At 34.3% G+C, this 118,889-nt stretch overlaps 12 protein-coding genes across 16 annotated transcripts in view; 8 read left to right on the top strand and 4 right to left on the bottom strand.

Moving 5' to 3' along the window:
* LOC120342190 (WD repeat and SOCS box-containing protein 1-like) overlaps positions 1–2,717 on the top strand; it is a 9,977-nt gene extending 7,260 nt beyond the window's left edge. Inside the window, exon 9 of the mRNA XM_039410909.2 lies at positions 852–2,717. Within this exon, the coding sequence (XP_039266843.2) occupies positions 852–1,020 (169 nt within the window). The 3' untranslated portion in view covers positions 1,021–2,717. The remainder of the gene's footprint in view (positions 1–851) is intronic.
* Positions 2,501–6,408, bottom strand: LOC144420866 (uncharacterized). Its single transcript, XM_078110598.1, has 2 exons — positions 6,213–6,408; positions 2,501–5,758 (listed from the first exon to the last, which is right to left on the bottom strand). Exons 1-2 carry the CDS (start codon positions 6,355–6,357, stop codon positions 3,639–3,641), a joined length of 2,265 nt encoding a protein of 754 aa, XP_077966724.1. The 5' UTR covers positions 6,358–6,408; the 3' UTR covers positions 2,501–3,638.
* Positions 6,409–11,157: 4,749 nt separating this feature from the next.
* Positions 11,158–27,802, top strand: LOC120343100 (RNA-binding protein Musashi homolog 1-like). 3 transcript variants are annotated; one of them, XM_078110640.1, is made up of 14 exons: positions 11,158–11,276; positions 11,356–11,396; positions 11,475–11,556; positions 12,837–12,948; positions 13,181–13,222; positions 18,383–18,475; positions 19,151–19,199; positions 23,017–23,099; positions 23,304–23,421; positions 23,796–23,882; positions 23,997–24,209; positions 24,338–24,561; positions 25,060–25,141; positions 25,374–27,802. In XM_078110640.1, the coding sequence occupies exons 1-13, from the start codon at positions 11,215–11,217 to the stop codon at positions 25,093–25,095; spliced, it is 1,242 nt and encodes a 413-aa protein (XP_077966766.1). In that variant the 5' UTR covers positions 11,158–11,214; the 3' UTR covers positions 25,096–25,141; positions 25,374–27,802. The 3 variants fall into 3 exon arrangements, with proteins under 3 accessions (XP_077966766.1, XP_077966765.1, XP_077966767.1); XM_078110639.1 differs by lacking the exon at positions 25,060–25,141; XM_078110641.1 differs by lacking the exon at positions 25,060–25,141 and having other exon boundaries at positions 12,864–12,948.
* Positions 27,803–28,211: 409 nt separating this feature from the next.
* On the bottom strand, positions 28,212–33,052 carry LOC120343057 (uncharacterized). The gene is made up of 12 exons (XM_039412133.2): positions 32,918–33,052; positions 32,342–32,549; positions 31,925–32,031; positions 31,659–31,731; positions 31,080–31,212; positions 30,813–30,975; positions 30,576–30,744; positions 30,152–30,249; positions 29,868–29,939; positions 29,500–29,655; positions 29,125–29,287; positions 28,212–28,738 (listed from the first exon to the last, which is right to left on the bottom strand). The coding sequence occupies exons 1-12, from the start codon at positions 33,020–33,022 to the stop codon at positions 28,614–28,616; spliced, it is 1,572 nt and encodes a 523-aa protein (XP_039268067.2). The 5' UTR covers positions 33,023–33,052; the 3' UTR covers positions 28,212–28,613.
* Positions 33,053–34,473: 1,421 nt separating this feature from the next.
* On the bottom strand, positions 34,474–41,660 carry LOC120342497 (uncharacterized). Of its 3 annotated transcripts, none has more exons than XM_078110967.1 (13): positions 41,509–41,660; positions 41,039–41,168; positions 40,288–40,495; positions 39,943–40,049; positions 39,290–39,362; positions 38,457–38,589; positions 37,942–38,104; positions 37,206–37,374; positions 36,871–36,968; positions 36,140–36,211; positions 35,879–36,034; positions 35,606–35,768; positions 34,474–35,253 (listed from the first exon to the last, which is right to left on the bottom strand). In XM_078110967.1, the coding sequence occupies exons 2-13, from the start codon at positions 41,138–41,140 to the stop codon at positions 35,129–35,131; spliced, it is 1,569 nt and encodes a 522-aa protein (XP_077967093.1). In that variant the 5' UTR covers positions 41,141–41,168; positions 41,509–41,660; the 3' UTR covers positions 34,474–35,128. The 3 variants fall into 3 exon arrangements, with proteins under 3 accessions (XP_077967093.1, XP_077967092.1, XP_077967094.1); XM_078110966.1 differs by having other exon boundaries at positions 41,411–41,655; XM_078110968.1 differs by having other exon boundaries at positions 41,514–41,651.
* Positions 41,661–43,036: 1,376 nt separating this feature from the next.
* Positions 43,037–45,656, top strand: LOC120341793 (uncharacterized). Its single transcript, XM_078110512.1, has 7 exons — positions 43,037–43,207; positions 43,558–43,765; positions 44,035–44,141; positions 44,452–44,524; positions 44,996–45,128; positions 45,395–45,557; positions 45,600–45,656. Exons 1-7 carry the CDS (start codon positions 43,073–43,075, stop codon positions 45,654–45,656), a joined length of 876 nt encoding a protein of 291 aa, XP_077966638.1. The 5' UTR covers positions 43,037–43,072.
* A 479-nt stretch (positions 45,657–46,135) lies between these two features.
* On the top strand, positions 46,136–50,155 carry LOC144421089 (uncharacterized). The gene is made up of 6 exons (XM_078111310.1): positions 46,136–46,322; positions 47,182–47,279; positions 47,765–47,836; positions 48,663–48,818; positions 48,985–49,147; positions 49,448–50,155. Exons 1-6 carry the CDS (start codon positions 46,145–46,147, stop codon positions 49,564–49,566), a joined length of 786 nt encoding a protein of 261 aa, XP_077967436.1. The 5' UTR covers positions 46,136–46,144; the 3' UTR covers positions 49,567–50,155.
* Positions 50,156–54,525: 4,370 nt separating this feature from the next.
* LOC120342461 (complement factor D-like) lies at positions 54,526–66,825 on the top strand. The gene is made up of 7 exons (XM_039411291.2): positions 54,526–54,701; positions 54,899–55,064; positions 56,109–56,221; positions 61,943–62,113; positions 62,470–62,615; positions 65,404–65,563; positions 65,805–66,825. Exons 1-7 carry the CDS (start codon positions 54,593–54,595, stop codon positions 65,969–65,971), a joined length of 1,032 nt encoding a protein of 343 aa, XP_039267225.2. The 5' UTR covers positions 54,526–54,592; the 3' UTR covers positions 65,972–66,825.
* Positions 66,826–69,734: 2,909 nt separating this feature from the next.
* LOC120342885 (cGMP-dependent protein kinase 2-like) lies at positions 69,735–77,356 on the top strand. The gene is made up of 10 exons (XM_039411923.2): positions 69,735–69,919; positions 70,069–70,234; positions 70,730–70,876; positions 71,207–71,336; positions 71,632–71,746; positions 72,072–72,216; positions 75,566–75,701; positions 76,227–76,352; positions 76,432–76,571; positions 76,992–77,356. The coding sequence occupies exons 1-10, from the start codon at positions 69,777–69,779 to the stop codon at positions 77,169–77,171; spliced, it is 1,428 nt and encodes a 475-aa protein (XP_039267857.1). The 5' UTR covers positions 69,735–69,776; the 3' UTR covers positions 77,172–77,356.
* Positions 77,357–78,224: 868 nt separating this feature from the next.
* On the top strand, positions 78,225–83,423 carry LOC120343074 (uncharacterized). Its single transcript, XM_039412154.2, has 5 exons — positions 78,225–79,373; positions 79,516–79,671; positions 80,187–80,354; positions 81,293–81,494; positions 82,179–83,423. Exons 1-5 carry the CDS (start codon positions 78,510–78,512, stop codon positions 82,670–82,672), a joined length of 1,884 nt encoding a protein of 627 aa, XP_039268088.2. The 5' UTR covers positions 78,225–78,509; the 3' UTR covers positions 82,673–83,423.
* A 5,810-nt stretch (positions 83,424–89,233) lies between these two features.
* Positions 89,234–92,242, top strand: LOC120342289 (uncharacterized). The gene is made up of 2 exons (XM_039411059.2): positions 89,234–89,820; positions 92,025–92,242. The coding sequence occupies exons 1-2, from the start codon at positions 89,284–89,286 to the stop codon at positions 92,040–92,042; spliced, it is 555 nt and encodes a 184-aa protein (XP_039266993.2). The 5' UTR covers positions 89,234–89,283; the 3' UTR covers positions 92,043–92,242.
* A 6,144-nt stretch (positions 92,243–98,386) lies between these two features.
* On the bottom strand, positions 98,387–112,246 carry LOC120342399 (protocadherin beta-16-like). Its single transcript, XM_039411212.2, has 18 exons — positions 112,092–112,246; positions 105,413–105,793; positions 104,983–105,172; positions 104,795–104,908; positions 104,139–104,275; positions 103,705–103,916; positions 103,468–103,622; positions 102,976–103,288; positions 102,688–102,865; positions 102,356–102,496; positions 102,008–102,178; positions 101,669–101,839; positions 101,260–101,481; positions 100,873–101,054; positions 100,615–100,726; positions 100,334–100,436; positions 100,086–100,229; positions 98,387–99,824 (listed from the first exon to the last, which is right to left on the bottom strand). Exons 2-18 carry the CDS (start codon positions 105,782–105,784, stop codon positions 98,926–98,928), a joined length of 3,816 nt encoding a protein of 1,271 aa, XP_039267146.2. The 5' UTR covers positions 105,785–105,793; positions 112,092–112,246; the 3' UTR covers positions 98,387–98,925.
* Positions 112,247–118,889: the final 6,643 nt, after the last annotated feature.

The raw sequence follows: 118,889 nt of genomic DNA on the forward strand, positions 1-118,889 counted from the left end.
AGAAATCATTTCAATATACAGAAAATTCAGAAAACTGGAAAAACACAAAACTTCTTTTTTGGTGTGTTTCACTAAGTTAGCAAAATATGTTGATAAATACTTGTACACGTATATGGCAGTCGAGCAATGTCATTTTCATATAAGCCTGAGGCATTGTATGATGATAATATATTTATGTTGTCTCGTTATTGTCAAAATTGCCTTATTATGTAGTATCATTATTTGTTTATGTATGATTAGTCTTGTTATGTAATTATCTTCGTGTATTAGAAGTTTTGTATGATAACAATTTCGAAATATTACTGTTTCATTGAATCCACCTAGAATAACTTGTTTTATTAACATAAAATACAGTCTCTCCTATATTGAGATACACCTTAAATTAATAGTTTTAAAATTCTTGGCATGTGACATTTTTAATTTTATTTGTTATAAAAATATCACTTATATTTTCGTGTGTTGCGTGTCCAATATTCCTTCTGATATCCTTTATAATTATTTTGAATTAGACAACACGTACGAGCATTGCCAGTCAAAGTTTGAATCAGGCATTTCCTTCTATTATTTCACTGGTTTATAATTCTTAATTCGCTCATGCTTAGGTGGGTTGTCATCACCCTCATACTACTGTTACGTCATAAATAACAGAAAACCAAAACCCCATTTTTGAGAAATAAACCAGGACTTTGACTTCTTATAGAATATAGATAATATTTGAATGTTATGATTGGTCATCACTCATCACTGACTTGTAGTTTACATATAAACAGCTCTGATGGATTATTTTTATTTTACATAAAAATATGTTTTTAATCATGTTTTAAAGCCTATTTTAATCATTTATTTTACAGTAATTCTGCTGGATCAGTTGTAATACTGGATATTGGGTTGTCAGTGATGCCTTTACGTCATTTAAGCAGACTTGCATTACGTACAGTGTACAATACCTCGGAATTACAAATACTCTCATTGCCTTCAATGATCAAACGTTATCTTCAATACACTGCAAGACGATTTTGAGAAAATTAGCAGTGATTAGAATATCTGGAAATTTGCTGGAAATAAGTATACAAAGTGAAATAGTCTGAAGCCTATATAATTTGATAAAATATGCCGCCATCATGGCCTTTGTCAGATTTTTTTTTAAATAAAAACGTTTGGATCTGTGAATTATTTGAATGATACTGAATAGTCAAACAGTGTTTTACAATATCTTTGCACAGTTATTAAATGAAATACGTTAACATGCCCCACCTTACTGCTTCGTCCATATGGCCTTTATATGCTCTTAGAATTGATTGGATGATTTTGTCAAACGTTTTTTTATGCCTCCTGCTGGTTATGAATGAGAGGATTATGAAGTCTTCTATCTCACTCCACAAAAATGTGAAATCAGTCGGTACAGGTGCACATTGCATATTGTGTTGCATTTTTATTTTTACTCCATTTTTAAAACAATTATTACCGAAATATCTCAATTATTCTGCTTTTTGTGATTTAAAGAATTTGTGGTGTACATTCTCATCTTCTTCCTATATCAAACCACTCTTTTTGAGAGAAATACGTTATGTTACGTTAACCGCCAAATTACTGCATTTATGATTCATGGGTTGTTGCATTACGCTATACTTGCATCAATTTCGATTTTCAAATTCATATTGAGTGTGTAATGTTTTTAGAAATTATCTATGTTGACTTATTCCATATAAATTGATCTGATAGGAATATCATATTCACAGTGAGAGAATGTTGTATGTATCAAAGAATTATTAGTTGAATTCCAACAAATTATACTCCATATGCTTCTTTGCTACAAATCATCTTTATTAACAGTAGTCTGTTTTTACTGCCTGCAACAGAGCTTGGTGATAGGTATTCAGAGTGTATTTGCATGTCATTGAATATGATTTTATGAAAAAATTTGTAATTTTTGTGAGTATATATTGTGATACGAGTGTGTGCTTCACCTATATGGAAGTCAGATCAAGCAATTAAAAATGATTGTGAAAACTTGGTTGTTCAAATCACCTAATCAATTCATGATAAATTTTTGTGATTTCAATTTTAATTGCTTGGTCAAGAACCCCAGTAGGCTATTTGTCATATATTTCCGAATATACCATTTCATCAATATCGTTACAAATTGTATATTTCTGTTTTGCTGATATTATTTTTGCATTATAAGGTTTGTCACACTACTTGTTCTAGTTGCTTATTCAGTTAAGTGGCTGCTATGTTGCTTTTAATGATTTTCTTTATTGCTGTCATCCTTATTCTTAAATCAGTTTTGAGATAGAGCCCTGTGATTCATTGGTATGACTTACATCTTATTAGGTCACATGTTGACATACTGAGTCCTATTTGCTTATTGTGCATTTCAGCCCAAAACTTCTTCAGTGGACACTAACTACACATAGGCTAATATGTTTGTCTGGGAATATTTCACCAAACTTGAACTTTAGGATTATTTCTATATACCCATATCTCGGCGACATCTTAGTAGAAGAATGTAGTCTACCTGCTGTCACGCTCTTCTGATTTTTGTTTCATATAAAGATTCTGCCTAGGTTCTATGTTTTTGATGTCTGTATGACAACTTTTGTATCATTTATTACTTGCTGCGAATTTCTTGTCTGTTCCCCCTTGCTACAATACACAATCAATTGATGGAATACATTCTACTGCATTATGATATTAATAAAATAGTATTAAATATAGTTCTCTTTTCATTGTACTCACTCAATACTTAAACAAAATGCACAAGAGGTTAGGGTGGTTATTGCTAGTTCTGGGAGCTTATGCCACAGTGAATAGGAGAGGTGCTGATACTTCGAAACGGGGCTGGGGAGTCACAATCAAGATTCACAATCGACTCCCAACTGCAGGTCGAGAAATATCGATTCTTAGTACATCTCTGAACTCCACGAAAATCAAATTTTGCTAGCATATACTCCATATGCCGCCCTAAATGGACTGATAAGAACGCTTATTAAAATCAACGCTTTTTGTGGACTTCTTTTCTGAAGCATTAAAATTCCGACCTGAGTGATGTGCGAAAATGTGCACAGCCCCGGTTCGAACACAAGCTTTTTATCGGGCACGAGGTAGGATAAGCTTTTCGTGTTTATTCAGCGGAGAGGAGCGCCGACGAGGCGGCTTAATGTTAGGCAAGTCACGGCCCCATGTCAGGCTACCAGTCCATGTTGTGTTTGGTTTCAAGTCAACGTTTGCAAGTTTTCTTTAGTTTAAATTTGAAATTTTGACTCGACTTTGCGGTGCTTAAGACATGTATCGGAATTCAATAACAATTAAGATTAACTGAGCTACGATTTCCTGGCCATGTTTGTTGCGTTCGCATAGATAGTCAGTAGAGCAATAGCAAACATCTTCCAGGTGATTCGCTGTCTAAGCAAACGTAGAATTACGAGTTGAGGGCCCATTCGTCGGCACCGTAAAAAGCTTTCCAGATAGTGGTTGCGAAATGTGGAATTTTGATGACCTTTGGTTTGCTGTTAAAAAGAATTGACTTCTTTCTTTTTGGTGAGTGTTATTGATTCACCGCGAGCACACGCTGGATGCGAATCAGTATCAAAATTCTCATGTAATCACCAGAAAAAGAGATTTTGTATACGCATTTATTATTTTCCAATAGCACTCATATTTTCGGTGCTTTTTCTTTGCCTTATTTCTCGTGCAAAGTTTCGAAAGTCTTTTTCAAGGTCATCGAATGAAACTTTTTCGCATTTTATAAAACTCCGTTTGGCCTTATGAGTGACGGTTGATTGGAACTCAGGATTTCGCTCTCCAGTATGTGCAGTTTTGTTCATTTGTTTCGCCCCAGTCTGTTTGTTTGTCGATGGAGGGATGTCAATCTCTGTATCAGTTTTCTTGCGTCCACCGGAATCAATAAGTTTATCCAGTCTGTTTGAAACCGCACCAACCCATGATTCTTGTCGACGTACTTTCTTTCTTTTGACAAGGTTTGTAGTTTGATTTTGATTCTTCGTCGGAGCTGGGCATTCCTTGTTGCTGTTCTTTGTGGAAGCGCCATCTGTTTCATCATTTTGTGCAACTTTTTGAGATGCTTCACTTTCCACGTTCTTAACGTGAACGCGTCCAAGGTTGTCAACAATTTCTTGTAGGCTACCCATGATTTCCTCAAAAGATGCTGCTTGTTGAATATTTTTCTCTATCTCCATATTTTCTTTTTGATTTCCGGGTAAGAAAGACGAATTTCGCCTCCGTACTCTTCTCTTACGCACGTTTTTGGATGGAATCACGTCAAACTTACCAGCTGATGCGGTCCTAATCAACACATCCTGCATTCCTGTTGAATTCGGATACGCTTTCATGGGACCCAACTTTTTATGTTCCTTTTGTAATTTTTTTCTGTCAACTTTTTCTGGTATTTCCGAGACATTAGTTTCGGATTTCCTTGAAGTGGGCTTTGGAAAAAAGTCTGATATTTTGATTCTCTTAGACGTAGAATTGTCTTTACTTTCTAGTTTTGCTTGCGATCCCTTTGGCGTACCCTCTTCTTGGGAGTTTGAATCTTTTATAGCAATTGTATCCCCGACGGTCTCAGACTCGGAACTTACAGTAAAATTGATGTCAGCCAATTGCAAATTGTTACTTCTAAACATACAGCTTTCCGAGTCAGTTTCGCTTCTTGTTTCCCACTCATCATCGGCTTTGCCGTTTCCAACAATCGCAAAACCTTTAAGCTTTGTCCTGCTTATGGGTTTTTGATTTCTCCTGCGACGTCCCGCTGATACATTGCTGGGTGGAATTGGATTTCGACGATTGCCTTGATTTTCATCGAGCTGTACTACAGGAGAACGGTATATACGTTTTCCCCTACTAAAAGCTATTCTTTTCGAATCTGTCCTTTCAATTACCGTAGACGTGAACGTGCGTACATCCATTCCTCGTGTATTATTTATTGCTGAAGCGTTTTCACAGAATGGTTGAGGTGAGACAGTTTTTTGCTTTGATGACGTTTGTTGAAACATGTTGTAATCGTTCTCCGGCCGTATACAGTCATCCACACTTATGTAAGGTGAATAGTTTGCAAATAATGGGTTGTTATACGATTTTAAATTGTCAGAATTATTGTAGTCATGAAACGAATGGCGATGCTTTGTTTTGCGTCCAATCCTTAACAAACTCTCCAACGACCCAGCTAGTCGCCGGAAAAATGATTTCACGCCTCTACGTTTGGTGCTTCTCGGTATATTTTCTTCGTATTCCAAATATCCCGAATAGCTGTTTATGATTTGACTCCCGGCATCCTCGACTGAATTAGGTTTGACGGGAAAACCCGGTGCAGCGTATTGAACACTGGCTGATCTCTGTCGAAAAACGTCATCATAGGACATTGCTCTACCCCGTGGATGACGATTTTTGTGTGTCGTAGGAAGGATGCCGTTAGCCTTCGAAATGTTACCGTCTTCATTCCCTATCTTTTTTGGTATAGACGCTTCATCATTCGGCCCAGTTATAGGTCCAGTTCTAGGAACAGATTTCATTGCTACGTGCTTCCGAGATTCTCTTTTTGATCCACTACTGACTGATGATCCAGATCGTTTCAGTCGAGGTTTATTAGAGTCGTCGATTGGTACAGAATTGGCATTGTTCACTTTGTTCAGTTCTATTTCAAACGGAACCATTCCTTCGTCAAATAGGATTTTTGTTGGCCGCGACTCTTGCATGCTTCCCCTGCCAAGTTGATCCCGTTTCCATTTACTCAAACGCTGACCTAAAAATTGCATAAAACATGATTTTGACGATATTTCGAAATACAAATATATATTTGATCAGATTGAGGTCTAAATTTGGTGATAACTGAATAGCAAATTAGAGAAAAGCTACACAAATCAGCTAGTTATGTTGCAAATGTCGATAAGGTTTCGTTTTCATGTAAAATGGTTTCATTCTCAAATATTCACGTTATTCGAACAATAAAGCAGTGTTTGTATCGGGATTTCGGGTCAATAGGAATAGATCGTCTTCATCATAATATGTTGTTTTAACTGTCGGTAGTAAATTATGTTTAACACACACAAATTTCGCCCCTGGAAAGAAATAAGCACCTATCCAATGCAAACCAAGTAATATTATTACGTGATCATTGTACAAATTCTGCTTAAGATCGAACTTGTATTTTTATAAAAGCTTTCATTTACATTTATATTAATGAGTATCAAAAGTACCTGCATATGCTTCTTTTAAAGAGGTATGCTTCCGCACTTGATGTTCGTTAACTCTTGGCCGCCTTGATACAGGTCTTCGCATTATTGCTGGTCTTTGACGCCATGCTTCTGTGGAACCATCCAACTGAATACCTATCTCCGACATTTTGGGTATTATCTACCTTATTAATTAAATGAAATAGGAAAGATCATCATTTCCAACTGAATAAATATATATATATATATATATATAAGGAATTATACATTCTGTAAATTACAACTACTGTGAGATATGTGTATCGGATACAATATACATTGGTGATTCCCATTAATAAACTTAGTGTGTAAAGTGTTCTCATAACAGAAACAAAGTACCGTATAGTAATCAGTAGTTTATTTTCTCGCCATACTGAAAGCACACTTGATATACAAATTGCAATAAATAATTAAAAAGCATTTCAGGGAGAGGGGAGCCCCTGAAACCAAATTTGGTTATCAAGCAGCGGCACCCATGAGTAAGTCTAACAAGACAATAATAACAAAAAGTCGAACTGTACATGTTATTTGGAAAAAACAATAAATACGTCAAGGCATGCCAACCTGGTATGCCCAGTAGTCTTGCGTTTCAACAACAACAAAAAACGACTTCGTGCACCAACAATCTAAGTAACCATGACGACAGCTGTATTGAGGCAAAGTCACAATGATAGTATTTAACCCAAATTATTTTAGTTTTACACTGTTTTGCAAAATGCAGATCCCAGAGTACTAAACGACTTGCAAGTAATTGATCCTCTGACTTTTTCAACAAAAACAAACTCTGCTGTTCTAAAAGTTGTATGCTCTCCTAAAGTACTCTCGTTCTTAAATAAATGAATTGCGGTATAAAATTATTGTCGTTCTAAATATTCAATTCGTCCCTTATTCAATTCGTTATAGTTATATAAATAAACCTTAGCCACAATGAAAAAAGAGAGTGAATCCCTAAGGTTGTATCTTGAAATTTCAGTCAGTATGGTGGTATGTTGTACACATCATAAAATATTCAACGTGACGTGCTTCAGGCTATACAATCAATAGCTTCAATTGTCTCTGCATTGAGCAGATGAATAAGGCTGTAGAAATGAAACACGACCTGGACACATAGCGCGGGACAAAAGTTTTGATGGAAAACAAAACAAAGAAAATGTATTATGTTTGTTGAAATATGTACGCATTGTTTTGTTTTCATTTTACAAAAGTGATGGTATAGTCAAAAGTATAAATGCAATTTGGTCGTGGGAGAAATATTTCAAATTTTGTAGTCTTGACTCATTATGACATTGAATAGAAAGAATTCCAAATGATGTTAAAGAGAATTGAAGTCACAGACATGTTAACAATCTCACGTATTTGTGTACTGCAAACAGTGTATTAAATACCACAAATAGTTTTAATATCTATCATAGTTGCCGAGGTTTTCATCTTTTTTTTGACGACTAAAATTAATGTGTGGCGTCGTGCCGTATAGTCTGATTTTATCAATAGAACATTCATGTCGGCAAAACATCAATAGAATCAATCCCATTCCTTTATTTTATCTTATGACGTCATGATGGCAAGCATGTGTGATAGGATAATGGCGGATCTTAACACAATTTATAACTTCAGGCGACTTTTTGGGCGTGTTTTACTAGAGAGAGTGAGTTCATTTGTTTAGTCCACCAGAAAACATATACACAACAAAAACATAATTAATAAAAAGCGAAACAGTTCTCGGTATAGACTGGGTGGCAACGATACGACCATGCGGTCATCGGAGATTGTTACCATCCAATATTAATATCAATAAACATGAACCAAAAATGCTTCAGATATATTTTAACATATTTTAGATGTGTCCAAAAACAACATTAAGTTTCCGTGGAAAGAAAGAAAAATTAATAAAATATTTGCATATACACAATAGGCAATAACATAAAGGCGTTTAAAGTTAAATAGAATTTCGGACATGTTACACACTTGATCAAGTGTGGTATTGGTCAAATTTTACATGAATATGTATTTTTGAGTAAATGGATGCATCAATTGTGTACTACTTGCATTTGTATACTAATTCAAATTGCAAATTTGTTGGCTTAACTCTTTATTAAGGCTCGAACTCACATTGCTAAACAAGCTTCATTTACATATACAGTCGGAGGCAAACATAGCCTCAGCCCCAGCTCAATTTTCCTATACCTGATTACACACAAAAACATACAAATAAGTACCATATGATCGTCAATCGTTGATGCAATATAACAAACCAGTATCTAATGGCGACAATGAAGTCACAACTCATTTCGTACATGTGACTCTGAATGTAACTTGTCAAATTTCTGAAAACTGTGTTCGATATTACGCTCTAAAATATTGAATATGCCTTGTACAGACCACCAGTGCGTATAGCTCTTTGAACAGCCCATAATGACAGTTAAACGGTCATCTTTGGATATGAATTTATACTATATTCCATATGAGAGCAAATTATTATTGGCTGTAATTTCCGTTTGTCTAATATGACTCATTTTCATATCAAGTTTATTAGCATTGCACTATCAAAATCAGCGTTGATAATATACTATGTAATGCTGACTTAGGGGTATGTGATTGTGGCGTTATTGGACATGACGCAATTATAACAGATTTAACAGGCTAGAACAGAAAAATTAGCGGAAATGGGTGCAGGACAGATAAATTAGTATAAAATTCTGGTGTATTAGTATAAAATATTGTGCGAGTCTAATGTACGTTACGGTATCGAAAAACTTCCCCGTAGCACGAGTTCGAAAAAGAAAATTGATGCACATCCTTGAGGTGGACCTTCACGCTTGGCAAAATAACATCGGTGTTCCCATGAATACAATATTGGATGAAATATAAGATCTCATAGGATTCATAGGAAATTCGGAAAACTAATAGCCTTCTAGTGACGAGAAAAATCTTCAACCATTGAATTTCAACGCAATTGACCCAGTAGTTGAGAAAGGTGATTTTTTTACAACAACAACAGCAAGAATACTAACAACAACAACAAGATAATAATAATAATACAAGATCTATAGGTCCACTTCGTGCCCGAAAAGCAGACCTTCAATTGTAATTGCAGAGTGATAGCGCCCCTTCCTATAGCGATCCTTCACAATTTAGTCATGCCAGTTATATAATTTGAAGTAAATCGTAAGCTACTTTCAATGCGATTGGTTGTAGCTTATTGTCTAGCAGATTTTAATACAGATTGCTTTGTAATTTTATAATACCAATAGAAACTATGTTGCTTTTTGCACCATCGCACTCTATATGATATAATAAACCATTAGTATAGAATTGTTTTCTGATATTTTTTAGGGGTTTGACATAAATATACATTTGTTTATTTACATAACGCTTCATCTCTTCATTCGCAATTTTACGCATACCGGGGTGGTGATAGAAATATGAAAGCTTATATAACGAGGGAACAAATAAAATTTAAACATTCCCGTTTTCTGTAACTTTTTAGATATATATATTTGGACAGCCCCGTGGTATGAGTGTTTCTAAACATCGTTTACATATTGCACTTAATATTGCAAGAGTTGTCAGTTATACCAGCTTCATCGTGTGCGATGTCGAGATGAACATCTGTGATGAAGTGGTCGCCCTATAACACTAACCAGCACTCATCATTAACCCTTTAAGACTAGTGATTAACTTGTTGATATTAGCTGACATATGTATGAAAATATCGAGATTGAGAACTTTATTCACACTAGATTTCACGTAATATACACAAGTAGGAAATTTTATTATTGAGTATATATAATAGTAAGCAAATGTGCGAATCGCGTGTTCCCTTTAAAAGTCTTGTAATAAACAGTATGGAAGGCCACGTCTCAAACAATCTGTATCTATGTTTAACCCTCAACACCGAAAGGGTATTTCTATCGTTTTCATGAGCATTAGAGTGACTGTGAATTGCCGGCGTGATTTATGCTGTAGTTTTACAGTATAGCCCTTCACCGCGACTATGATATTCGGTTGATCGACCGATTCTGAATTATAGGCAACGATTTATTCAAGTGACTTGTTCAAACAACTAGATCCTGTTTCTTAAAAATACAAATGCTACGTGGCAACGGCTTGTTATAGTTTTTGTTGCGATTTCATTTTAACAATATTCGAAAACTTCGGGGGTCACAGGTGGTAGGACTAAGATGTATGCTACTTGTACACGTAGCCCGTGCTGACCACGCTACGTTGTGTACCTGTGCTGGTTTGTGTAGTTATTATTTAACGTGTGGAGGAATTTAATGCGAATATTATGTCGACAAATAGAAGGCGAGAGTATGTAAATAACTGGATTCGGAAGGAATTGCTTACTCGTTACTACCACACGCTCCATTGTCGTTCGTTGACGCGAAACACGGTTTTGTGTACATTGTATTCCCCATGTCGAATATTACCCGTAGCCATCAAAGTTTGCTGAAAATAATTTAGATTCGACTAGATGCCTATATTCACGTTGTATACGAGAAAAGTATTTCTATTTTTCTCGTATGGTCCTCCAAATATGCCGGAGTCGTTTTTTTTATGATAAGCTTTCACATCTCCACTCAGGTGGTATTTACTGTGTATTTTGCAATTGTTACGTAAGAATATAATATTTTCAAAAAGGCAGGAAGCTCACGGTCGTTGATTACCAAATTTAATACACTACGGATAAGGTAGTGGGTGTGAGGAGTTTGAACGCGAGATTATTTCCAACTTGAACGATTGAGCGTTCTAACCACCAGGCAATCGTACTAACGTACCTTCGACATATGTTTAAAAAAAACTAATATTTCACTAACAATTGGCCTAAATGCTTCTTTAAATACTAAGTGACATTGGGTAATATACAATATAAGCGCCTGTTCGTGTGTGGTTGGTGATCATTATTTCCTTTATTAGAACTCGATGTTCTATTCCTGTTTTATCACAACAGATTTAGTATCTTTATTAGATTAGCTGATTAGCTTAGATGGATCAAGAATCAAATGTAGGAGTGCAAGAACATGGCATTGATGAGACTCCTGATCCTGGGTATGACTATCTTTAAAGTACAACATTCTTACATTATGTTTTACGAAAATTTATTTGTAATTGTGGTTTCTTTTTTCAGGAAAATGTTCGTTGGTGGATTGAATATTCAAACGACAGCAGGTATGAAATAATCTCTACATTTTTATGCCAAAATGTGAATACTTACGAAATACGATACTCTTTTTATGTTACCACTAGAGGGACTTAAAGAGTACTTTAGCAAGTTTGGAGAAGTTGCCGACACAATCGTAATGAAAGATCCTATAACAACTAGTTCAAGGTTAGTAGAGTTACCTAATTTTTTAGGATATCTTTTAGAAATGATCAGATAAAGACAGAATTATCATAGAATTGGTAGTTGTAGATGGTGTTCTTCTCCACCTCGAGATGGCCCCAGAGAGTCGAATTTCTAGAAAACAGCCGTGTACCTTTTAACTCCAAATCTTTCAGCATCATAAAATAACTAATTATATTAATAAAAGAAAAAAAATCTGCTATTTGCTATCTTGTGATAGTGCACTTGCGCCTTGAAGTTGATAAACACATAGTCACACAAGTAATTATGCACAGATAAATTGCAGACAAGTATTGAATTTTACAGTACCACACATGTTCAGTGATTACTTTCAGAAATACGCTTTAATGCATTTTGAAGATAAGCGCGTATAGTCCGGATGTTTTATGAGATTACGCGACCCTTCAAAATTTCTGCTTCTCGAAACATGAATCTCCAATCCAATCACCCAGCTGTAGGCATTTAGGCCATAGACATATTAGCACTGTATTAAACATGCATTTTTCCTAGGTTGTTACTAATTTTGGCAAGTAGCGAATTATTTTGTGTACTCTGGCGTTACTAATAGTTTCACGCAGGTACGAAATGTTTTTTCGAATGATATCACAAATTTTGACCCACCTGGTGGCCAGAATGACTTTATTGGAAATCCTCGAGCTTGCAATTATTAATTTTTCCATCAGCCCCTTTAATACCGTCGCTGATAGAATTGGCAAACTTCACAAATATTAACATTTTATAAAATCTTTAAGCAAACCTGAAACTTGAACGCCGTTACAAAATCATAGTTTTTAGGTTATTGAAAGTGATCCTTGAAACTTTCAATCAATACATTTTTTAGTACAGTTACGTGAGCAATATAAAGCGTATGTTCATCATCTCAGATTTGTATGTCGATATGATCTTTTTGGCTCAGATTCGAATAGAACAACAGTTTGGTCCGAACGAGCAATAGCGCTACGTGATTGATACAATGACATTAATTTTGTTACAGTTATACAACTTGAATTTGTTTTGCATAGTAACATTTCAGCACCACGTCACGGAACAAACATTATGAACAATTAAATAAAAATCGCAGCAAAACCTGGTGAGATTTTGCATAAAAATTCATTTCTTGGAAGGGAAACTGTAGTTGTAGTTTAGAAAACTAGAACCGAGCAGATAGCAACTGCTTTGGAATTGCATGTTCTAATTTGTGTTTGTAAGTAATTTTACTTTGTTTATCCATCATCATAACTATCTGCTGACAATTATCAATGAAGACGTGTTGTTTTTTCGCCGTATCACAGAGGATTCGGTTTCGTCACATTTCAAGACCCAAAAAGTGTTGAAAAAGTCTTGGAGAGCAGTCCACACGGCCTTGATCAGAAAACGGTAAGTTTATGGATTCTGCATGTTATGGATAAAATGTAATCGGAGATAATTATAATCGAACTATATCAAAGGGGCTCTTTACATTAAATATATAAAAAAATATTTTATTGCTTCCATAAAAAAGACAATACAAAAATAAATTTACAATGCAATTTAAGAAAGCATTGTTTTATATATATACAGGTTTGGTTGTGACGAGATTATATTTTATGCCATTTATATCTGTATTTAGATTGATCCAAAGGTCGCAGTTCCAAAAAGAAAGCAATCAAAGGTAAGCCCGGTCGCGTTTTTCAAGTTTCGAATCGGTCGTCTTCACTTCGTTATCTCATTATCAAAAGTAATTTGGTAACTTAACAAAATACAAAAAAAATATATACTTCGGATAAAAATTGCGAGTTTACATACCATGTTAGGAAAATAATGAGTATCCGTTAGGGCTGGGCATTTTCGAATGGCTTGTGATTTCAGAATCGAATCGAATATTTTTTTCGAATCGAATCTCGAATACTTGGGATATATAATTGTAAGCGACATTTTATTGTAATTGATCCTCTCAAAAAATGAATTACTAAAGACATAGAATACTTCTCTCAGATATATTACTGAGCGTTCACACACAATATCACTTTTTATTAATAACTCACTACAGAAAATACTCATATGTCAGAATTGCCTTGAAAAAATATGGGTTCCATGAAAAAAAATTTAGAGAATTCACCGCGATCATTGGCGGAAAGAAAAAAACAAGATGGCGGCGATTCGAAATTTGGCTCTGAACCGATTCGAATAACTTACTATTACTATTACTAAAATGCCCAGCCCTGGTATCCGTCCGTTTTGGGACCGATTTGATTATGAGCTCAAGATATAAAGCACCGGATTTACAGAAATGGAGCAGGTGGCAACATACAAACGACCATATCTCATGCTCCTTGAATTTCGAGTTTTAATTTCTGCAAATTTTCGCTTAGTGTTTTCTCTCTCATTTTTTGCAATTACGTGTCTGTGGGTTTAGGTTAGGCGGAGTCCACGTGTATACTCCGTCGAGCAGATACGACTTTTTTATTATTTGAGGTTATTTCATTGTTTGCTGTTCACTAAAAACTACCAAAAAGTCATTTACCATGAAGTCGCCCCGCCCCGCTCTACCAATACAAAACCGTGCCCGGATTTGCGCGCACAAACTGAAAAATGGTATTGGCAAAAGCAACTGTCTGTTTTTCAAAAGTTCTATGTGAATGCTATGAGAAATAGGTCACCAAACAGAAGTACAGTTACAGTTAAATAAGTAAATATCTGGTGCATATAAAGTATTGAAACTAGGCGTCCCGTTACAGCCAATTTGTGACTATCGATCAATAGACGGATCGTTTGCGATAATATTATAAGCAGATGAATATTACATAATTGGAAGTGCAAAATCGCTTATTACGTTTTTATAAGTATTATTGGTAGTTTTTTAGATTAGGTTTTTTGTTCAAGCATAAAAATCGATTCGGGGTTCGATTCGCAGAAACGTGGAACAAAAGATTAAATTAAGTTTCGACGCAAGTTTTTACTGTCATACTGCCCTATCATCTTTGAATAAATTTGTTCAGGCGGGCGGTGCCTCCAAGTTTAACTATTAAGCCGTTATCTTCACAATAAAATTCAAAATACGGTATTTGCATAGCATGGTTACATTCATACGGCGTGACTTATTCCTTGAGTTTAAAACTATTCTACAGCTTTCACTAGCATAATTATTTTTAAAACCTAAATCCTGCCAATGTACGCGTGTCTATCTAATACGTTGATTTAAGCATTAATTACTTGTGTTTGTGAGTTAATTTCGTGCCGCGTTTGATATAACTGCTTGAACCTTCAATTATCGAGTTAATTTTGGACACGCCAGGTAAATTAGGCGCGTTAGGAAAGTATACGGTTTCCCCAACTTGAACATATTATCACATTTTATTATTAGCGAGGTTAGCTTTTATAACTGCCGAGCATGATTGCATTATAATTCAAGATATTGGTGAAGTCACTTATTCAATGACGTTTTACTAAAATCGCGATAGACTCGACCGCAGTTTGCCTTTCATTTCATATCCAGCGAGACCAAACAAAGCAACGATATTACTTTCTTCGTCCATTGAATTTAACTGCTCACGCGTCAGTTGAAAGCTTCGACACACAATAGAGATTCCTAGTTCTATTCATGCTAGCACGCCAGCGCTATTGTACACAGTCCACTCCAACGGTACTTCTACCCTATGAAAAGGAGTGTAGTGTGTAGTTTTAGAGGAATCGAGTGAAAGTTAGGAATATGTGCGCCGGACGGTTAGAATGGCATTCTTGAAGTAAGATATAAGCTAATCGGTACGAATGGAAAGAATATAGGTTGAGAAAATCGCGAGTTTTTTCTTAGTCATGAACAGATATAGGTAGAAATTACTCGTTATAGGTTAATTGTAATTTATTGCTTACCTATATTTCTTTTACATCAATAGATAAAATTTTTAAGACTCATGCTTTCAATTTTAGAAACGTGGATGTCGCGCGTAAAATATTTTATATCTGAATTTCGGTTGATATTTCAGCATTGCGAAAGTATATTCCTCTATGCACGTATTATTTGAGATTATGAATGGTAAACTTATAGATAACTATCTACATAGCATGTATTCTATTTTTCATTCACCACCCCACCTTAATGGTAAATGTTTATAACAATGACGCATGACAGCGAATTTATTACATTCTCCTTATTTTAGGATACATGTTTTTAAACCGTGTAAATGCTCATTTCGGTAGTTAACATATAAAAAGTAGTGTCAAGAACGTCTATTTGTTATATGGAAATGAAACCACATGGCATGGGCGTGCGAGGGCATTTACTTTAGCGAAATAGAATCTGTTGGAGTTATGATAAAACGTTGCTTGCTTAACAAACAAGACGTGTCTATGTGTACAGAATTCCACTCGTAATTCATCTCAGATTTAGTTTATGCTGCATTATTACTGTGTTTTACTTGTTCAAGGCTAAACAATGTGTAAGAAACACCCATCACCCATCAATGGCCTAAGATTACAGTGAAATGTCGTAACTTAAAACGGGACCTACCTATTTTACAGGTCATTGTAATATCGTGTCGTACGTAATATAGCATTTAATGGTAGCGTAGAATTGTATTGTAGTCTTTTATATTGATTCCTATTATTTCGCTTCATTGCTCTCGTTGAAAAGCTCTGCGATTTCGACGGTTTGTCCACAGACCCGTATAACAACATCGAAAACACGAAACCTAAAGTCTTCGACACGAAATTTGAAGAATGGTATGCACGATTACAATAGATTTATTTTTTGTATTATCAAATGACGTTTCATAGATCTACATCACATCAATTGCATGTTGATTGAACCTAATATCATACCTGGTCAAGTGTCTGAATTTAAACTATTCAATAAGAAATAAGGTTTGTGAGTATCAACTTCGTGATAATGGACGGATTAGGCTATACTGGTTTATGGTAATGATCGTGATCCCCATGTACGCGTGGGCTTTGTGGATCACCAGAATTCACATTACTTATTTCGCTTTATCCAAGCATGAAAAAGTTGATAAAACACCACAATTTTCGTACGTTGGTGTGAATGAAACAATAGCTCAAAACGTTATAAATGTAGCGGTATAATCGACAACAATTTTAAAATAAAACTCTCGACGCTCGAGATAACAATCCATAATTTAGTGAGCGGATCTAATTATTTAAAATACCTGTAATTATAAATGGATAATTTGTACAGACTCACACTAACAAGCCATTTCGACGGCAGTTATAGTTTAAATTATGTTTTATGGTTTTATGTTACCAAATGCATAGCAAAAATATATACCGCGACCTCCCTATATTCAAACTTTTTTGACCCAATGTCATCCCTTGTGAGGCACTATTCAAATTTTCAGGTTATCGTTTGGAGAAAATTCATGGAAGTATATTTTGATATATTCGTATATTTTAGTAGCAAACCCAGGTTGCCCAATTTTGTGTTCCGTTCCATTTGAATAAAACTAAATGTCCGGTTGGGTGAAAACTTCCGACGTTTAATAAAATATTTCCGTGGGCGGAAACTCAAGGATTTCATGTTATTTTTTCTCCTTTCTTTGTCGTTAAGGTTGATGTACTTTCGGCACACTCCGATATGGATCGGTACTTTCAATAACCCGTAAACGATCGGTAATCTCAAATATAAGAAGTATAACCACGTGTTTGAAACGTTTTAAGGGACATGAAATTCACGAAATTATATTAGATTTTCCATCGTCTATTGTTAATGAGAAATATCAGAAATTACTCACTTCATCCTTTGTCATACGACTGCTGGTAACATTTAGCTTCCGTATTGGACTCATCTGATCGATGTTGGTACGCATCCACCTAACACCTAACAGAATTTTGTAATTTACATTTTGATTTTGTAGTTGTCAATCTGATCGATCGCATGTGTTTTTTCGGTGAATGGTACCTGTCTCGGTAAATTGAAAGAGTTCATCAGTTTTTAGACAACTTTATATAATATTATTATGTTCGCTAAACTTTATTTATATATTGCTATGGCTGGGATTGATATCAGTCGACCTGCATTTTGCTTTATTTGTTTTGGATTGAGTCTTTGCGATGAAGCAATAAATTTAAGTTGACTCCTTTGACTAATTTGAAGATAATTTGTTGAAAGTACGTCACGGTAGCTTGTTTGATTAGATTTCTCATCGAGTTTATGGCCAGCGCTGAATTTCCCGTAACGTAGTACACTAGATGAATTAATATTTATAACATACTCGACGATTATCTGGGTGACCCAACATAAATCCGACGTTGCGACGATACCGTCTTACTTTGATCGCTCTTAGGAAATGACTTGAACAAAACGATTTGGACTATTTACACTTCAACATTTCGAATGTTAAATGCAATTTAAAATTCGGGACTCACACATTACACATACCAGAATTACTGTTACAGGGGTATCATCATGAGGTAACGCATTGTGGCTTTACCGACTTAGGTAGTTTCGTTTTAAAGAGTTTGTTGTTTTGCGTTTATATTGCGTTTCTCGTGTTCGCGAAATTTTTACGATTGTCAAATCTCAATTACTATAATATCAAATACGCGATGTTTTCAAGACGCGGTTTTAATGCGCGATATTCAGTTAAATTTTCGGCGGGAGTGACCATTGCAAACGATCATTGCTTTTTTATCACGGGCAAATGACATGCGGACGTTTGGTACCAAACTGTAGTCGGAATTCCCAGGTTTTGTCGCTATAACATGAAACAAATTTGGAATCAAATCAAAATCGGATACGTTACATTTCTATCTAATTCAATTTCCTCTTTAGTATTCATTAATTTAAACGTCGTATCACATTTCTTTTCTAATTATTCAGATGGTGACCAGGACAAAGAAAATATTCGTCGGTGGTTTGTCCGCAGACACCGTGGTGGATGATCTGAAGAAGTATTTTTCACAATATGGACAGGTCGGCCTTTTTTGTAAATATATCACCTAATCCAGTTTTGACATCATTTCTGTGGTTTTTGTGAAATAGTTTAATTAAGTGATAAAAGTAGTATGACAGAAATCAGTACAACCGAAAAATGCCGACCAAGATGTCGGTTTCATTCGATATAGAATCTCACCGGTTGCTAATGATTGTCAACTTTATTTTTGTTATATATACATATTATTTTAACTACTGTTAAATAAATACGAACATTTTGGCGCCTATCGAGAAGGCGTGTCGTCATAGAGATGATAGAGAAAGGTGACGAAGATACACTTGAATGATTTACTATTAATATACTCCGGGCCGGTTCATTAATATGTATGGATCAATTCTACGGTTTGGTTATGCACAGAACAGCGTAATTGACTTAAAAATAAGTATTTGGGTGTAACGTGCTAGTTAATTCAACGGTTATTGGTATGTGATATTGGGGTTGCCAATTTGTAATGGTCATGAATTTCGTTTCTGCCAGACTGTTATGAAGAACAGAAAGAACATCCTGTTGTCAAATTGGTGACCAAATCTGGCCTTCCCAGTGCAAACTCCCATTAAATCTCCATAGCAAGAAGCCAAAAATGTTTCAGATTCGTATGTGAAAATTGCTTCGCTGATCGAGTCTCACTAACACTGATTTCTCTTGTTTTTCAGGTTGAAGACGCAATGCTAATGTTCGATAAAGTCACTCATCGGCATAGAGGTAAATATATATGACAAAAACTTATGCTGTTTAAAAAAAAATTGTCATCGATTATCAAAATTTCAATTTTGATTTGGGGCTTTCAATTGTGTTTTGTAATACCCGCAATTTTGTTATCCAACCGCATCACGGGAACGAGTATTATTATTTGCTCGCCAGTTTAGGTTTTAACCAAATTTTGATGTTTTCTAACAATAACTCCGAGATGAATTCAATGTACCAAACTACTGAATTGCCTGTCCATAGACCATATTCAACAAATCGATTTTCAATTATTGAATTTAAATAACGTCCAAACCTGTTACTGCTCAAATAAAAGAGCCTTGTTTAGGAGTCATGTGTAATCCACAAACGACACATTTTAGTTCCTTCTTGTGCCTAGCTAGGGCCTGAAACCAAAAATTAAACTATTAATTACGATGACATCAAGGCTGATAAATGTTTGCTGAGGCAAAGATACATAATGCCATTCAAAATTTGGATCTTGTGGCGCAAAGTCCGAATGCTTTTAAATCTCTTCTCAGATATAATATTCAAGGATCTCCGGATAATATTCAATCGTATCCTTGATATTGTTTAACACCAAATTGCATGCATATGTTGAGAACAAGGGTCTGTATAGAATAAACACTATGAGATGCGCCGACCGATCCCATTCAGTTGACATTGATAGTTTTCAGCTTTGATAATTGAAAATGCAAGAATTGCAATACGTGCGAGTAAGCAGTTTTTCATTTATAGGCACCGTTTTCTCAACCCTCCCGAAGAATGAATAGGTAAATAATGTGAATTAGTTAGACACAGCATGGAGTATTGCTATACACTCATTAGTATCCTGTATTAGTTAAAGAGTGATTTATTATAATTTTAGATAATTTAATTTTGTTGACACCGTCAAGAAAATGGTATACTTTATTCTTAATTTTGCAGTTAAACAGTTGGTCATACTCAATTAGTTTATGGTCATCACTCATCAATGACCTGTATGATTTGACTCAACTTTAGCATCGGCCAACCGTATTCCAAATGAATACTGTACAACAAAAGGTCATTGTGAGAGTAATTTACATAAAAATTCACCACAAAGTGAATAACTAACTAATTTTTGACTCTGGAAAGTGGATTTTTACAAATTTTTGATAGTGTAGAAATTAGTCTTGACGTGGAGGTATATAAAGTAACTAATTATTGCAGTAGAATATTGTTTGCCATAATAATACACCATAGAGAGTGTAAATGTAATTAGGTCCTGCAAGTTTGCTTTTCATTAGGTAGCCTACACATAGACTTACAAAATTTGCTTAGTTCATAGTTTTGATGTAATTTTCCACATAGCGGTAGGTGTTGTACCTAAATATAATCATGAAAATATTATAATGCTTGATAACGAAATAAGCTCTGCTTATAAATATAGAGAAGCACTGGAACAAAAAATTCATTCATTTAACTTGATTGGAGAATTTTCGTAAGAACGTTTACAAAAAAACATGATTACAATAAATCTGTTTGATATTCCCGAAAAAGAAAATGTGTAATGATTTCCAGATTCGAATTTGATAAATATTCGTGGTTTATTACGTGATCCTATAGATTCAGCAAAATTTGGCATCAGAACTAAATTTATTTTGCGTCACGCAATTTAACGAACCTAACCGACCGACTACCGACTTGTTCAAAATTCCAGGCAGACTGGATGTCGGGTCTTAAATCAAAGAAAATCAACGCCTTATGGTGTAACTTTCAAATCAAGTAATTTTGAACAACATTTTCAATGTAACAAACGTGTTAAATCAAGTACCATCTACAAAGAAATACCAGTCTGGCGTGTAAAAATGTATTGGCGCTCATTTCTGTTAATAATTTGATCTAACAGTATATGTTAAGAGGTAGGTGTGGGACATCTTTTGTGATTTCATATAAGCATAGCACGGTATTTTTATTAATTCCACGGTAGAGTTTGCGTCACTCGAATTAAATAAATAGTTACCGAGATAATTGAATCTTGAAGTTTCTACTTTTTTAAAAGTCATTTATATTATTCATTCAATAAATACGTGGCAAGTTGTAATACCTTCAATTCACCGTGCACTTACTTAATTTTCAACGGTCGTAAGAATACAAATATAACTCTCATTCAAGTCAATAGCTTATTGAGACGTGTTACGACACGCCAGAATATATCGGCACCCTCGTTGAATGCTTTATAAACAAAAGCTGTGACGGAAGGGCTTTACAACGTGCCCAACGACGGATCTTGTGATTAACATTCATTTCTGATATCGCATAATGAAAAGTTTTGGTGTGTAATTCGTCAAGCGTGTTCCACCGATAATCTACCTTTCGGGAAGATGTTGAGACATGGTACATGTGAGATCGAGCCTATTGAACGTATATTCTGAATTTTCTTCCCATTCAAACAAGTTTTTTCCTACTTATTGTTTGTTGTTCCTGTCTTTGTTTCGATAAGTATTCATTATATTCCGGGACGATATTTTTATTGTGTACGACAATGGATAGTTATATCCGCCTGGATATCAAACGTATTTTATTCTTTGTTGTTTTATTCAATTCGTTCGTGAACGGGATCATCAACGTATAATGTTAAAACATTGTTAAAGCACCATAGTTCTACTTTACTTACATTGAAAATAAAAACGCATAGACTCGCCGTTCCAATCCACCTAGTTTGTCTATAGTTGATGAATCTTAGTAAACAATTTTTTACTTACCCGAGTCTAAAGATTTTCAGTCTTCATTCCTATGCCATAATGAAAACAAACAGACGACAAAATCAGTTTTTTCCTATTCATTATATTTTTAATCCACGTTAAAAGTTTGGCGTTCCATTTGAAGTGTGCTTCACATAGTTTAGAAGAGGGTTTTGCGTCCGGGTCTGATGAATAACATTCGATCACATCTTTCATTAAATGTTTATATTTTATGCTCTTCTAGTTGTGCCATACATGGGCCTTGTATCATAGATCGTTTCGAATGTAATCATTTTTTCCCATCATTGGCCGAGTATTATTTGTAGATAAATGAACAGACACAATACAACAAAAGCAGACTTGATTTTCGTGTCATCTTAAACGGTTAACGAGCTATTTTCGCACACATGTTGACTCAGGAGTCTCCAACAATACTTGACTAAAGGCTGCTCTGTTAAACTCTCCAAACAGAGTTTTCGACGTTTCGGTTGTTTGTCAAACCTTTTCGAATTACTTTACTTTTTGTTTCCCACTTTACCTTCCTCACATTTCAGGAAAGTGTTTCAACATCATCGCTCTTGAATCAATTTAAAAGTGATCGAGTGAATTTTCTATTGAACAAGTTTCACACAAACTTCATTTATTTTATCCCCCAAAACAGTGACTGCGATTCCGAGCCTTAGACGATTACAACCTCGATTTGAAATTTTTTTGGGATGTAACAGGATGTTACAATTTAGAATTATTAACACATATATATAATTAAATAAATTAAAATATGCATTATTTGATTTATTATGTTTATACGAATGAATTAAACTAATGAGTATAAAGTTTCACATGTATCTGTGAAATCTAACATTTTATATATTAGTGTTGAAATATGAAAGCGAATATAAGCAATTGGGGATAAATGAGATGGCATAGCATATTATTGTGGCACTAGGTCAAAACAAATTTCGAGATCAAACGTTTCATTCTAGACTGCAATAAACATAATGGTGTAATGTGTATTCTGTGCTGACAATCCAACCTCCAAAGAATTTTTTTTTGTTACGTTTAAGCAAATAAATTAAAGACATCTTTCTCATAAAAAACTTTTTTTCCAGGATTTGGTTTCGTCACATTCGACAATGAAGAATCAGTGGAAAAAGTTTGTGAAATACATTTTCACGAAATCAAAACAAAGATGGTAAGTAAAACTATTCCGACTTTCATCTTGCTAAATTTACTTGTTTTCAGCGATCGAAAATTAATCAACACGCAATTTCTAATCCCTTTCTTATCTTATTGGACTAAATTAGAGTGAACAATTTCATATTGAGTGATTTTCATAAAGAATATCCAAAACATAAAAACTCATCGGGTTCCAAATTAAAGAAAAAATTATTTTTAGGTGGAATGCAAAAAGGCTCAGCCGAAAGAAGTTATGATGCCAACAATGACCAGACCATTAAGTAGACCCAGAGCTGCAACCGTGCAATATATTGACCCTACTACAGCTATGTGCCTGGGTGATTATATTAAATTAAATGAATTTTTCTAGCCATGAAACACTGACATGTATTCCTTTACTAGGTCTACTTGCTGGGGAAAATCCATCAAAACGATGCTATTTTCTGCTCTGAAAGAAAACACCACTTCTTTATCGGTTAATAGTAGTTGAGCTCTGGTGTAATATTTTCAGTTTTCGCATGATATCTGGTGTATATTCAAATTTCTATGATTCTTGTAACAGTTACATTATGTCATTGGAACTTAAGTTATTTTCACTACTACTACTTAGTACCTTCATTTTTGATCATGTCACCCATCACATCGTCTCGATATTTTAAACATCCAAAGCATAAAATATTGGGCTTCTATTCAATCCTATTGCTTATTTCAGGTTATCAACAATTTTATCCACGAACTGCTCCGACAGCTACAATAGCTTATCCTGCTGCATACGCAGCCTATCCTGGAGCTGGTGTTGGTAGGTATTTTTTGAAATCATCAAATATTTTAATAATATATCGACAAGACTTTACCAGGTAAAATCATTTAGTAAAAACAACATATTAACTAATTAATATCCTGATAAATTCAGGAGGTCCGACGCTGGCGTACACAGCTGATCCAAATACCCTGGCCAGGCTAGGAATGGCTCCGATGACGGCCGGAACTTTCGCAGTTGCAGCTGCTGCTCAAGCACAACAGGCACGGATTGAAACACTGGGATCGCCACTTGCAACTTCTGGACAAGCTCTACAACAGTTAGTTCACCCAGGAGCTGAACTAAAGAGAGAATTGACAGCTCCAGGTAGATAGCCTGTCTTGCAATATGAATTCTCAAACTGAGGCTCAGTGAATGCATACTCAAAGCTTGGAATTAATCTACACCCAACGCTCGTTATAGATTTTATTCTTACAAAATATTTTTTTTTTCAGTTTTTACAACGTACGCGCAATCAACATTGCCTACACCAACACATAACGGCACAGTAAGAGCGGCGGCATTCAATGGTAGCCCCAGTCCACTGGATGTTTACTCGCATGTTGCTGCAACGCATGTAGCGGCGCCACACGAGGCCGCTCTTGGTGCGTACATTGGACAAGCTGCATCTCCGCAACCGGGAAGTGCTGCGTTTCCAGGAGGCATTCCATTGCCATCAGTAAGTTATATTGTGTGTTAAATGTGTCCATTAGAAATCATTTTTAGTACAAGTAGAAGGTATTTTATTCGTATATAAACTATAACTTGTATACCTAAACTCTAACTAGCTTAACAATGGAAACTCAAAGAAGCAACATTGCAACGGCATAATATCATAAACATAAATAATTGTGGAACAAAAAAAACGCCCATGTTTATATAGCGAATTTGTTAATTTTTTGAAATATTTTGGGTAGGAAATGTAGACCAAATAAAATAGACGATTCAGATGACAAACAAAGATGACATGACTTTTGTTGTAATGTGGTCTTCTGAAAACCGTTTATAGTAATCTGCCAAGCGATTCTCCATTTCGTTGCTATACAGACCTTTGTCTTTTGTAACATGTTGCTTGTAGCAAAAGTGTTAATCATAACAACCAAGGAGGAAAGCATATTCATGGTCGTTTGTGGTGGATGATTTGTTTGTGATTTGCAGTGTTTTTGTTTTCTAACAGCAATGTCATATGCTCACTCAACTCAGCTATCAGTAGACTGGAAGTAGAATTATTTCAAGAGTTACTTTGGTTTTGTTTCCATGTGAGTTTGAATACTTTTTAGATAAAATATTCTCTAACAGATAGTTAACTATTTGATGTTCATTGTATTTATTTCATGATGATAAGTATCGAACGTATTCAATTAGAGATTCTTTTTTAGAGTTATCATACCCGTATTGCTTCACTCATAATATACCTTAGTATGTATATATAGTATGAATTTTTAGGATGAATGGCGATACTAAATTTCAATTCATTTCTTCCATTTTCAGGTCGGAATCTTGAATTCGCGTTTACAATCTCGACCTCTTTGAATAGAATAGATTCAAGTTATGATGTCGCACCAACTTAACAAACTTTACTTTTTTATATTCTATTTACTTCAACTTATTTGTTTGTTTTTTATTATTGTTTCGCCTGGTTATTTAACATTTACAATTACATTTATTTTTGAGCACCAAAGTCCAAAGGACACCTGCCCACGTAACCTTCTTTTGGCCAGAACTTAAATGAGTTGGTAATATGTATACTACGTTCAGAACAAGTTTCCAAATGGTACAACATACCAATTCGATAATATTTTTAAAGAGAACTCTCTCACAAATACTCTTCATCTTCAACTAATGTTGTATTACGATTGCGTTATTTCACACTACGTATTATGTATGTAAATATTCTGTAGTGGTGGGTGGGTGTAGGTCGGTGAATGCAAAATCTTGAATACCTGATTAAGCATTGTTTATTTTTTTCGTTGAGTAATATTTCAATTATCCCTATTACTAAAATCAGCAAGTGACTTTTAGCGTCATCATTTCAACGTAATTTAAACAAAGAATCTGTTCACGACAAACAGTCAAACTTTTTTCTCTCTCACCTTTTCTTGTGCTTTGTCAAATATTTAATTGCAGAGGCACACGGAAAAGTTTATTTCTACAAAATATCATAAATGTACACAATCGCGTTGCACAAAATTTTCTTTTAAATATTGTTTTCCTAGTGTATTATCTGCGACAAATTAGATTATATTGTAGATGATGTTATGAAACTATGATACCACGTCTCTCGTTACCATCATACACACTGTATATAATTTTCATATACGGCAGGATATACCTAATCTTTTCACCTAATAATCATTGGTAGGTTGGGTATAAAATTATATAATTCATCACTGGCATTTTGGGAAGTAGTTATCACGGTTTTTAATGCAATTTATGTAGGTTTTCCTGAATTTATTCACATCTAGAAACTCAAATCTATATTAAATACAGATATTAGTAAATTAGAATTATAATAAATAGTTTGCGCGACCCACTGTGCCACTTCAATGTCCCTATTCATACACTCATATTAGTGCCTTGAGACTATATGCTTATATTGATATTGATGTTTCGTAATTTGTTTGCTGTTTATGACGCATGTACACATTGTTTCATTCCCTTGTTTTTCAATTCATACTGATTGAGTGATGTTTTGTCAAAAGCTATTGCAAGATGAAGCAATAATATGTGGTAATTGCCCATCAAAATGATATTTCGGACTTGATTGTTTCTTGAATTTTTATCTATATGTGTTTTTATTTCACACAAATTATTACGTTCGAGAGTCGACCTATTCCTTTGCCGAATCTTACAGTTAGTTATAATCTGATCGTTCTCGTTTAATAAATGTGCGGTGAATAATTTTCTATTGCTATTGCTTTTTTATTTTATTAATATCTGCACAGTTTGTGAATGGACGATGATTACACTCAATAACATATTTTTCGATGGCAAGTAACATTTGAAAATAATAATTAATACCCTTTAAAGTTTGAACTGCTTTTGATATTGTGGAGTTTTTTAAGAATGTTATGTCATTTTTGGTGTTTTAGTTTAGTTTATTATCTTTTTTAACAATATAAGTCAATGATGTAATAATAGAACATCCAGAAAGTTTTTGAATACTCCCACGTAGAAAGCTGATTTGTTCCAACCTTATGTTTCTTTAAAAATGTTTGCTACTTTAGATCGTAGATGGAATTAACGTTTGGTAGTTAGAAGAGGTGCTAACAATACATTTCTTAATTAATTTCTTCCTACATTAAACTCAGCAGATTTGAAATATCGTGCAATGGTAGAGTTTTTATACTGTGCTTAGCATTTGGGGACACATATACTACTTCTACTAATTTTCATTAGACCCCTTTGTTGTGAATATGAACAAACATTTTTCTTAGTTTTGGAGCTTTTTACTTCAAATTTTGATTTTTTTGATGAAAAAATAGTACTCTAGATTTTCTGCAACATACTTATTTCACTGTACCTGTGGTTGCGCTTTTTTTCCTTTTTCCAGTTTTGATATGTCAAACAGTGACTATATTCTAAAAGATGATAGTAAATTTCATCATTGAATGTGTAAAGCTTAAGATAATATTAATTTTAAGAATGGGAAAAGATTGTGGAACCGTATTGGACTGACTGCATTATTCTTTGTATCACTTTTTGTCTTGTCTTTGTCCGCGCTAAACATTTTGTCAGTTGTTTTAATTTTCGCAAATAAACAAATCTCGACAAAATTTTCGTTTTTATATGGGACGGAATTTTTTGTTTTGCTTTCAATATTTTTTTTTCGTTGTTTGCTCTTGTGAATGAACCATTTTGTCGACTGGAACTATTATTTATGAATAAAATTCATATATTAAAACTGTTGAAACCTGCGTGAGACTTTGTTTTCATTGCTTCAATTGAATCGAAAAAAATACGCTTTTATCAATAAGTTGAGTAGACGAGGCACACATGAACACACTAAGAATAGATTTCTATACATGTAAAGCTCTCAAGGTTTTATTTACAATGACACAGAAAATTGCATCAGTCTGTCGATTTATATAAAAGTACATTTCTTAGTATGGAGCAACATGATAAGAAGAATTCATGGTAATAAAAATGATTTTCCAAATCAGGTTTGTCTGTGACATTTTCAAAAACTGAAAATTTGCTGAATGACATCACGTCATCCAACGGAATTCATTAAATGCTTGAACATTGGTCAATGAACAACCGTCTTTGAGAGCGACCAGCAAGCAATACACTGAACGAACGTATTGATTCAACAATACCATACATGATTAATTAAAATTGTAAAGCGAATCTCACAAAAGAACGAAGCGATAGTGAACCTATTAAAATACATTAATCAAAACTTGTGAACTTTTCACCTGGTAACATTCGCGAAATATTTGCTCAGACATCCGATAAATTCAGTAGACAGGTATATATATATTAAATATGGAATTTTGTTACAACAATATGTATTACGGTTATCCATTTTATTGTTACAACTGTATTTGTAAGGCTTTCAATTCTTGAGTTACTTCAACTTTCGCTTTATTTATCACTAACTGCATCTCTGATAATTCTTTTATTTTATATCATGTCGATTTCATTTGACAAATTTAATACAAAATGTATATTGGTGTTGAGCAATGCCATATTATTTATATATATATAAATGAAAAGTAAAAACCAGATTCACAATTTCGATTTATTTGCTTCGTCTCGCATCAAACGTCGAAGTATTTTTCCGCTTGCACTTTTCATAATTTTATCACAAAATTCTATTCCTCCATGTAGATGCTTGTATTTTGAAAGTTGACCTTCAAACACAATGCAAATTTTGGAAAACTGGAATAGCGTACTTTAACTATGGTTGACCTCTTTAAACTAAAAAAAATCATCAATGAAAATGCATTACCAAAATCCCAAAATATTACAGATCGCAGCGATCTATACAGATCGCTGGATTTATAATGGGAGCTGATCAACACAAAATCGAACTAGATGTATTTGCTGTTGTGCGTGTTACATTTATATTAACTCCTGCTTCCTAGCGAAATCGATATACCTACTCAAGTGTGCAAATCTTTCAAAGGAATTTTCGACAACCTCATAGCGCGTCGTGTGTGGCTATTTTCATTTATATATGTATATATATATATATATTATGCTTTCCTTTATCGCGTAATAATATTATTCAAATTACCTGCGATATGGTTATGAATCTCCTCTTTTGTTAAACTTGGATCGTTTGGGACAACAAATGCTTTTGCAACTTCTCCTGCTTCTAGATCGGAAACTCCAATTACTGCTACATCAGCAATTTTAGGATGGGAAATTAAAACTTCTTCCAGTTCAGCCGGGGCAACCTTGTAATGTTAAATCATAATAAAAAACTGAAAAAAAAAAGCATTTAAGATACAAAGGTTTGTTATTATTTGACGTACAGTCTTGTTACTGGCATTAGCAGCGTGTTGAATCAAGATTTTTTGTCTGCATTGATCTGCGCTTGACTATAATCAACTATATTTACTGGCAAGTTGCACGTAACTCGCACAACATATCACTCTAAAAACATTACCTGAAATCCTTTGTATTTTATTAATTCTTTTAATCGGTCAATAACATAAATCATCTCATTGTTGTCAAAATATCCAATATCACCAGTATGAAGCCATCCTTCTGCATCTATCGTGTTTGCTGTTGCTGATGAGTTCTTGAAATAGCCTTTCATTACCTGCAAAAACGATGAAGTAAATGAGAGTTTATGTTTTCTATTATTCAGGTTCATTTATATTATGAACGGAATGAAGTTTTGAATATAGACATAGAGAGTGAGTGAGGGATATACCAACTATGGCTATGGATTGGATTCAAAAGAAATACGAGCATATACATAATAATACCTTTTATTTGACATGCCTTTGAAGTTTCAGAACTCACCCATACCTGTGGACCTTTCACACACAATTCTCCATTCTGATATGGCCCTACTTCCGCGCCAGTTTCAATGTTGATTATCTACAAATAACAAAAACGAAGTCTTCAAAAACAAATAAAGACCTCAGAGTATTTATTTTTCATTGCAGTATTTTTAATGAAAATGTGCACTCTTTTGGTACATATAAATTCTGCCGTACCCAGCGTCACTGACTTTTAATGCAATGGAATAGAGTAACTTTGGTAGATCTGTATGTACCAAAATTTAGTCAATTGCCGAAATTTATAGTTACCTTAATCTTTGTGTTAGCACAAACACGACCAACGGAGTTATGCGGGGTCATCTGAAAATCAGACGCTACAACAGGAACGCACTCTGTCAGTGCCCAACCTAAAAACATCAAGCCCAAAGTTGAAAGGGTTCGATTACTGAAAATTAGTATAAAAAATAATAAAGGAAAATATCATTAAAATCAATAAGCACTCCACGGCAATTCGTGTTGGTATATTTTCAGCACTTGGAAAGAAAAACAAGAAATTCGTTATTGTACCAATTAATTATAAAAGCCATATTAAACAGTAAAGCTGTCGTTTACATGATTCGCCAGTTTTTGTGCCTTTGAAATGAATATTTACCAATTTATAAAGACATCCTAAATGCTCGTTTCTTCGTTAAAAGGAAAGAATATTTAACGAATGTTAGAACTGATTGATCACCTTGTGCAACTTGGCATTTCAGCTTTGTAGACAAAATTGATGCAACTTCACGTGGTAGAGGAGCAGCTCCACATTTCAATGATAACAAAGATGAAAGGTCGTACTTTTCCAGCAAAGGGGACTTGGCGAACATCAGAAGCATTGGAGGAACGCCCGAAAATTGTGTTATCTGCAAAATATTGTTATATAATCAATAAATCTGATATTTAAAATAATACAATCTTGATTTTGTAATACCTTGTATTTTTCAATAGATTGGAAACACCTTTCTACATTAAATCTGACATCAAGAACGTGTCGTACGCCCTGGTCCAACGTCGCAAAAGATACCATCAATCCGTAAATATGAAACATGGGAAGAACAGAATATACACTGTCAGGTTTGAATCCCATATTCATTCTAAAATATACAGGCAAGATTGGAGCAAGCAACTGGGTTAAATGTAGCAATGCATTATGACGTCATTTGTTGCGTTTTACAAGTCTACATTACTTAGAGCTTACTTATGAATTGACAGACACGACACAAAATTATAGTGAGTCAGCATTACACCCTTTGGCATTCCGGTTGTTCCACTCGAGTATGGAAGAAACAAGACATCTTCACGTGGATCGATTTGAACATTCCTTGGAAAGGCTGTAATGGAGCAATTTCAACGCATAAATTAGATTAAATCTGGATTTTTAAAGTTCTTTGTTATATATACTCAATCCATTCAAGGTCAGTGATCCCAAATTTATTCAATTAACGAAACAGCAAATATTGTCAAAAGTCTTCGTGAATCTACAAAGTAAGATCGGAAATGATGAATTCGGTAGTTATTTAAATTGGGTAATTTAATTAAAAAATAGGTTGTTTCTGTTTCTAGTAGATTAAAATTGGATATAAAATTTTTTAAATCCAGATGCACGAGCATGCAACGTTCTTGCCTACTTTGAATCAAATCCATATCTATGTCTATTTCGAACGTTCGATATCGTTGATTTAAAACCAACAACCAATTTCCTGGGGAATCGCACGTTTAATAGTCGCTATTCAACTTAATTAAAAAATATTTCATTTGAACTTTTAAATAAAGTTACCGCTTCCATCTTCATCTCTTATAAGATCATCAAAACTCTCAACTCCTGCTATCTTTCCAATAGTGTATATTTTCTAGGAAAAAGCGCATCTGATTCTGTTTTATTAGAGGCAAATAAAAAATGACTCGGTGGCTATTGGCTCGATTGAGGCGACCCAATTTAATATGAAGTACAACATAGAGAAAACTAATTCTAAAACTTTTCTCTGTTCATTAGTATATATATATATATATACATGATTTACACCCTATATATTCTATTCATACCTGCAAAGAAGAAACAATCTCCGCCACATTTTTCACCTTTTCATAAGATGCAGGAACAGCGAATGCCATCGTTGGCTCAGAATGTTGAAATTGCCTTTTCATTTCATCTGTAATCAAAAATACCAAACATTTTGGCTAAGTAAAATATTTTTTCGTGTTATTTATTAATATCACAATATCAACTGATAGTAAACTAGGTGCAATCTCTTTTTCTAGATCAGAATTAAGTTCGTAAGTCACCTCCAGCACTAATTTAATATGAACCTATAAAAAAACTTCCCAAGATGGATGGATATGTAACACTACAAAAGTGCGTGTTGAAGGCGTGTGATATTGCTTGGTTTTTAATTTGTTGAAGTATTCAAATTAACGTTCATAGCGCTTTAGTCTATTGGTAAGAAATAAAAATAATTTTACTTTGTGTATACAATGGGTTAGACGTAGTTATTGTTGCTCCACAAGCGGCAACAGCTAACATAACAATGATGTATTCTGGACTGTTTGAAGCACAAGTCGCTACAATATCACCCTTCTTCAATCCTCGCCTTGATAATGCACTTGCACATTTTATGGTGATATTTGCAACGTCGCCAAATGTTATTTCCCGCCCCGTTGGAGCATGTATCTGTAAACCACATTAATATATATTACCGTTTTGAAATGCAAATGTTATTAATAAGACCAAACCGTTATTATCAACAATATTTAATTTATGTAATGTTTTCTTATATTCCTAATTGCTGCATTATACCCATACATTAACTCCTAAGTTTATTTGAACACATGAATTTATTTATTAAATGTAGAAGCGGACTCATTTAATTTCCGTATTCTCCTCAAAATTTCTAAATTGATTTGTAAAAAAGTTGCACGGATCGACTATTTAATTTTAAAAGTCAAATATTTAAAAAATATCAGATTATCACACATTAAACAATATTTGAAAATTGTGGTTCGTAGTGTGAGAGCCAAAATTGAATTATGTTTACTCACAATGGCTGTTCTGTCGCAGCGACGACGATACAACGATTTTAAAATATAATCCGTCAAAGAAACTTCAGGAATCACAATTTCTGGATATCTGCTTACAAGTGGCATGATACTATTTTTATACTACCTCAGTTACTTTGAGAAAAAATTTTAAACTGTTAGTGGTATGATTTCAAAATATACTGTATTGTGGCATTCGGCACCATATAGCTGTCAACTTTATGATAAACTTTTTTAATTTACCTGATACTAATGTCAACAATGAATAAATTCTTATTTTGTATTTTGTTTGTAAAAAATCCAGCTACATTATTTTTTCAGAAACAATGCAATAGCAGTTGACAAGCTGCAAAATTCATGCTGCGCGGAGATTCTTAAGGATGAATTGCAACAGTTGGCGGAAACACACACAGTCGTCAACTGGCTTGATCGAAGCTCAGTTAGATAGACCTCACTTAAATAACCGATTGAGCAACTATTAAGTGCAAATTAATAAATTTTCTACATCTTGAAAATCGATCATCATTAAACACGAAGTGTACATCACATCTTTTTGTTAAATTCGTGTTGTTGTCGGATTTTATCTTGTTGTCATTGCTCTCTCTTTTTAATCCTAACAGTTGTAATAAGTAGCTAACCTCTCAGCCTTATTGAACTCGATATTTCACGAAAATTGTTGTATTTGGTTCAATAAGAACAAAACATATTCTGTTCCATACTGCATAACAGCACTGTATTGCTTGAGCGCAGATCTCTTCAACAACGTTGGGGACGCTCAGACCTTACCTTACCGGTACCGTATCAGTCGTACCAGCGACTTCTTTATTGTGTGATCATCGTTATTTCACTTAGCAGCTGGATTTGAAAAGGAGGTTTACAATATAAGCCTAAATAAAATTGCAACGTCCATATTTAATTTGTTCTATTGCAATAAAGCTGGCTCGACACTATGACATGACTGCTAGCAAGGCTGTAAGTCTAAACTGAACAAAGTTTTAATGTTTACTGTCAACCAGACCGCTTTTAGGGTTGATGCCGTTTGTCGGCATATGTAAGATTAATCATTGACTTAACTTCGGCAGAAATGAATGACTCTTTGTGTGGTATGCAGATGCACGGTGCAGTTTCACAATCCCGTTCGAACATTTTCTGAAATTTGCCGTGACAGTGTATTTCCTAAGGCACATGTGCAAAATTAGCAAACACTGGTGCACTTAATTCTGGATTTGGCCAGTTGTATTTCTCGCTGTCATTAGGTAAGTTGCGGGCTGCTTAGTGTTTCCATCCCGCCTAAAGTTATAATTAATCTGACCACCGGCCTATCCACCACTCATCACATTTTGATCAATTCATTACCAGAACCTTAAAATGCAGTTGGGTGATAAATGGACATTCACTCTAATTCTTATCATTTACATATATTTAGGTTTGCCATATATATGAAACAAAAACCTGAACTTTCTATTCGGCATTTTGATAATTTGATGAAAGTACAGCTAACGCTAGATGTTAAATTGACGCATCAATTGTATAATAATTATGGCATTACTTCTCTTTCACTACTTTAGTGACGTAATTCGCAAATCAGTGGTTAATAGACTGCTTCAGTTAAGAAAAAACTTGTATTAATTCTGGATAAAAAAATACATATGACTGACATGCAGCATGATCGGGACATCTACGTCCACCGGGTGGGGCGACGGGACAGCTTATCAAAATCGAGACAGTCCCAGCCAAACCGGGGCGTATGATAAGCCTATATATATATTGTATGAATACAGAAAGTCAAGTGAGCAATCGTAGGTTGTAATCGTAATGAAAATTAAAAAAAAAGATTGGAAACACTGATGTAGTAAAACTTTGCACTTGCCTTCTGAATACAACTACAGCCAATAAATATCTATTATAAAATCATAAACTTCACCTTCAAGAACAGCTACTTGAGTCTGAGTCAAATTGATATGCTTGAAAGACTTATATATTGCGTTGTAAGATGATACAATATAATGAATCGGTATAATATAAGAAATAGATTTTAACAGGAATTCTTGTTCACGCTTGATTCGTAATAGGCCTAACTTTTAAAGCCATGTAAGTTTCTGCCGATTATTACAAGGATCGTTAACGGAAATAACATCGAAATTGGAAAAATATAAATTATTCATTCTCAAATTAATACTATATATTAATATGCATAGTAGAGTAAGACCTAAATCATAATTTAGATTTTTTTGCTTCTTCTCGCAAAACGCGACGTAGAATCTTCCCTGTTGCACTTTTCGCAATGTAATCACGAAATTCTATTCCGCCATACAGATGTTTATATTTTGAAAGTTGGCCTTTGGAATAAAACAAAATGATTATTCATATGAAGATATGTGAAAAGCATGTATTTTAGTTTAGCAATTTTGTGAATAAAGCATTACAAGCTCCAATTAGACATTAGTATTGGTCGCTACTGTTTCGATATTGGCTGGCAACAGCGAAGATAATGTTATCCTATAAGCTTTGTTACATTGGATCTTACACAATTCATCTTTTCTTTTTGCATGTTTTTACTTTTGTTTATTTCTAACGACCCAAATAAAGTTACACTTATAACTTTGTTCGTCCAAAACTGTATAGTGTGGAAATATAGACGTACATTGTATTATTGAATATATTGTAGTAAATATTATTCTATCTCTTCACCTGCGATAAACTTGTGGATCTCGTCCTTTGTTAAACTCGGATCTTTTGGAACAACATATGCTTTTGCAAGTTCTCCTGCTTGGAAATCTGGAATTCCAACAACTGCTGCATCAGCAATTTTAGGATGAGCAACTAGAACTTCCTCTAATTCAGCTGGGGCCACCTTTTAATGTATAGATAAAACGTGTAAAATAAAAATAAAAATACACACAATCCAATCTAATATCACTACACGTAAGTTGCGCCTATTTACTATCAAAGTGAACAAATTACCTGGAATCCTTTATATTTTATCAACTCTTTCAGTCGATCAATAATAAAAATCATTTCATTGTCGTCATAATATCCAATATCTCCAGTGTGAAGCCATCCGTCTGAATCGATTGTCCTTGTAGTTGCAGTTGGGTTTTTGAAATAACCTTTCATTATCTACAATATGTTGTAAGCGCATTAAAAATAATGTCGAAAGAAAAAAAAATGCTTAATTTGGATGTTTTTGAGCATGACTAGTAGAAAAGAAATTATTTTTCATACCTGAGGACCTTTAACACACAATTCTCCGTTTTTATATGCTCCTAGTTCCGCACCAGTTTCAATATCAATCACCTGAGGATAGAAACAAAAAAGGTTCCAACGAAGCTAAAAAGTTGTGGTCCTTGCCTATAGAAATCCCACGAATTATATAGGTCAACTGTTATAAATTTGAATGCTGTGGTTCACGGACGGGACTTGGTATTCTCAAATATTTGTGCATTGACTCTGATATTATTGTATTAAAAAAATTCAACACACAAATAATCGAAACGAAAAATAAAATACTGGGGAAACGTATAATTTGCAAGAAAAAATATCTCTCCTGCTACATCGTAGTAGATTAATTATAAATCGGTGTATTAAGTCACATCAACTTATTTATGCAACAACGAGAAAGCTTCTTTACTATGAATCTCCTTAATCCTTTCTAATACACTATTGACCTCCTACAGTTTGACTGTTATAGCGATAAGTAATCATGAGTGATGAAATATCCACTTGTCTTATAGCTTAACATCCATCTTATTATTGGTGTTATGAAACACGTGCTTTTTATCAGAACGTGCAAACTGAAACGTTGCTGCTTTTCGACGGCGGTATTCCGATACGAATAGTAATATTTTTTTTGTTCTTTCATACTATTGATTATGCTTACGCTTCTTGATTATCACTTTCGTTTCTTTTGGCTCTTGGTAATTCTATATTTACTAAAGTATGTTGAAGAAATTTACCTTAATTTTTGTGTTTGCACATACACTGCCAACAGAGTTATATGGGGTTATTTGCAAATTCGCCATTGTAATAGGAACACACTCAGTCAATCCCCAGCCTGTCAAGTGTATATATAAGTTTAGTCAAATATCATCAAAGATTAAAATATAGGCCCACTGAGACGCAAGTAATATATTTATATTATTTGTTCTTCCATTTGGTATAATATCCTAAGCAAGGGCGGTAAAATATCAGTTTAAATATTTAAATAAATTGTATTGTTTGCATCAGCCGTAGTGTTAAAAAATATACATCATTGTGTTGGATATAGCACAGCATAAACAATAAGCGTTACCTTGTGAAACCGGGCAATTTAGCTTTGAAGCCAATATTGATGCGACTTCTCGGGGTAAAGGCGCAGCCCCGCTTGATATTGTTAACAGAGAAGAAAGATCGTATTTTTCTAACAAAGGAGATTTTGCAATTGCAAGTAGCATTGGAGGAACGCTGGAGAATCGTGTCACCTGCAAAAATAATGAGTTTTATTCCTATCCTATAGATACTTTACTTCTATAGATGAATATTTGACACATTGCAGAACAAACCGACGTTTAAGCAAACACCGCAGGTGATGAAAAAAGTTACTTTTCACTTATTTAAAAGCTATACCTTATGTTTAAATTGGTTGGTTGGTTGTTTGCATTGTTGTTGCAGGTCAAAATCGCCAGGGCTTTTGATTTTTTAAATTAAAAGGGAAATTTACCCAAGAACAATATGTTCCCATATGCACTCTGATCCCCAAGGCTCATCTTTTTACCCCAAATTCTGCATTTAGAAGCAATTTCACCCCACACAAATTTATCACTTGTGTCCATATACATCTGTGAGTTGTTTAATTATTATATCTGTTACTATAATTCTGGCTCACACAAATCAAATTTGTCTCAGTTTGAAAAATGAATTTGAAAATAAATATACTTATATCCGTAAATATATCATTATATTATTTAATCCTCTGACCACAAAAAATTAGCATATTATGCCATCGAATTTGGACTAGGAGATTTTATTTTCTTACACTAATGAATTACCTTGTATTTCTCAATACACTGGAACCAATTTTCTAGATTGAATCTGACATCGAGAACATGTTTTAATCCTTGATCCAAAGCAACGAAAGCTACCAACAATCCATAAATATGAAACAATGGGAGAACAGAATATATACTGTCGGAATTAAATCCTGGATTTATCCTAGAACATAAAAAGATTGTGAATATTTTGACAACATGTTAAATGCATTTGTTTTTTATATTTGCTCGTTACTGGCTGAAATTTATTAACGGTAATCAATAGTATGGTAAATTAACACAACACATGAAATCATTACAACCGGATAAAAACGAAGTTAGTTATAAATATACAATGAGAATATGACAAAATTGAAGAAACGTTAGCAAAAAAAACCGTCTTGATAACAAAGTTTTGAATTAATCCATCCATTCGATTTAATGATGTAAAAATTTGCCTTGTCGATAAGATTAAATAAAAATACGTGAGTCGTAACGTGCTAATTCGTAATATGGTTGTATGATTATATCCTTACTTGCACATTGTTATGCATGATATAAAGTTGTGATGAGTCAACATCACACCTTTTGGTAACCCAGTTGTTCCGCTTGAATATGGAAGAAACAAAATATCTTCACATGGATCTATTTGAACATTCCTTGGAAAAGCTGAAACGAAACAATTCAGAAAAGTAAATAAGAAAGCAAAGCTAAAATTGCAATAAAGAAGGATATAAATGCTTACTAAATTTTAATAGCTATTTATTCATACCAGTTCAAATTATCTTACATTTATGTCTCACTCACGGAAAACTGCAGAAAATTGTACTTACTCTCCTGCATAATATGCCATATTTCAATGTAACTTCTAGACCAGGGGTTCCCAAGCTTTTTTTAGAACGACCCCAAAGACAACTTTCAAGTGTCCAGTGCGACCCCAGGTCAATATATATATTTTCAATAATGAAACTTCTGAAGCTTCCTTCACTGGACTTTTGAGTTTGGTCATGTGGTGATATTAAGTAAAATAAGCTGAAACCAAACAGTGATGTCGCAATAAGCACCTACATTTTCTATAGCATCAGCATAGAGCAATGCCTATGAGCCTGTTTTACAGTACGCCATGGTACAAGCTGCTAAATTTAACATGATTTATCAAATCTTAGATGTTTTGTACATTCATCCTCCACCATACCTCAGCGACCCCACCGACCCCATGACCTGTTTGCGACCCCACCTACTTATCACTCCGACCCAATTTGGGGTCGCGACCCCTGGTTTGGGAACCTCTGTTTTAGACCTTGTAAGATTTCGACGTATTGCAAACACTTAGTTAACATTAAAGAACACAAGCGAATTTGTGACTTACCACTTCCATTATCATTACTTATGAGATCATCAAAACTCTCAACTCCGGCAATCTTTCCAATGGTGTAAATTTTCTATACGAAAATACAGTTAATTTTTTTAAGTAAACCGCTTGAATGGAAGCATTTTTATTAAGCACTTTTTTATGCACTTTAAAAACATTTGACAATGAGTGGAGATTTTAAAAATTAGATTTTATTCTTTTTGATATTTCATTTATTGTGATGTCAAGATCATCTTTTGGTGCTCGTGTAGTATGTGAACCAACATGACGGACACCAGAACGTAGTATGTGTATCAGGTTAGCGTTAGGCCATAATTTAAGGTACAAATACTACGGGAGTCACTGGGATAGTCCCCGAACTCGTAATAAAACCAAAATAGGGAAAATTAGGATAAAATTATGTCCTAACATGGTACACATACTACGTTCGTACGGTGTCCGCCATCTTGGTGCACATACAACGGGAGCGCTCGCCTTCGTTATTGATGTAATAATATAACCGAGAACCCGAAACGAGTGTGGATTATGTATCACTGTAGAGTGTAGAGCTTGGTTCTACTGGTCACCATAGTGGGTCAGGTGACTACGCCTAATGGTATGAATCTAGTCTATACCATAACTATGTTCAATTTCTGTATTGTAATTATTACCTCCAATGACGGTACAACCGCCGCGACATTTTTCACACTTTCATATGCCCCGGGAATAACAAATGCCATTTTTGGCTCAGAATGCTGAAACTGATGTTTTATTTCATCTGTAAGCAAAAATATTAAAAAAAAAAACATAACAACGAGTGAATTTAGCGGAAGCGCAATATCACTAATGTAGTCTTAGTTAACAGTGATGAAGGCGCCTACTGGTGCCATTTTTTTCTGAGTTCTAACATTATGAGTTGGTGCTAAGATGTTAGTTATTTGTAAAACTATTGTTACTTCAGGTTCATCCTGATTTCATATACAAAATATTTGTCACGGAAAATTTATCAATCTTACGTTCTGTATACATTGGATTGCACGTAGTGATTGTTGCACCACACGCAGCGGCAGCTAAAAGAACAATGACGTATTCCGGACTGTTGGAAGCGCATGTTGCTACAATATCACCCTTTTTCAATCCACGTCTAGCTAATGCACTTGCACATTTTACAGTCGTATTTGCAATTTCTCCAAAGGTGATTTCACGGGCAGTGGGTGCATCAACCTGTCAAAATATATAAACAAAATTCTTGCACATTTTCGATTAATATATTGATCATATCCTAATACTTAGTCAAGTAGATAAAATGATGGAAGCGGTGTTTGTATGTTTAACCAATGCGAAGTAAGGTCTAGAATTTCTTCTGTAATCCCATATTTAGAACGTACATTAACCAATAAATAAGACATACGTTTCATACTAATTCCCGTTTTCTTAGTAATCTCCTTTATTTTTCTATAAATTTCACAATGAATCGTGAGTCGAGTGAAACTTTTTTGAACTTTCGGACTCTCCCTCGAATTGAGTCACCAAACATTTAAAAAAAGATTAGATCACCATTTAAACAGAATATTGACATCAATTTTTTACTAGTTTTGGGCATATGTCTTAAACAACAAAATCGAATCGGGGCTGAGCGTCTCTGTTTGAGCCACATTTTCTTTGCCCAACGCACTCTGGTATAAATGTGAACACAAATACACAGCATTTCTGTAACCTTATAATATACTGTAAGGTTGAATAAAAGTTATACATATATATACTCACGATAGCTATTCTGTTGTAATGTTGATAAAGCGATTTGAAGATGTAATCCGTTAGAGAAACTTGAGGAATCACAACTTCAGGAAATCTGCTTATGAGCGGCATTTTGGTATCAAGACTTCGTTTCTATCGCCTTGAAAATTGAATTAGGAAATTAGCTTGTTGTTTGAACTAATAACAGCTGTTTAAAGCACTTGTGTGACACGAAAATGTTCCTTCCGTATGTAATTCTTAAATATTTTTGACTATGTCTGTTATTGACGCATGCTCGAAACTTGAATCTGACTTTGAGATATTGTATGTGATCACGAGTAACGTAAAATACGTTACACAAGATGTAATATTCTTCCGATATAATTATGTAAATCTAACTACACTCTCTGCCTTTCAAATCTGAATGCGCACTGCAATTTCGTGAACCAGGTATATATAAAGTGAATGTTGATAATGGATGACTTCATTACAATACATACATCACAGATAGAACGTCAAAATCCCGCTGCTATGAATGGATATCTAGAATAACCATGGCGATGTCTTGAGGTATAATATACGTATAAGTCCGCTCATGAATCCTGTTTAACTCTCAATTCTGACTCAAAACGTTATAGGTTAAGAGCCAATTGTCCCGCATTGCAAAATGACTGTGCGTGTCATATTAAACTATTGATTAGAACTTATCATGATGCACTTTACCTACCGACGCAGCTAAACTATAAGGTTCTGGAATGTAAATACAACCTGAAATAACCGCACAGTCGCTACACGGATGGCAGGAGTATGTTCGATAAACCGTTAACGGCTTTCATAGGCAAATAAATTAATCATTGACTTATTGGTATGTAAAATGACCAAAGGCCCATCATAAGCTGTATTGATCCCATATCAACTTCACACATATGCCATGGATGGCCGCCTAGGGCCCTAGAAGCAAGTCATCGCTGAAAGCTTCTTTTTGCACAAACCAATCTCATTAACCTGCATACAAGAATATTCAATCCAGTCAGCAAATGTTGGCTAATTATAGGTATTCGTAGATAAAGTAAATGCAAGTGCATGCCGTTAACGTATGTATCAGAGCACGAAATTATAATTTTGAACTGAGTGGGTGTATGATTGTTTATGTATCTTTCAATGTTTCCGTATGACAAGCATGAAATACAATACGCATGAATGGAACGCAGTCGAAGAATAAATACTAAATACGCAGTTTTTTCTTGCTGCCATGATCGCGTTTCCTTTCCATTGACGCATCCTGGTAACAGTCTATCTAAAACTACATAAGGTAATAAAAAGCTTTGGATAATAGAGTGAATGTATATATAATGTCTTCTGCCTTGAGAAGTATGAAAAATCAAAAGTAATAAGGTGTATATAAACTTAAAAGATAGTAGTTTACACACACAGACAAGAAAATGAATTTTTAGTCGCTTACAAAGATTTCAAAATTGTTAAAATATTGCATACGCAAGAATCAATAATATATTCCAATAAAAGTACTTAGGCTCCAAAATAGGCTCCAAAAGTTCATTTTGATTTATTTCATTTTAATGAGCACATATTTCTGCAATGCAAATAGGTAAATCAGAGACAAATTTTCGCCTGTTTTGCCATGTAAGTCGGGTCGAGATATATAGCAGCTATGAAGCTAAATACCATTCAAAAATTCCGGCAATGTACATATTTACAATGAGCTATCAAAGGTTTACCAACAGTTAATGCAGTTTGATACTGATGTCAGATGCAATTCAACAATTCGTTAATAATTTACCCGGCATACACTACTGAATATGATCAGTAAAATGAGGAACATCTATATAGAACTGAGAGAACGAGACTTAATATTTGCTACGGCTAGCACCGACCAATGCTAGATTAGGTCCACTGTCAACCTGCCATGTTTGTCTAGAGTTTATACGATCTGAGCTACCAGAAGCTTCATTTTGAATTACTAAACTATCTTAATAAAACTGAATATTAAAACTAGCAGTGTAGCTGGTTTTCTGAAATAATTATAAACAGGAATAGTCTGATTCTATGTGGAAAAGAAAGAAGAGTGTTGAAAGCACGATGCCGATAGAAAGTCGATATTCCGAAGTCGTAATTCCCGATATTTCTTTTTCTGATTACATTTTCAAATCTTTGCGTCGCTATGGAAATAGAGTCGCAATTGTAAGTAATATTCAGAGATATATTTGGATAAGTAGAACTTCAATGCACCTACGAATTCGAGCAAGATTTAAATTGATAGCGTCCAATTTCATTTGCCGTTTCTTGATTGCCGAGATTCGTCGAAATAGCGAGTTGAGAGTCAATTTTTCTTCACTTAGGTATAGTGCTGACTGCTGACATTGTTCACTTCTAACTATAAGCGGTTCTGAGGTGACAGTGGTGAATGCTAGCTACTCACACATTCGGATCTACTATAATTATTAACGTCAATTTTCTCTCTTATTCCCATAAAATGTATTAGGCCACCAGTGTGGTATTTCAAAATAAAGCGTAACAATACTTTTTTGTAGATCGAGGCGGGCACAGGACGAAAACTAACATTTAAAGACATTGAAATCGAAGTGTTGAAGTGTGCAAGTGCGTTGTATAAGCATGGAGTAAGGAAAGGTGATATGGTGGCAACTTCGGCCTGGAACAGTCCGGAATATATCATCGTAATTTTGGCAGCTGCGGCTTGTGGCGCCACAATTACCACTTGCAATCCATTTTACACTGAAGGTAAACATGAGTTGAATCCAAAAATAATAAAGTAAAGTTATAGAATTTTTCACGTAAATAGCTTCGGCTGGCCGGACAGTGGCCCGCGGGCCGTATGTTGCATCCCTCTGCTGTAAAAAAATGATAATAAAGATAAGAGTATTACATATATTCAAATTCGATTTTTCCCCAAATCTAATTATCACTAAGTTGTATTTTCAAGTAAGATATAATCAAAATATTCATTTATCAATAAAATATATTTTAATGAAATTAAATCATATTTTTAGATGAATTACGACATCAGTTGAGTGATTCTCAGCCTAAACTAGTCTTCACTGTAACAAGTTCGTACCAAAAAGTTAAAAACATTTCCTCGACGATATCATCAATTCAGGTAGTGTTCGACCGAATGATGCCATGAAGGTCAGATCTTTCATGGCTAATATAGCGTTGACGAAGTGATTGCTTCCTGATTGTTTTGCATGTTCGTCGTCATTCAAGGTCAAACACGTTAGCAATTTCAATAACGCTTTTGGCAAGAAATTATGAAACTCAGTCTTCTTTTAAATTGTTGAGTTTTCCTGAGATATCATCCTTGTTTTGCTTTATCTATGACCATACAACTTACTTTACGAATCCTAAAAGGCTCTTTTCACAATGAAAATTACGTTTAATGAGAATATTTTGAACTCTTCCTCTTGCAGAAAATATGCAACTTGGGCAAACTCGATGGGGCAGAAACTTATGAAGATCTTGTCAAGAATGAAGATGGAAAAGGTAAATTGCTACATTCCTTTGTAACACAATCACAATAATTCAGTTAGTGGTAATCTTCCTTACATCAATCTTATATTTATTCAAATTGTTATTTTTATTCCAAGCTGAAATATGCAAATGTGACAAATACATTAACATGATTTTTCCTAACTCCGAGTTGATGTTGAAATTTATTTATTTGAAGTCGTTTGAAAACCCAAAAAGTATATTTTATTGTAACATATCATAAAATAGTAATATCCTATTACAATTAGAGCGCTTTCCTTTTCTAAAGCTAAGATAATAATGAACTACAAACTGACTCCCATCATGTGAAACCGCAAGCAAAAGATCCAATTTTAAACTTCGACACATACTAAAATATGGATATTTGAAAAAAATTGTAAGGCTTCTTCCAAGTTTCTGAAACAAAATTACAAAATTATTTTCGAAAGATTCATTAAAATTAAATAATATTTTTTTTTTCAACAGATTTTCCAACTGACATCCAGATCGATCCGCGAGAAGATATATTGTTTTTGCCATACTCTAGTGGCACAACTGGGTTACCAAAAGGAGTTATGTTGACCCATCGAAATTTCGTTTCCAGCCTTGTCATCTTTAAGTAAGATATATTTCTTCTATATTTTAAAAACATTTTCACATTATCACAACATTATCCGCTCAACCATATTGCAACAATTCGGGAATAATCGAATCTACATCTGTGATGATTTATCAGACCCATTTGTATGAAAATTGATATAAAAGTGAAAGGCTGCACAACTTCATACAAAAAGACAATGTCATACAAAAATTATTAATTACTAAAAATAAATGAAGAATATTCATTCATCCACGGTATTCATTCGTTAATCATCTCTATAACAGGGTTAAAACAGGACTTAGTCTGGATTGCATCTATACCGTTTTACCAATATTTCACATGACTGGATTGCTGATAACATTTAAAGCCTTAGATCAGGGCCAAAAGCATCTGCTGGACGTTCGATTTGATGTTGAAAAATTCTTGGCTAATATAGAAAAATACAAGGTAATCTAAAATATATGATGCCTTTATATTATATTTGTGCAGATAACTGTTGATCAGTCAGCATCATATGTTTTGATAAACAAATATTTGAGTGCCTGATAAAACCATATGTCTTCAACTGAATTTAATTATTTTCTTTTTTAAATTTTGAATGTGCATTTGAAAGGCTAATCAAAATGGGTACGGTCTGGCTTCCTCTAATGAACACCAACACTTGTACCATTCGTATACCGACCCTGAATGTGTTTGAATGACTAGATCAGTGGTTCTCAATCTTTTTTCTTTTGTGGCCCATTTTTGTAGCCCAACAATTATTGTGGCCCATCAACCTTTTATTGTAAGGGGAAAATTACAAGAAAAATCAAGATCTTTCTGCAAAAATGAACACTCGAAACGTTTATAAATAAACTGGGAATTACCTCTCAGTAGCAGAAAACAGCGTCGTTGATTGCTGCTACAATCTATTGTGACATAAATAAAACTAGCAATTTTTAATAGTTCTGTGGCCCACCTCAAAATATTACTGTGGCCCAGCAATGGGCCATGGCCCACTGGTTGAGAACCAGTGGACTAGATTAATTAATTTTATGTTACAGGTAACATCGTTTATGAGCGTTCCTCCTATGCTCATGAAGATAGTGAAATCTTCTCTCATAAGCAAATATGATTTGTCATCTTTGCGAAACGTTGGTTGTGGTGCTGCTCCATTGCCAATGGACGTGGGCGAATCGGCTAAGAAAAAATTGAACTGCAATCTTAGCCAGGGTAAATATATGGTATTTCTGTAGTATGTGAACCAAGATGGCGGACACGGGAATGTAGTATGTGTACCAGGTTAGGGTTAGGACATAATTTTATTCCAATTTTTCTTATTTTAGTTCTATTGCGAGTTTGGGGAGTAACCAAGAGACTCTCGTACTATTTGTACCTGAAATTATGGCCTAACCCTAACCTGCTACACATACTACAATCCGGTGTCCGCCATCTTGGTTCACATACTTCGGGAGTACCAAATATATACCTTCATAAAGCTGATGAAAGCTTTACGAGATCAATAGAATAAGTATATTTAACAATATCAAAGTGGATGTAATTGTTTTTTGATTATTTATTGTAAATAATGTTTGGTAAAGAATGTGACATTTGCTCTGTAAGTCAATCATCACATGCAACTAAAAGTATGAGAGTGAGCTCGCACTTGACATAGGTTCTGAACTACGGGTTAATTTATTGTACCTTATGCTGAAGCAGTTGGGACAAAAACTTTCTCTTTGTTCAGTGTGCAATCACTTTATCTTTTACGTATTGTCATCAAATTATTACTAGTCTCTTTTTTGTTGCTGTTGTTAATTTTGCTAATTTGAAAACGTTTGCTATACCAAGTTACAATTTAGCTTTGGTTTTCATATATTAGAGGATTGTTTCATTATTTGTTTTCATATTCCGCACACTTTCTTTTTAAATATGAAGTTGGAATTGTTTGAATGACAACTCAACAAAACGGAGGATTAGCGATAATATATTGAATGCTAATATATATATTCTGAAGTTTCCATTGTGTTTAATATTTTACTTTCGACTGCAATGAGTATTATGCGCATACCAACTTGATCTTTCATAACAGGTTGGGGTCTGACGGAGGCTGTACCAGTTGTGATGACTCATGCATCTTATAGCCCGGTGAATTCAGTTGGAATCGTGTGTGCTAACACGCAACTCAAAGTATATTATTTATTGGTTGTTGTTGTTATTTCTTGGATAAATATCACTTTTATCATTTGTCGATAGATCGATTGTTTTCACATCCTACCTTTAAAATTCATCTACAATTTTATTGTTCTTTTCGATGAACTTTTTTTGGGCTCTTCGATGACTTTATCTTCAATTTAGTTTTTCAAATTGCTTCAAGAAGGGCGTATCGTGGTGTGTGTACATTGGAAACAAAAAGTGGTCATGTGACTAATTATATAAAGTTTTTACCACACTTCACTATAATATTAATAAATAAATGGACTTTCACTACGTGAATGAGGTAATCAATTCTAGGATTAGAACAAATTGATAAATTCAAATCTTAAATTATTGCCTTTTATCAAAGCTATGTTGCTCTTTCATGAAAAAAATAATTAAATAGCTTTTTTAAAACACTTTGTTGTGTATGTTACGAGATGGAATTTTTATTAAATCATATAAAACATCACTTACAGGTAATCGACGTTATTACTGGAAAAGAACTTGGACAAAATGAACATGGGGAACTGTGCGTGAAAGGGCCTCAGGTATGTCTAAAATCTGAGTCTATTCAGCGGCTATTTGCTCGAAAACTTGCATTAAAATTAGGAATGATGACATACACTTCATCTGTAATAATTATGCATTTTTATTTTAACGTTTTCTTTGTACGATGAGTTTAATTCGGATTTAATTCTTTTTTTATTTGATTTTTTTCATTTCAGTATTTTATGGTATTGACGTTGACGACGTGGACAGTAATTATTGTACTATTAATACCATTGTAAAGTTTAAAAAACATTTTTCTGAGATAATTTTTGGAATTTTCGTATGTTTACAAACAATTTGTTTGGCAATTGCAGTTTATTGTTACTGAAACCATTTAAATATCAGTAACATTAGCGCACAAAGTGCCTCATACATAGTTATATTGATCAAATTACCAAAATTGTCATTACCTAGAAATAATAACATTGTATTGTTACATCTCAACTTATTAAAACGAATTTTGCAATTTGATTTATATCAATTATCCGTACTTATGAGACGACTGTAAGCAAACTATTATATTAACCATTCACATGTCAAAATAGTGACATCTTTACCGACTTTTTGAATACTGACTTTTTGTCTATAATAAGCAGGGCCGGATCATGTCTTTTAGAGGCCCTGAGCACTTGAGACTTTAGTGCCCTATAAATAAAAATAAGCAAACATTTTTATCATCCCGACAAATATTGAAATTTGGATCGTCTGACCAACTCAGATAATTTTATTAAACACCGATGCACTATTGAAAATTCGTTTAAGAAAATTTCTATGGTAAACCCTCAAATTAATTAGGATTGTGTAATTCTACAATTCGACGTTTAGGTCATGAAAGGATATTTCAAGAACCCATCATCAACTGCTGATACAATTGATGCGGATGGATGGCTTCATACTGGGGATGTCGGGTACTATGATGACAATGAATTGATTTATATTATTGATCGCATTAAAGAACTGATCAAATATAAAGGATTTCAGGTGAAACATGTATATTATATATAACAGATAAAATATAATAAATTCAGCTTTCAATTTATAAAAATCGGGCATCTAAAAGCCATTCGTCAACTGAAATTCTTTTACAAAAAATTTGTTTTCAAACTGACATTGTTGGCAAAAAATGTAAATTTCATTTTGTATACAGGTTGCCCCTGCTGAATTAGAAGCGACACTAGTTGCCCATCCTAAAATTTTCGAAGCAGTCGTTATTGGAGTTCCGGACCAAGAGGCAGGAGAACTTGCAAAAGCATTTGTTGTTCCAAAAGATCCGAGTTTAACAAAAGAGGAGATCCACGAATATGTAGCTGGTGAGAGCCTTTGCGATTCCGCATTTTTGCTCTTTACATTTGTGATTTAAATTTGATTACTATATATTACGGCAACCATGCTATAGATTGGCAATGATAGTAATTCAGATTTGAAAAGTATCTTTTCGCCAACAATTCTTCACAAAACAATACTAGTATCTATTCTAGAGTAATCGAGTTTGTAACAAATATCAGACATTTGAGCATTAAATGGGAACTTTTTTTATTCGCAGTTCTTTAACTTTTTTCGTCTATCGTGGACGGTAATAAAAATGATTTTTTATTTACGTATTTTTAAAGGTAAATTGACAAAGTACAAGCACCTGCATGGTGGCATTGAATTTCGTGACAACATTGAAAAAACTCCCAGTGGGAAACTATTGAGACGAAAACTACGTCAGAGCATTGCCAAAAACTGATTATAGCAAGCTTCATGGGGTGAAAAGTATTATTTATAAATTCTCAGAAAAAAATGAGGCAATCCGTTATATCAAACTGCATTCTTTTATCATGCAATAACTAAATGTAGGGAGAAATACCTTTTAATTAATCCGAAATCCATTTAATCTCTTTATGATTGAAATCCTTAGCGCATCAGTTTATTATGGTTTGTCGAATGGAATAAATTTATGTCGATCAGTTCGTCAGTTTGAATACAATTCTAAAGCTCATGTAAATTTGTTAGTAGAAATGCAAAAGAAAAAAAAGAATATGTTTTGGACACAGAGATAAGTATGTTCAAAAATAAAATATAAATTTGATTACAGTATTTAGTAGAATAGAGAGGCAACAGACAGCAAAAGTTTAAAAGTAGTGGCTTTGAAAATAAGTTCCCGCGAAATCCTCTTATTTTCTTGTGGGTTAATAAATTTGAATTCAGTTCGATAATTCTATCCTGCGCCATTTTCTTTTGATTTCTTTCTATATTGAAGTTAGACTATCATTAAATTTCTATGCCACATCACTGGTCGCATTTATAATATAAAAGTGATAATGCATAGAATTTCATAAGTTCTCATTTTCATAAAATATGTTTTACAATTTGTTACTTTCCGCCTAATTATGATTATTGTTTGAAAAAATTTATGAAAATTTAATAATTTTTAAATAAAAATGGCATGATTCACAAAAATCTGATATTTTTAGTAGAGGAAACTTTTGAAGAAATTGAAGATTAGTGAAGTACTATTTAGTGCACAAGTTGACGTTCATGTAACAATTGTCGTTTTGCGCGGTTTCGTTACTATCATAAAGTAATATTCAGTTCACGAAAAGCGAAAGAGAATACAGTATAAAGAAGAAATCTTAAAATCCATCATTTTCCCAAAATTTTGACAAAAATTTCTTTTCGAAGATTTTCAGTAGTTAAATATGGAAGTATCCCTTAAAAAGGAATTGTTTTTACAGTTTACATTTTTTCGCATGGATAGTCTTGGCCCCACATTTTTTACACAGAGTGTTGCTGTTTGCTAAAAAGCTACGATTGGAGTAATTTTATTGAGAAAACCATGGGAAAAATTATTTCGTGATCTTCACAGAAAGTTGTGTCTAAAAATAAACTCAAATCTTTTGAAAACGTAGATGAGATGTATCTGTTGAATACAGTAAAGAATGTACATGACGTTGTAACAATGACAAGCAGATTATAAACAATTTAGTTGGGTTTTCGATGTGTAACAGTGATATATATTAAATAGACCACTTGGCATTATTCGATGACGATGTTTCGTTTTATACCTCTGTGAGGTTTTTCTTGACGCATTTGTTAGAGATGATGAACCACAATGAGCTATTTGTGTATTATTCTGTTTTCACATGACACGTTTTGTCTGACTTTTACCTTTACTAAATAATAATTTCGCCATTTTGACGAAAACGTTTGAACTGCGGCAAAATAAACGATCATGGATATGGTTATAATTGAAAGTACATTTGACGCTGAAAATGAATAGCCTATACGGATAATTAATAGTATTAGAGTCTATATGACGTTAAAAGTTGGCCTTATTGTGTAATTAGTATTTTGACCAATTAAAAGTGGCAATAAACATTTTCGTTTTTTTTCATTTATCCGTCACTTGTACGAGTTGAAACACTTACAAAATTTTAATGACTTATAATTTCAACCTCAAAACGGTTATTGTTGGGAGATTATTAACAGATTCTTTCTCGTAATAATCAACAAAGGTTATTTTCGAAATGTCTATAAGAACCAGGCTCTTGAAATGAATTAATATTTCAAAGTACAGACAAAAATTATTACGAGGCTTTAATTAAAATTTCTCTCATTTTAGAAATTCAGTGACTCATCTATAATGGGCAATTACAACGCTTTACGGACAATTTAAAACTTCTTTATATCGATTAAGAGATTATAGTTATTCACAACGATGTGATGAAATCTATCAACGTTTCTGCAATTTCAAAGAAATTTTAACCAGTACTCTTTGGTACGTCGCAATTTGTGGTACCATTCATGTGAGCCAATTGTCACAGTTCTGCCGAATTTTAGTTAACTTGCCCATATTTATATCTGAATTATAGACATTTAGTTTTAGAGGTCAATATGGTTGTGTAACAGGCAGCATAAAATTTGAAGTAGAAAAGTTTATATTCAAATCAAAGATCTGAACAAGTCAAATTCTTTGTGTGAGCCAATTTAATTTTAATTTAATTCAGATTAGGAGTAACGACGTAGGAACAATTTTAAGATTAATGCGGATAAATGGCACTTTTGAATAGCATAAGCATCTTTGTTACGTTATAAAAGAAATGAAAAATGACTATTTTTTGTCATTTTATAAGTGCTTACGATTGATCATTAATTTTTTATTTACAAACCAAAAGGTAATTTTATACATTGGATTGCATTTTGAAACAGTGGTATTATAGATAAGCATAGTATACAATAGAATGTTGTAGTGTATCAGCATTATTCATACCTAACTTGGAATAAAACTAATATATATTTTTATATATTAATATTTTTTTAGTGTTAATAGTGTCTGTTGATTCGAACAAATCGATTTGTCTGAATATATGTTAGATGAGAGTGGGGTAAATGTACTCGCTTTATTGCAATAAAGTATTTTTTATTCAATTTCTGCTTAATCTATATCAATTTTTCAAATAATATAGTGGATTTTAATGATGTGATATACAAGTGATATAGCCAATTTTTTTTATGTTGAATTATATTTTCTCTTCAACATTGTGACACTGTATGTGTACACGACATTAAAAGTGTAGGTTTACGTTCAGTGTGCGATAAAATACGGGGAAAGCAAAAATTTTGTTTTGCCTTTTTTTATATAAGTCAACAAGCGATATAGCAAAGTCTTTTTGTGTTGAATGATATTTTCTCTTTAACATTGTGACATTGTATGTGTAAACGACATTAAAAATATATGTTTACGTTCAGAGCATGTTCACGTTCAGCGTACGCTAAAGTGCGGAGAAAACAAAATTTTTGTTTTGACTTTTTTGGACATAGAGTTTACGTTACACACTTGAACTATTAGAACTCAAGTAGCTATCACTTAGTGACATTAATTAGCCTTCGAAACTGTAGAGGCCCCTTGTATAAAACAATAAATAACAGCGAGCAAAATACGTTCGATAATATCTTAATTGACAAGTTGTGTAAATAAAAAAGTTTTGTTATAAAGTTCAAAATGGGCGTAAATTTTAGTTAAAGAATTTATGTTATCTTGTTTTAAATGTATAACTATATAAACAACATTCACATATAAACAAAGATATTTAAAAAAAGGAATAGTAATGATAATGGGAATTAACGGTAACATTAACAACAATTCGGTGAGGATTCGTGATTGTTCGTAAAAATGGTAATGGTAAAAATATCAGAAGTACATTAAAAACATTTCATAAACGTCAAACAAAATTGTGAGATATAGACAGATTTTGGGTAAATACTTCAAATTTAATGATATAAGCGATGAGTCAATTGATTAAAATAATCAGCACCATTGTTTTTATGGATAGAAGTTGACGCTGTGGAAGCTCTATTATATAAGTGTTGAAATGAAGTCAATGGAATGCCTATATCTTTGTGCTATATGATGGACACTTGATATCGCTTTGACATGTTTTAAAATGAATAAATACAATTGTTTTCCGGTATTGGTTCAGAATAAAATTTTAAATTTGAATATTAGTCATCGAACTGTATATTTTCGAACAATGCACGTTGTCCTCCAATACGAAGCTGTAGTACTTTTTATAATACTCAATTATTTAATGATTACAGACACCTCACTCAATGTTGGTCTGATCCTGCGACATATATATATATATATATATATATTACACTGATTTAAAATGGATATCTTAAATCGTGCACTTTCCAAATAAATCCAGTACTTTGCATAGCAACATGTATGGCTTAAATGCCTCAATTGCACGAACTCAAATATCACACAAACTCAAATGCACGGAAACAAAATCTTAAGTTATCGAACACAAAAGGCTCACTTGTTCGCACCATATTCGTACTGATCATTTATAAGGGCTTGGAATGAGACCACAACAATATATATTTCGACTTATATCAAAGTGGTTTGTTGGGAAAATCCTTTAGAATTCTGAATAACTTTTTGAACTTATACAGAAGAGATCATACAGGGCGTCAACACCGCATCCTCCTGCTAATCCCTCAAAATCTTTCGGTGTTTATATCAATCAAAGGATTACACCATTTACCGGACTGGCCGTATAGTAATAGTTGCTTTTATATACTGAAATGACATAAAGAACAGCAGTTGAGGTTTTAAAAACACACCACCTACAGGCTTCCAAGTATCGCGTGAGTACCTGAAATAAGATGACACGTAATTGTTCTGCGTAAGGAAGATATAAATGTCAAAAAAAATGGAGAAAAGTTCATCGTGGTATTCAGCGGCAGTTTAAGTAAACCTACTTTTGCATTATGTGTCGTCATTTTGGGTCACATATACATATATATTAAATTTGTTTACTGCTCCAAATAAAATTAACGTTTCAGGACTTCCGATAGTTTGCTATTTGAAATTTTTTTCATAATATATAGGTTAACGTTGTCGTATCGAGAAACCAGTACATACGCGCTTTAAATGAGAAATTTCAGAATGAAGTTTACAATTTTTGCATGCAAGAAAATTCACAAAAAGTATGACAGGGAAATGTCTTTATCGAGAATGACGTGTAGAGGGTCAAGAACAATGTCGACGTAACATGATGTGAGGCAACAATAAACCGCAACAAAGGATCAACTTACGAAATATTTTATAAACGCCCATGGCGGACAGTTCGATGAAACCTTTGTTCCTGATCCTCGTTAAAAATAATTAAAAAATATCAACCTTGCCGAAATATTATACAATATAGATAGATTAGCACGGTCAACTAATAATATATGCTTAAGTTTTAGAGTAATCATATAAAAAAATGAGACCTAGCTTTTATATACGATTACTAGTAATTGGAATATTTATCAGCTTATTGTGTTGTGTGCAACAGGGATACACGTTGCGAATACGTGATAAGAGGTTAGAAGGTAAGTCAAAATGCGATCACAATATACGTTTTAGTCAGATAATGACAGCGTGTGAATATTTTTTATTGTATGTTTTTTTTTTACTTTTGCGCCTTTTGCGCAGTAAAATATATATACCGTTATCTTGAAATATTTTCTTCATTTTATTATGTAGTAATTATTATTATTTCAGTCTTCTCAATTTTATCAATGTTCAGATTTAGAATTGAGAGTTACGGGAGGTTCCAATGTAAAAAGAGGAGAGTATCCATGGCAGGCGTTGATCCTAATCAAAAAGAAAAATCAAGCCACTGGTACATTGACTTTATGTGGCGGTACATTGATTAGCACAAAATGGGTTATAACTGCAGCACATTGCGTTGAGTGAGTACATAACATATACGTTCTTCTACTGCTGTACGCCATCTTATTATGCGAATCACGCGGCATCATATTTTAAGTGTATACCGCAGTGGCTCCGAAATTTTTTAAAATCGTTACCCCCAAACTAAATTGCAGAAAGCTCAATTAACGCTTTTACAAAATTTCGATTTTAAACGATAATACTATATTCGGTTTCGCCTCCCAATCCAATTTTAAGATGCTGAACTTGTGATTGCTTAGCATTTTAGCCTGGCTACATTGTGATGTAACACTGCTCATTGACTAGATGTGTACATTACACGTCCGACTATTTCCCAGGCTGTCGAAAAGAACGGGTTTTACAAAAGGAATTACTGAGACAGTGATCGTCTGAACTACCTCCTGATCAATAGGAATCAGTTTGGGAGCCATTGGTGTATACATTAGCAATGATTAAATATTATATATACTAATATACAATAAATTATGTCCGACTGATTTGAGAAGGAGGGTATTAAACACCCTCGCCAATCCATAAACGGTTTCTGAAAAAAAATGATAGTGAACTTGATGAAGACTATTTTGTCGAACTTTTGTCCTACAACCTCAATAAGTTCCACATGTTAACAAGCAAGTAATTTGCTTATTCAGCAACATCAAGCCCGACCGCTAAACAGTTCGAATTTTCCTCATAATTTCTGCAAAGAGTTATTACGCGGGCCCGTAGGTATTCACAGGGGTCCGCTTTTTCAAATATAAATCACATTTATTGCAAGCAAAGACTTCTGTTGACATAACATGAGTGTATATATTTAATTTGATTATAGTCCAATATATGCATGAACTTAGATAATGTCAGAAGCTAAAATCGAACATTTGTGATTCGTGAATCATCCTTCCTACACCTTTCCCTAGCACTTAGCACGATACACCAAACGTCAGATAAATTCTAAGTTGTAATGTGTTAGTTACACATTGTTTATTTTTAACTTTAATCCGTTCTAATGGATTATTGTGTGGTAGAATTTTTTATCTTAGGAAGTTACTTTGCAATTTTCAATTTAGAAATTACGCCAAAATGAGAATATATTTTGGAGTATGGAATGTTACAAATCGTGTGGAAGTTGGAAGAAAATTATCAAGTGCAAAGAATGTAATTCCGCATCCTTGTTATGACGGTAAGTGGTCAATATATTACTTACTCTCATTGAGCTAATGTCGTCGGGAAAATAAAAAACTGAGGCGTCCCGTCAGCTGTGATCTGACTGTTAAATGACCAATACCTCACGTACGACAGTCGCCCCGATAGTACATTGCCCTATCGTTATTTGGGACGCATGATAAATTGTTTTCGCTTGCACACTCACTGTTTAACTGTCACTCAAAAATTTCTTGACTGTACTGATTCTGACCCCATACGTCACAAAACCAGCACGAGCGCCACTACGTCTGGTTACTCATGTCTAGTTTAAGTTAGTATTTGTCCACTTGCGATGAAATAATTTTATTCTACTATGTCGCTTTGATCTTTAATGACAGATCTGGATCGGAGTACCTCCGATAACTCGCGACCGCTTGAAACTTTAAACTGTTACGTTTTGATCTGCGTACAATTGAGTCTTCAGATTATCTACGTTTAGTCGCCTATTGTGCTGTCATCTTTGTTACAGCACATTAGGCTAATTTTCTTCGAAAATTTGCGATATTAATTGCGATGGATTGTTGATCAATTATACTATGCGTAACGTTACCTTCGAATTGGCTGTACTGCGCATGTCTTGAAAATACCAAATTTAGCATAACCTTTTACTCATTAAACGCATGGCGTCTGATATATCTGTATTTCAAACCCCAGCTACAGTCAGCAAAGTAACCTGCGATACACCCACCCCATTACAAACAATTTATAAGCACATGAGAGCTATGCCCAAATATATGGACACGTTACCGATTCCAAGAAAAGCACCAACATTAAAAGACATCAGTTATAACAGTGAGTGCAAGCCCCGCTTTTACGAGACAGTTACGAGTTAGTTCAGTGTCACCGCGCTGTGTTACGGTACCGGAACTACCCTATCTTTAGAAGTTCCTGTCTTGTGACAGCGTGAATTGAAGTTGCAAGATGGTCCGACTCGCAACTGTAGTAACACCAACGATCCGAGTCACTGCTGTAATATAACACGATATTCGGCGCTATTCGCCATTCCCCATTAACAAATCTTAGCAAAGCAAGGATTTCGTTACGAACCACCGACGTTCGATGACACGTGATCAAAATAATATAAAGAAGAGTGCCAGTATAAAAACAATGTGCAACTGCAGACGTCATTGCAAACAAAAACTAATCACAGTTATAACTAACAGTTATATTTGAAATAAACAAAAGTAATAACTTTCAAAAAAAAATTCCATCTTTAACCCCTGAAAATTTTGAAGAAATTGGTCCAATTATCAAAGAAAAAAGCGGTTTTGTAAGATTTCCACTAGGTATCCTATTCTGTGTCAAAAAACAAGAACAACAAGGGAGCTATGCTCAAATATATGGACACGTTTACCGATTCCAAAGCAAGCCCCAACATTAAAAGACATCAGTTATAACAGTTCTATTAATTTCAAGAGTCTTGCTGCACACTTACACAAATATATTTCTGTAACGTTCTTCGTGTCTTGCTGCACACTTACACAAATATATTTCTGTAACGTAACGTGTAGACTTCTTCAGACAAGCATTTTACAACTATCAACGATAGTTGATTTGGTTGTACAACGATAGTTGTAAAATGCTTGTCTGAAGAAGTCTGACCTCGGTCAGACGAAACGTTACAAAAATATATTTGTGTAAGTGTGCAGCAAGACTCTTGAATTGAATAGTTATTTTCAATCTTGCTAGAGCATCTTTGCGTTATACGCATACGGATTCATCTGCGCAAAGGCATAGAGCAAGGAAAGGTAGTTAGTTCCACGTAACTTCAACTCTTAGTTAAGTTATAACAGTGATTGCGAGCCCCGCTTTCACGAGGCAGTTACGGGTTGGAACGAAAGAATATGAAGAGGAGTGCCAGCGTATGTGTCCGCAGAACGTTCGGTGACATCATAACAAACAAAAACTAACCCCACAGAGCTAACAGAAATAAATAAAATAAGTTCTAGAGAAAAATTAATATAAACTTAAAAATAAATAAAAAATTTTTAATAAAAAATAAACCAATGAAGATTTTGACGAAATTGGTCTAGTAATCAAGCGGAAAAGCGATTTTTAAGATTTCCACTAGGTGTCCTATTCTATATCAAAGAACAACATAACAACAAAACAATCGTTATGTCCACTACATGTCCAACAAAAACAACATAATAACCTAAAAGATCAATGCTCAAATATATGGACACGTCCATCAGAGCGAAACAGTCCTTACCTTTGACGCTACCGGTACCTACGGCGCTGCTCGTCATAGCAGAGCAAGAATTTCGTTACACACCACCGACGTTCGATGTGCACGTGATCAAGGGAACAAAAAGAAGAGTGCCAGCATAAAAATAAATCCGTTACGTGTCAAAAAAACAAATCCCACAGTGCTATCAGGAATACTTGAAACAAATAAAAGTAATAGCTTTCTGAAAAAAAAGTTCATCATTAACCACTGAAAATTTTGAGTAAATTGGTCCAGTAATCAAAGGGAAAGGCGACTTTTCCACTAGGTGTCCAAAAATAATACAAAACGATCGTTATGTCCACTGACGTGTCCAAAATCCATCGTTATGTCCACTAACGTGTTCAATAATGATCGCAATGAGCATGATAGAATATTATTACTGACGTCACAAAGGGAAATCATTCATCTGTCAACTAACATTCTAAGGTCACCGATGGCATTTGTTGATAATAATCTTTAGCAGAGGAAAACAAAATGGCGATCTAGTTCACAGTCGACATGTTGCAAAAAGGTTATTTTACTTTCAAATTACTATATCATGCCAAAGACTTCTTGCGTTTAATGACAATGACGGCGGTTTGTTTAGTGAGGTTATAGGCGAAAAGTATTAATAGCTAATCTAAAAATTCTGACAGACACAATTCTTTTCATCGCAGTAATTACTAGTATATATAAGTACTAGTATATCTTCAACCACCAAAATCCTCTCTTGCGTCTGCTGACAGTTTTATATCCAAGTCCATTGCAGAGCTGATAATGTATATATGGGGTTGTAGTTTCCAGACAAGTAGTAGATTATCGATTATCACGAGCGCTGTTTCCTTCGGTTTTACCTAATGTTTCTTGACACAAACACTTTCAGTGTCACAAAACACTAATACCTTGCCATAACTATACAATTATCGGTAATAACCCGTAATACGAGATTAAAAATTAAATTTAAATTGCAAAGTCATTGAGCCAAAAACTAGAGTTAGAAGCGTGGGTTATCCGGTTCTGATCTTGCACAACAGACCACAACACATGTGATTACGGTTCCTGTGGTCGAAGTAATAACTTTGGGTTCTCGCAGGCTTTAGTATTTTAGATTGTCAGAGTCAAAGATTATGGATGATTTGTTAAAAATAGTGTTTTAGGAGAATTTGGCATTTCGTCGCGATACTTTGTGGCAAGGGATTTTGATAATATGTATTTTGAACGGTTATTTTCAGTCGGATGAGAGAAGGCTGAAATCAAAACAATTATTATTTGTTGAAACAAAAGTTAGGTATAACCAGGCAGAAAATAATGACTGTTTTTGGGGCGATAAATAAAAATCATAGTTTGTTGAATAGAGACAACAATGCTCAAATCTATGGACACGTAGATTGAATGAATACGCCAGTGATTCTCAAACTTCTTTGTATTGTGACGCCCTTCAAAATATGCTCAAGTTGCGACTCCCTAACAAAAATACTTGATACCTTTCTTTGAAAGATCTTTTTCGAAAACATTGTTTTTAAACGATCGTACAAAACTTGGGGGATGGGTGGGTGTACTCTTTTTACAAATGGTATTGAATCTTGTGGGTGAATTCTGAAAAAGTTGCAAGCATTTACTTTATTCGAAGAAATTCAAAAACTACTTGAGAATCTTCTTTTTATAATTTACTCTACAGTATAATTTTTTACGCAACACAAAACAGGTACAATTTTGCAAAAGGAGAAGAGTTTTGCGACGCCATAGCAAAATTGTAACGACGTCGCGACGCACACTTTGAGAACCACGGGAATACGCCAATAACACTATTTTCAACGGCGTTCCCCCAGACGACCAACAAATAATATTTGTTCGTTTCCTATTCGGATAAATATCCGGAAAATCTTGGGAACGGAGAAGTGTGCGGTATTGCAGTGAAAATTTATATGGTTCACAAACTTGCCATTTGTTTTTACTTGCTATAAAAATAAACGAAATATGCCGCGCTTTGGTCAAGGAATACCTACCTGAAATGAAATATCTGACAAAATTCTATTTGGTGGCAGTATGAGCCGGAATTGCTTATATGTCATTGTTTTTTTACTCGTTGTCATATTCGTACTTTTCAATCTCTATTTTATTGCATTGGTCTGCCTAAATTGTTTAAACTTTGACAAACGAGGCTGACGAACATGACTTGCCAGATGCACATCGGTACCGTAATGGGGAAGGCGTAGCAACGAGATCGCCGTTGACCAGCACGGATTGACATTCGTGGCAGAAGCGGTTGTGCTTATTGATAAAATAAGTGTTCTCTTGAATTATAATAAAAAAAGCAAAAAATTGGGTGAAATATATGGTTCTATCTATGGTCTGTTGCGTATCTAAACGTAAAATGGCGCCCAAGGTAAAGTTAAAAATGCGCTCCCATGATCATGGGTTACCAATTTTTATCAACAGCTTTTGTTGAAATGAGATACTTCTACGTTAAATTATAAGTAAAATACAGGTTTAAATTGTTTATAATATAAAATTATTTTATTGAAACATTTTACTGAAGCTTGGCACCGAGCCATGGCTGTCATACCCGTACGCCACTGTTAGATTGTCATAGTTTATAATTTTCAAAAGGCATATTTTCAACTTTATATACGGGAGAATAAGAGCGATTCAAAATTTTGGGCTTGAATTGGCTTTCATTCCTACTGATTTATACTCAGAATTCGGAAGGCTTTCTATCCTCGTAAACCAACCCCTGATCGCGGCGTGCGGATGGTAGACCTGTAATCGTTTTACTAACTTTTTATTGTATACATTTCTGTTATTAACTAAACTTTTCCATCTTTAGCTATATTAAAAAGCGATCGCTTTTAAATTTCGCATAGTAGAGGGTGGAAGTTATTACTTTTTCAATATTTGACGTCCATTTGTTCAACCTGAATCTCGCTGTTTATTTATAACTAAGTTCATAAATAGTAAGTGCTTCATGAGCAGCGTATTTTTATGGTGTCGATGTTGCTTGTTTATTTACATAACTGCCCTGTTGTCCTGCGATACTGTCCGTGCGCCCAACTTCATTATATATATAAGTTTATAAAAATTCCCCAATTTTTGGTATTGACGGTGACACTGGATTCGTCACCATGTTGTTTATTTTGATACAAAGTTAAGATGAATTTCAACATTGCCGCAACAACCAAAGTATTTACATCAATTTGGTGTAAGTCAAAAATTGTTCGATAAACGTTGTCATTCCCGAGGTAATCCGAGGCAAGTTCATCATTATAGATACAAGCGTAATTGCTCCAAATGTTTGTATTTTTTGTCATATAAAGAAAAACGTTGATGCTAGAGTGTAAGTGAAAAACATATAATATCTCCTGCTTTGTTAGACATGCTAATATAGCTTTAACCGTCGTTTTTTGTCAGACTTTTCTCTAAATAACATTTTTACTTTGTACCAATACCTTTGTATCAATCCCATTCTAAATATCATCATATTTTGCTTAGGATCTCGGGAAGCAGCATTCTCTGGCTCCAACTTGGCTCTTATAGAATTGAATAAACCCATTTTCAGCAGAAAATCAATTTGCCTGGATTACGATTGGTCTCGTGACTGGGCAGATTTGTCGTTGGGTAGATCTTTAGGAGGCTGTATTGCTACTGGATATGGTGTCACAGGTATGCCAGAAAATTAAATGAATTTTTAATATTTGCTCTTGAACTCGTTTTATAACCAAGTAGACTCGTGCGGAGGGAAAGTCATGGCACGTAAGTGGCGACTGGAGCGCAAGAAGTTTATTAAGGGTTTGCTGAAACTATCGGAACTATTTATTGGGACGATACTCAAAACAGTTCGGTGACAGATAGTAAAGAAATGAAAATTTTTAATATCCCCATTTTGTATTTATGCATTTGTAGATATCAGTGAATAGCAACTAAACACTAGGCATTAGAGTATGCCAGCAATTTTTTTTTTTTATGAACCAACGATTTCTAAGAAAAAGCTGTTGATATATTTATTTTAATTCTGTTAGCGACGGGAAAAGACGCAGAAATATTACAGAAAGTTGCATTTTCTACTGTGTCAATGAAAACGTGTGCAAGTTATGGAGGAATGTCAAGAAATAGTGAAATATTGTGCGCTTCTGATGATAAAGTTACTGGAAGAGACACTTGCAAAGTAAGTTAGAATATGGAAATAATGAATGAAATTTACTGGTAAACACCATAGAATTTACGTGACGACAACTGAAGCTTTTCTATGTTAGGTTAAGTAATGCCATTTCTATAGAAAAATATAATCGCTAATCGCATTTCGTCAAAATTTTACGTGAGATGCCACGTAATCACTTTGACATGAAGACATTGTGGGCTGAACTTGACCGGATTTTGACAAAAACGTGATGTTGAGTTTATTTTGATATTTCTTCATCCTATTTATTGTCGCGTGTCTCAGTTTTCTGTTTATAATATGAAGAAATACTTGACACTCATTCATTTTTCAATGTAATTTGCATCAGAAAACTGCCCAGTTAAATATGTGCCAATGATACACGTATTATCGAATATGTATTATCTACTATTCAAGTTTAATCAATGTAAACGACATATACTAAATAATTACCGTAATTCGTCATGTTTGCTGTGTATATCTTTAACCTCTTTGTTTGTAGTCCGCATATTTCATCAATGACAATTTTTTGGAATTGTTTATGCTATCACAGATCACCAAAAGAGCCCGATTACGAAAACAAAATCGCTATTCTTGTTTATTGATAAATATCGTTGATCACAATGATGTGGCTGAAGTGCCATGCTGACACCACTCAAACTTTTATACTACAAGACAAATGATTGTTTTTCTCATCAATCCCAATTTGTTTTTTTCCTAATCTTCTTTTAGAGGAAAGAATATTCTATTTATCAAGAATTTTATTCAATACTACAATTCGATATGCGCTCTATATTGATTGCAACAAACTTATGGTCATTTTTCATAATAAATAAATAAAACAGTAATTTATATATTAGTCAAAAACTGAAAACGGGATATTGTCACTCATAATCAAATTATGTAAGACTATTGTTGCCCAATTTGAGCTTTTTCTGAACTGTTGTCAACTAGTCTATTAATTCGGACTCTATCGGATGGACGCTGAAACACTTTGATTCTCTGTTTGTGATATACGTTCAAATCTTTCTGGCAGAGTTTTAACGTCGTATTGATAACATTTCAAACATGAAAAACGATATACCATAGCAGATAACTGGTTTTGGATTTGACATCGTAAATACCATATCTAGCATGAGTTAGGCTACTTGAACTGATGGATGCAATCAAGAAGAAAAAATTCGTTTGTCATCGAATTAGAGGCGCATTTTCACGTAATTCGCTATTATGACAGCACATGACTGCGTCATAATGCACATTGAGTTTAAATCCGGTTACTATCAATTCGCCACATTTCTCACGATGGCGTGACGATGTGACAATGGCAATCATTAGCTGAATCTTTATATACAAAACCGAAGAAAAGCAATTCAACTAATTATACTATTTCCGGCTTAGTGATTTGGTATATGAATCAAGCATTAAATATATTTCCCATATATTATGAATATCCTATTTTACATTTACCGCAACCAAAAAATGTTTAAATTTCGAAACAATTACATTTACCGAAGTAGGTCGGGAAACCGCTTCTGAATAATTATGAATTGAAAATTGAAGGAGTTTTATTGTTCTCGTCTCAACAGTTGAATAATTTGATTTTAAATTACTGCACCGATTACACAGCGGTGGCACGATGGAGAAGGCTCGAATGTTAAACGAAAAGTAGGAAACAATCGCAACGAAGAAGACCAACATCTGTCAGAAATAACAATTGATCAAGATATACCGCCAAATATATAGAGTTATACTCAGTTTGTCACGCTACATCCTAAAGTCACTGGTTTCATCAGACACGATATAAACATAGTAATTCATATATGGAATAAGTCGGCGTTGAACTTTAACATAAAGGATAGAGATCAGAAAAAAAATCATATATGTGACGAAAAGGACCTAAATGTTAAACTAACATAAATATATAGCACTGAAAGTATATATCACAAAATTGAAAAAAAAAAATAATTGGCTGGTTTACGAAAAATCAAATGTATACTAAAAAACGTGTCTGGCTTGGCTATTAACGTATTGGCATAATATGTATAACATATCGACTTCTCTTAATTTCGTATAAACCAACACACATAATATTTAATACATCTTTTAAAACTGATACTAAAAATTAATACAATACTATTCATTTATGGTTGATGTAAAATTCAATAGAGCTACACCTTTTGTATTTCAAATAATCCTTGTTTTGTGTTTATGAATCGTTTCTGTAACATATAGTTATATATACTCTATAATCAGAAGGAGATATCACGTAATCGCACGCACAAAGTTGTAATTAAGTGATTACAACAAAAATTCAAATCATGATATTTGTCATGTTCCATTTTTAATGACTTACCGATCTTTGTGCTGAATATACCACCAAACGTTTACAAAATATGCGAAACATAACCGGACAACGGACAATACGCGCCCGTGTTTCTTCATCTCTTATAAAAAAAAAAACTGCTGTTCAAAAACCGGTTATACCGATTTGTGTAATTTTGAAAATGCAGAAAGCTATATTTATCCGCCGCGCATCAACAATATTCCATTTTATTTCTAGTAAATTTGATGTATGAATTTTGCGTATATCATAAATTGCATATATCGTAAAAATGAATGCTTTTCAAGAAGATTAAATAGATCCGGGCAATTTGAGAACCGACGCACATGCCATATATGAAAATTTCACGTTTACATCTTTGTTGTTTACTATATATTATCAATTGTTGAAATTTATGATTTAAAGGGTGATAGTTCTGAAATTTGATATTTATATCATAAATACTTTAACATTCAGGGTGACATGGGTGGTCCACTAGCTTGTCCTACGTCACGATCTGGATGTAACGGATATTACTTAGCTGCGGTAACATTAGCCGGATCTTCAAAATGCGGAGAAGAAGGAAAACCCGGAATTTATGCAGCCCTAGCTCCAAACTTGAAATGGATAAGATCAGGTATATGAAGAATGCGACATTTGTTGGAATTTTTCATTGATGTTTGTCATATTAGTATGAAGTTGTTGTCTATAATCTCTAAGTATTGCAATTGGGGAGAAACTGATTTACGCAAGATTTTATAACAATACAAATAAATACAATAATAAATGAAGAATACCTGCTCAGTTTTTAAACATCAACTTTACTCTAGTGACAGTTTTATGATAACCCGATACTAATATTTTCATTTTTGTTTCAGTGATGAGCCAAAGAATTCGACGAAATACCCAGCCAAAAACGCAGGCTTACAATTGCGTCAAGCACATTTTGAAGCATAACAACAGTCATTTAGGATCATCATCATCTATTGTGACGAGTGTTCCAGAATATCTCGTTTTGAGAGATCTCAACGTCAATGGTATTTGAATAATGAGACACAATTGTCATATTCTACTGTCATTTCGTATTAAAAATAAACAATGCTTAATCCGAACTTCGTTTTGTCAACCACAAGGATTGAGCTTCATCGGTGAATTCAGTGAAAACTGACACTTTGACAAAAATGACAAATTTAGTCATTGCTTTTAAAAGATCTTCAACGATCAACAATCAATCATAGAAGTTCCTTCGCTCCAGTTTCAATGATATGACAAAATCGTAAACATTTCTCAAATAATACGCTGCTCAGTTTGACCAAATTGTCGATTTATGTTCTATTTTGGATGGTTTAACCATGCAGCCGTTTGTTATTTTACGATTGATAAAATCGAAACATAAAAAACGTTAAAAAATAACTGACAATTTTTATTGCATCGAACAATTTCATCTATTAATGAATATCGTATATATTTGAAAAAGTGTTTGCTACATCAAAAAGGAAAATATTTTGGACGTAAATTTTCATTGACGTTCCATAAGAAATACAAACGAATTTTCTATAGTGTAGGCTACCTTTTTTGAAAAAATGTCTGTTTATATTAGAATTGATGTACATTCTTCTATTACGGAAAGGCATATTTTCCACTAAATCTCAAAGAGATTGAGAGATTTTTATCAAGCTAACTTACCGAATTCAAAAAAATAAAAGTATGAATAGCCATGTTTAACAATTCGGAGTTTTTGTGTAAAAATGGAAGAATTATATCTGACATTGTGTAAGTTACTGATACAAATCGTGAATATCATTCATTTATTGGAGAATCATTTGTAAAATTAATTTGAAAGTTATAGAATACATTCCTGCGCACATTGTTTTCGCAATAAATTGTAAATGCATATTTTATGCTGTTAATGATTTGTTAAACAGGCACAAGTGTAAAAACAGATAATATGAAATGACTCAGTATAATGGAATGAAGTATATAAACAAAAGTAAGGAGACAAAAACTAGTATATATATCGTAATGTTCCATCTTAAATGTTCGAGGCAAAAGTTTGAGTAAATTAAGATTTTATTTGGAAAAGGGCTAATAATTGTGACGAGGATTGTGAGTCAACACAGCCTCAGTTGTAAAAAATTATCTCTTATACAGATATATATTTAATAAAAAAATAATGTACAGATTGTTCAAGTGATTTTATTCCACTCTCATTTAACAATCTTAAATCAAATGTCAACTGAAATATGTAAATAGAAAACTTTATTTTGAAGAGTCAAATCATGAGAGAAATCAAGAATCAATAATGTTGACATCTTATTAGAAGTGTAAAGCCAACGAGGCGGTTCAATCATATCCACGACGAGATCAGGATCTTATATGAAATTGGGCATATATGTTTCATTCTTTAAATATCCACCACCTAAGTGTGTGCCCATGACTTCCTATATATAGTTTATATTCCTAAACTAAAAAAATCACACACAAGTCGTAAGCAGACAAATTAAATTAATGCAAGGAATTTAAGTAACGTTAATCGTTTTTTACAGTGTTTGATGTCTTCTCCTAAATATCTACAATAAGATGAGCTACTGAATTAAATTTAGCAAAATGATATTTGTTCAATTTCATTGCTTCTCCGATAAGAAGTAATATTTCTCTCCAGCTCCAGTTTCAGTTTGTCTAGACCAGAGTCTCTAGCTAGACCACCGGTTCTCAACCAGTGGGTCATGGCTCACTGCTGGCCACAGAAACATTTTCAAGTCGGCCACAAACCTATTGAAAATTGGAAGAGTCATTGATAAAGTTTGTGTGGTTGTAGTTAAATTTTGCTTGCAGTAGCAAGAAATGCTACTGCTGGTTTTGTTGCAGAGTGGTCATTTTCATTCAAATTATAAAAGTGAAAGTGTCTATATTGCGGGTAGAATTATTTGTTTTTCTTGTAGTTTTACTCTGGCATGAAAATGAAATTTTTGTGCAATAGAAATAGGCCACCGCGGAAAAAAGATTGAAAACCACTGGTCTAGACTCCGGAGTTCTCTGGTCCCTTATATTTTGTCTCATGATTGCCCACTAACGACTACTAAAGTTCCATTAATTGCAACGCCAAATTGTATAAGTTGGATGCGTTATAGATTTTCCAGTCCATTTCGGTTAGCTTTAAATGTCAGGATTTTATTTTGCTCGCTGCTACCGTCGAACTTGAATAACAAAAGAATTTCGTTGAATATAATGTTGATTGTAGTCCGCGCCATTGTTTGTTGGAAAATGCGAGGTAAATAAATATTTTCTTTTCTGTGTTGACATCGATTCATATTAGGGAGGGAGAAGAATTTCGTTTTGTTTGTATTGAGCTTCTTTATTTACTCAATGACAATAGCAGATGATGGATAGCGAATACATTCCAAAACTTAAAATTCCTAAATAACCATTGGTTTCTCATTTACCACAAATGAAAGGGATTATGAATATATATAAATATTTGTTTTTTGTGATTCTGCTCTTTGATCATTTCGGCCGGGGCGTCGAATTTAAGCACTTATTGTATATTACAATTATTATGATCAAGAACGAATAAAATAGTCAGAACGAAAAAAAACTTAGCATTTGATAGATTGCGTAGACGAAAATTTCGTCTTGTACTAGCTACTGGCAGAAGGCGTTGGCGCTCTCAGTTTAATTTGTAAACAAAAACCAAATACCGTTGACGATTCAACGATGTGATGTAATTTATGTGAATAAATGTATCCAGTATTAATTTGAGGCTATAAATTCATAAATTGTGTTTGAAGAGAATATTTACAGCCAGTAACAACACAATGTATATATATATATTTGTAATCTAGTTGATATTTGCACAATGTAAATCTGCGTTTCGTGGACGTTGAATTTAGATAACGGCATATTAAAATTTATATTTTTCCGTTAGGTGAAGAGCTTAACAGAGAATATGACAGAGCTTAATAGAATAAATTACACAATATTTTACTCAACGCAAGACTATATGAATAAGCTCATGCAGAGGGAAGAATACATCAGAGAGTTCTGAAGAATTGAAATATTTTTCGTTAGATTAGTTTCTCAATTCCGTATTTAGACATTTGGTGAAGTGATTGGGCTAGTAACAGATCAAAAATTAACCTAAAATCAACAATCTTGTCTATAGTCGATATGTTAACCATAAAGTTCAAAACATCGCCCCTGAACGTCGCATTGTCCAGTGATTTATACCAAGCGGCATAGCACAACCTCAATGGATATCAGACATTCGAATCTTAGTCGATTGTGTATACCTTTCGCTTCTTACCAACTGTAAATTTACTTAATATTATTCGAAAACAAGTGTGGTATTTAGTGCACGTCAAAAACCATTGGCGACAGGCTTTAAAAACCGTCCGCTAAAAAAGTAGTTGATGCATATCGAATCTTCATATATTCCATAGATATAAAGTAGTGCTTCTAAACTACGCTTACGTGAGTTTCTCTATATAGACTTTGGAACTATTTATGTGCTGTTCTATTTTCTATTTCGACTTTTTATAAATTCATTTTCATAATCAATTCCCACGAAATACCAATAATGTTTGTTAGCTCTCGTATCACTTTGATGCTATCTCATTCAAGTATTATTGTGGGAGCGCCACATACGAATCTGAAGTAGAAATAGATAAAGCCCCAGCAGTTCAATACACTATATCCAGTATTTCAGTATTCCAGTATTTCAAATTCCTGTCACTGTTACTGTTACGTCATAATTGTAATTAAATTTTGATTTTTTGACTAAATTCACTTTTTCGAAAGATAATGCGGTATATTTTTTGTTTCAGCTATAGCCTGGATATATATATGTATTAATGGCATTACTTGCAGGGAAGCGAAATGGGAAAATCTCATTCAAAAATCTTGTAAGATCAATTATCAGAGCCAGTCGATGGAAGATATCAATAGTTGGCGCAAAAGATGGAACAAGTTCTGAAGATTTGGCCAACAAAACATGGTTTGAACTTTATATGGTATACTTTACGGCAGTTCTGCTTTATTTGCTAAAGCAAGCAAAATATAATTTGGATGACTATTACGTTTCTAGTTTTCTTTCATCAAAAGAAGGCTTTATAAAAAAATTCATATTCGCCTTTTTCGTTCAAGGTACGAAGACAAAGACACATTGCATTTTAACGTGAACGCTTTCAAAGCAGGAAATTCTAGTAACGCTGGATTATCAAAAAGAGCAAAATTTATTCTGATGAAAAATGCGTGGGAAAGAACAGAAGAAGAACTCGAACTCATTCATACAGTCGTCGACCAAATGAAGGTTAGTCAAATTTAGTTTGATTTATGGCGTTGTAAGGTTTTAATGTTTCAAACGTCAAAAACAGGTTTATATTTCAAATTTGGGTGCTCCCGAAGTATTCGTACCAAGATGGCGCACAACCTGAACATAGTATGTGTACCAGCTTAGGGTTTTCAGGTTGTGCGTCATCTGTATAATTTGAATTATTAATTCTCGATGATTGCCAGATGTTTCCCTCTTTTCGCTTTTTGCAATGCTTTCCACACACGATATATGAGTAAAATGGTTTCCTTAGCATTAAGGTTCGAAGTTAAAGTTACTTTATAGACATAATCAGACCTGATGAATTGAAAAGTTTTATGTTCAATATCTACTTTCATCTTGACCAAAGTTCTAATGTATTAAAAAGCAATTGCAGAGGAATAAGTAAACAAATTTTTCCACATTTGATTGGTACTAAGAAATAAAAATGTTCGTTGCTTTCTCATAGAACTAGTTTGTATTTTCTTCTTTCAGTGTTTTGAAAAATATCCTCCTATGGTACGGCGAGAGCTTACACGCGTGATGCATTTTGAAACATTTGAAGACGGCCGCGTGATGCTGCAAGAGGGTCATCAAGGATTTTCGATGTATTTTATTGTTGCTGGAAGTGTCATTGTTCAGGTAGTACCAAGCTTTTCTGAGCTTTTCTGGGACGAGTTTGATTTGAGAACAGGCCAGGTTTGAAATTTTGCTTAAATTGGCAACAAGAATGACCTTATCAATGGTCTTTTATTAGAGAAAATCAAATAGGCTGAAAATACATCGTAATCCGTTTCATTGTTTGGGTTATTCCATTATTCAGTAAATGAATAATTTTGGGGTTTAGGCTTGTATTTTCAAGTCGAGTTGAGTTTCTTAAGCCACTTCTATTTTGGTGTACATTTGCCACGGTTTCTATTCTTAAATTTTACAAAATTCTTCCAAATCGGAAATTCTAATAAAAAAATTAAGGTGAGCCAAGAAGATGGTCGAACACACGAAAAGAGGACGCAGACGGTTGGTGAAATTTCAGCAGGATCTTCATTTGGAGAATTGGCTCTGATTCAAGATTGCACCAGAACAGCAACTATTGTATGTAAAGGTGAATATATTTTTAATATGGGCATGCCATCAAGCATTTTAAACATCCTCGCTAACACTGAATAATGCTTGTGGAATTGCAATTTTGAATGTTACATTGGAGAGAACACGGTCATTACTGAAGTGGATCATCACCTTACATAGTTCACATACCATCTGGGTGGTAGCAGCTAAATTCATAGCCATGCATCTGGGTTTTAAATAAGTAACGTAAATATAGGTTTTTGAATCTTACCAACGAATATTCAAAAAAAAAAACTGTAATCGTACTTGTAATGTGTAATCCTTTCATTCAGGAACGTCTCAGTTTCTGAGAGTTGATAAACCTGATTTCGACATGGTTTTAAGACGAAGTTACGAGAAGGAATGGGATGACCGCCTGCAAGTTCTATTATCAATTCCATTCTTCAAGTAAATAAATTACTGTTAACTTTCTATTCTAATATCCCATAAATAATTTTACCAGAAAAAAGTTGTATCTTGTATCCGAATTCTAACCCTTGGACAATTGAGGATTTTCAACAAATTTCCACTCAGTAACTTCACTAATTTGCAATATTAGCACATTTACAGCCTACATTGATTCTTATTTTCATTTGCTCAAAATAAATAATAAAATGTGGTTATCGTGTCCTAGATTTTCCTAGCAATCGCCACGTCTCATCCACCCTTTTAAGTTTTATAAAAATGTTTTTCTCGATAAATCTCGAATTAAGTAAAACAAATTATTTACCAGGCAATGGAACGATTTCGATATGAGAAATTTGAACTTGAACTGTAGAATTGAAGAATTTTCGTCAGGTTCTGTTATTGTTGGAAATACGAGTGAAGTTTCAGAAAACGTATACTTCGTCGTGTTTGGAGTTTGCAAATTGATCAGAGTTAGTATATGATTCATTATATCATAAGTTAACGATATAGTTTTCAATCTGTTGTGAAACAAAATTTGGCCGTAGCATAAGCTCTCTTACGTCTGAATGCATGCTTATTACTAGCGTCGATTGCGGTAAATGTATAAAATAAGCAATTATTGATATCGGTCGAAATAGTATAAAAACATGATATATGTATATATGATTCAAACACTAATGCATTTGTAATGGGCATGAAATATTTCATAAATGATTTCGATTGAGTCTGTTGTAAAAGCAGTTAATCTAATAATAAATGTAGCGCACTTACCAATTTATTTCTAGCAACTGCCTTTATGATCTCGTGAAGATAAAATACCTCGCCATTGGGTTTTTCCAGAAATTATCTTCCGCATCTCTATATTTAAAACCAGTTATGCTTTATGGCTTCGGGACTCTAATGCGGTTCTTGAAACTCAATATATTTTGATATAATACCAACCTACTGCTAAAAATTAAAATACAAGCTACTTCCACAATTGCTCTTCAATGTTTATTATGAAACTAGGTTTTGAGCGGAATAACGGGATAAGGTTTTACATTCTTTGCTTTTCTTAGCTTACTGAACTCATAAACCTATTATTTTGTATATTCTTATAATATGACGTTGTAAACATCTCTACCTGATAAAAATAGCATGAAGGAATATTTAGTAATGAATAGAACAATTTTCATGTTTATTATTTTGTACATTACTTTTTGTGTCAATTTCGTGATGTACATATAAATTGTTGCTGACTGTAAAGCAGCGGACTGTAAAGTACATTCATTCGAGATATAATTGTAAATCCTAGGTAAATTAAATGATAACTTCTTCACAGTATCTTGCTGTTAACGAACGGTAATGAAACTTTGTTTTACTTAATCCTCCATATACATTCTTTTCCAACCAAAATTTCATGATCCAGCAATTTTTTTGGTAATAACAAGTAATTGGACGAGTCAAAAAGGGTTCGCAATCGATATAATCAGCAGCATTTTAGCAGAAAGTAATATATGTTTGGTTAAGTTTTTATTTTGACCAGTCTCATAGAACCAGTTAACGGTTTCAACTTTTGATTTATTACCACGCGATTTGCTTAAAAAAGAAATCTTATATCTACCGCATGCTAGATAAGTGGAAACTAAATTGAGTGGCGCGGTTTTTCGATTTCAAAATAAACGATATAAAGAATTATAGGACAATTTTTCTCTCGTTTTCACGATAGCTTTAAAATTGGCGCCAAAGTTAAATCAAATTCATTATTGGTAAAAATGACCTCGTCGCGATCATGCGGTTTTGTAAACATCAAATTTATTTTATTCAAAACTTTACTTTTTCGGAGGTAAAAAATTGGTTAAACACTAAACTGTATAGTAAGGATTGGTATAAGTAATTAGCAAATTAAAACAATGGCAAGAGGCAAATATATAACGGACGTAATCTCACTCAGAGTATTTGTGTGTCTGCCATTATAATTCACTACATATAGTTTCTTTGTATCTTTTGTACAAATCCTCGGCTAATAATGGAAACTTGTGAGATTTGAGAAAAACACCCCCACCACGTTAAAATAAGAATTAGTAATTATCCAGTTAGGGTTAAAATTGATACGAAAATTTTAATTTCATTTCGAACCATAACGGGAAAATTACTAATTTCCTTATTCTGAGCGTTGAGGGGGGTGGGTGGGTCTACAAAAGATCCATTTCTTAGGTCTATGTAACAAAATAATATTCATGTCTCGAACTCTAGTATCTGCTATCCTTTGCAGATATTTACAATTATACCGTATACATATGCAATTGGCAGATTACAGCACCAAAATCTGCTTTAAATCAATCTTGCCTGTAGACTTCTTTTTTAATAGGACAAACTTTTGAAGCATGGAGTTCAAATGGAGCATAGATTTTATATCAATTCTAACTTTCGGACACACATAAACTATTATATTTTTCGCTTAAAGTGACGGCGCTGATATCGCTAATAAATACTTACTTGAAACAGCTTCGTGATCCGTATATGTAAATCAAAATTGCTTCTATCGTCATAATGAGCATCATATATTTCATCTTAATGTATATTTGGTCAAGATTTTATTTTCATCAATCTGATAGAAAATTGCTTAATGTTGTTAGATCTTTATTTAGTACGACAAAATTTTCCCCAAAACTATATCTATTGCATAGTCAATAATTGGGAACCAAATTTAGTGTCACGGTTTTTCTATTTCAAAATAAACTCTAAACTGAATTTTGGGACGAAATATCTCTCGTTTTAAAATTGGCGCCAACGTGAAATCAAGTTCAAAATTGGTTAAAGCGAAAAGTTATTTTTGTACGCTTTTACCAAAACATGGTAGTCGAATTGAACATTAGCTAAGCTTATCGCTATACGATAACAATCTAACTGTGTCTCAAGTTAATCCTAAACTTAGTAAATCGCGAGTGATAATCAAATAAAATCGGTCATGTTTTATGTTGCGGTGACAAAATGACAACAAATTTTAACACGAGATACTGTGACGTCAAACTAGCGAGATCGGGTAGGTTGATAATGTAGTTGTTTCGGGGACTATAAAAAATTATGAATACCAGCAGAATGATGCTATAATATGTTTATTTTTGGAAAAAAGTTCACCACGTGTTTACAAATTTAACGCAATATTATCGTGGTAACCATCTCGAGATGCCTTAATTATCTCAAGATATATCATTATTTTAAAGAAATTAATTAAAAATTGTCATACTTGAATTAATCATATTCCGAAAAGATATTCTGATGACCATCCGCGGTGGGTAAAAATACGATGTATGATTTAGAATTTAGATATTAACGTATTACAGCCTTATTAACTTTTTAATGAGTCACGTATTTTCGTGTATAAGAAAACGATCATAACACCTATGCATGCATTCAAATATTCACTATATAATAATAATAGGCATCGTCGTCACTTTCATATATAATACGTCCTGTGACTCTGACGAATATTTGCTTCCTGTTGCCTGTTAAAAGAATTTTACCTATATTCAATAGAAAGCACTTACAGGCTATAACTCTGCTTTCATTGTTTCCTTATTCGGAGCTTTACCATCGTAAAAGTAGTACATTGTGATAAAATTATTGATTTCCTGTACAATATATTCAATATAAACTCAACTTGAAACTGCATCAGTATTTGAATAAACACTGATATGATTAAATGTAAAAAGTATTAACTTTTTCCAAAATGACACATTGCTAATCAAAATTTCAAATTGATTAGGGATCATACGTACACGAAGTATTTAGGGTAAGCAAAAAATTGAATCTAAAATATATAACTTAATTTTACAGCAAGTCAAAGTACTTCTAACATTTCACGATGGTAAAACTATCATCACATTACCAAACAAATCTTCCAGACTCAGCAGCAATAATACCAAAGCAAGCTATGAAACCACGAAAATACAAACTAGATTCTTAGAAATAGGTAAGTATGAGAAAATAATATAAAATGTACACTGTACTGTTATACATATCACTACTTGCTATTGCCAATCGGATTTTAAAAACAATTTGTCATAATTTATATGAAGTCTGCAAATAAAAATTGCTACTGCTCTTCTACTAATCTGCTACTACCTCTTTTTACTAACTGAAATCACTTATTAGACACGTATGCCCGAGAGGAATAAACTTGCCTAAAAAATACGGAATGCTTTACTTTTCAGAACATGAAGTATTCATATGCGTTTCGTTTGGTCAGCCTTTTTTTTGACTTGAATTATAGACATTATTTGCTTATTGGAAGCGTCAGTGCTAAGCCATATCCGAAGGGTATCGAATTTTGTGACGTAACAATAGCAGTTCAATATAATAAAGAATCTCTAAAATCTTTCATAAATTATAAAAAAAAAATGAATAAGCCAACATAATATACCCTTTCTTATTATATATAGCTATAAATAAATTTTGTGCATTGATTACTTTACAAGTGTGCCATTTCTACCTACAGGTCTCATTGAACATGGCGATTATTTTGGTGTTGGAGAAAACATGTCTGGTGCTTATGTAATTGCATCAGGAAGAGTTGAATGCCTTGTGATTCCAAGGCATGTTATTTTATCTCTGGAACGCCTAGGTAAATGAATTAAAAAATCACCAATGTATTTGAATTGACCTCATTGTTTTACAAGCTGTTATATATTCTATATTTAAAGATACTACGAGTGAGAAAGTAATTAGAAAAGTAGGAGCAGTGAAAGAAATGCTCAAACACACTAAGTCAAGAATGCTGTCTGAAGAAGAAGCTTATGACAAATGGATGGTAAACTTAGGATGGAAAAATTACAAGAAAAAGGTGGGTGATAGTTCAAATCAAAATTGCATTTTTTCAATTTTGGATCTCAACTCGCTAGATACTTTACCGTTGAATAATTTAACTGGAAATATATGTATGCTTGAAATGTTGTGCATCAACATCAAATATATTGCAAAAAGTTTTCAAAATATAAAAGTCAGATGCAAATAGCAATCAATCGAACATGCAAACAAAATCAGTACTATGTTTTGATGGCTTTTATAAGTTACTAAAATAATAAATGTACCTATACATTTTCACAAATTTATTGAATAATTCTTTTGATGTCTATCACAGCCTTCTTCTGACGACAGAGACCACGACGCGAATGCAGAACATACTTGTTCTAACGTTCAATTTATCAATAGCTATCGCCCATACACGTAATCGGCTAACAATGTTATTTTTCTGTATTTATAGATTGCCTCTGAAATATTGTCTTTGCGTGGAATTGAGTATAAGCGACAAACAGGAAAGCCATCGGGACTTCCGAAATTGCAAGAAAGAAAGAAAATCGAGCCAAACCTTCATCATAAGAGAAATATCGTCTTGAATACACAAAAAAAGAAAATGGCTTCAAGCCTTGACGAATTACGGTAGTTCAATACAGCACGAAGTTTACTTAAAGAATTCTTTGTTTTATGTGGTAGTTATTGTATATATTTATATATACGCCAGTGTTCCATCCCTTTTCCTATGTTTTGAATGTAATATTAATAAAAGTTAATATTTTGCTTTAAATGGTGTAGTTTGTGACACCATGCAGATGAAGTCATCGTAATTGCTCATATCTCGAGTGATTTTGAAAAGTGTACTAAGATGTATTATAAATTTTAAACAAGCGTTTGGTTCGGGATTGGTCAAAACGTTGTCACAAGTCTTCACTGGAAAACAGAACGATTACTAATAACAAACTTACAAGCAGTCTAGAAATCGGGGTTACATGAGTATTATTCTCATGGAGTAACATTCCAAAAAAAAAATTAGTGCAACATAGCAAAAATTGAGTGACAAAACTCGTATATATCATAAAGAATTGTTTATAAGCGAAAATTTGAATTGAAATAGGCTGAAACTACGCTGGAATTTGGATTGCCCCAAAGCCCCTCCTGGGATAACGAAGATAAAATGTTATGTAATACGCCTGGCATATATTTCATTAATTGAAACATTCTTTTTGAAATATAAAAATGGGTGTCGTAACTATAAGATCCGTTTGTTTTTTGTTTGTAATGCCGTCAACTATGTTGGCTTCTATTCTGCAGAATTTCAAGTGGGACTTTATAAATTTTACTATATGCTAAATCTAACGAGGCGCTATATTGAAGGTGTCATACCAATGTTCTAGTGACTGAGCTTTTTTATCAATCCAAAGAGTTTCTAAGTATACGATAAACGCCCGCTTATGTAAATATATGTTTCGAAGAATGGATGAGGTTATGTTATCTCTCGTGAAATCGACAAATCTTTTTGACTAACAAGACAATCTCTCTCTTATGCTTCGATAATCGTTGAAAATACTAACAACGAAAGATTGCCTCAGGGTAATCTATCGCTTTGACGTCATAGCGGCTGCAACGTCATGACAAAAGATAATAAAATATCCAAAGAAGTGCTATTTTTAGACGCGGCGGAATCTATTTTGAGCGTCCAGCCAAATTTAGATCGCGTTGAATCTAATTTTGTTCACCTCATATCACGTGTCGATCAACATCAATGTCATTTGCCATGTTTTTATTATGAAAATGCGATTATAAAATGTAAAATGTTGTCTTCTCTCGACCTTAGTAAGAAGTATATAAAAGTCCCACTCTTGTTGAAACGGGCTTTATTTGCGACAACCCCTTGCGATATTGGTATCTGTATTCTTTCTAAAGTTGAAGTACATATGTGTATGCTTCTATATTTGAATCAAGGAGTGAAACTTCTCTGGATAGAATGTTATCAAGTTTGGAAGCATCGAGCAACAATATTTCGTCGATTCCCATGAACTATACTGGGTCTATGAGTGCACTACTTTTCGATGACTCGATGGAGAAAATGGACGTCGACAAAACGTCCTCAGATGTAACGAGGTATCTAGAAGAATACATTGAGTCCAGTTTTAATTTTGCAGAAACGACTTCTTCCTTTTCAGCAAGCCCCTGTTCAGATCACACTTCTGTATCAAGAACGTCGTCAGATGAAGGTAGTTCAAATAAAATGACGCCAAGTTATACAGTATCAACATGTTCGGATGTTTTTTCGCCAACTGATTCTAAAGACTGTAATTTCCAGCTGAACAACATGATTAACACTAGTACAGATGAGTTCCCGTATGAGGACGTTCTCTCATTAGAAAATGCGCTCGAGGAAGCCGTTGGAGATTCGTTGGAAAATGTTGGTAGCGTGAAAAGTGAATCGAACATGATTCAAAATTTATCGTCTCATACATCAATAAGCGGGCAAAATTTTACGATGCCACAACCACCTAACTCAAACCCGCCTATAAGTAATGCGTTTCCAAAAGTATCTCACCGAGTAGTAATCAGTCCGACTACAACATTAGTTCTGTCCGATGACGTTATGCGTAAGAAACATCGCCCTCTTTCAACTAACAGCAAATCGACCTCTAAAATAGTGACATCAACCAGCAATCAACTACATCCTTCCATGGTGCAAAACAGGCCAATTTCATCGAGTTCTGGAAAAATCTCACCCGTAGCAATCAATGTAGGAAGTAACGATCATGCAATAACTTCACTTCATTCGATGACGGCAAGCAACCAGAGCCCTCAGTCTGTGGAAACTTCTGACCATTTGGTAAGATGAATACATATAAGATATTGTGATCTTCCACCAACCAGTGTTGAACTTAATTAGATAGAGTAGTGAGTGTCAATTTTGTTTAGATCTGAACACGTTCAGGCAACAATAACATCTATTCAAACATACCATATTGCAGTTAGCAGAACAAGACGATCAGCAGAATGACGAGAATGTTGAGTGGTCTACCCCAAGGAAAAGCATCCAAGCAATACAAAAGAATCCACTTCCACCTGAAGGTTATAAGATAACAAGATATCCATTGAAAAGTCAGACGGATAATAGAGAAGAAAACGTATGTTCAGCAATATTTCACCTTCGATATAATAAAGCTTGTATTATTGAAAAATCCATCCAAATATAATCAATGGTGATCTATTATTGTACTATTATGAGATAATTATTTTAAATCTTGACAAATTGCATTTGATTCGATTAGGTATATAAGGTTTGTGTTACCAAATAGTACTTGGAAGTATTAATATGATTATATTTATTTAGACCTGAGTACGAATTATATAACAGTTCTCCCCCTTTCGAAACCGGTTTTATTCGCGACACTACCTTGCTATACTGATATCTGTATAATTAATTACCAATGTTGAATTACATGCTTCTATATTTGATTCAAGAAGTCCCGAAAGAATGTTCTTAAGTTTGGAAGCATCGAGTAGCAATATTCTGTCGATTTCCCTCAACTATAATGGTTGTATGAATGCACTATACTTCTCGAAGTCTTGTCCAAACATTTGAAATTAATTACATCTGCAACATGCTATGGACATTTGTATGAAATAGTATTACATTTAGAAAATACAAGATGAAACGACTGATATCATAAATGAACTACGACATCAGCTTCAAAGGGCCAGGATGGAGGTTGATCATCGTCTGAAAGAAGTTGAAGAATGGAGATTATCTGCTCAACAAATATTTGATGCAGCAAGAAAAATTCGGGCTCAAATGGAATTAGAAAAGGTATTGGAAATTTGTCCCAGCCTTGGCATAACGAATTTTTGCATTTGGTAATTGGCCAAATATAAATTTCTATTTGGAAGCGTTGTTCAAAAAGATTGCTATTGTGAGATTTATATAAATTATCTGTCCACCATTGTAAAAATCACAAGCATTTTTCCCGGCACAAAAACTGATAATTTAGATATGAGGGACGAAAAAAAGCAAACAACAAGTATAATGACAAAAATATTCTTGCAATCATTTTAACGTTTTAAAAATATTTTCTAAATCAATTATGCAAGCATTTGTCCCATAACTCAACATTTTGCAAAGTGCATACAATAAATTGCATTTTATATATTTTAATGTTGCGCAAAAGTATTTACAAATAAAACAAATTAATTTCAAAGTATAAAACTTTGTGTGCAATTTAAATTTTCAAGATATCCGCCATTTTGTTTTTCCCAGTGAAGTCTATAAAAATAGCAACAATCTAAAAATAAAATCAAGTTTAAAATTAGATTAATCCGAAAGGTATCGCAAACTTGATGAACTCTATTGCTTCATCGTAAAAATGGTTGTGAAATACCGCGTGTCGTTAATCATCGAGCTCAGATGTAAAATACCCTGGAGCATATTTTCGTTCGTCGTCACAAAAACTAGAGAATGTTTGAGCAAAACTTTCTGATGACGATTGTTTTTTATGAAAATGTTGACGAAATACAAACTCTTAGCTAAGTTCAAAATTTTAGCGACAAACACAAATTAAAAATGATATACGGTATATGAAACATTATGCGGATGGCGCAGTAAGAAATTCACGAATCTCACCCCGGCGTTTAAATCAATCAAAGCAGGAAAAAGTAATGTATTAATAAGGGGGTGAAATTGGATCAAGATTTCCATACAATGTCACGTTGTAAAAATGTCTAATCTACTTAAATTTACAATTTATGCAGTCTCGAGCTGATCGTGCAGAATCGAAGATTGCCCAACTCACTGCACACTTCAGATCAAAAGCTGCAGCAAAAGCGAGAGCAAAGTCCATCGGATCTGAGAAATCTGGAACATCCGGCAATGTAAATCAATCTTCAAAATCCCCAAATACTGCAGACGCGTCTGGATCAAAAACATCCGGGTCCCCAGATCCGATTATATTAAGTAAGTGTGTCATTGTCTGGACGTGAGAAAGTGAAAAATAATTAAAAGTGGTAATTCTTGTAAGTAACCACACTACCTTGGCCTAACGTTATCTTCTTCCTGGAAGTCGGAATTACTGTTGAGCACAAATCATTGCTTCGTGGTCAATTCACATAACTTATTCAAAACCTAAATGTCAATTGCTACTGGCTTAAAAGGTCCAACCAAACAGATTCTCCATCCATGCCTGTTTGTAGTAACATGGGGCCTTGTATAGTTTAGTACCACATCCACTTCTAGTTGGCCTGGCTCAACAATTTTTGCATATGTCAATCCTTATCGGCGGCGCAGATGCCATTTCGGGCGATGGTAATTATACTTTGGCAATCCCTATGACGTGATGGTGACGTCGTAGTGACGTAATTTTTGGATTTTTGGCATAGTCAGGTGAGGGTTAGGAATACCATATACAAAAATCGTTATGCTACGCCCACTGGAAGTACTTGTGGTACTAAACTATACTAGACCCGTAACACCTTCATTTTCTTTACTTGCTAAAGAGCAATTTTTGATTTGTTCTTTGAATAACCAACATAATTGGAATAATGTGGTGGGCTCAAAACTGGAGCGTAATAATAGGGAACGATATAAATTGCATCAAATATATATATATATATGAACTAAACAACATAACGTGACTTTTAGGTCGAAAAAGACGACGAACAGTTCCCGAACTCGATGATGTTACAAAATCACTAGCTTCTTGGTTGATGTCGCAACCATCAGACACAAAAAAGAAACCGGCCACGTCTGCACATCCCAGATCAGTTTCAGAAAGCGTATTTGGCTTTCAAAAACCAAAAGATGAGTTAGTGTATTCACCACAAATCAACAGCGGTGTGAGGCTAGCCTTGAGGGCAAAGGTGTGTTCTGCAAGAGCGGATACACTGAACACAGCTCAGGATCTTATAAAACAGACAAAACTGCTTTTGGTCGATCTCCCAACAATACCTGAAAGTTCTTCTAGCGCAAGTATCCCGGGATTATTTGAAAGCAGAATAACGATGAGAAATAGGTGGAGTAGTGTTGACAGCGTTCACTCGGCAACGACATGTTCGACAACGCCATCGAGCGGAAGCGCAAGAGTGCCAATGTCTCATTCTTTGTCAGAGTCATCACTACAAATTAAGAAATCATAATACAATAACGATAATGGAGTGATAAAATTATATTTTTCTTTATTTCATTTATATTGAATATTATAAATATTGTTTATTGGTACTATTATTATATTTAATTTTAACTTTCATTACCAATATAATGAAAATGTTTACAAAATGGTGATAACCAATTGAAAAGCATCTGTGGAATGCTTCATATGTCGATAAAAATTCATTTTTTTCTTAATGCAAAAAATAAATTATTTTTATTAAACTCAAATATGTTTATTCCAATAGTGTTCTGCGTAATGTAGTATAATATCTTTAGCTCATCGCCTATTGTTCCAGTGGTTACAGTCAAATTTACCCTCAAATCCACATACTTAATCTTATTTATCTAGACGTTTTCCTGTTTATTACATCTCTATGGTATGTATTCTAACATGTATACGATACCACACTACTAATTGTTGTGGCCACAGATTCTATTTTTCTGTTCTGGAATGTGGTTGCCAATAAATTTCACTTTCATCGTTTTTGTTTGTTAGATCACATGTACTGCATGTCACGTTTTTCTGGTTAGAACTACAGCAAGTTCTGTCATTACATTAAAGCCAATCGCCCAAATATAGATGCCATACATCATGGAATTTCTTTATCCACCGTCAAAGTGGATCAAATTCTCTATTTTGTGCCATGATACATTTCAAAATAAATTGAATGATCTAATTTTTATGTCCCTACTATTGTGTTTTACCCCCTCCATTTGAAATAATGTGCATACCGCAGAGGTCTGTGTTTTAATGTAGTCTTAAAAAAAACGTCCTTGAAGATGATGAGATAAGGTGAGCGGTCCAAAATTAAAAAAAAAAGTATAATAAGAGAGCAATGCTCAAACGTATGGACACAAAAGCCAAAACAAAGTAGTATGGAATCTTTTACAGTGCCGGTAGTCCTCCTCATGAGAAAACTCCAGACTTCGTTCGACAACCATATCGCTGAAATACGATTTCGGAACCGCCACACAGTGCGCAATTTTTAATTTTGATGACGTCACAAAAGTAAAACAAATCCCATAGTACCCATACTACCCACAGAAGTTTTTGAAATACATAAAAAAGAAATAATCTTCTAGCGACAAAAACAATTTTTAATAAACGACTGAAAATTTCGAAGTAATTAGTCCAGTAGTTAAAGAGAAGATTGCGAACAACAACAGGAATGCCAACAACAACATTGTGATAACAAACACATTAACACAACACAGGAATTTCATGATACCATGATCACAAGAGAGTTTTTCAAGACTGTTAGCGTACTACTTATTTCAAATTAGCGCCACTGTTTAGCTTGTAGGCAACGCGAAATAAAAATTTCGAAATACATTTTTACTCAACCCTGTGCGATTGTCGCTGATCGTTTATCAATGTAATTTTATTGTAATTTAATTTATCAATGCAATTGATTTTCCGTTAAAATAGCATCAAAACCCTTTTCTGTAATTCACATTGATTTTCTGATCAGCGTTGTTTTATTGTAATTTATCTTGAAGAGTTGACATGCTAACGAGCAAAGCAAATACCAGCCATCCGTTTTCAGCCGAAGTATAAATTTTTTACAATAAAATTTTTTTGAAATTGTCCGACATCGGAAATACGAAATAATAATTTCATTGTATAATTTGAGACGTTCGGTAAATCTTAAAATGCTGGTAGTTTTTGGGGTTATCACCTCACAAACAAAAAACTATTCGTTGATATTATTCCTGACATGATGAATCGCTCAGGGAACGTGCTGTGATAAATCACATCAAAGCTTTAAATATTTGCAAAAGCTAAATATTTAATGCGTTCGATGTGTTAGCTACAAAAATAACAGCAGAAAATTAAATTTTCTTTCGTGCTTGCATAGTCGAAATTGAATTTATTTAATTTTCGGTCCCCTAACGCAATTTAGGCATGGCTTTTAAACGATTAAATTATTGCATATTTTCCAAGTAAAATATGCATTGTAGTATGTAGTAACTTGAATTATACTGTAAAATAATCATCAATCAGAAACGTTCACTAAAATTCAATACAACTAAAAAGCCGAACATCATTTGATGTAAACTCGATGAAAGATCCGATCAATGTTGTGTTCCATATATGTTATTTCTTATACGGCCCGTAACACAAGTTCAAGCTGAGTATCTGCCGATTCGAAAAATCAAATCAAATATGTGAACCTTTTGTTAGACGTTTCTCAGCCGATGAACAAACAGAACTTAAACATATTCATACTGATACCATAAATAGACATTCAAAGCGATATTTTTATAAGACTAAAATATAGTACTTTTTGATAAATCCGGCTCCGGCCCGCGGAGCAATAGAATCTGGCCGGCGACGCTTCGCTGAATTAGAGTAACAAAGCAGCTGTTTTGACGATTATATTCTTTACGAAACAGAATTTATTGTGAGACACGTGTAGACTTAATTATATTATAACCTAACAAGTATAATATTCACAATCACTCGTTTAATGAGCCTATAATGTAATAATTATGATCAGACAAATGGCAACAATACGAGGAAAAGATGATGCTATGTACAAATGGTTTAACGGCGCAGTAAAGATTCAAATGGTTAATCTTCGCGCGCTGAGAAATAGGTGCCACCCGTTCGGTTTTTAACTTTCTAAAAACATGTGCGGCCCGCCAATGACTGCAACCTTACAGTTTGACCCGCGAGTGACGAAAGGTTGCCGACCCCTGCTGTAGAGTAATCTGGTGTCGAGGGTTTCATTTTGTGATGATCAATAGACCATGTTGTAGAACATTTTTGAGAATTGGAAATAATATTATCCGTTAATCAAGGTTTACATTTGACGCCAAGGATCTTCGGTTTATCGCAATATCACAAAATAAACATTCAATTAACAGCGTATTGCTGGCATATACTGTACATATTGAATTGGTCATTATTACTGCAATAGCTTAGGTGTTTCAAAAATATAACAGCCCGGAAGTTTCTATACATTCGAGTATCTTTTGTTTATTTCTGGTCCAAGCCTCGTTTTAACTAAGTTCGTGTTTTTTGTAGTTTACTTTTGTGTGTGTGTGCTGGAGCGGGCATATGATATTTCATATGTTTTAAACTTTTTTAAAGGTTTTGCTCACCCTCCAGAATTCTCCATTTTGAATTTGAGTATCCGAATAAACTATCTATCTATCTTAGTATACAGTTACATTTGAATTTCATTGCATTTGACAACAATTTTTACATCCTATTATACCGTCGCTAAATATGTTTGTCAGAATGATCAATAACTTCATCTCCCGTTGGGAGCAGTTATAATTCATTCCCAGTTTTGCTACGGACTGAAATCGAGTTAGTGGACCGAACTGTCAAAACACGTTCAGAAGTTGGATTTAAATTTGATGACGCAATTCAAGACTGAGAAATATCCTTATCAGCGTAATGAGAACATGAATAATTAAATTGAGCAATTGATATCAATCAATCAATGAATGTTTGCTGAATTTGAATTGAACGAAAGTGTAGAATCAAATAGATCACGTGTTTTGATGTTTTTCTAACTAAATAGTGAATATTAATACTGTTATTGCAACCTAATGCGAAAAAGTCAGCTTGCCAGTTTAATTTCTGTTATGTAGTTGTTTTTGTATGACAATTCGGGTCAGTTGTAGAAAGAAAACATAGGTTTCGCTTGAAACTATCCAACTGGACGAACATTTTGCATCGTTACGCTGATTGATAATTTCGGTATATTTGTTCAAAACTGGCAAGGTGTCAGATATCCTACGGTTCTGACAAACGACGACCTTTTTCTGAAACAAGAAACTTATCGTTTAGTGACTACTAGTACACAGTCTTGCTTGGGGCAAAAGAGCTATTACTTCATAAAAACAAAAGCTTCGGTATATAACCAGTGCCGCAGTTAAACAAAATGCTACCGGATTCCAACCGAAATGGGGTTTCTTGAGTATAGTCAAAATCAATAGAACCACATCTGTGCCCTTTTTAGTCTCTGGCGATTGTCACATAAAATTTCTTTGTTTCCGGTCACTTATTTTGAAACATTGATATAGGTCGCAAATTTTTACAAACACTTCATTTGGAACATTACGAACATTTTGAAACACTGATATAGGTCGCAAATTTTTACAAACACTCCATTTGGAACATTACAAAGTCTGAGTGAAAACAAGTCGAAAGACTAAAACGTCTTAAATTTGAAAACTAATAATTTTCAACAAAGCGAATCAGAAATGAAGACAATGCAGAATCGCCAAATAACAATCAATTCCCATGCCTTTGTGGTTTGAAAATTGGCCTTGCAATTTTATTGTACGTTGTTACAGTCGGCATGTAATCCAGTTAGGTTAAGGTGTATAATTTGCTTTTAATACAGACGAAATCACATCCACACCATGCGAACAAATGTATGGCTTTCAGCTTTTCGAGATTTCAGCGGGGTTGAAATATACCGTCACCTCAATTGACTATTAATTGGTCCAGCCGGAAATTGAAGATTCATACTCGGAGGTTAGCCGTATTGTTTGAAATATGACAAAAAATTACCACATACATTACCTTATACAATGCAAATAAAATAAATTTAACGTAGTTGGAATGATTGAGTTGTTCCAACTCTGAATTATTTGAAAAAATTGATAACCATATTAGCAGCACCGACCATGCTGGAAGGGATTAGTTGATTTGTATCGGCGATATGTCACGGTCCTATCGCTGTTGTGACGCATCTTGCGCGGTCTTCTGATTGATTTTTGAAGGAGAATATACGCAAACTCAACATTTTTTTAAGCTCAAGCGGATCCAATTTATTATATAAGTGCTTCCAGTGGGGGTAATAACATCAGCCGAGGAGAAGCCTCCGTACTACGCACTTGGAAAAAAAATTGTAGATATATTATATATACATGTATTGTCTGTATTGCCTGGGTTGCAGTATTGCGATATGTTTTCTAATTTTTTAATGGAAAGGGAGTCCTTGAAGGTTTTGTATAGAAAGCTTATGCTCTAATTAAAATTTAAAACAGTAAAAATTCCCGTACAATAAAAAAGTGAGATTGTGTTCGCCAAGAGATTAGATTTGTATTTTAGTCACAGTTTTAAAGAATGTACTAAGGAGCGATCTCATAATTAGTGAGTGCCTATTATTTTCATTCCGCACCTGCATATTCGAATATTACAACTTTTTCCAGTACGGCTGGACTCTTTAATTATTGTTTTATTTTTACATGTAAATACATTTATTCATAAGGGGGTTTGAAAATAGGAAATTTGATTAGAATGCATTTCATTCATATATGTTATTACACGCATTAAGCAGATTTTACTTTTGGGAATATAATCCTGAAACCGACATATTGAAATCGAACTTTAATGAAATGAGGAAATGTTAATCGCTATTAAATACTGGAGTAGAGAACAAAGCCACGGGCACTGTCATTAAATATATATATATATATGGTTGCAATTTCTGGACTTCCATATTGGAATGTTGCTCTTCCAATATAAAGCGACGTTCAAATTCTAGTCAAACTTGAGTTAAAGATATTCGGGAGTGCGCAAATCAGGTTTTTTAAAAGTGCTTGCTATCGTGCTGAACATTTGCTTTGCTAATACCAGCAGGGTTTTTAAACTTGAAGGTGGAACTGACACCAGTTTTCACTATAGGCAAGACAGAGTAGTTTTGCATTTTCGGTTACAAATAAATATTTATTTGGCCGTTTTCAATCTTTTTTTCGGTCATCGCGATTTAGTTGGAAATACTGAATCCTAAAGTTGCTATTGCATGTGCTTCCATACATTTGTCTCTGACAGTGCACAAGACATTAGAATGTCACAAAACATGGTAGTATCGAAATCATTCGCCGGATGCAAAAGTACGAGATAAATTGATCCGTTTTTTTAATTAGCAATTCGGACATTTATATAATTATATCTAAAATTAACTTGAACCGATCGCATACATTTTCGTAGATATAAATAAATAAGCTTTCGCAGTTCTCATGCTGATGTGCAAGCTTGGTGTATGCAATTTTTATTATTAACTTATGCTTATTCCAATATGTTATCGGAAATCGTTGATTACAAAAGCAGGGAGTAAAGCACGCATTCATTCTAACACCAGTTTCATAAAATATTTTGTTTGATCGATTCTTAACATATCTCGATTGTGTGCTATAATTTTATAACATACGATAATGCAGCCGTAATTTGTAGTTGAGGTGAGTATATTTAGCATAATATAGAGCGCTGTATTTAAAGTCAATATATATATTCTCTCGCAGCTGCGAATAATGTGCCTTTAGTTGTAGTAAATCTCCCTGTATTTGCGAATTATTCATACACCTGTTAAACATTATGTAAATATATTGAGAACAAACCCCGCGCGAACGCATAAGCTGGCACTTAACACAGGTTGTAACATAATTATCCGACAACAGTGATTGGTAGACAATATGATGTGGTGGTATATTCGACATTGCTGAAACTGATTTTAGACAAACGTTTTTATTAAAATCTTTCTGGTAAAAACGGTTTGGAGATTTACATTCGTTTTACACATACTTGTTATTGTTATTTTCAGATTTTTAATAGATCAGTATTGTACAGTTTATGAGAAACAGAAATATGACAAAAACACTGTTATTGTTTTTGGTTTTGTTTGGACTGGAATATTTCGTTGATTCGAAAAGTATTGTGAGTGATGATGAAGCAGCTGCAGAGAGCGACATCGAAAAAAGGCAGCATTGGTCATATGGGTTTGCGCCAGGCGGTAAAAGAAGCTTTCCCCAAATCGCTGAACGTCAACACTGGTCATATGGATTTGCTCCGGGTGGTAAACGAGAAGAAATACCCACAGACGTAGAAAAGAGGCAACATTGGTCGTATGGATTTGCACCAGGAGGAAAAAGAGAATTCAAGGACATGCCTAATATGCCTGAACTTAGTGAATTTGAAAAAAGACAACACTGGTCTTACGGTTTTGCTCCTGGTGGAAAGAGAGAATTTAACGATCAGAAAAGAACAGCTTGGCCCGTAGATATCCCGTTAAATGCTGAAGAAAAACGAAGTGTCTGGAATTATGGATGGGCTCCAAACGCAGAAAGAGAAATTGACCCAGGATATTTTATTCGACAATTGCTAATCGCGGTAAGTTCAGACACAAAAATAATCAGAAAGAAATTTAGAAGTCTATCAGAGATTTTCGATTGGGCTATTTTATCTCTACTCGGGCAAAAACAGATAGCCCTTCACCCCACCACGGTCATTTTAATCCTTTCCTACGCGTTAATTCTCCGAATCGAAATTTAGTATCAGACACAATCCCATTGTTAACCATATTGTAAAGATAAATTTGCAAAGTTTCGAAAAATCATTTCTCAACTACTACTGAAATGATGTTTATTACTTCCATTAGAGAGAGTGAGAGATTTTTTACTTCGTCAACCAAAAGAAATTAACAGTCATCGTAATAATAAAAATAATAGCAATAAATTAATTTGATATAAACAGGAAGGAGTGATACGACCGGGCGGTCATCAAAGCCAACTCCCTCCTTTTCAGGTTAAGACTCACAATTTCAGATGACTAAATATAAAGGTAGAACATTCTATAGTTTAAAATTATAATGATCAATTTTTTGTCTGCAGAGGAATGTCAAAAGTAAAACTTACTCATACTTATAATTATATTACAAACAACGCAGAATCGACGGCAAAACACTGACCTTTGCCATTCAATGACATGTGAAGCAATAGATCATTAGATTTATCGAGAAATTTAAGCGGTTTAAAAATTGTACATTCGGGTGCGAAAAGTTTTACATTGTGACAAGAACATGTTGGCAAGTACAGAATTGTACTGGCAAGTACAGAATTGGCATATAACGAATCGTTTGAAATCAAGAACGGTAAATTATTTATTATATTATCAAAATTAAGGAAGATAGTAGTTACAAAAGTTGCGTCAAACTTCTTTTCACTAAAACTCAGATTACAACAGCATTTGATAAATGGTATGGTAACCAGTAAATTATCCAAAGTTCTGTCATGAACTCAAATGTAACTTTGGGACTTTGCTTCGCGTTTGTCCTCATTTAGTACGCATGGACGAATTATATGTCATACCGTTAAGTATTAATTGAGATTACGGACCGATATGAAAAACTTAAAATATATTCTCAAACAACTCGGTTATTTGACCGGAAAAGAATCCTATACGTTGATATCGCCTAGGGATAGGCGATAGGATAATACATTAATAGAATATATGAGATTCGGGGACATTTTGATATTTTTGTATATATTCCCTTGTGTAACAAAGTTAGTTTAACGGGTATAAAAAGTATACTAAGGGCGAAATATTATATATATATTTCGTGACGACGCGGTATATTAAATACCATGTTACATGAAAATTATAGTCAAGTACCAGACATGATATCGCTCCCATTTCAACTTTCCGTTTCGGAGTACTCCGACAATAAATGCTTTGCAAATCACCTCATCCGTATTTACGATTAATCAATACCTGAACTTGATCCCTATGTTCAATGAGCGTAAGTATTGATTAAAAACTCGGTCATTTATTATTAAAATGAACATTTTGTAAAATGATTTCGGTGATTCAAAAGACGTATTTGTATTAGTTCCACTTACATTTTACCAGAGGTTCAATGTAATATAGGTATTTTAATTTGATATCAACTAAACTTTCTTTTGTACAAAAAAACGACATTTTAATGCCATTTTAGTCATATGCAGCTAATTAGATAATGTTGCGATCATCAATTTATATCATTCATTTACATGCGGGTGCACTGTAGTTCATTTAGTATTCATATTGACAATTCTCTATAGGCATTCTGGCTTGAATTTAGCAGATGCTAGAAATGTATTGGGCAAACTCAACTACGGCTCGCCGTGGCATTTCGTGCGACCCCGTAAACTTAGAAAAAGTTGCGACAATTCTTTACAAGAACCAATTTGCGTCAGTTCATGATTTTACTTTGTTATCTAATATATTTCTTGAAAAATTCTTTAATTTGGGATATTTTACATGTTATATTTTAACTGAAGGTAACTATATAATATGATCTTTTGAAGAAATAAAGTTTTTTTTCAATATTGTTGCTCTTTGCAAAACAAAAAAGATTTTCTGAATGCGGCCTTTGCAAAATAACTTTCTCAATATTGTTGCCCTTTGCAAAACAAAAAAGATTTTCTGAATGCGGCCTTTGCAAAATAACTTTCACCGCCCCTGGATTAGAATATATAAAATTGTTGGATTTAATAGCCATAGACCACATAATCATCACAAGCAATAATAAAATCTCTAAACTTATTTGAATCTAGAAATCCATGATGGAATAAGAAGAACAAGGAAACAAAGAAAAATCGAAGAATAATATAAACGCTGAATTAAACTCGTATAAAAAGTAACCAAGATGAAGTCATTTATGGCGTAGTTGTGTATAGCCGAGGACATTTGTGATGCGACCTGAACAGCAATATATAACGTCTGATTTTTTGTGTTTAAAATTGTATTATTTTTCAATAACCACTCGATTGCAGTTTCTGTTTGTTTTTTATAATGTAAGTTGGGACGCCGAGTTAATGACTTCTCACTGCAACAGCGCCTCGATGTATCATCTTCAGAAAAATCTCTCCTGTTAGTTAACGGTTGCAATTAAGATTTTAATACTTGTACTCCCATCAGCATGTCAGGCTATCAGACAATAAAAGCGAGTACGACCCCAAAATGAAAAATGGTGATATGTTCCGTATAAAAGAGCTACATTTCATAAATCATTATTCATGTTGTCCCAACGATGCGAGCATTTTTTTTTATATGTCCTGAATAATCTGAGTACATAACCTTGCAACCCGTTATACAATAGTGAGGTTGGGATTATAAACTAGGAAGGATAGAAACAGAATGACACATAGAAAAAATTATTACCGCAATTGAGAGTTAAAATTTTAACATAGTTCAGTGATAAATCGGCATAAAAGTAGTTTTCGTTTTGAAGTCGATTGAAAGCGTATGAAATCAAATATATACAGCTAATAAACCTAAACTAAAAGTTTTCTCGAGATCAAGCGGTTTGTGAGCAGGTGCAATAACCAGCGTATGGGTAAATAAAAAAAAATGTAGGTCAGTGCTCTCCACCCAATCTTTTTTCTTGTGTGGCCTATAATCAGTTTGGGTAAAAGCGGTATGGCCCACTACTATCTTGTTAGAATTGGCTACACCCGTGGTTCTCAAACTTTCATAATCAGTGGCCCGATTCCAAAGACTCTTAACACTTGCGGTCCCTGCTCCTCTATGAAAACACCTAGTTTAAATTTTAACGCGTTTCTATTAGTAATTTTATGCTCCACAATAAATAGCGAACAAACAAAAGCAAATAAAGAAGTGAATTACAGTAAAAAAATAACAAAAACGCAGTCAATTTACTCCAAATTAATGTGGTTATGGCGAATGGTACGTCGCGCAGGTCTATGCTCGTGAACCCACAGAACCGTCTCGTGCCCCAATTCGGAGGGCCGATGGCCCAGTTTAAGGAACCCTGAGCTTTCCATTGTCCCTCTCTTCTCAACCACCAAGAATTTATCTAAATCTCAATTTAGAGTATACTTCATCAAATTTGCTTTTTGACATTTTCTAGCAGTCACAAATGAAGCTTTCCGCGCGAATTGTTGCCTAATTGCCTAATACTTCTGTACAGCTGCTGTGAAACTGATTTCTGCCCAGCAGTACTGTTGTACATGAAGACAACAATCAGAAACATCATTGTTGTGGAACAATGCTAATGAATAATGCTTGCTCAGTGTGCGTGCTGCACAAGCAAGTAGTTGATTTCGGTAATAACGGTCAGGAAAGATAATTGTTGATACAAATAGTAGTCATTTTCACGGGTCATTATTTTGATTTTTTCCAAACGCAGTTGAAGTTATCTTGCTGATTAGACCACGGTACGAAAATGAACAAGTAAATCGATGCTGGGAGAAACGTTGAAATTGCCCACTCGGAGACGACTACATGGCCCAAGGATACACATGTGTTGATGGTGGATTGTCAGTCGACAAAACTTAGCGTGGCAACTAGTGCTCGTCAATTTTTGCCCAGGGATGGTTGCTTATGAATACAGGTGCCGGTGGTAGCAGCTCAAAAAGCATGCCAAAGTGAAGGAAAGTTATTCTATTTACTTTTGCGAATGTTAGAAGGTAAGATCGGTTAGAGCTGTGATCATTGATAATGGAAGACTTATGTTGTAAAAGTATATCACATTTTTTCAGATGTTCACGATTTGAATACCGATAATTACAGAACAACCCCTCCATGCTCGAGCTCATACAACAGTCATCATACTTGCTGTATAATTGTGCATGAATCATTTGGTTGAAATACAAACCACCTTGCTTAAGAGGACTTGTATCTAAATGATGGGAACTTCTCATTCCTGTTTAGAGGAAGTTACGGACAGAAGTTTTATTTGATTGAAATAGCAAGCACATCACTAATGAACGCCACAAGCGGAAGATCTGTATCTGATTTCTGTGAACCTCTCAGTCCCAATTATAAAAAATCACAATCGGCAGTTTGTGGTCAAATATAGACTTTTGCTATGCTATCCTTGATCTAAGTATACCCAAGCAAAGATAGAGGACATTGCTTCACTCAATTATAGATTACGCCAATGCCCAGTGATTCTTTTTCTAAGGTGCAAGTAACAAAATCACTGTACTATCTCAATTTCTTATAACTGTAGGAAATGTTTACATGCATTTTATGGAACCTTTAGGTCCTTCACTTTAAGCACCGTTAAGTTAGTCACTCTTTATGATTTTACATTGCCCATCTTTACTGTGACGTTATAAGTAACTTCTTTCCCCGCGCTTTACGGCCTTCCAGAATTTTCCTTGCCACGAGGTAGACGCTCAATGCGCTTTGCTTATTAGGGAGGATTCTGTGCGATTAAAATATTTTATTAATGATAGGTTTTCCTGATGTTTGTGTGGTTAGCCTTATGGTATACGTTAGTTACATAATGGTTATCAGGTGGATATTTTGATACTTATAATATTTTTTAATTTCTTCATATATTAGCCGAATAGCCTTTGAAGGGTTGCTGTAATTATTTGCATCGTTATATCTTTACGGTTATATTGATCATTGTATTAATTTGTATTCTAGCACACTAATGGCTGTTCTTTGAGTCCTTGTCGAAAACAGTCAATTTATCACTAACACCGACACTACACTAATACTGTAATAGACTGTTATCACTGACGTCAACATCAGACGTGTTTAAACAAGATAATAAAGTTTCTTTCAACACAAGTCTACGGGATTGTTTGTGCACAGGTTGCAGTGTGTGTTGGTCAGTTGGTGCATAGATTGAAGACATTATTTGGGGACCCAAGGGACAGGACGCGTCTCAAGTTACCCTGGATATTGGAGTCGCCGTGGGACACATTAGGTACCGTACCCTACGCGTACTTATCCCACAATAACAATTCAGCATTCTACACCCTTGGGGATAGTAATTGTTCTTGTTATGGGTGCCATTCCCAGCTAAGAATACTCAATGGAATTTCAACTTGTGTGTGAAATATAATTTGTTGAAAATATGCATAAATACAATAACACAATAGTAGTAGTTTTTCCTCTGTTGGCGTTATTCTCAGTTCCCGAAGCTTGATTTTTCTGCTTAGTGAACCAGTAGTCTGGTAGTGTTATTACTTGTGAACAATAATGAAAACTCCTCGAATCTTACCTTATAACAGGGGTCGGCAACCTTTTGTCGTTTACGGGCCAAAATAAAGGTTGCAAGACATTGGCGGGCCGCACATATTTCTAGAAAGTTGAAAACCGAACGAATGATACTTTTTATAATAAAAATTAAGCAATGATACATCTCTCGAATAGAATAAAGATTCATTTCCTCATTCGAACCATTTGCATTTGACAATAACTTTTCTGCGTTTTGTTGCCATTTGTCGAATTATAATTAAATTATGGGCTCAATAAACGAGTACTTGTGAATTTTATACTTGTTAGATTATAATATAATCTACACTTGTCTTATAATAAACTCTGTTACGTACAGAATATATTCTTCAAAACACCTGTTTTGTTACTATAATTCAGTGAGTCGTCGCGGGCCGGATTATAGTACCGGCCCGCGGGCCGTAGGTTGCCGACCCCTGCCTTATAACTTAATAAACGAATACTCTTCTCGTATCATCTTTTATGAGCTACCTGTATCAATAGTATCCAAGTTATTGATCTCATGACGTCCCGTTCAGGTATTCACATATGACTGTATGGATGCCTACGGTACATCGTACACGTTATTTTTTCTAAAATACTACAACGCATCTGAAAACAGTATTTCTATGAATCCAGCAACGAAACACCATTACATTGCGTTTTATTCACAAGAAACATTGTAAGTCAGGCCTAGACGCGTTAACGTTCAGAGCAAGAAATCGCAGACGTGTCAAAGGTCATGACTGTCCCTAAGCAAGTTTATGTGTATGGGATTAGCTAGCCAGTTATTTGTTCCAAATGCATGGAATAGAACAGAGGTTTCTCAACTTTTTTCATGTTAAGTACCCCCGGGTCATGAAAATAACCCGAACCCCCAATAATCAGACACAAAACAAATTTGTAGTATACAGTATTGAGTAACAATTTTTAATCTGTGATTTAAAGCAGTGGTTCCCAACCGCTGCTCCGCGGACCGGCATCGAACGCTTTTTTTCGGTCCGCGAGAAATTTTGTTGGTTTTCAGCCGCCTCAATCGCTTTTGCTTTACCGAACCCGGAATGACGACGTTGCGTTTGTTTATTACGCAATTTCTCTTTCGCCGGCGTAATGCTGTTTGCGGAATTAATGACCCGACGACGCCGTGGCGCCAAGTAATCACACTTTTCGGTTCCGATTAAGCGCTAAATCGTCCGTCAAATCTCGCGAGATTCAGAAACCCGAAGATCGGCATCAGTGTTTTTCTGTTCTGCATGCTTTTCCTGCTTAATATGAACTATTTCTTTGTTTAAACCAGAAAATAGTCATGGACAGTATATTATTCCGGTACTTCGCCTTGACATTCAGTAAAATATAATCTTGTTGCAACCCTGCAGGTCACGAGACGCACAACAGAAGCATGAGCCGCAGAGATCTTTTCCAAGTGATGCACAGCAGGATGGTGAACCTAGTGCCAAGTTACCGACGACTTTGTCATATTAATGCAAATTCATTTTGTTTGATGCGTCGATTTACTGCAGAAGGATTAATATGAGATCAGTTGACCAACAAAGCATTTTGATATTTTTTAACAGGAATTTACGATCGTTCCCAGATAGCACAACTACGTTGGAGGAGAATAGGTCTTCTTCGGGACCAAGTTTGATCGACTCGTTTCAATTTTTGGCCGGCGCATTATTTGTTTTTATTCATGCGAATTGTTTTCAAGTGTTCCCTCTTTATCTAGAAGCATAAGTTGTCCACAGTCGTTTGTCGCAATAAATAGTCGTGCTGTCCAAACTTATCGAATTAGAATTAGGCCTACTGTGTTTCCGCTTTGACAGCTGAATTTTTTAGTCTACTTGGTAGAATAATTTTTACCTCTCAATCTTATTCATTCAATCTCCAACGACCAAGCATCATGTCAATACAGGATACCAGGGCAACACCGCAGCACGTCTTCAAACGTGAATATATATATATTTCGTGAACCTCACATATCATGAGTGGTTCCTATGTCATGAATATTGTTTTGCGAATGTCTACCCAAACGCGGTACGACACACAAAAACTGAGGCGCAGTTCTTACCACTTCATGGCAGTTCCTGCCACGAACGAACCGCGGCAGCTCTTGCCATGGTTTTATAGCGCTCTTCAGTAATCAGTATTAACGGTATATTCACAAATTAATGTACCAGATTTTAATTGATCATGTGGAATTATATCTACTTAAACCATAACCCCAAATCCATCAAAACTGTATCCATAAGAAAAACGTTCCAACTTACCCTGTATTTGTCACCATAAAGGACAGTCCTATCTTTACGGCTCACCTGCCGCGGTTACGGCAGCAAAATTATACCTGCCATTGGTTTTCAATTTGCTGCCGCGGTAACGGCAGCTCGACATTGGTTTGTAGCAGCTAAAAAGTCAGTCGCCATAGGTTTGGACGGAGCGGCCATGGTATGGAAATACCGCCATGGTTTTGCGGCAGCTACAGACGCCACAGAATACTTAAAACTGCACTTGCAAAAACTAGCCACCTTCCATTTCCGGTTATCATGGTTGTCGCGCCTGGAGTCGTTTTCTCTCGTCACCACGAGCGATACTGGAAACACCAAGTCGCTTAAATTTAGTTAATAGTCGGCTCCTGTTAGTAAATATTGTTCGGCTTTTTTTTTTATCTTAGTATATATGATTCAATGTTAAACTCTCTCACAGGTGATTCTCTGCTAAATAATAATTACTTGTTTATTGCGTCTCCCTTCAACCTGAAATACACTTTTATTTTATTTTACATCACTGTTTGTGCACTTTGTATTTTCGGTAAGTGAAAAAAATAAACTATTGAATGACTGAATAAATTGTCTAACTCAAAGGACTTGTTCAATTTTATACAATTTAGATCATCAGCATTTATCTTATTGATCCTGGATCCACATTCCAACAAAATTAATCTATATTTTCCCCATTGGCGGACAAATCGATCTATTTTTATGGGATATCATTGATGACTGAGATTTTCAGAAGACTGAGACAGACTTTAAATCACTCGACTCATGAAATATACTAGGCGTTTTTCATTTCACTGAAATTACAGTGGAAAATAGAAAATATGTAAAAATAAAAAGTAACAAAAAGAAAGAATATAATAAAAAGCACGTCTAATTCCGTACTTATTTGGCTTGCGATAGTCAAATACCCATCTAAAGTCAAGTTGTAAAAGACGTCATTCTTGAACTTTTGTGACTGTTTGTTGGTCAAACAATTTTGCAGAAAAACTCAATTTAAAACTAAGTTGACACAGAGGCGTTATCAAACTTAATGCATAAAGGCAGAAATGAAAGACATATTCTAACTTATGACTGGAACTCATTCGTTGAACGCATTATAAATTGCCGACCATGGCATGAAAAAATCAGACGCTTGAAGCACGAATATGGCATGACCAGACCACTCTTGTTCATCGAGTATATGAAATTAATTCTAACTAATCTTGTGTTAAGATGAAATCAAATTATCAATGTCGGATATTATTTTCTGTGTTTCTTCAAGTGAAACTTCGCCATTAAAAGATTTCGATTTTGCTTCTGGATTGTGAAAGCTACTATTTTTGACATCGCGAAGTAAAGCTGTTTCTTCTGCTCTAGAGTCAGACACGTCTTCAGTCATGCTACTATTCAGAAAGCGGGTGTGGATAACATGATCTCGAAGTGAATTCCTGCGCACTGGGGCTTGAGAAAATCGCTTGACTTTTTCCATAACGCTACCGGTCGAAGCATCTCCATTATTTTCACATACAGACAGGGGTCGAGCAGGCGCAACTCGGTACATTTCGGGCATTTCGCAAGGTACACAGGAACTGCTTGAAATGGATGATGACGAACCGTTGTTGGAATGATGGGATCTAGGTAAATTGTTAGAGGGCGGAAGGTAAGGGCGTGATAAGACGGGTCTTGTTTGTGATTGAGTTGTAGGGATGTCATTTGTAGTTTGTTGTTGTGAACGATACATATCGCGCCAGTCACCTTCTTCCGGAAAGTAATGCTTCTGTGAGTTCTGACTTTGATAATATGAGGGAGAATACATTTGTTGTTTCGAGTATTGTGCTGTTGGATAAGACTGTCCATATGTTGGATATTCATGTTGATTGTAAGATTCGCAAGAATACATGGATGATTGATCCCCTGTGTCCAAAACTATACGAAGTGGCTGAGTTTCACTAATGGTCTCTAAACCACAATTGTCGAAATTACCAGCCCCGTATCTTCCAGGCAACGAATTTGTAGTTGGAACGAATTGCTGTTGATCTGCATAATTGTGGTTTGAGAGTGCAGTATTATCGCTAGTTTCGCTTCCGGCATCACTGTATATGAAACTGTCATGTTCCCCATGGATATCTGCGAAGAAAAGGGAAATTTAGGATCAAATACCTCATGAGATAAGTTTATTGGTTAGTTGTGATATATCAATCGGGGGTAATTATTATTATATGTAAATAAACTATACGCGTGTATAACCTAATTCATATACGACAATATTTTTCAAATACACTGGGCTGAAATACATCTAGCTTAACTACTTAAGAGTAATGTGAAGTGACGTGGTACTATATCATATTATGAATGTTTTTTTTCTAAATACCAACTGCCGTTACTTACCACAATGTGCTACAACAGGCATCCAACATTCATCTGAATGACCATATTTTCTACACGAAATGGTACATCTTGGTCCCAATTCATTCAGATACCCACTGCAGTATTGTAAGTTACTTTCAGATGGAGTTTGTGTTCCTTGAATATCTGGAAGTGAATCAGTTTGTATCAGAATAGACGAAGATGGATGAGACACGTATGACTTGAAGTATGTAAATGAAATGATGGATATCCATTTTATAATTGCTTACCCTTTTCTCCACCGTAACTATCGCTGTCTTTATCACTTTCCCCCTTTCCGCTGTCTCTATCGGTGTGTGTTGTTGTAACAGGTTGGAGTTGATTTACGCCGTTCTAAAGCAAATAATAGAATTATGACAGCAATGTTGGATGCCTACGAATAAGAATAATTGAAAAAAAAATGTGAATACTCGTAAAGAAAATAAATCATTTGTCTCTTTGTAGATTTATGTATCGCATCGGAGCTCTTCAATATTTAGTTCTTTTTTTTGATTACCTATAAAATTATTACCTTTTTAGAATATGAAAATGTACTGAATGTTGGTCCTCCTCTTTCAGTTGTTGCGTATTTTGTATTCGTGGAAGTATTTTTCTCCAATTTTCCATTTGCAAGTGTCATAGATCTGCATAAAAACACAATATTTTCATACGCTATAGACAACGGGCAATTCAGTTACCGTATATCAGAAAAAAGGTCTACGAATATTCGGTTGTTAAAGCAACGTCTCGAACTCAAAGTGCAAGAATTGTATGATTTTTTGACATGTACCTGCTTCGGTTGATTTCCATTGCTCGGCCGAAGTGAATGTCTTTTGTTGTGGTCACTCCTGGGGTTGACACTACCACTACCTCATCAACACTGCCAATTTGTGACATGCTACTTTTGCTTGCACAGTTAACAGCGCGTCCGGACTTTGTTTCAGCAGCACGGCAGTTATAAGTACGAATTTCCTGAATAGAATAACATTGTATTTTCACTATAAATATGTTTTTTTAGTTTCAAGCCTATGCCCAAATTACGAGATATGAAATGATTTTTATGTAAGTTAACCGATACATATATTCATTATTCTTATAGCTTTTAAAATAAATAGACCATAATTATATTCCCAATTTTAATCGTCTGGATGGTGAAAACTATAGCATTTTGCGTTACCTTATTTTCTTTTCTGCATTTGATGACAATACAAGCCAAAACAAGAAGAAGTATGACGGTGGCTGATGCCAAAGTCGCAAGAACGATTACGGTAATTTTACTCGACTCTCTCGCTTCGTCTGAATCAGCATAGTTAGGTATGATAGATGCAAGAGGAACATCAGTAACTTTTATAATCAATCGTGTCTGCGCTTCTTGTGGAGGATTTCCCTTGTCTCGTGCCTGCAATTTTTAACATATTAGTATTATTACCAAATCATGAAAATTCAAATGTCAAAATGTAATGAAACATGAAATAGGCAACAATGTGCCTATAACCTAAGATCTCAGCTAATTTTCAGGAGTGTATGGGTTTTTATAGAACAGAAATTAGCCTTGAACTGTAATTATAGTTTTAGAGTCAACTGACCTTAATTACAAGAGTATGTTCTCCTAGAAGTTCTGTAAGCTTATTGCTTGAGTTCAACCTTAAACTCCCTGTCACCGGATCGATCAAAAATTTAAATGGCGGTTTGGCGCCATCTTCTAATGCAATAGAATACCAAACTTTGGCGTTATTCCCAGCGTCGCGGTCGATAGTCTGAAACAAATAAGAGTCAATCACTATAAGTTCCTTAAAGGTGAAGTTAAAATATTATTTGTGTATAAGTTGCAAATATACAAACGTTGAAACGTATTGATATATAATTGAAAATTATTTCAAGTTTTTGTCATATGACAAACATCTGCACGTAATGCAATTTAATACCTTGATCCTTATGATAGGGTGATCCTCCAAAATTGTTGCATATGCTGTCATGTTTTCAACTCCTGGGTTTGTAAATTCAGGTTTATGGTCGTTGACATCAGTCACTTTCACAAGGAGAGTAAGGTTGGTCTTGTGTGGCGGTTCGCCCATGTCTTGAGCGGTCACAATGAGCTGTTAGTATAATATAATAACGATTAGTTATATAGTATTGTCGATATATGATTAGTGATACATATATGGTCCGATTTATGTTCTACTTTGAAGTAGGCTCACAAATAGGGCAATGTAAAAGAGGGTTCGTGTATAACGTATTCAACCAACTAATGCAGAACAGTATTCAGTATTTACCCTCCAAAGTCTCTTCATTTCGTAGTCAAGCCTTCCAACTAAGGTCAGTTTCCCAGATTTTGAGTCGATGGCAAAAACTGCTCCGCCTCCAGTAAGAGAATAGCGAACTTGGCCATTTCTGGAATCGGCGAACTTTCCATCCTGAAAAATATTTATAATTCTTAGAATTCAAAGTATTGATCGTGTTGTTGGCACTTGAAGATTTACGGTAACCGTTTACTTTAGATGCTATAAATAGCGGTTATGGCGCATATTATCATACCACATACACATGAAAAACACATTGGACAAATTGGCTAATCTAACATTAATAGAAACCGTACAGTACAAACCTTGGTTTTTATCAGAGCTGGTGTATTTAATGAGTCTTCGTCGTATGCAGTCACTGTGGTGATATAACTTCCAATTTGAGTATTTTCAGAGAGGGTGAAGGATTTCTGACTTGATCTGAACTGCGGCTTGTGATCGTTTGCATCCAATATAACAACAGACACGTTTTTCTCTGAGCATCTGTAGAAGATTGTCAAAGTTATTCAATATTTTTTAATATGTTGAAATTTCAGGTTACTTAATATATATATATATATAATTAGGTAACTTTAGATGACTTGAAAACTTACTTTTTTGAATTTCCGTTGTCACAAGCTGTAATTCTAATGGTGTATCGATCCTGTGTCTCTCTATCCATCCTCGCATTCGTTGCGATTAAGTTGCCCGACTTCAGAATAAAGTTGTCGCTAACAAAAGATCCTGGTGGTTTTCGAGATATTTGGCGGGAACCAGCGGCTTGTAATCCGGCTAAGCCAGAATGGGTAGACCGATCAATTTCTGTTGTTAACTTCAAGGTTACTCGTCCGCTTTCTCCACTGTCAGCGTCGGTTGCACTAACATGTGCTACATATGTCCCAAGTTGTGCATCTTCTGGTACATAAGCTGTTTATAAGTTACATTTAGGAGATTAATTCAACAAGTTCACTATTACACGTTAGATGTAAGTAAGAAGTGTATGTCAGACTCTAGTGCTAAAACACGGTGATTGATTGATTTCATATTTTAAAACTTGGATTTTATCTGAACGTGGGGGTTATATATTTTTACATAATCAAATCTACCTGCTTTGTCTTCTCCTTTTAAAATGATGTTAACGTGAATTCTTGGTGGATTATCATTAACATCCACTATTTGAATCATCAAAACAGTTTTTCCAGTTTTGCTTCCTCCGTCTTCTTTTGCCGCCTGATCTCTTGCACCAATCACAATTCGAAGGCTGTTAATTGTAAATAGCATTATTGTTGGGTAAACGGAGAAACTAGGAATCGGAATTAAGATTATAAAGATTAATAACATACTTTTTTCTAACTTCTCTGTCTAATGGTTCAAGCAATTTTACTGCTCCTGTTTCTGGTTCCACTGTGATGAGATTTTGTACAGTAACAGAATTTCCTGCTTTAGGGATGAAGTAGCGAACTTTTCCAAAACGACCAGAATCAGCATCGCGAGCAACGACTGTGGTTATAACGTGACCAGCTGGAAGGTTCTCCCTAAGCTCCAAGTTATAGACCTAAAATGAAAAAAAATGGATTCGATGTTAGAATGATAATTGTCAAATATGTATTATTTCGCATATACGAGCATGCAAGAGCAACTGAGATATTTGTGGGACTGGTATATTACCGGTTTGTATGAAAACTATTGATTTACTCACCCTACTGGTTGAGCTGGTTGGTACGGAATTTAAATGTAATACTTTTAAATACGTATATTTCACAACACAATTTCTCACCGATTCGTCAAACTTCGGGTAATTATCATTTGCATCAAGTACGTTGATTCGAAGAAAAACTTGACTCGATCTTGGAGCAGGAGATCCCCTATCTTTTGCTGTCAAAGTCAAGTCGAAGGTGGTCGTGTCTTCATAATCTACAAAGGTTATTAATTTGAGCGTCTTATTATAAAGAACACGAGTAAATCGGCATACCAGAAAGGTTTTCTTAAAGCAAGAATTCTATTCCTGAAGTTACTTTTGTTTGACACACGATTGAGTGTTTTGAAAACGTCTTATTTACGCACCACATTCGATCAAAACAAAATTTGTGCTATAGGGGACATGAACTTCTCATCGTCAAATTCACGCTCATGAAAGTCGCCATATAACCATTTTCATATTTGGGACTTTCAATTATGCATGAGGTAAATGGCAGACTCCATGCGAATATTATGACGAAGGTTGATTCAACTAACGGTAATAGACACAAATGACAAATTGAGTGAGCTAAGCCGATTTTCTCTGACTAACACAACCAGCTAATCTCAACTATCAAAAGAATGCCATACACCCGTGAAGACCTATGCTATCTGTGATCTATTTTCTTTGAAACGTCTTCTACAGTACGTTTATACATTGTGGCTTTTGTATTTAATTAAGTTATTTGTCCATACCTAGACTCGATACGATGACCAGTTCCAAGTGAGCTGCTCCAGTATCGTCCTTGTATTGATTCAGTCCAAAATGATCGTTTCGTGATATAGAATAATGTATCATCGCATTTTCATCTATATAAAAAAGCAAAATATTATATTTCTGTACTGACATAGTAATAATGCATAATATTTGGAACAAATCATACTTATATCTTCGTCGCTCGCCAAATATTGATCCAAGCTGATTTTAGTTAGTTCAGGTGTATCTTCGCTTATGTTGAGAGAGAAAATGCGATCGCCCCCAGTTTTTGGAAATTTAGGGGCGTGGTCATTGACGTCAGTTACAACCAGCTCAAAATCCTGCAGCCGAAAGTGGGCTTGGGGCATCATTGCAGTCTGTAAAGAATATATAAAACTATATTTCCTCTGTGTATTGCTCAGATAAATTCCAACAAGCACATGGGTTACATAAAGGTATCCCGTGGCTGTGTATCTCCAGCGTTGGAAGAGTTTCAATTTAATATGGGAGATTTTGAAATTCGAGAATGATGAAATACAGTTAAATTAATTGTTTCACTGGCTAGAACGCCAATATTGTACACGTAGATATTAAGATAGTTTCTACAAGATTAATACCTGAAGCAATATGACGCATTCTAGTTCTGGGTCATTTCCACATTCAGTTTCTCGATCTACTGGTTGATTAACAGTTATAACTCCCGTTTGTCGGTTGATTTTCAGCCATTTTCCTTCGGATGCAATTTCTTTATGTCCGGCTATCATTCTTTGTCCAAGTATTTCAAAAGTTCTTCCAGTTAGTTCTGCTGCTCTGACACTGAACAGTTCAGCTAATTTTGCTACCACCGTTCCAGGCTCTTGCTCTTCTGGAAAGTCTATTCTGTATTTTCCACTTCCAGGTTGAGAGGCACAAAGTCTTGGAATGCACACAACTAAAACTAAAGCATAAGCTAGAACGCTCCTACATCTCGTCAGGCCAAATGACCTCATACTTTCCACCTAAAAATAAAAGTGAAAGATCTTCCTTGTTACTCAAGAACTTGACTTGATTACTTGAGAATTATAATCGCACGAGGCGAAGAAATCTATTGTGTAAGTCTATACCCAATTTATTCGCGTAAAAGTACTTTGCTAATGTCACAGCGGGAGTCGATTTATTCGATTATTCCGGTTCGTTAAATGTATTCAAGCGCGAGAGCAATATCAAAGTTTTGAACCAATACCGTGTCACATTTTTATAATCTCTTTAAGGCGGATAATTGGTGCGATAGTATCGGCCAGCGGGATAGAAATGTTAGGAGCCGTAACTAGCGGGAAGCAGACACGGGACGCAGACATAAGTTTCACTTTTTACACAATGATACATTCCACAAAACGATGGAATGTATGATCAATTCGAAAAACGTACGATACTGAAAATCACTCTATTTATTATACACGATAACAACCCTAATTTGTCGTCCGTAGTCCTGTTTTGGGATGCAATTCATAAAAAAAAAACGACTGGAAACGTGTAGCCATTGCCTATTATACTATTCTGAACTATTCTCGTTTTCTTATACACTCCTTCTATTAAAACGAAGGAGGACAAATTATACCCGAATCAACATTGCCAGACCACATGAGATAAATAATGCATAAAAACTATGTCGCTACTTCGTGCTATCACAGGACTTGTCTTGGCAATCTGGCATCCATACTCAATCGATGCGATGTACTGGTGAGAAAACCAATTAATTAAGGCTGAATTAAAACAATGAGGAGGCATCGATCACCCACTCTATTGTAATATTGAAACTTTACTGTTGAAAACGTGATGTGAAATTTGCGAAAGTTGTATGTTAACAACATGCCTGAACATTTTGCATCACAATTTATTTCTTTGCGATATTTTAAGATAATTCGAACGAAAAAATGGAGATCTTAGTTCGATATGGAATTACTCCAAGACCATGCCTGACAACAAATCGATTGATCCCGAAGTCAAGTTTTCGTGTTCATTACAGACTTTTCGACAAATGATATTAAACCATCGATTTTTAAGAAAACGTATAGTTGATCGAGTTCAAAAATTCGGATTAAGCTCTTGTACCCTTTAACTTTGCATACAGGCAGACTGAAAATGACTAAAAATCTCGAACTGTCTTTTCCACATTTTTCATAGTTCGTTATCTGTCTTTATAATCATATAAATTAATAAAATTATTCCTGACTTGCCCTGCATTACTGACCAACTTCAAGTGAAGAAACGATGGTTTAGTAAATGAAATATTATAAACTAATTGGTAAGAAGGCGGTTTGCAAACGAACACCTCCAACACGCGCAAGTATATTAATATTGTGTGAATTCAAATTGCCACCTTGCTCAAAAACAAACACAAAAGAACTAATTATTTAATTACTCTGCTAATTTATTATTGAGATTATGAAACGCGCCAATTTAAAACTGACACGCGCCGCTTAGCACGTTAACTTGAAGGCGTCTGTTCGCCCACCTTTTATTGCATTGTTAGTTTGCTGGTAATTATATTAATTGCTATATTGTCCCTGCTTTTATTCAAGTTCAATATGACGATAAATTGTTCCAGCCCAATAAAATTAGCATGCGGCATACCGCTTTTGCAATGTATTAATATTAGAATGAGCACAAAAAGTCAGTTATCTACAACAAGTAATATTGCTGTATAACGAACGAATAATTTTTTCGTTTTTACAATTTTGTAGGTACCATCAAACTGTCTTATGCTATTGGGTTGTTTCAACAAAGGTAGAAAACGTAGGAATATATCGTATTTTCATTTCAGATCTCTTTTAATTGTTTCGTTTTATATTCTCAGATTCAGAATCTTTTTGCATTTCTATCCATTGCTGGAACATAAGAATTTACCGCATATCCCAATACTGTTCTGATGTTTAATTATAAACTGAAGTATACATTATGCAAAATGAAGTTTCGGAATTGCTCCAGAATTAATTCCGTTTTCGCTTAAAGGCAATTTGTAACTTTTAAAACTTTTACACGTGCCATGGAGGTCAACAGTGAGTCCCGCATTACGTCAATTTATGGGTTTATAACGCTAACTCGTTAGATCACACTTAATTGGAAACGAAAATAATCAAATAATTTTTCAAAATTATTCCGAATATTTATTTTATGTTTGAGTATGATATGACATGTAATCACGATGACGTGACATTCAGTAGCCAATGCGATCGATGCGTAAGATTCTGCGTTCAATATTACAATGTACTCTATATATTCTAGGCCCTTGTTCTTTGTATAACTTATAAAAGAAAGTTGTTCCTGTTTTAATAGGCTTGAAAGGACGCATTGGGTTTCAGATAAAAATGTTCGATCTACGGCCTGACCCCTGCGGTGCTTTAAAACATTGTACAAGTATGAATTTTTGCTAGAACAAGTTGCAAAGGAGCAGTGTTTGGCCAGATATGTAATTAAAATCCTGTATCGCCTTTATCGTCGTTTCACGACATGTCACTCACAAAACCTCCCGGGACAAAAATCTGTGACATATCGCAGAAGTGTACGTCACCCGACCTTATTTTATTAGATTATAACTCAATATCAGAAGTCTGCTTGATATCGAATATAGAAATTAGGACACGTACTGAATTAGTTTCCACGAAATTTCCCTTTAACTAAGTCTTCAATCTCAAATTTAATTATAGCGCCAGTATGTAAGATGAATATCAGTCCCTCAGCAGTTCGGCTGTCAATTATTTAAGTAACTATACTCTTTGCCTAGAAATAGCTGTAACCGAATAATTCTAAATTTCACAATTTTTTTGCGCTCAATTTCGACTAATATAATTTGAACAACTTTAAATGTAAAATGTCATTCAATACGTATCAGCAAGTATTTTATGTTTGATATGAACCAAAATATTTGTACATTGTTAGTTATAGTAATTTCATTAAAATTCTATTAATTAAAATACACATAGCCTATGTTTTGTACAATTGACATCCTTTAAATACTTCAACTCATTGACACGACAATCCAAATTATCTTAGTATGGCATACTTCCCTACTTATTACCACGAAATCGTTTTCTTAACAGCATCATGAGTAACTTATTCCTTTTTACTGTCTTATTAATTACATTTTTCAAGTGATCTCGTCGAGGGGCTTTTGAGTATCGTTCGAAAAACTAAATTAAAAACGTTATGTACGCGACAGCTCTTGAAATTGTTAAGCATGTCTTACGCAAACAGAACAGATATATTACGTGTTGTCTCACGGGGTTGCATACTTGTTGATTTGGCGATTTTCCACAATATACCAGGTAAGATTCCAAATGACATTATTCTGAATGAACGTTTACGTAGTTATTTGAATTTCTCCCTTCAATTAGGTATACATCGAGCAATAATGCACAAAACACTATGAAATGACTCTGAAGTCTAAACACTAAGTGTAAAAAAACAATACAATTATATGCCTAAACTGTAGTCTTTAAACGCAGAAAAGAAATATAAACTCATTTTATTTCTATTTATATATCTAACTCTCCATCACTGATACACTGTAACTTTGAATAGCTTGTAAACTTAAGCATCCTGTTTTAATACAACTACTGTTTCAACGAAAAAGATTACAGTAGATTGAAAGTGTTACAAATATCTTGATTACGTTTGAAGGGTCTTTCTTCTTTTTTTTCAACTTATCGCTCTTCTTCCTTTAATGCTTTCCATAATCCGCGTTTAAAGATATAATGCAACATTAGCGCATCAATAATGTCGGATTTTATCAGGCATAGATAAGAGGTTTAATCGGATCAAGGGCGGACTCCCGCGAACAAGACGAAAGATTCACCATTGTCTTGGTTTTAATGATAGATTGATAGCGGGATTTGCTATTCAAGTTCTCATCCGATACTTCGCTCCAATTTATTCTGCTGCAAGAATAATAGCCCACAGCTGTATAGTACAGAAAGTGGGAGTGAATTAAAATAATCGCAGAGACACACTTTTGCTTAATATTTTAATTGTTATTGTTATACGCTGTGCTAATTTGTTAATGTTGAATATATCAAAAGATGTGGAGCGTAAGTAATATCTAGGATGTGAAGTTTTGATTGTCTTTGTGATGCAATGAAAAAAATTCATAATACTACATTATCTAAGAATTGCTAGGTCAACTACGTGCATGCCCTGAATAAATGAAATACCACATACTAAGATTTTATAATTTTTATCCCAGATTAGTATATATATTATTATCAAAATATATCGAATATTTTCCACAAATTGGTAGTTGCTACATACATTCTCAATTCAGATTCATACGCATGGAATGTACGGATTAGTATTGCGATACTTGAAGGAAGTGGTTTGGATCATCCCTTCGAGTAGGGAGAACGCCCTTATGCCGGTCAGCAAATGTATGGTAATAGTAAGCAAAACAGATGTGTGGGTAATCCAGTAATTGATATATTTTCCAATAGCCATATAATATGATTTAGTACTTCCTTCATTATCAAATTGGTTCCCAAGATTGCACGGTTGCAAATCTGAGAGTCAATTTCAAATATAGTTTCTTAGTGCGTGTTGCCAATATTGCCGAATCGATAGCTAAGAAGCAAATCTTGTCATTGCTTTAAATCGGTTTATTTATTTTCAAAATATAGTAACCAATGTTGAAAAGCATAATATACGGAATGAACGGTGACAGAACGGTGGTATTCAAGATTAGAAAATAGACATATCTTGTTGATGATTACCAACTAATTGAATTGACTAAACATACTATGCAAATATGAAGATTAAACTCGGAAGTTGTGTACTTTGACCGAGTAATGCGGTATGATCATTTCAAATTTTGGAAAGAGATATTGACGGAAAATTAACCTCTTTTCAAATATAGTTAAATTTATGTAAAAGGTTGATCTCTAAGTATAACATTGAGTACACAACCTCAATTTCACGGACATTTAGATTATACGCACGTTCCGTGAACAATTACTCATTTGTAATGCTCCAATTGCGTGAACATGCGTGTAATGATGCATCTCTGCAGCATTACAGCATTAAGAAGGAAATGGAAACGATTTGGAATCAATTTTATACAAATTAACCTTGTTCCTATGAAATTATTCTACACCAATGCTTTGAAAATATATGGAAGAACTCATATTTTCTTGCTTTTAGTTCTTTCGAACAAACATATCACGACACGTAATATCATACATTACACCAGGCAAAGTACAATTGAAGATTAAAAAATTATCGGACGCATAAGTTGGAGCAACTGTTAAAAATTTCGTTTATATTTTGCCACTTTCCACGATTTATCCCTCTTGTTCTTTTACTTGATCGCACTAAATATTGTTGACATAAATATTAAATTCATCATTTGAAAATGGAGGTATTAGTCGATCGATGGCTGAAACGCACTCATATTTTGTACCGAGGGACGGCATGCCATTTGTTCATTGAAATAAATGAGACAGCTAATTACTTATGCCATAACTGGACGATGCATGCTTATAAAAAACGTCATAGTGATGACAATAACTGGGGTAGCTTCTTTCTTTTATACCCACAACGCACGTACTAACACCAAGTTCCCATCCAATATTTTTTTTCTTGTGATTATTTGTAAATTATCTCAGTACCAACATGTAACCAAAACGCGCGATTATTATGTCTTGAAAACTTTTTTTGTACAACGAAATATCATTAAATTAAATATATTATCTGATAGCAAAGTGGGAATGAATATACCTCAGAATCTGCGTTTTATTCTTCCAACACGGTGGTCGATATAAACGTCAAGGCCTAAAACCCCCATTAAAGACCTCAAAATACAAATAGCTGACCCGAAATACAAAAACATCAATATTTTCGAAACTTCACAAATTCGCGTGATAAAATTGGTAAAATCCCGGCGCCGATGAGGAGTAAAATATCAAATTTCAACGCGTACTTGATATTCTACGGATTATTGAACCCAAAAGTATTGACACCCGGCAATATTTGAAGCGCATTATTTACTGTTTTTTATACGTCAAACTGGGACCTGTTATATCATGCCCGCGGTTGCATTGACAGAAATTTATTCCATTTATTGACGATTTTGCTATTGACAGAAAGTAATTATAGATATTATTCAAATCGTACTAATATATAATAATGCAATAGGAACACTTACCTATACAACGCCTAAATAAAACCAAAGTTTACTATAGTCTATTTGAGAACTTAGAATTATTAGTGTAGAAGATGAAAAAGTATCTGTTATTCCAATGAAGTATGAAATTAATTAGTGTTACATACCAGTGTCTTCTAAGAAGTGTTTCTTCAAATTCTTCAAAATATACTAGGTAATAGTTTCTTGTTCCTTTCAAAATCAGGCAAAGAACTTCAAAAAAAATCTCGCGAACGTGCAATTATATTTTTTAAATCTACTGATCTGTAAGTATTGACAAGAAACAGGTTGGGGACATGTGGATTTAAACGTTAAAATGCACTCAGCCACAAGACCGAAAATTTAAAAGTAAACAATTTTAAAATATGTTTGGTCGTATTCATTTCACGTTTGCAATTCGGTGTCGAATTCTGAGTTTAATAGTAGATCAAACAAGATCAAGATATACCACAATGATAAATATTGAATATTGATATCACAAGATTTGTTTCCGCGAAACAGGGAAGTAACTAGTTGCCCCAGATGCCCAATTCAAGTGAATGCACGCGGCAACTAGGAACGATTTCAATATGTGAATGGAACCAAGTATGTGCCAAACATAGCACATAACGTAGCATATATCTGTGTTAACGGCGCTTGACAACCATCTATTTAAAGTGTCGAATTCATAAGCAGAATTAACGTGTTCTTTTCATATGGATAGACTACAGTGAATTGTTTTCATAGTAGTGCTCGCACCATGAGCTAGTTTTCAATCGGTTTTAGTTCTATATTAACTCTGTAAATAGAAATTTGATTCTCGTATGTTTTTGTTGAAAAGCCACAACACCGTTGGTTCACGTTACATGTTAAATATTGTCTCTTTTGCCCACAATCAAAATTAATTTGTGCGTGGTAGGCAGTCAAGCGTCAGCCACGGATGGAACTCGTTTGCCGAATCGCCATTCATCCGTTAATCATGCTTGACAAAGAGTAATTTCTTGACCGTAGATAGGTATCGGAATTTTTTGTTGTGAAAAATCGTCATAGTTTACAGTGTGCGAGAAAATGAAAATTTATGTCAATAAAATGAGTAAAAATATCCTAGTTTTAAATAAATGAACGATAAAATGACGATTTTGATCGTCATGGTAGATTGGATATTTTTTTCCAACACAAATTATTGAGGGTGTTACTATTGCCATATTACGAGGATTCGTGCAATCAATCACCTTAGGTGTCATTTTATGAAATTTCAGGGATTTTTTTTATCCAAAGCAAACATTCCAATCGTCTGCGCGTCACGCCATCCGCGCAGATACATTTTGTAGGGCGATTTTCATCACAAAATATCATTCTATTATATGCGATATAAAACTTAAAAGACATTTCGTATAAACAAAACCAGGTTTAATCTATATATATATATGTTTTTTTTGCTGTCCTTCGCAAATCCCACAACTCTCAAAAATACTCATGTAAAATTACATCGACTCTCAGTAAATGGAATCACATTAACTGAAAACCATGACCAATTACTTCACATTTATTGAATTTCCTTAATTCAAACTTTGGCATAGACTACCTCCGATGTTTAATGTTTACCGGTACCTCATAAACTTGCCTCACTTACAAGCCAACTATATTTTCTACACTTCTGTATCTACCTTTGAGGTTTTTAATTCCTTCCCCGATAAGCCTGCTAATCCCAGTGAAACATATGCTAAACTAAAGTCCACCTTTGAACCTCTGAAACTACCTTGTGGGCGGGCGAGTCGATCAATATATATTTAACTTTGCAAATTGGATATCGCTACTGGTAATCAACCAACTGAAATCCAATAAAATGGACCATATTTGATTTACGCCCGAGTATCCTATGTTTTCAAAGGAATAATAAATTCTTTATACCTAAACCCAATAATGTTTTTTGTTGTGATTTTTCGGAATAAAAAGTTACCCAATGACAAAAATGCCAGAGCAAAAAATATACCGGTGCCTCGATAATCGCCAGCTAATATCAAAGACAAATATTTTGAAATTGAAATAAAGAAGTCTTACACTCTAGTAAAGTACCAGCAAGTTAATCCCGGACAATTCAAGAACTTAGTCGTTGTAAAATTGGCATTCACTACTGTTGATTATTGTTTTTATTCGCGTCGTAAGTCGGAAATCGTAGCACTGAACGAGAGCAGGTAATCTATTATAATAATACGAAAAATACAAAAGTCCGGATTAATTACAGACCCCAATTGTTGTTCTAAAATCAAATTATCGTTAACAAAATATCCTGAGGTTCTGTTGTACTTTTGTATCAATTATTTCAAAATTCTAAGTGCATCCCAGCAATGTATCAATGCCATGTTCTAATGAAGCATAGATCCGTCTACATCTCATTCTCGAGAAATAAATTTTCTGAAGTATTTGTCAGTAATGTGTGTCTCTTTCTGCCTTTCGTTCCGAAGATTGTAGTCGCTTTCTTACACTTCTGACCAACCATCTGTGTGTGTCTCAGCTAAAAAATTATAACAATTTGAGTTAAATTGAAATTTATTCAATATCTACTTTGCTAAACTTAGATACTTTTTCATAGGAAGACAACTTTATCTCTGACGCCTCGACTCGGTAGGTGGCCAGACAACTTACGAACAACAGACGTTCTATGAATGCGAAATAGATATCGTATCGTTGTCCAACTTTCCATCAATTTTCTGTCTATTGTCAAAACTTTGACAAATCCTGATCTTCCTCCGTGGATTTAAGAAAATCTATGTCATTCTTTGGTTTTAAAAGCAGGAAGGTCGTTTAAATTCAAATTTGTTCACTTTTGCTTTCGCAAATAAATAATCAAATTATAAATTATCGTAATTAAAGCTCAAAAATTGTCCATTTTCGTATATTCTCAATAAAGAATGTTTGACAAAATGATTCGCCATATGCTCTCACTTTTCCCTCTTATTACTAGAAACTATACTTCACTGGCGGTTAAAATATAATTTTAGGTGTGGCTTCTCTTTCAACGTTGCCCACAACGTCAAAGACTTATCTGATTATTTCTTCTCTGCCTGAAACAACATGATTGACTGCATCCCATACTTTCTAATTAATTGTATTTCCGAATGGACTATTCCGATAACCTAAAATAATTTAACAAAGTAACCTAACCTATATTACCTATATTGATCTTACAATTTTCAACCACTCAACCCCATCCGAACAAAGTCAATTTCAATTAAACGAATTAAATCGATGTCCCTCCATTTACATTCATGATCTAGAAATGCACGCTGGGAATACACACAGCGGGCGCCTACAAAACTTTCGCCGGCACTCGCACGCCGTTCGAAGGTGATAACAAATGTCAAAATAACGTATCGGCACAACAATGCTGTCTAGAATAGATAGTAGTAACACCACAGCCGATACACTGTCGCACTTCTGTTCATATTCTGCGTGATATCTCTCGCCGACATTTTTCGCAATAATACCTTACTTAATATTGGCAAAATTTCAAATAATTCTTCCACTCTTTATTCTTTCGGTAATAAATGAATTGAAAGATAAGTAATTAGAATATAAACAGCCCACGGAATACAAAAGTCCAGCGGTGCGATGGAATTAGAGTCAGTGCCAGAATTTTGCATTCGAATACAAAATTGGAGTTTCGGTTTTGGAGAGTGCTTGAATTGCCATATACATACAACCGAAGGGCAATCTAAAATTTTAAATAATTGCGAATATAGATAAACATGCCGCAATAAATCTTAGTGATTGTCCCGGTAATTTCGAATAATCGCGCTTCTGTTGGAATTATAAACATCCATCGCAATAATAAAAATATTGGGGTTTCCGGGATCTAAATATCACAATAACCTATTCAGGTTTATTGTAGCCTGTACTGATACAAACAACCGACCATTACACGAAGTCCGACAACGCAGAACTATAGAAATAAGTAAAGTAAGACCCAGTTTTCATCGTGAAAGAAGGTTAATAACACGAAGTACACAACACAATGCAAGAGATTTTCTTTGTATAATGCCGAACAATACAACGAGGGATTACTCCACCTGATATATTTTTGGCATAGATTTAGCTATATCAAGTTTGCTACATGCATGATAGGTGTAATCTACTCACTACGTAAGGAAAAGTTGAAAATAAATTAGTAGTTTTGGTCATTCTACCGTTAAAACCAATCATACGCCGGTTCAACTTATTAAACTTTATTCATTCACGATAATTCAATCAGTATGTATTTTCTGCTCGTTTGATTTTCAAAAAAAAAAGAACAGAATAAATTCAATTAGCTTAAAGTTATCAATTCTGGTTGAATGTTGCCGCATTCCTTATAAACTTGACCCATAAAACGATGCATTATAATACTCTCGCCGATTTGTATATATATTAACCGAAATTGCAATTATTTGGTATATTATCAATTACAGGCAACATAGTTAAAATCTAGCTAACAGATATATTTCTAGAGTTGCATTGTTTTTCTAATCACCCAAAACGTATTATAAGACGCAATATGAAGTAAACCCATCAAAAAGTAGTTCATTTTCCATAATTTTAGAATGGTCGAAACGATGCAACAATATTCCGAAAAATGCATGATGTATAGCTGTCGCATATACAAATACTAAGATTTGTTTTAGGACATATTCAAAGATTCTGTTCACATTGAGGCATTTATTGAACCTATACCGAGTATACACAATCTTGCGTGAAATAAAGGTTGTTACAGATATTTTTTTATCAGACGATACGTTGGTCGATTGTGACCATGCATATAGGCTAGCGCTCAATGACTGAATTTTGAAAAACACAATTCACTTTAATACTACATACATCAGACATCTACAAAATTACTCCAAGTTGGGTGGAAATTAACAAAAACGTATTGCTTCTATTTCAGTCGCGTTATTCATTATATTCACCATAAGTTGCCTCACGAAAATTGACGTCTCAACTCCCAGAATACTAGCAAATCAGCATTCATTGAACCAAACATTAATTGATATTTCAAATTGGTTCATAAACCTCATGCATATTCATCAACATGCCTCAGACAAATTACTATCATTTAGCATTCAACACCCTTTTTATTTATTTATGAAACGTGCAGTAAATGCTGATATTAGACCACCATTACCATATATGATCATTCCTGAAATTATTTGCAGTTAAGTAAGCAATGGGCACGAGGGTATAGGGAATAAAAGGATGGCGGAAACTGAATTCCTACTATTAGTCATCTCATTTTGTATTTACAATTGATAGAAACTGACGTTTCTAAGAATTTTTTGCATCGCAATGGCCAAAGTTAGTAATGATAAGTTCACAATGCTTCGAAACAATAATTGAAGGTAATAACAGGTTCTGCATAATTTCAAGTATGGACTATTTTCCCGCCTACTCCGTCTCCGTTGTCGAAAATTCAAATAAGTAAACTGATTTTTCGAGCATAAATAGGAAACAGAACATTGGAATTTTACTTTATTGATGGATGAAAAAAATCGGTGAATATCTCTACATCAGTGACTAGTTCGGGATACTAATAATATATGGTAATCAAGCGATGTTTTTAATGCCAAACCGTTCTGACCGATGTATTTCGATAATTTGCACAAACAAAGAGGATATCAATAAAAACAACTAAAAAACTAATTGATAGTAATTACAGACAAATAGTTTAGACCTTTTCATTTGTACTCGCATGTTTTGTTTCAAGTTGATTGATCGAGGCAGTTCTGGAGCTAGTTATGCATCTAAATCAATAAACGTCGTAAATTGGAGTAAACAGAAAATATCTCTTTACATTGTTGGTGTACGTACAATTGGAGTCTATGTGTTTTTCGTGTACAGCCACAAGGTATGTGCTTTATTACAACTGCACGTCATAACTTCGTGTATCTCATCTTCAGGGTTAAATATATGACTTTACAAGATAAGATATAATCTTTCAAATGCACTTATTTCTGATACTTTCCACTATCACGATTTTGTTTTCATTCTTTATAATATTCCCTAAATTACTCTCGCTTCGTCTTTGACTAATTTCTCTACATTTTATATAGTTTAGCACTTCTAGCTTGATTTTTCTTTACTAAATAATATTCGATTTTATATTTCCACAATTATTCTTGCCATTTTTCTTTCTTCCTTTCTTCATTTCTTCATTATTATGCTTATATAGTACACACTGCTATCTTCTCTGTAAACTATGATTTGTATATGGCAAACGAATATATATACGAAATATATCAAAATATCCTGCACATAAGCAGGACCGTCTACTATGGACGTATGCAAAGCATCTAATGATATCTGATAATATTTTGACGTAGGTAAAAGCGTGTACGCATAAACGTATTCCCGATAAGTACTGAGGTAAAAGATATTCTGACTTGTCTGCGTGCTTTTTTGAATAAAGATAGCAATTGAGAAGCTAGATTTATTATTTATGCCACTGCCATTTTTTCGTTAACGTTTATAATCACAAGCCTATAACTAAAATGCTGTACGAGTGAGAATTTTTCCGCCTTTTAAAATCAAAATCGCCGTTTTCACACCTATTAATAACTTTTATCTCAAAAGATCCGTTTTGGGTCGCACTTTTGATACGGTAATCGCACATCAATAGGAGATAGCAATGTTGCGTTAGTTCAGGCAAGGTGTTATGCGTGGTGCATGTAATAAGCGACTAATTGGCAGCTAATTCGGGTTGAATTTGAAACCTTATCAGATTTACCAGTAACAAGATGAAAGCAAATTGTGATGCGACAAATTGGTGAAACACTGTAGACTACTTTGAACCAAAGACCAAAATTTTATTATATTGCTACCCGGAGTTGGTTCCCAACATCTATAATATAATTATACAAATAAACCTAATATAGAATCTTATCGTTAAAACCACGTTTCCGGTTAGTTACCAGATC

This window comes from Styela clava, chromosome 3, assembly GCF_964204865.1.
Source record: "Styela clava chromosome 3, kaStyClav1.hap1.2, whole genome shotgun sequence".
Taxonomy (NCBI): domain Eukaryota; kingdom Metazoa; phylum Chordata; class Ascidiacea; order Stolidobranchia; family Styelidae; genus Styela; species Styela clava.

What these genes read in the sequence shown, in the direction of transcription:
- LOC144420866 (XM_078110598.1), bottom strand. Translation starts at nt 6,357, where the DNA reads ATGTCGGAGATAGGTATTCAGTTGGATGGTTCCACAGAAGCATGGCGT. An exon ending in TTTAAAAGAAGCATATGCAG is followed by an intron (nt 5,759 to 6,212) that starts GTACTTTTGATA and finishes TGCAATTTTTAG; the next exon opens with GTCAGCGTTTGAGTAAATGG.
- LOC120343100 (XM_078110639.1), top strand. Translation starts at nt 11,215, where the DNA reads ATGGATCAAGAATCAAATGTAGGAGTGCAAGAACATGGCATTGATGAG. An exon ending in GAGAGAATTGACAGCTCCAG is followed by an intron (nt 24,210 to 24,337) that starts GTAGATAGCCTG and finishes TTTTTTTTTCAG; the next exon opens with TTTTTACAACGTACGCGCAA. An exon ending in GAGGCATTCCATTGCCATCA is followed by an intron (nt 24,562 to 25,373) that starts GTAAGTTATATT and finishes TTCCATTTTCAG; the next exon opens with GTCGGAATCTTGAATTCGCG.
- LOC120343057 (XM_039412133.2), bottom strand. Translation starts at nt 33,022, where the DNA reads ATGCCACTTGTAAGCAGATATCCAGAAATTGTGATTCCTGAAGTTTCT. An exon ending in TGTGTGTGAAAGGTCCACAG is followed by an intron (nt 29,656 to 29,867) that starts GTATGGGTGAGT and finishes TCGTTTTTGCAG; the next exon opens with GTAATGAAAGGCTATTTCAA. An exon ending in TAAAATACAAAGGATTTCAG is followed by an intron (nt 29,288 to 29,499) that starts GTAATGTTTTTA and finishes TAACATTACAAG; the next exon opens with GTTGCCCCGGCTGAACTGGA.
- LOC120342497 (XM_078110967.1), bottom strand. Translation starts at nt 41,140, where the DNA reads ATGCCGCTCATAAGCAGATTTCCTGAAGTTGTGATTCCTCAAGTTTCT. An exon ending in CAATCCAATGTATACAGAAC is followed by an intron (nt 40,050 to 40,287) that starts GTAAGATTGATA and finishes TTTTGCTTACAG; the next exon opens with ATGAAATAAAACATCAGTTT. An exon ending in GATCCACAAGTTTATCGCAG is followed by an intron (nt 35,254 to 35,605) that starts GTGAAGAGATAG and finishes TTTATTCCAAAG; the next exon opens with GCCAACTTTCAAAATATAAA.
- LOC120341793 (XM_078110512.1), top strand. Translation starts at nt 43,073, where the DNA reads ATGTGGAAAAGAAAGAAGAGTGTTGAAAGCACGATGCCGATAGAAAGT. An exon ending in CGACGATATCATCAATTCAG is followed by an intron (nt 44,142 to 44,451) that starts GTAGTGTTCGAC and finishes TTCCTCTTGCAG; the next exon opens with AAAATATGCAACTTGGGCAA. An exon ending in CAAGAATGAAGATGGAAAAG is followed by an intron (nt 44,525 to 44,995) that starts GTAAATTGCTAC and finishes TTTTTTCAACAG; the next exon opens with ATTTTCCAACTGACATCCAG.
- LOC144421089 (XM_078111310.1), top strand. Translation starts at nt 46,145, where the DNA reads ATGTTACAGGTAACATCGTTTATGAGCGTTCCTCCTATGCTCATGAAG. An exon ending in GAACTGCAATCTTAGCCAGG is followed by an intron (nt 46,323 to 47,181) that starts GTAAATATATGG and finishes CTTTCATAACAG; the next exon opens with GTTGGGGTCTGACGGAGGCT. An exon ending in GTGCTAACACGCAACTCAAA is followed by an intron (nt 47,280 to 47,764) that starts GTATATTATTTA and finishes CATCACTTACAG; the next exon opens with GTAATCGACGTTATTACTGG.
- LOC120342461 (XM_039411291.2), top strand. Translation starts at nt 54,593, where the DNA reads ATGAGACCTAGCTTTTATATACGATTACTAGTAATTGGAATATTTATC. An exon ending in ACGTGATAAGAGGTTAGAAG is followed by an intron (nt 54,702 to 54,898) that starts GTAAGTCAAAAT and finishes ATCAATGTTCAG; the next exon opens with ATTTAGAATTGAGAGTTACG. An exon ending in TCCGCATCCTTGTTATGACG is followed by an intron (nt 56,222 to 61,942) that starts GTAAGTGGTCAA and finishes TATTTTGCTTAG; the next exon opens with GATCTCGGGAAGCAGCATTC.
- LOC120342885 (XM_039411923.2), top strand. Translation starts at nt 69,777, where the DNA reads ATGGCATTACTTGCAGGGAAGCGAAATGGGAAAATCTCATTCAAAAAT. An exon ending in AGCAACTATTGTATGTAAAG is followed by an intron (nt 71,337 to 71,631) that starts GTGAATATATTT and finishes CCTTTCATTCAG; the next exon opens with GAACGTCTCAGTTTCTGAGA. An exon ending in GAGTTTGCAAATTGATCAGA is followed by an intron (nt 72,217 to 75,565) that starts GTTAGTATATGA and finishes TTAATTTTACAG; the next exon opens with CAAGTCAAAGTACTTCTAAC.
- LOC120343074 (XM_039412154.2), top strand. Translation starts at nt 78,510, where the DNA reads ATGTTATCAAGTTTGGAAGCATCGAGCAACAATATTTCGTCGATTCCC. An exon ending in CGGATAATAGAGAAGAAAAC is followed by an intron (nt 79,672 to 80,186) that starts GTATGTTCAGCA and finishes TATTACATTTAG; the next exon opens with AAAATACAAGATGAAACGAC. An exon ending in CCCAGATCCGATTATATTAA is followed by an intron (nt 81,495 to 82,178) that starts GTAAGTGTGTCA and finishes CGTGACTTTTAG; the next exon opens with GTCGAAAAAGACGACGAACA.
- LOC120342289 (XM_039411059.2), top strand. Translation starts at nt 89,284, where the DNA reads ATGAGAAACAGAAATATGACAAAAACACTGTTATTGTTTTTGGTTTTG.
- LOC120342399 (XM_039411212.2), bottom strand. Translation starts at nt 105,784, where the DNA reads ATGAGGTCATTTGGCCTGACGAGATGTAGGAGCGTTCTAGCTTATGCT. An exon ending in AACATACTCTTGTAATTAAG is followed by an intron (nt 101,482 to 101,668) that starts GTCAGTTGACTC and finishes TAAAAATTGCAG; the next exon opens with GCACGAGACAAGGGAAATCC. An exon ending in AATGCAGAAAAGAAAATAAG is followed by an intron (nt 101,055 to 101,259) that starts GTAACGCAAAAT and finishes TATTCTATTCAG; the next exon opens with GAAATTCGTACTTATAACTG.